Genomic DNA, 128,221 nt, shown 5'->3' on the forward strand with positions numbered 1-128,221 from the left:
TTTTGCTCGCAGCTCATCATTATTGGCCACTGCCTATAGTTGTCTCTTCAGGCTCTCACTGTTTATTCAGTTACATAAAGATGCAGATAATATGATGTGGGATATACACACAAACACACACAAGGGGTCTTTTCGGTTGTTCTGCCTCATTAATCTGAGGTAGCAGCTATTCTGGGAGCTGAAATCACCAGACTCCGTGCGCTAATAAGTGTAAGTTGTCCTTGAGCTTTTTAGCGGCAGTCATTCTGACATGTCGTTGCAGGTGTAACTAATGACATTAATGACAGCTTCATTTATATTCACGTCTGCCAGTAAACAACGTGAGTGAGCGAGCCGGCATGCACCAGGGGCCAGGACTGAGAAAATGCACTCCTAATCCTAACACACACTGTAAAAGGAATGCTGTCATTATTAATGTTTCGAGTCGCACCTGGTTTTGACAAGTCCAGATGTCATCCGTGAATAAGGTCTATTGAGATCAAATTGTGTGTATGATGACGCTGAAATATTCAGGTTTGCGTGTGTGTGTGTGTGTGTTTGTCAGCTGTGCTTTTCAGGCTATTACGAGTCGAGATGTCTGCTTTGACAGTATCTGTTGCAATTGAATTGAGGGAGGGAGGTCAAACACAGTCCTAATGAGAGGTCTGAATATGGATAGTAAAAAACACCTGCATGGGTGTTTTCACATCTGTACTATCTGTTGTAACAGATAAACAAATGAAGAGGCAAACTGGGGCCTTTTCGAAACATGTAGGGATATATTTTTAAAAACGGATATAGCGTTTAAAATAAGTGGGGTTACAACAAAGAAGCTTTTTTCTGTTTTCTTGTTTTCTAGCTGCTTTTAAAAAATAGAACTCCAGGATGGTTTGCTGTCAGTCAAGCCAGCAGATGGTGTGACAACTGGATGGATCTTAAATGTGCTTTGGTCTCGGTTGCTAAGCTAACTAGTGAGGTAACAAGCTGCTGTTACAGGCTGAAGGCAGCACACAAAGTAATTTTGATCTTCGACTTTAAAGTCAGCTGTGTGAGAGACAATAAAGTATGTCCGACAACTTCTCTCCACCATGGTGAGTGACGCTGAGTCACATCTCCTCCCCGTTTTGTGCCATGTGCTGCTAATGCTAGCAGGTGCTGGGAACGCTTCAGCGGTGCTGCTCAAGTAGCAAACAGCGTTTAAGCTGCTGTCACCAACTTCGGTTTCAGCATGGATGTTCAAAATATTCTCCTATATGTTCCACAGTTGTTGTCCTGATAGTTCCTGTTTGGAGGTATGTGTGTAGTAGTTTTAAAATGTTCATTTTACTATCTAGCCATCACGGTCTCGACATTACCTCATAACTAATCATGGATGATATTTTAAGAAAGTGACGACGTAGCAAGACAACGCAAAAATATGAAAGAAGAGACAAAACTTATGTCAATTCATGGAATTATATAGTATATGGAAATATATATATATATTTCTGAATTTTTATTATAACCTCATTGATATTGTAATATAAAAATTTGATGTATTTCTTACATACCTACAAAACTACACAGTGCCCCTTTTAAACGAGCTACCCAGTGCTCCCAGATATTCCTCCCTACTTTGATGTACAGATGTTGTTTACTTTGAAAAACACTGTTCAAGAATTGTACAAGTGTGCTCACAGCAGTCTGTGTCAGCCCTCAGCATGCAGTTGCCATTTCAAGGTACACAGCTCGTCATGATGAGTACAAAGTATCAGCGCGAAAAGGGTGATGCAGTTCCCTGCTGCGAGGCAAAAAGTTCAATATTGGAGCCTTTGGTTTCCCTCAGCGTTGAGACGCTGTTAAGGTGAAACCAGAAAGCCTGTAACAAGGTTTAACATTCAACACGGGCACCATCTCAACCTACACACCTCTCGCCCACGCCAGGACCTCGCTGGTTGAGATCAAATCAGCCTTTGAGCCGCCTTGACCTCTGCTTCCCTCCTCTGGTTCTCTCTTGTTCTTCCTCAGGTCTCTATCGATGGTCCAGGAAGTGCAGCATTGTAGATTTGCCGGTCGATAACGGGCCTCGGTCTCTGTCAGGATTTAGGGTGCATTGGATCGCGGACAGAGGAAAAAAGTGTTTCCGCAACATCGAACAGAAAGCCTTGGTGCCTTGGTGCCTTGGTGCGTGCTGAAGACACTTCTCCCCACGACCGCTCATGAGAGGGAGTGAGTGAGATATATGCTAAAGGCCCCTGAAAACTCTGCATGTGAGTCCCTCTGCAGTGTGGGCATTTATCTGTCCGTGCCTGCCTCCAAAATCTCCAGAACACATTATCCCCTTTCCTCGCTCTGTATATTTGTCTCATATTCCCACCAAACAAGCAGCATGCGTTTCTCACACGCACGCTCGCTGCAGCCACTCCCTCTAATGCATCACTGACATCCACTCCACTCTTAACGTGTGTCCTCTGTCAACCACTGACACCGTCCTGCGAACGCCCAGTCTGCCAGCCGCCTTGAATTATTCATCTAATATGCCCATTTGACAAGGCCAGCCATTTTGCTGCTCCGCCAAACATTAAAGGCGGGAGAAAAATGTGTTTATCCATCTCTCTGTGTCTCACTCTTTCACTTCCTGTTATTGTCCTCTCCTCTCCCTCAGCTCGCCCCTCTGTTCCTCCGACTCATCCTTTCTCGCAAAACGCCACGTTCCCGTCCTCTTTATTGGCATGCGCTGTCACAGTGATTTGCTAAAGTGGATGTGACAGGCAGCGAGCCTTGTTCATGCCTCTTAGAAAGCCATACATTTGCTTCAATAGAATTCTTTCGTCTCGTTTCTTCGGCTTCTTTCGACACGCTGTGTTTGACCACGGGAGAGTGCTTTTTCTTCCCATGCTATAATTTTTTTTTTTTTTCACTTGTTTTGTCACTGATAATATATGCAAATTGCAGCCCTGGAAGTGCGTAGGTCTCTTTGCTTTTGGTAATCAGCTCCCACCATTACACAAACAAAGAAATTACTTCTGTGTGTGTCATTATGGTTGAGCATTACAGAGACTGCTTGAATGGCGCTGCTTGACCCAGCTCTGAGTGCCAAAATGCTCCTCTCTCTCATCTATATTTCAGTGTACCGAGGGTGTTCTGTAATAATCTCAATTTGTGAACATGCAGCGGTGCCACTCCGGCCTTTCAAAGCTCCATAATCTTTAGTCACATCCCACTAAGGTCCTGGAGTAGCAAGGTTCACGACAGCCTGAAATGGTATACATGTGGACCCTGCAGCAGCTATATTCTATGTAGCTGTAGTTCTTTTTATCTCCAGTGAAACTGGCTCAGCTGGCACAGTTTTTTCGGAATTCATGTATGCTCTTAGCACAGAATGGCTTTCAGTGAGTCACACTTTTCACAATTTGACCCAGAGCGAGGTTGGCTCAACCCGAGGTGCAGTCTAAGAGTTTTTGGCCCGGCACTTCAATCATGGACGCACTAAAACATCTAATGTTTGTTGAAAAAAACTCAGAGGGGATTTGAATGGTGGTTATTCGTTTCACCCACCTTTCAAAATATAAAACTTGTCTAAAAGCTATTACTGAAAAGAAAAAAAAAAAAAGAAAAAAAGTGTGTGTTGCTATTTTGTAGCAAGGATCCCCTTTTTGTAGTTGGGATTGAAATCACACTGAACCGAAACGGAATGTCAAATTTAGGTTGAGGGCAGAAGTAAACAAGTCACCATTACCGCAGTGGCTTCTTCTGTGAGCCTGCGCCCATAACACTGTGATGTTTGAAAGGATTTCCATTTTTAAACTGCTTTTGCTGAGAAATATGACATGCTGCGTTTTGAAAATATGACCTCAGAATTGCCCTTTAATAATTGAGTAAAGACTATAATATAAAACGTAGTGTTCATGAAGTCAAAGGGGCCCTGTGGACTAACATCAGCTTCTGTTGCTCATTTGAGAATGCATAAAGTCACTTCCTTTGGTCCACTGGTGGAGGTGATTGCCCCCATGTTAGAAAAAACACAGAGCAAGTGCCCTCCAAAGTAAATGGCACTTTAATTTATGTCAATGGAGTCTCTTGTTTGTATTCCGTGAGACGTGCCGACAACAAACAGGATTCAAATCAAATTAATTTTATTTATATAGCCCAAAATCGCAATCACATTGCCTCAATTCCCTCAATTTTACCCCAGGGTAAAAAAAAAAACGATAGAAGAAACCTCAGGAAGAGCCACAGAGGAAGGATCCCTCTTCCAGGACAGACAGACATGCAATAGATCACATTTTTAAATCACAGTTAACAAGTTACATAAACAGAGAGTCTGATACAAATTATATGTAAAGTGAGTGGATCCAGGAGATGACTGAGCAGGACGAGGCATCACCAAGTGGTGCCCGAGCCACAGGACCTCCTGTCCACCATGGTGACCTGGAAGAGGGCAGGCCACACAAGATAATTAGTAATAGACAGAGAGAGGGATCAAGATTTACAGAAATATAGATATGAGGAGAAAGTGAAACAGAGGAGAGCATTGATCCAGCGGAGCCCAGGGTGTGACGATCCAGAGCGTTCAGTATTTCAAGGCAGCAGGAGCACGGAAACGGTAGATGGTCCCAGGGGCCCATGGTCCATCAGAGGGGAGCCTGATTGAAAGAGAGGAGGAGGAGAAAGAGGAGGAGGAAGAGGAGAAGGAGGAAGCCATACAGTGTAGAGAGTGACACAGCTTGCAGCTTATAGGGGAATTTTTTTTTTAGAGAAATGCGATGTTGATGGGAATAAACAGATTGTTTCTGGTCTGCAGTACAATGTAAAATCTAATACTATAGGAACTCACTGTGACTGACACCGACCCACTGAAGAAGCCAATCATTGATATCAAGGGCTAATTAAAGGCTAAATTGAAGAAGTGAATTCACTAGTTTCAATTTCATGTGTTTCAGATTGCCAGATTGCGAGTTGATTTTTAATCAGAAACTAGAAAATAATGCAACCGGGGTTTATTTACCAAACCAAATAACAATTCTCATGATCTGTTTTTTTCCCCAGTTTCGAACTACTGATCCCGGCTTGTGTAGATAATAACCTCCACATTTGCACAGGCTCATTTAATCCATCAATGGGACTAAGTGTACTCTCACTGAATTCAGTTTTATTCTGTTTTCTGCACAAGACACACATCAGCCAACACATTGATCTATGGTTTAGTATTTTGGCTTATACACTTAATCATTTTCTTGGTGAGAGTTAGATAGGAATATTGATGTCACTTTGATGGCTGCGCAGTTATTTGTAAAGCTAGCAGGCAGCAGCATGTTGCTTAGGCTGAAAGGGGGAAATAGCTAGCCTGGCTCTGTCTTCAAGTAACAAAATCCACATGCCTGCACATCTAAAGCTCACCTATTAATATGATTTGACAGTATCCTATTTGTTAAAAGGTGCTGATTGGCCACCTGTTGATTTCATACTCCAAACAAAAGGGCAGCGTGCACTAGTGTAACCGCTATCTGATACTAACTGTAGCTGCTTTTAGCTAGTAAGCTAAAGTTAAGGGTTCAGCTAGCGGTGGTTTTAGCTGAATCTCCCCAAACTGAGAGCTCGCAGCACCAGCGAAGTGCACCTACAGACAATTTAGAGTAACCGATTATTCGTCTTTGGATTGTGGGAGGAAGCCGGGTCACCTGGAGAGAACACCACAGAGGCACGGGAGAACATGCAAACGTCGCACAGAAAGGCCCTGCCCGGTCCCTCTTGCTGTGGGGCAACAACACTAACCACTGCGCCACCGCGCTGCCTGTGTAGTAGTATACGAGACTAAATATGATTTTTTTTTTTTTAATACACTTTTTAGATTTAACAGACAACGTCTCCGATTATGGGAAGAAGCCGGAGCACCCGGAGAGAACCCACGTTGGATTGGGGAGAACATGCAAACTTTGCACAGAAAGGCTCTGCCTGGTCCTTCTTGCTGTGGGGCAACAGACCTAGCCACTTTGCCGCTGTGCTGCCCTTGAGGTGGTATATGAAATTAAATATAATTTTCAAGAAATAGACTTTTTAGATTTACCACGCAATGTCTCCGATTGTGGGAGGAAGCCGGAGCACCCGGAGAGAACCCACGACGGAATGGGGAGAACATGCAAACTTTGCACAGAAAGGCTCTGCCCAGTCCTTCTTGCTGTGGGCAAACAGCACTAACCTACCAAAGATCTTCTTAATAAGGCTTCGCTGATTGTGTCTCATTTTAACGTCTCCATCTTTTGCTGCCTCTCCCTCCCTTTCTGTCATCCCTTTTCCTAGACCTCTTTCCAGAGCAACTGGGCTGTGGGTCTTCCTCCTCCACCTGCTGGCTATCTTCCTCGTCAGTATCTTCCACAGCACCCTCATCTTCAGACAGATCAACATCACAACTACTCCGAGCAAGATTGTGTCCAGTTGTGTCCGTATCCGTATCAGAGTCGCTGTCGGTAAACTCATGACATTGTCTTAATGTTTTGCTGCTGCTATACTTATTTTCTTCTTGGTCATGCTCTCTTGGCCATTTCGTGGATGGACCAGGCAGAGGGTCTTCTTCGGCACACTCAGCGCTAGCACCTGCATGTTCAACTGCCGTATTTCCAGTATTCTCGTCAGTGTTGTTATGGTCACTGCAAATGCTGCCAGCGTCGATGTCTGATGAGCAGTCATCGTCGTCGCACCATCTGAATCTTTTCCTACTTCTCTCTTCATCGTCCGCTTCATCCTCCTCTCTGGACCTCTTCAGTGATCGTCTGGGCAAGAGGTCATGCTCTTCTACATCCTGACCAACTCCAGCAGCAACCTCAGCACTGGCAACAGCATCAGCATCTGCTGCATTTTCATTATTGCCGTCATCGTTATCAACATCGTGATTGTCAATGTTGTCAAAGTCAACATTGTCATTCACATTGTCATTGTCGAGGTCATCCACGTTGTAATGGTTTTCGATGTTGTCATGGTTTTCATTGTTGTCATGGTTTTCGTTGTTGTCATGGTTTTCATCAATGTTGGGAAGAACTCCAAACAGCCATAATATCCACGCAACGCCGTCAATACCATTTCTATCAATGACAAGGGTCAGCAAGTGAACAAAACTATCTGGGCGGTCACCGGCTGCTTCCTCATCCACTCTGAGAATCGATTCGATTGGTGGGCCTGTAAGATAAGTTACATAATTATGTTACCATTAGCAATGATAAAAACTGTAAATCAGTGTCCTGTAACTCAAAAATGAAGAGCTAAGTACTTACGATTTTCACCGTTGTGCTTTCCATCTCCATGGTCAGACATTTTACTAAATAGATAAGCCAAAGCAATCAAGTTATCTCTTCTCTTCTTTTTCTGGTGCCGCAGTTTACAAGACTAAATATAATTTTCAAGAACTACACTTTCATCGATTGTAATGTGTTGCAGATGTCTGAAAAATGGTTTGTCTCCTGTGGAAAGCTGCAGGTCCCCTAATGTGTGTCTTTGATCTGTGTTGTGTTATAATCTTCATTCTATGGTGACATACTTCACATTTTGACATATAAAGTTCTAGAACTCCACAGCTCTGCTTTGATCTTAGCTTCTCACACTGATCTGTTATGAGAAGTATACTGCTTTTAGATTGGTCAACGAATTTCATAAAAAAACCAACACAAACAATAAATCATTAATTAATTAATTATTCAATTACTCTGTGCTTTTGTTCTCCACTGTTGTCCAGAAATGATTATGTATGCTTCAATAATACATATGTTGCAGTATTTGACCTGTGCCCTCACTTGGATGAACATTGGCACTTATTTTGAGTCAATGTCACATTCGACATCCTACAGAAGCATATACATATATTCACATCACAGCAGATAGGGTCTTGTGCTGCATATTGGTTCGCACAATTTTCCCCTCCAGAATTACGAAATTGGGCCAGCTTAGCGACAATGCTAATGCTGGTAGCAGTAGCAAAATATGTCATTTCAGACACTCAAGCGGGATTTTATGTTTACTGTTGTAAACACAAATCCCAGGTCTGAAACAAATTGTCAGACGTAATGACACAAACTGACTAGGGGCTAGCTGGTTAGCATGCTAATGTCAACAGACATCTCTTCAACACAGTACAAAGATGTCAAAACTAACTTACATATTGCGCCTTTAATCCATAAGAACTGAAGTATAAGATGTTTAAGAAGAAATATTGACCAAGCTAACTGCCTCAGCAGTGGGCTAAATAGTTTGGCACGCAACCCAACATAAAAACTAAAAAGAAATGATCAAAAAGCAATTTTATCAACAGAATATGAATAACAGTTCTGATGTTATGAAATCTGTGTATTGTATTGAAGCTAACACGCTAACCAGCTATCCCTGGCACATCCAGGTCCAAAGCTCCTGTGCTAGTGGTGTAAACACGGACACTTTCCCGGTGCTCTGAGCTGCCAGCGCGGACTGCTAGCTGCACAGCTAACTGAGCTAACTAGCTCATGGCAGGGACAGTTTGCATCACTTTGCAGTTACAGTTGTGACAAGATGCCCCCTGTTTGTTCCAGATATGAATTCAAGAGGGGCTAATTCTGACATGCACCTTTAATGAACTGTAGAGATGCCGGTATAGAACAGAGCCAGGGTGGCTGTTTCCTCCTGTTTCCTGTCTTTGTGCTAAGCTAACCGCCTGCTGGCTCTAGGTTCATATTTAGTGTACTAACATGAGAGCGGCCTTGATCATCTAATCTAACTCTCAACAAGAAGTCTAATAAGCGCACTTCCTAAAATGCCAAGCTATTCCTTTAAAGTGTGTGTTAACCTCCAGAGGCGCTGAGTTTGGCCCTCAGAGCCTGGTCGGCTCTCTGGCTAAGTCCTCCATTTACAGCAAAACCCTGCTTCCTCACTCTTCTGCTAATGAGGGCTGGAGGGATGTTTCAGGCCTTTAGCTTCTGTTTCTCTCTCTCTCTCTCTCTCTCTCTCTCTCTCTCTCTCTCTCTCTCTTCCCCTCCTACACTGCAGTCAGGCATGCAGTGTTAAATATCTCTTGTCTTATTTTATCCTTCCAGCCTGCCATCAATTTCAAGCTGTTCTCCTCTCATTTACAATGTGCCACACCATCCATGATATCAGGATGCACACTGGCTGCCAAATGTACACTTTTACTCATCGCGCTCGGTGCAAAGAGGAGCGGATGAATCCCTCACATGTGCCAGTGCTTCCTCCGTGGAAACACGCTGCTTCCTCCCAAGCACATTTATGCATCGTTTGACTCAATTTCATGTACCATAAAGCTATAATAATAGCAGAGTCAACTATGCTGCTTTCTCTCTATATCTCTTTCTTGCTCTTGTCAGCCCTAATGGTGTCGTGTTACCACTCCATCTGAACTGCATCATGTTTTCATCCTGACATTAAGCTGCTGATTGTCTCCCAGAAGAGGCTGGGTGGACTTCTCACGCACTGGTCACCCCTGAGGTGGACTCGTCTGCGGGAACATGTGTGAGAACGCAGCACTCCACTGCTCTCTATAGGCCCGTTAGTGACAATGCATCGCTTTAATCCTCCAGGAGTCATTTCTGTGTCTGTGCAACTCAATTGTGAAACATTTTTAATTTTCTTTGTATAGTCTGCCATTTGCTGTCTAGCTGTGACACACTTGATGTCACTTCAGATGTAAAATTGGATTGTTTTTAAGTGATCAAGGGACCTTTTTTGACAAAACATCGCCGGTGAGATGCTGTGACAGTTCCTTTTATGTTGCTTTTCATTTCTTTAAAAAGATCAAATGAGCCTTTCTAGACGGAGAAACTGTTTTTAGTTAATGAATGACAGTTAAATCAATCGTAAAACTGAGTACGAATGCATTTCAAGGTAACACTAGAATTCTCCTCTCTTCACTGCAAAGAGCTCACCCAACCCCTGAGGTAAAATCTCATTTTTCCTTTCATGGGCTTTCTCCAGCTTTGTCCTCGCTTCTATCAAGTTGTCAGTTTCTGTTCAAGGCACCTATAAACCTCCCCAGGGGCACTACAGCGCTAAGGCGAGGCAGCATGAGCCCGACGTTGTGTCTCCTGCTACCTTCAGGGTCACCTTTGATGCTGGCTGAAGAATATCTCTCTCTGCCACTGTACAGTACATCGCCTAAACCAGCACGCCTGCAGTTTGCGAGAAATGTAACTGTGAGATTGTATGGACAAAGTTTGTGGACACCCAAAATTGAAACGTCAACAAGACTGGTGGAGATTTCATTCCACGACCATTGCCACAAAACAGACGCATTAACTCATCGCCGTGGTTCCTTCAAACAGTTGTGTTAAAGTTAAAGTTAATGTTAAAGTGTTGAAGTTAAGATAGTGATAAGTAATGGCTTGAAAAAAAAAGAACGTGTCTTTCTTTCATTTGTTTTTAAAACAAATACATGCGCTAGCCAGATCAAGAGGTTAAGACATATGTCTGAGGTGGTGGCACTCATACAGCTTTTGTCCACAGGGGGCGCCAGAATCAACAAAAGTTCCTTGTAGCAGCTTTAAATAAACCAGTCAACATTGTAAAAGTACTCCATTACAAGTAAAAGTGATCTAGAAATCCTGTTTAAGTAAATTAGCAGGAGGCATTATCAGCTACACTAAAATGTTCTGACCCACGATAATCAGTAGTGATTACACCGTGATTACATGAATACTCAGTACTTATGGGTTGGATAACACCCAAGCTTTGAATGAGGCCTTCATTTTGGACTCAGCGACACACCGGTAAAGTTTCATGGATGAATCAAAACAAAATGCAGGCCAGGCGTGTGAAATGCGAGGGAGCCACCCCCATAATTTCGCCCCCTTGCTCGCGCCACACGTATCTTTGATCTGCGTCTTACACAGTTGTGATGCGACTGCGCTCACGCAAGTCGGTCCGCAGACAGACATATGTCAAAAAGTGTTTCTGGGACCCCATCATGATATATTAGACACACAAGCAAGCCAACCAAGGTGGTCCATGGAGCTAGTGTAAATACTTTTATATTGGTATAGTTCGGCAATTTAGCTCGGTGGTCCTTGCCTTGGGGTTGGGCCTCTCCAAAGATAGATCTCCTCAAGTAAAAAAAAAGTTCTGCCACATCAACGTGCATTCATTTTTACCCCCCTCTATTATTGCTTTGTTTTTTTAAAAAGCTGGGAGTTTAAATGGAACGTTTCTGTTTGGTAGAACACACAGATGTTGATTAGGGGCCCTTACTACTTTTTTAGAAGGGGCCACAAGTCACTGCGTGTTTAATAAGCCTATCGTGTGTTTTTTATGTAAAAAAATAAAATAAAATCTGCTTAGTAACTTGTAACTACATGGGTCGAATAAATGTAGTGGGGTAAAAAGTTCAACATTTCCCTCTCATACATCATGGAGCAGAAGTGTGAAGTAGCATAATTTCAAGTCGGCCAACGACTTTGACCATACAGTGATTACATTCTGCTATTTAAGATTTTCCATATTACTCTTCCCTCAACTGTTGACAGTATTAATGAAGTTCATTATTGATGGAAGAGTCGCTGAAATATGACTTCTAATTAATATACTTTCTTAATTTCTGCAACAGTCCTTCACCCCTCATTTGTTCAAAATCAAGATATTAAAAGAAATAAGTTCTCCGAACAGATTCGATTGGTGATGTTAGCACACACACACACACACACACACACACACACACACACACACACACACACACACACACACACACACACACACTCAGAGTTTCCTGTGTCAATTGAAGGGTAACTTGAACTAACTTTGCAGAATAGGACGGAGTGAAAAGAATTAAAAAACACACACTATTGTCCAGATAATACATGATAATGAGGCGAACTCAAAGGTCCATGTGTTGTTTTTATGTAATGTGGCTCCACACAGAGGATGAGTGACAGATGTAAATATCAAAGTGGATAAATTCAAGCCCGGAGTCTCAAAACTATGATGAGTCATGTCGATGTCTCTCTGTAACAAAACCTCTGTGTGTGTGTTTGTGTGTGTGTGTGTGTGTTTGTGTGTGTGTGTGTGTGTGTGTGTGTGTGTGTGTGTGTGTGTGTGTGTGTGTGTGTGTGTGGTGTGTTTGGGTTGGGGATGGTGTTGGGCTCAGCATCGTCCTGGACCTCTGCTGTCATTCATGAGCTCAGACCTATTCTGGTCCCCTCAGCCTCGTCTCTTACGGCTGAGAAATGTAGGCTGACACAACAGAGTTTCACAAAGCCCAGCTGGCAGGCTTTGTTATGCAAGCATATTACAGCTTTGTTCCTGTCGGTGCAATAGAGAAATAATCCACCCGAAAACATGTTAATACTGTCACTAACACGGCTATCGGTGCCATACCCTTCATTTATGCGCCCGTTTTATTGTATGATTGTGCACCACTCATTGCTGCAGTTAACTGAAAGTGGCTTAATGTTTGACTGGAGCTTTTAGGAGGTCTGATACTGATATCATTACCCTGACGCATCAACAATACAGCTTTGTGAAAGCTCAAAATTAATATAATGATATGATATTAAAAACTTTAAATGTAATGTTTGGTGCCAAAACGTGACAGTCTTATTGTTTTCTGAAAGATTGTCTTGTCGGGTAGAAATTCTCTAAAACAGAAATGAGACACATGCTGAATTCTCAGAGGCTCCGCATCCCGAATACCCAGCTTGCTCTGATTGGTCAGCCCACACACGCCTGAGCAGAACCCCTCACAGTGTCTGTGGTCGCGTCTGTCACGTTTTCAGCTTCCAGGCGGAACTACTGAGGAGGCTTTTCAGGAGCAGCATTTTCAGTGGAAGAAAGGAACTCCCGTTAGCGCAGACTTTGGGCTTTTTACCCTTTCAAGACTTTTTACATGCACATGAACATAAAAGACTAAAAGAAAGGAAACAGAAAAAGTGCAACATGTCTCTTTTAAAACCAAAGCAAATAAAAAGGATTTCATGATTTTAGGAAAACTCTAACTTTCAACCTGCCATGAGCCTAAATTGTTGTGAGAATGTGAAAAGGAGATATTTACATAGAAACCTAACGAGGAACAGATTAAAAACCCATCTGCTTCAACTTAACAGTTCATGCAGAAGAATGAACAGGATCAACAGTTTACCACACCAACACCACCCAAGGACAATATGCAATTATTGTAAAGACTATACTGTATTTATTCTATACCCTCACATTTCCATACAACCTGCACCACTACATATTTATTTTTTTATACTTACATTTGCACTACTTGCCTTGTACTTTCTACGCTATTTATGTTGTGTGTAATAATACTCGGATGCTGCAAGAAATTCGTTGTACACTTGTACGATGACAATAAAAGGATTCTGATTCTGATTACCTGTTACCGTGCTCCAGGTCACTAGGTGGCGCCCTTGATATCGAACGTCACTCTCAGTCACGTCTTCGTTTGTTTTTAGTGTCACGTGACCGGACGTGCAGATTCAAAACATTGAATAACACCGTGAGCAGCACACAACGGGCTGTCACACAATGATATATGTCTCTTTTAGCTAACCTCTGTCTCTCGGAGTGACAGAAACTTTGAGTTTTCCGCGTCTCCGTGGCTCCAACATGGCGGGCCCGCTGCTGGAGTTCGAGACCGAGATGTTTCTCGGTCTCTTCGGCTGTGACGGGCTGCTGGTGGTGGCGGAGGGGATGGGGCTCGACCGCATCCTGCTGCAGTTCATGCGGGTGTACTCGGAGGAGGGGAGCTTGGTCCTTCTGCTCAACACGACCACAGCTGAACAGGTGAGGAGCACGAAGGTTAACGCTGCTTCACAGGTTTCCTGTGGACGCTTCAGCTTGCCCGAAGTTAATTAGCTAGTATTCTAAGGCTAGTGGGGGTGTTTTGGCTACTTATTGATAAAACCAGATCAAGCGTGACTCAAAATGTGAAGATAAAATCTGAAATTAGTTGTCAGACATTCAAATACTGTGTCTGTTTGAAAATAATAGATAACTACCACCGTATTAGTCTTCCAACAGCGTAAACAGTACTCTCTTTTCACAGACATTTTGACTTTTCAAGGCAGGAAAAGCACAGGTGCACTCAACAGCATTAAAGGAGCACTATGTAGATTTGGAGAAAAAACTCAAACTCAGCATTTTAACATTTACATTATGAATGAGGTAGTAATTCATAATGTAAATAAGCTGTTGTCAGAGGTCAAGAAGGTCCCCAGTGTGTTGATAGTAGTGGGTGAACTGCATTACCCACAATGCCATATAAGCAGTCACGCGTTAGTGGCGTCGCTGTTCAAGTTGTCTACCTGAAGTTGGTCAGTAAAGCTGCATGAAACCTATGCTGGTGTGTTCATTGAGAGCAACAAACTTAACACCCAGAACACTGTTTGAAGTTAGAAAGGTGGCAGGGTCCGCCACATGTAAACAAAGCAAAACAGTATGAAACTATGTTGTCCTCGGTTTGTTTATTCAGTCATGAAAACAAACCGAGTTTGTTTATTTAGTTTGTTAAGGCATTCAAAAAATCAGTCAGAAGATCTTTCTCTTTTGATTACAATTTTTTCCCGAAAACTACAAAGTGCACCTTTAATGATGGCTGCATTCCATTTAGATGAGCCAGGTCCTGTACTTGCCCACTCACTGTCATGACCTACTGGGACACTTAACATAAAGGGGCCGTATTTAATGCTATTAATTCCTTGTTTCTGCAATTACATGTCAAATAGTTTGTAACCAAAAGAGTCTGTATAGCATCATATCTCACAATACATCTAATATGAGCTACCCTCTCATGTCCAATACTGAAGCAGGTTTAACAAAATGCTGTCTGTCTTGTCCTCCCTTCTCAGGAGTATTTCACAGAGCAGCTGCGAATGGAGGGTGTAACCCACCTGCCCAGGACGGTGACCAGCGACGTCCAGAGCACCGAGCGCTATAATGTGTACACTGAGGGAGGAGTGCTTTTTGTCACCAGCAGAATCTTGGTGGTCGACTTCCTCACTGACCGCATCCCGGCTCATCTCATATCAGGTCAGACGGCAGTACTATGGTTTACATATTGTATCTTATTTATCACAAAAAGTTCGGAGTCTGAGTTACTTTGTGAGAAATATTCGTCGTATCACTGTATTTGCAACATTAAAATCGGATAAATAAAGATAAATTTACATAAACATCAAATAAAGATGGGAGGTAACTACAATTGTTATATGAAGAGTAAAGTATCTATACTGGACAGTTTAAGATGTTCTGTGCAGTAAATGGCAAGTTAAAGTGAAATGGGGTAAGTGAGTAAGGGTTATATACACACACCATGTCAGCTATCTCTTTAAAGAAGATATTTAGAAATATCAGTGGGAGCTGTCAGTACACAGAACCAATGATCTGTTGATCTTTACAAAGGAAGGCTCAGTAGACGATCAGCGTCAGAGCTGAAAAGTTTAAATTAAAAAACTGAATCAAATTGTGACTTGATAATGTAAAGTCAAAGAGAATCATGGATTTAAAAAGTCAGGACGCCTGTAATAAAGACAAGGCTCAGAACGTCAGAGCACACTGTCACTCACAAACTGACTTATTACTAACGGAATGAATGGACCAATATTTCAAATTGGGTAAGCTGGGAAACAGAAAGAAATGTAGAATTGTTTTGTTTAAAAGTCATGAGGTTTTATATTCAAATCTGCCTCCATATTACATGTTAGAAAATTAAAGATATGATAAAATGCCCTTTTGAAATAAGCATTTAATGATAGATATGAAGGTGAATGTGCCATAAAATAAATCCACAAAAAGGTATAGTTATAGAGGTTTAAGCTGAACCAATTACTCAATTGGTTGTTGACTATTAAGTCATTTATTTAGTATTATCACTTTATATTTCTCTGATTCCTACTTCTTAAATTAGAATATTTTCTGGTTTCATTACTCCTTTATGACAGTAAACTGAATATCTTCAGTTGTGGACAAAACAAGACATTTGAGGAAAATTTAAATGATGTAGTTTTAAAAGATGGATTTTGCATTGCATTACTTTCTACATGTTTTTCTATTCTTCTGGTCACTCAGTGTAGTCAAACAACTTCTTCTGTACCACCCCCTCAGGCATCCTGGTGTATCGTGCTCATAAAATCATTGAGTCTTGTCAGGAGGCTTTTATCCTTCGTCTGTTCAGGCAGAAGAACAAGACAGGCTTCATTAAAGCCTTCACCGACAAGGCCACCTCCTTCTCCTCTGGCTTCTGCCAGGTGGAGCGTGTGATGAGGAACCTCTTCGTCAAGAAGCTCTACCTGTGGCCTAGGTATGATGGAACTTATTAGACATTTTTCATGGCCGACATTTAGACATGTTTAATTGATCAGGCTGTATTCTTCCCAACAGGTTTCAAGCATCGGTAAACACAGTACTGGACAGGCACAAGCCGGACGTGGTGGAGCTCCATGTCTCATTGACGCCAGCTATGAGGACCATTCAGAGCTCCATCCTGGATATAATGAGCGCCTGCCTGAAGGAGCTCAAACGCTACAATCCCAGCCTGGAGGCCGAGGACCTCTCCCTGGAGAACACACTAGGAAACTCGTTTGACAAGGTACAAGGAAAAACAGGCTCCAAACTTGGTTTTTGTTTAAAGAAAAAGCTTCCTTACCCTCTGTTGTTGTCCAAATGATGCATTGTTAATAACCTGTATTTGAGTTTAATGTTTAAGGTTGTGTTTTTCCTTACTCCCTTCCAGACCATCCGTCACTATCTAGACCCCTTGTGGCACCAGCTTGGAGCAAAGACCAAAGCCCTGGTCCAGGACCTGAAAGTCCTGAGGGTTCTCCTGCTCTACCTCACCCAGTACGACTGCGTGACCTTCCTCAATCTGCTCGAATCACTGCGCTCCAGCCAAAAGATCTTTGGATCCAACTCAGGTAAATTAGAGGCACTAAACTGCTCTGATTACTTACGTGGAAGTACTTGGGGTAAAATTGCACTGTAATTTTAGTGATTAATCACCTTTGTGTTTAATTAAGTGTGCGTGTTATTGTAACCATCAGGGTGGTTGTTCCTGGACTCCAGCACCTCCATGTTTGTAAATGCCAGGAGCAGAGTGTATCACATCCCTGAGAACAAGAAGAAACTCAAAGTGGGAGCAGAGGCAGAGAAACAGAAGTCGTCCTCTGCTTCAGGTAACCGACCCATTAACGTGTTCTTCAAAGCGAATATCAGCAACGTTTATCTGCTTGTATATGTTTTGATGTTTGAATTACTAAACACCGTGTGCGTGTTTCAGAGGTGAAGCGTGAACTCGTGTTGGAGAAGAGCCCAAAGTGGGAGGCTCTGACTGAGGTACTGCAGGAGATTGAGAGGGATAACAAGAGCTCTCAACATGAACCAGGTCAGATCACAGTTCTGTTAAAATGTTATAAAGGTCCGTCATCTCAACAGTGTGTGTCATCTCTATTCAGTGGATTTGCATATGTTGTACTATATTACCAGAATTTCATGGAAACCAGCTTTTAGTTTCCGAAGGGTGGTTTTGTTTTCTGAGAAATTACCTTGAAATTTAGCAGGCTTTTGCCCAGTTCATAGCACTAATGCTGGAGAAGCATATAAGCACATGGAATCTTCAAATTTAATTACAATTTAAATATAGAACCGGCAGAGACACCAGTTTAAATACAGCTGACATTTCACAGTCATCCTCTGGATGGGCTGGTTTGTTCATGTTCCTCGCACTGCTTTGTAGACTCCATCATACACACGACACAGGCATACTGTACTTGCCGAGAATACTGTGAAGGCAAACTAGCCTCCTTGTTTTTGTAGAGTACAGAACATGAAATAAGGTTTCTCCTGCTTGACGTTCTAACTTGTGATTTTGGTGTGCCTGTAAGACCAGTGATTGTAAGTCAGGAATACTTATAAACCAAAGGGTACTTCTGCAAAGATTGCGAAGTTAGCTTAAACTAATGGACAGACTGTTCAAAAAGCTCAAAATGACGGATAGACTCAGGTGATCTCCAGTTCATTAATTTTGAGACTACTAGCACCAATTGGCTGATCCTCTCTTGAATTAGGTCAATCACTTTTAAGGGGGTGAATACTTATGCAATCACATATTTTACATTATGTTTAATAAATTGATGTTACTTTGTAAAAATCTGTTTTTGTTTTCAACATTTTTCGTGTATGACCATGGTTCTATTTATAAAAGCAATAAAAGGGGAAAACATCCAAGGAGGTTAATACTATAACAGGATGTACACACCTGTCTAACTGTGGTGTCATGTCATGTCAACCGTAGGTCATGTGCTGATCTGTGCCAGTGATGACAGGACTTGTGCCCAGCTGCAGCAGTATGTCAGGCACGGCTCTGACCAGCTGCTAAACCGACTGTACGCCCGAACAGTTGGTAAACGGGACTCTGCTGCAGCCGCTGCCTTTGAGCTCGACTCTCACAAAAAGGGCAAAGGGTGGACCGCAAAAGGAGCCAAGGGGAAGGAGCCCGCACAGAAACAAAAAGGAAAACCCACAAAAACTAAAAAACGTCCATCTCTGACTCTGACCCAGATGATGGGGAAAGAGGAGACGGACAAAGCAGCGGCGATAGGCAGCAGTGGAGATGAGGATGAACTGACGGAGGACGAAGGGGAGGAAGAACAGCTGAAGCTGGATTTGTCATCAGATGCCTACTACGGTGTCCTAAAGGAGCCGCTGACTGTCATCCACCCACTGAAAGGTCTCACTGACCCGCACAGCTTGACTCGGGTGCTGCATGAGGTCGAGCCCAGTTTCGTAGTGCTGTACGACGCTGAACTCAGTTTCGTCCGCCAGCTGGAGATCTACAAAGCTTGCCGGCCCGGAAAGCCTCTCAGGGTGTATTTCCTCATCTATGGAGGCTCGACAGAAGAGCAGAAGTACTTGACCGCGCTGTCTAAGGAGAAGAGAGCTTTTGAGCACCTGATCAGGTCAGAACTTTATCTTCATTGCTCTCTTCTCTAGCACCTCTGGAAAATCTGTGGAGGTGTGCTGTGTTACTCATTAGTGCTTGTATGTGTGTTTCTCTGCAGGGAAAAGGCTACTATGGTCATCCCAGAGGAGAGGGAGGGTCGAGCAGACACCAACTTGGACCTTGCAAGAAATTTGGAGCCTGCCAATGCCACCACCAACACTCGCAAAGCAGGCATGTCCAATCCTTTCTCTAAAGTGTTAGATTTGCTCTCTATTTTTTGATTTTCTTTAAAGTATTACAGTTTTCATGAATATCTTATGTCACGTTTTCATTTCCTGTCCAATAACCAGGAGGCCAGGAGCAGCCTAAAGAGCCCTCACGAGTCATCGTGGACATGCGTGAGTTCCGCAGTGAGCTGCCCTCCCTGCTGCACCGCCGTGGCCTGGACATCGACCCCGTCACTCTAGAAGTGGGTGACTACATCCTGACCCCAGACACATGCGTCGAGCGCAAGAGCGTCAGCGATCTGATTGGCTCGTTGCAGAGCGGTCGCCTCTATACCCAGTGTCTCTCCATGACCCGCTACTACAAGAAACCAGTGCTTCTCATCGAGTTCGACCCAGCGAAACCGTTTTCTTTAATGGCCCGATCAGATTTCCGTCATGAGATATCAGCCAATGATATTTCCTCAAAACTCACTTTACTCACCTTGCATTTTCCTCGACTTCGAATTCTCTGGTGCCCCTCTCCACACGCCACAGCTGACCTCTTCCTGGATCTAAAGCATGGTCGCTCTGAACCCGATGCTGCAGCAGCTCAGGCAGTCACAGCTGAGTCGGACACAGTGGCTGAGTCAGCAGACCTCTATAACCCTGGACCTTATGACTTCCTTTTGAAAATGCCCGGGGTCAATACGAAAAACTATAGGGCTATTATAAAAAATGCAGACAGCCTGGCAGATTTAGCCAAACTGAGCCAGGACAAGCTAGCAGAAATACTCGGGAATGTTACCAATGCTAAGTCTTTGTATGCGTTTCTGCATAATGTTGCTGACGTCCCTGCTCCTGTGCAGAAGACCAAACAGAAGACATGAGAGGCAGTAAAGCATCTGAAAATAGTGTTAATGTAGAACACCGTAGACTGAATTCAAACCATATGTTTGTAAAGAGTGAATCTTTGTCTCTGAAGTAGAATGTGTTTTATTAATGTACAGAATGAACTGAAATAATTCAGATTTTTCTATTGTATTTTATGACTTTTTAAAAAACTTTAAACTTTGCAATAAAAGAAAAATCCTTTTCTAAATTATAATTATTTTGTATAACCTTTCTCTCAAAATAAAGCTTTCCAGAACAACCTTTATTTCTTACCCGAAAGGGGTATAACAACTTATAACATGCATTTAACACAATTTATTTTAAGTTTTGATGCCATTTTTTTGTCCAGAAAGAGATGACAGAGTTAGCCATTCATCTAGCGGTCCGAACTGAGAGATTTAGCACCAGGGGAGTGTTGGTAATAACCTTGCTAGCCCAGCTAGCATGCTAACTTCAGTAGATATCCCTGCAACACCATGCATGGATGTCATAACTTCAAAACGTATTTCTTCTCAGTCTCTTGATAATACTTTTAATACATTTGTTGTGTGTTTTCAACTAAATTTCTTAAATATTGCACCTATTAATATAATCTTTATTTAATCTGGTTATCTCATTGTGATCAACAACTCTTTTGCAAAAGACCTGAGTAAATAGCCAGAGGTAACAAAAAGTGAATACAGCATCAGAGAAGCCACTAAATAGAATCTAAGTTAAAAAGTTGAACTCAGGTAGTCCTTTGCAGTGGCGGTTCTAGACCAGATTTAATAGGGGGGCCAGGTTGGGGCCGGCTTTTTTGTAAGGGGGCACATACAACCCGGAAAAAAGGACAACTCCCTCATTCACACAAATTCCGTATTATGCTCCTTTTACGAAGCCCAGCCTGATATAGCTTTAATAACAGGGAAATGCTGGGGAGGTGTTTTTTTTTTTTTTTTTTTTAAACATTTTTTTTTTTATATCAGACAGTCTCCTGCTGAGGATTCATTAGTTCAACTACAAAGCAAAGTGAAGGAATAAATCTGGATGTCCTTTCGGTGTTTGTACTCCTCTCCTTGTACTCCTCTCCTTGTAGCTTATGCAACACTCAAGTCACATGTGAGTACAATACACAGATGAGGTCCCTCGACAGACAATGTTAAATCACAGGTGAGTGGAGGTGTTGAGGCGTAGTATGGTACATAGAGTCAGTGACCAGGCTCATGGGTGCCTCATAAATGCTGACCGGTAAACAGGGCAGCAGCCCTCCGCCACGCCCCCCTACTGTTCCTGTCCGACAGCGTCATTACGTCACTGCATCCGAACCTAGACCAGTCGCAGCCATTTTCCTCCGCGAAATAAACTTCAACCTCACAGCCAGAGGAAAGAAACAAACAACAGGAGATATCCCCACTGACACAAATGGACATCTCGTTGTGAACCGGAGCCCGGACGGACTCGGCTTTCCAGGTCTTCACAATTCGGTAAGACGACAGACCCGGGGCGGCGCTGTCTTGTTTTTAGCATGTTAGCCTGTGCTAATTAAACCGAGCTAACTAGCGAAACTGTGAGGAGGAGGAGGAGGAGGAGGACGAGGACGTTGTTGTTGAGGAGCAGCAGCAGCGTTCGTGAAATGCAGACAGACAGCAGACGAGGCTCGTTGAGATTACACAACAAAGCATGGACAAGGAGTAGCTGACAAGTACTTATCTTGAGATGTGTTTTCTAGTTTTAGGAATGATGGCCACGCAAGCGCCGCATCGCCTTTAATGATTGGCGCTGTCCGCAACTCACTCACCTGTCAGATTTAAAGTAACTAGCCAGGGTTAGCTTATCCCACACCCACCCGCCTCCACCACTGCGATAACAGGAGCTGTACTGGAGCCGACAGCCATGCCCGACCAATAATACTCCCCGAGGGCAATATTAAAATATATTCTTGCTGTTTAAAACTAGGAAGCTGCTATCGGTGAGTATGGTTTATGTGCGCCGTATGTTTCCTAGAGCCATTATTCTCTTTCCCCTCTTTACTCAAGTTACACGCTCGGTGTGTGATGACTGATGAGGCCTGAGACCCGATCATGTTATCTCCATCGCCTTCCGATCGATTGGAGCGAGGATAGTGAGGTGGTGCTGCTGCAGCAAAACCCGAACAGGTCACCGTCTGTGTGAGTCATCCAGGCGGCCAGGATGTGGTTTCAGAGGCGGCCTCTCTCCAGACTGTCACCAGGGAAGAAGTGTGAATTGTCAGCGTTAACTTAAACACTGAGCACATGGCTGGATGGGAGTGTAATTATCCCAGGGGCTGTGAGCCATATATCCCTGTGTGTTTGGCTTATTTCAGCCTCCCAGTGCGGTATTGGTTTGCAGGGAGACTTGTCTGCTCACATCGCTGTAGACTAGGGTTTCCATTTCTCTCCATGGGGTGAATTAAATTAAAATGAAACGGGATATCAGAATGTAGGCAGACATGTTTCCATTGTACAGTGTCTGATTTTTGTCCAGGCTGCTATAGCACTTCCTCTTTATAGTGATTGTGACAAATCAGACTCCACTGAGTTATTAGTAGTGACATGCCGGGGTTGCATGCCACCCGGGGTTGTTAATTCATTTACATAACCAGCCCGTGGTACATCACTCTCCGTTTCTTGAAGCTACCGTCATCGTCCTTTTTTTTTTTTTAGGCTCCCAGCCGTTTGCCCCGTGTCTATTTGTCAGTCCAATCCTTTTGTACTCTTTCTAGAAGCTCTTTTCAACAAAGTCCACAGACTCGGCCAGGAAGGAAACGACACTGCAGGAGTGCGTCTGTGGGAACAGGGCAGAACAGTGGCCCCGATGAATGAACCACGGTGATGACATCATTTCTGTCTTATCTCGGGATAAAAGAGGACATTTTTGTTGGACTGGACGTGGGCTATTTAAGGCCCAGAAAAACTGCAGAGTCAAAGCACAGTTTTGGCACGGCGTGGCTCTCATGCTGTGTGCTTGTATGTGTACGGTTCATTGGTTTAGCATCTCTCAAATACAGAGAAAATAGCGTAAAGAGCTAGGTGATGGCAATAATAATAAATCCCAAGATAATTTATTTACATGTGTAGCCTTATTACACAGTATAACAGGTTAAATCTTGTTAGATACGGTGAGGCTTATTGCCTTGAGCTGCATGATAATGTAAGGTACAGTCATGCTGTTGTTCTTAGCATTCCCCTTTTTTCACATTTAAAGGTGTACCATATTGTTTTGAAGGAGAAGTTTTAATCCGAGGAGAAAGCTCTTCATTGACTGATCGTTTGTATGCCTAAATAAAATAAAACAAACACTCTTCGTTTTCATGGCTGAATAAACAAACTGACCTTAAAGGACAACACAGTTTCATACTGTTTTACTTTGTTCGTGTTTTGCGGACCCTGCCACCTTTCTAGCTTCTGGGGACCTTATTTTCCTCTGAGACCAGCTTGTTTATTCAGTTATAGAAAAAATACATACTTCTGAGTTTGTATTATTATCTCATTAATGTTGTCAATGTAAAAATTCTGAGATTGAAAAACAAATTAAAAGGGGCACAGTGTAGTTTTTGGAGAAGAGATTCAATCTATTTTTTTAAGCACCCACAGCTTGGAAAGGCTTGGACTTAAGTGCTTCTAGACGATTGTTGTTTACAGTTGTGCAGCATCAGTGTTTCATCACAGCATGCTCTTTTTTCATAGTTTGTCAGTGGTATGTTTATGTCCGTTAACAGAAAACAGACCTCCTCGACGGATTTGTAGTTCATTAGCCAGACAGAGGCTGCAAGTTTTCAGTTATCTCATGCTTGTCAATGTGTGTATGTGAGGGCTTGTGGGTATTTCAGCACTTGAAGGCCTATTTGTAGTGAAGTTGACCCCCGATCTCTTCGTGTCAGAGACTGGGAAGTGGGGGCCCTTCTGTGTTTGTTACTCATGCGGATACATACAGACACTATGTGTTTGTAATAATTCCATTTTATCTTAAATGGTTCGAAACTGATTCAATTTTTAGATTGTTTTGCTGAAATACTGGTTGAATAGCGTTTCACATCCTGAATTTGCAGACATGAGGATGTGTGACAGTCAGGAAGATGTTTATGGTAGAACGTCATATAGCCTCTCACCTGCACTGCATACGTCCAGGCCTTTTATAGACTTAAGCTAGTGCGAGAGAGTGAACAGCCTCAGGAAGCAGACACACCCAGATGGTGTGATCATACTGCAAATATCTTGGCTCAGGTGATTACCCTGTTGAACTCTGATCCACTAGAACTGCAGGTATAAAAGCATTGATGAAACTTGAAGCCAGTTCTTGTTTTCAGTTCATCATAGATCTGCCCTGGTTAATATGGCCTGGTCCGAGATGCTAGCATAGCACTGAGCTCCAGAATAAGCGCTGGTACGGCGGGGAAATGACCAGAATCTTGTTATTGATCACAAACTTTTTTTTAAAAAAGTTTTAATGTCATCTGCAGAGTTATGCAATCTGTTGGTTTCTAATGTTGCCTGTTTTCTGTTTTGGGATGTCGAATGAAAAAAACTAACCAAAAAGGCAAACTCGTCTCCTGGCAATGTATAAGAGGTCAATTTGAACGGGTTTACCTGTGTTTAGAAAACGTACATACATGCACATGTTTCAGAGTGAAATTGTCAGTCTTTTAGTCAAGTGTCCAGACTTCGTGACTTCCCAATCAGCCCAGTATATAACTGATCTCTCTGTAACAGTTGGAGTCTAAGCACTGAGTAAAGTCTCTGTCTTACTCACTGGCTGTACAAATATTAATTGAAAATTAACTTCTGTTGCCTCTGACAGTCATTGCCTGCTTTGCACTGATACCCGATACCAAAACCAATGTTTTTTGTGCCAAGAATAACACTGGAATGTGGTTCAGAGCTGTTTGTTCCTATTAAATTCTCTCTATGGTGATGACTTTCTTTATTCACTTGTTTTAATGGCATTAAAATACAACGTTTCCGTTGTTCAGACCAGGATACAGGCTGTTTGCAACACATTTAGCAAAGCCTTCTATGTGCTGACAGGAAAGGAATGGGTGCGTTTGTTAATATCTCTGTTGTTGCACACTGCAGTGTTGATGATTGACAAGAGCATGGACCCTGCACATCATCTGTGCCAGGTTTATTAACCACCAAACAAAGCAGCCTGTGACAGAATAATACAACACTGCCTGGTAGCAGAATAATATAATACTGCTGTGACCGGTCATGTGACGTATCGGTGGTCGATCCAAACCTTTTTATAGCAGTGACCGGTCATTCATTGTTGAAATCTGTGGTGAAAAGTAATACAGTATTACAATTGAGCAAATGCAGGAGAAGCAGATGCCCAGTCTCTCTCTCTCTAACCCTCCCTTGTTGATCCCACCTTTGACTCTAGCGGTGTGTTTACTTGTGAGTATAATGTGCCTGCATTAGCCTTTGATGAAACACATGGTACTTGTTGCCCCGTGCCATTTAAAGAACAGTCCGGGGCAAAGCAACACGCAGTGCCTGCCATCTGGATCCGCTCTTTGATTCTGAGGGGGCAGCGCCGATGTTTATCCCACAGCGCCGTCAGCCGTGACAGTCAATCGCTCCTTAGTCTCTCTTTCTGAGCCTCCTTTCTCTCGATCGCTTGTTTTCTGTCTTTCACATTGCCCCTCCCGACACATAAACACACACAGCATGTTGGTGTTCCGACTGTTAGAATACTGCCGTCACCTCTTCCTCTCTCCTCTCCCCTATTTTTAGGGAATGACCAATATGCGTATTTTTTCAGTGCTGATACCTGATCTAAGGAATTAAGGAGACTGATAACAAGTATTGGAACCAACATGTAAAAAAAAAAAATGACCTGTGTCAAAATGTTAATAACCAGCGATAGAAGGTTTACTCAAATACCTCACTTAAGTTGTTATATGAGGTACATTTTTATTTTCTGCTACTTAATACTTCCACTACACTACATTTTGGAGGCAAATATTGTACTTTTTTGTAAGGAAAAACAAGAAAGCACTGTTATGATTGAAGAGCTTTTTTACACCACCCTTGCCAATATCGCCTCTCTTAATCAAGGACATGTCTGATAAAAGTTGCAAATGGAACTTGAAAGTGTGCTAAATGGGGAAAAACGTGGGCATCACAGTAGTAGGCACAAGGGGCTTTCCCTTACTTTTTCCATTTCTCTTCTTGACTTGGCTGAACAGCCAATTAGAGTGACTTCCACTGCCAATTCAACATGCTCAATTGGCCAAAAAGCTGCTGACAAGTACCAAGTAGTGCCAACACTCATCAACAAAATTTGGGCAAAGATGCTCACTGATGACCCGAGCATCAATAGCTGACCATCGGCCTGGTGTGTCAGGGCCCTCACCTGTCAGGTAATGTTGTTGGCAGGCTGTTCAGTAGTGAATGCAGATGTAGAGAGAGACATGTCTCTACTGTGTCATGGCCAAAGTAGCTTGTTTTTAAATTAATTTATATTGTCAGATAAAAAAGAAAAAAGCAATTCCAATAATCAGACAAATGCTAAATGTCAGATCTGATAATCAGTCTATGCCTACTTGTTTTTCATTTTAATTTATCCTTTTTAAATGTCAGTATGCCATTTTATTTTCTATCACCATGCCACAAACCTTCAGTGATTCAGCGCTGATCCCCCTAAAGACTTGAAATACTGATGAAATACTGTGAAAATGCTCTGAAATGGCCTCAGAAATATCCTCAGACATCTACAAGAGCAGTGCCCAAAAATAGCTTTTGAGTTTTTGATGCTGTGGAGAGAGAGGCATGTACATAAACAAATATCATTGCTGTAATACAAGACCATTACCTGACCAGAGTGTCAGTAAATTGATGCACCCATCAAGCCATAATCGAGTTATCTAGCATGTTTACTAAACGCAAGCTTCTGAAAGCTTCTGATTGATTGTGATTCTGAGAGCCGCTCCCTCAGACTGCAGCACTTCAGTCATCAGCACTGAGAGTTTCTATTGTCTCCACCCGGAGGATCGGCTCTCATTGTCATAGAGACCACCGCTGGTTTTTCCTAGCAACCTGTGAGCATTCATTTTCAGGCCTTGATGCAGCCTCGAGTGTCGGCCAGTTTCATTCAGAGAATTTTAAGTGGTTCTCATCATCTGTTTGCATTCTCTGCTCATCTTCAAACGCACCTATTCAAGCAGCATCAGTGTCTTGTTCACCACTGTGTTTTTATCTTATTATATTTAATGGCTATTTATTGAGTGATATTGTCATTCTTTTGCCTAAACCGAGGATGAGTTACAAGCAGTAGCATTAATAACTGGAAGGAGAAACTCACTTAAGACATTAATCAAATGTATTATTTAATGGCAATCTATATCATGTGTAAGGTGGAGGTAAAATCCTGCTCCATCATGTCTTTGACTTTTATTTATTGATGCATTTATGATATTTATGTTTGATCCTCTGTCTCCAACAGGTTTGACTCCATGGCTTAGAGTGACTCTTAACAGCAACTAGCCCGGACATCTCTTTCCCTTGCTCTCATCTGCTACTACAGGTAAGAAAGCATATAATTATGAATTCATCTTAAGCTATTTGTTTTCTTCTTATGTACTTCTTGACGTTCCCCAGTGAAAAAAACATAGTGACGCTTCCTTTTCAAGTAGGGCTACTCAAGGAATTTTCGAGCAGAGATCCAAAATAGAGGCTAGCTCTGAACAGGTTAAATCAGAAGGACTTTCACTTGTATTAGAAACCAATCCAAATGTGCATCAGATAAAACTACATCATTTAGGAAAAGGAACTAGTTCTGCAGTAAAGGTCAGACTCTAAAAATGGGATTTAAGTGTTACTTTCCGCCGTACTTCATGTTCCCGCTCTTTTTCCAAGCGACCACCTACTCCCACTGAAAGACAACCTGTAAGAGATGACTGGCACTTGACTGGAGTCAATGCATGTGGAGTACTTTTCTTTCGACTTAATGCTTCAAAGCATAGACTGGTTCCTCACATCACTGTAGATGGTGTGACTGGAGTTCTATTACAGAAAACCACTGAGGTTAAACCGCTGAACATCAAGGCCATGAACACTGTAGCCTGGTGTTTTAGTGGGACTCAATCATCATTAAGGGGCCAGAAAGTGGCTGCGGGTCAGAAGCCAAGTTTTAGCAAGTGGGCTAATTTTGAAGTGGTCGCTGGAGTCAGCATGCACCACATCAGATTGCCCGTAAATGCCAAGCGAAAAGGGATTGACTCCCATGTTAATACTTGATATCTGATTGGTGGGGCTGAATTCACACTCCCAAAATGTCACAGATATAGCAGGCAACAGCCAGTGCACCAGAAACTTCTACGTACTTCTCATGAATGGGGGCATAACAGTACAGAAGTCACAGTTCGACATAAGTACAGTGACTTTTCATTTCTTTTCAACAGATAAAAGTTTCAGCTTGTTCTACCTGAGATAGTCTGTGAAGCCTATAGTTCATTTAGGAATGAACAATGAACTTACACTTACATATTTTTATGCAAATGAAAAAAAACATGAAATGTCATTTGAATGCCAACTGCTTTGGTAATGTTTTTGGCCCTGTCTGCTTTCACTTCTACAGGGAGAAGTTGTTGGACTTCTTTCTCTAAATTTAGCTTTGTTTTGATTTTACTGGGTGATGCCGTCTAATACGTGTCAGCATCTGCGACATGTCTGCGCCCACATACACCTGTCCAACAACGCCAACACACTGTCCAAGTCCGATTCAGCACTCGCTCTTCAAAACTTTCCCACACAGCTGGTTTGAAAGAAGCGGGCGGGTCCTCTAACTCCGGTGATTCATTTGAACTTGCCACAGTGTATAGTCAGTCACGGTGTCTTCTTCTTTGTCTTGTTTTATTGTGTCCTCTTCTGCATTTGTTGTTTAATGACAGTGGAAAACAGCTTTTAAGTGCATCACTGCCACTTACTGGATTGTAGTGTGAATCAGAGCTGTTACATGCTCCCCTGTTGACATAAGCTCTCACCACAGTGTGACAAATGTATGATAATCATAACCTTTAAAGCACCTTTCAAAACAAAGTTACAAAATGCTTTACAAAACCAAATAAAATACAAAGCGAATAAATCAAGCTAATAGCAATAAAAACCAAATAGACCTAAAAGAGTAAAACATTCGGATAAAATCCCGGCAGTTATGAACAAGTGGGTTTTAAAAGTGATTTAAAAGATGAGACGGAGTCACAATGATAATGCGGTGATAAAGTTTCAGTGCCTTTTTGATTGCTTCTTCTTCTGCTGTATGAGATGTCACGAGAAGCATGACTTTAATGGGGTCGCATACATTTTAATTAGATATATTTATTTATAAGTTTGTTTTTTTTTTAGGTTTATGCCCTCGTGCATGATGACGTAGGTTCGTTTATGGCTAGGGCTAATTATTTTTTAGTTGTATCCCAAATGTTTCCAACTATGTACAACCCCAGAGAAATCCTTAACTTTACTTTTTCTTTAATCCTCCCATCACTATAACTTCCAGGACAGAATTAGTCAGGTTGATAAATGGTAGTCAAGATAAATCCTCCTTTTTTAAATCCAGAAAGTTATAAATCATCTCTGAGCTCTCCTCTTGTTGATGAATGGCTATAAAGCTTTCCTTTTAGTATTATTTATACATTTTATAAAGTGTTTATTCCTCCTGAAGGTCTGGTTCTGCACCCTACTTTCTCTCAAGAAATGGCTCTGTCCTCCTGCTCCGCCCGGCCAGTCACACATGACACTCGGCAAACATCTTTTGTTTTGTTTTGATAGAGAGATCCATAGCCCATAACTTTGTATTACCAGAGAGCTTTACATAACAAACAGCAGAAATGAATTATATGTGTTTGTGGAAATGAGCTTTCCTTGCAGTGAGGAACAGAGTATTTTTTTTACTCATTATACCAGCACACCAAGAGCTAATGAAACTTTTGGTGTAGGATTTGTTGTGTTTGGATACGTGACATCAGCATTCAGTCACTAGAATGAACAACATTCCGATATTTTATCCGTCACAGTCTCCCTGTACCGTCTAATGCCTTTGGCACTCTATGGGCCTACAGGGAGGAATAAAAACAGCCATAAGCAACGCAGTGGTTCTCAGCCAAAAGCAACACGTCAGGATGGTTAGTAAATAGTGCTTAGGTCCTGGAATGGATACATGTGGGTACTGCCGGAGAGCGATAAATGGCATACACATTGAGGCTGAGCAGTCTGTCATCTGCTGGTTAAAAGACTATTGGGAAGCCATGGATACTAAACTGTTTGTTTTGCTCCCGAAATGTTTCCGTTCCCTCTGTTTGAAACGGCCACAGCGACGTCATATTCCAGATCATGAAACCGTCTGAACAGAGAGAACATTCATGCACAAACTGGTGGTTTTGAAGTGATTATTCAGTATAATAGCCATCCCAGCTCGTTTAATGAATAATTTGGGCTGCGACTGAGCTCTTCCAGATGGCTGAAATGAAATGCCACCCTTAGCATTTCACCAGTTGGGTGAATTAGTCATACCAACAGGATGATGAATATTATGCTGAAGTACTGATGTTCACGAGGAGCCACAGAATATCCTTGAGTGTTTTATTCCATATGTGCAGGAACTAGATTTCCCTCTCACTCCTCAGTTTCTCTTCTTGTTTCCCTACACAGGTAGCATTAAACCTTAACCAAAGGGGCGGTGACCCATACCCCCCGTTACTTGTCTGGGACGCTCTCCAATCGCCTCCAGAGGCCTGATGGAGGCCTCTCAGGGGCAGCTAGGAGCAGAGGGAGACTGTGGGATGTTGAGTCTTCTGTTGCCCAGTCCCCAAAGCGAGGCGGTGACCCATGAGATGGAGGAGCTGACGCTGCAGCCCACACAGAGTCTGCCTCCGCTCAATGAACGCAAAAATGGTGAGGAGGTGCCATCTTTCAACATATTCTTATGTATTTTCTGTCTCAACACACATTGCACTATGTTACACATTGGCCACTGTAAATACTTACTGCATGCAGCATAAGTGAGTCAGCAAGGTGATAACACAGTCACTGTAGTGTGGGCTGTGTGCAGCTGTCCACTCTTTTTGCTGTGAACATCGTCACACACTTGCTGTAATTGTGTTTCTAAATGATCTGAATGATCACTTGGCAGAAAGTGATTCGATGGATTATCAAAGTTACTGTCATCAGAACTCCTCACAATGTCAAAGACAGTGCTGCACCAACATGTTACTGTGAGATGACAATCAAAACTCACCAGAGTCGAGGCAAACAAGAAAACACATTACCATTCATTACCTGCTACCTGTATAATGTAGAGCAGGGGTGGAAGTACCGGATTACAACTACTCAAATTACTGTAGTTTTTCAAGTCTATAAATGTACGTGTACATTAGTATGAATTACACCATGCAATTTACATACATTTAAAATCATAATTTGAATTAATATCTAAACATTTCATCAGCATTTTTGTAGTCAGTAAGATCAAAACAGGCCAATAAAAACCCTGAGATAAGGACAAATAAACAAAACTCTGCAGCGGGCGCACGTTTGGAGACGTGACCATGACCACTGAGAAGAACAGAGCAGGCGATGAGAGTAATTTAGACTGAAGATTTGGAGAAACAGAAACCCATTTGAATGCAAGCTATTGAAAATACTTTACACATCAACGGTTAAATACTATCAGTACTGAGTAGCATCTGAAATAGAACCATGTACTTTCACTTAGATTATTTTGAATACCAGTAGCTTCACTTGTAATAATTTAGTTATCTAACTGTACCTGTACTGGAGTACAGATTTTCAGTACTCTTCACCACTGATGTAGAGAAAGAAAAAAGAATTGACAGTTTTGCATACTGTGAGTTTGTTAGGAGCTATTAAGTTGTTAGAGAAAACATTTCAGAAGAACAATAAGAATAAACGGGACTTGAGGGTGTAATTATAGGACACAAATGAATTAGATTACATGGTGAGGTGTCTGAAGGGATGCACATAAGGGGGTAAATATAGAACAACTGTCTCCCTGAATAAAGTCACTCTACATAAATCAAACACAAAACGGCACATCTAATCTATGTAATAACAAACATAAAGACAAACATGGTGACATGTATGTAGACATGTAGTCTTGTTTAGACACATGCACACGGGCACGTAGTCCTCAAATCAACTACTAAGTTCAAATTGGGCAAGAAAGGCAAGTCCTCAATCCCCAAAACTTCCATCAGCTTTTCTTTTGTGCAGCACGCAGGGAAATTATCTTCATCATGCTAGCCAGCCTGCATGTTTCTCGTGGCCTTCACGATGTTGGTGTTATTTTGGCAGCCACATGGGACAGCCTGAGACACTGATGGATGGGTACATGATTATCAGGCTTTAGGAGTGGGTTAGATGCACTACTGCCTCTGCCAGTTCCTAATCATGGCTTAGATGGTGAAGGGAGATCAGTCCAGTGCAATCACTGCAATATTGATCACCATGCTTAGAAAAAAATCTAATTTGTCAGATACAGTCAACAAACGCAGGGTGTTAAGCCAGAGCTGGTTCAGGCCGGATTAAGCATGTTTTGGATAAACGGAGGAGTTTGTGCCGTCGTGCACGGTGGCTGCTGCTGCCTGCAGGAGAGCGCAGTAAAATGTCTTGACGGTGGAAAAATGTGGAATGTCAACAGTAGTAGCACCCACTCATCATCTTGGCTTTTGTCATTTCCCCTCCAGTGAGAACACACACCTCATACTTTCCATCCCCCGAGCCATCCCCAGCACTTTGCCAACCGCAGAGTCTCGTCTCTCATATTGGTTTTAACATTCAGGTGTTAATCTGTCTACCATCATGACAGGTCTGAGTGTCTGAGGCCACTTCAGTTGTGTGTGGCTCAGAGAGTCTGCAGGGAGAGGGAGGAAAACTGCAGTGCAGCTTTGTCAGCAGAGTCAGTGTGCGGACTCAGGGCAGTGAGTTTGTTGTGACAGGGAATGAGTGTCTGGCTGGTAAGAGGTCTCCTATCATGTGGAATCAATAATGTTAATGATAACAGCAAAAGTCTGCCAAGAAGATAAACAAGTGCACGGCTTAAAACAAGATAATCACAAGTTTACTATATCTTTATTACCAAACCATTGGACCAAAATAGCCCCAAATAATAATCAGCCTCTTTCCAAAGTGAGAGGAAAACTTATGTTTGAATGTAGAAAATGATAATAATGTCAAAATTAAAGGTACAATATGTTAGAATTATGATTGAAAACATTAACATTAAGAATGTGTTATGACATTATGACATCTATGTATTTTGTTGCAAACAAATAGGCAACTCTCGCTAGCATGCCAACCAGTGCTCCGAGGTCACAGTCAGGACTGCTAGCTGCAAGGCTAACGAAGCTAACAGCAGCTGCAATTAGCAGTTACTTTACTGCTTTACTTTACTCTTTAAACATTCAAGCTCTTGTTTCTGGCTTTCTGATTTTTGTTTTGTCACATTAAGCTAACTTGATATAGATGATATTCAATAGCTCTCTTGATTAACGCAGATGAAACATTTCTATGGAAACCTGTTTCTCCTCCACTGACCCTCTGATTGGCCAAGTGTGTGCGTGCCTGTTTCTGTGTGCTTAAACAGCTTAGTCATGTCATCCACGTCTCTCCTCAGCCTACTCAGGTCAAAGGTCAACATGTGTTTGTCAGGCTGAGCAGCATTTCCCGGAGGAATTCAGAACAATACTTGTGACTGGAAGTCTATACGTATCACCGCAAACAAACATGTCCCATCTGCAACATTCTCTAACTAGTCACGGGTTAACTCGTGTTTGATTTGTTCATTTCAATCGGGGACATTTGGCCGTAAAACATCTGAGTAGAGTTCTGTAAATGTTTTACCTCAGCTCTGGTTGGAGTCAAAGCTGCATGATTCCCAGTCAAGGCCCGCAAAAGGTTAGAGCAGTTGGTGGTGTGACAGTGGTTGACGCAATTAGTGGTCCCGCAGCATATCTGTGATGATGGTGAACGGACACGAACGAGATACGCAAGACAAAAGATATGACGCTTGTGAGGGCAGCTGTTTCCTGTCACATTTCACTGTAATTTTCTACCCTTCTTATGAATGGAGAAGTGTCTGTACGCGTGGTCAGCGTTTAAGTCATGCAAACATCTACCTCCTTTGAGTTAAAGGAATAGTTAAACCAAAAAGTTTAATTCAGTTCTTATATTGTCACCCTCATGCCCATAGAAGGTCAGGTCAGGTTATTCACCGCAAAACATTTCTGGAGATTCACAGCATTCTCCTGTATGGAGCCATTTTATTATTATTTTAGTCTATTTTTATTTTTTATTTTTCCAAAAAAGATTTTTGATTTGTGGACCAAGAAACTTAACCCGACTATCCATCGGCATAGGGCAGAGAAGATAACGCCTGTCTTTACATTTTGGGTGAACCTTTTCTTCAACGTGACACTTGAGTCGTTGCCACAAGCTCATCTTTTTAGCTTGAAGACAGAGTTGCCATTGTCCTTTTCGTCTTAGTCAGAGCTGACTAAGACCCTTGACTCTTCTTCAGTAGTCATAGGAAAGCGGTGTTGACCTCCGGATCAGGCAGTGTTGAGATTGTCTACAGTGAGAAAATAAAACATTGAGTGAAAACTGAGTGAGAGGGGAAGTGAGAGAAGAGGTTGAGGAGGGTTGCGGCCCCGCAATAAAAAAAGAGAAGAGTCAGGGAGGAGTAAAGGAATAGAGGAAGGGCCTGATGCTGCTTCTCTCTAACACTGTGGCTTCTTATCAGTCTGTTGATCATGTTGCATCGCGGCTTACAGGATATGATTAAAAGCTTCATGTTTTGAGCTTTAATAGAAAGTGTCACCTTGAAGCCAAATGACTTAATCCAGTCAGTTGTGTTTCGGACGGCTCAGCAGGCATTTCCTCAGGAGTGTTAAAATAATGGCCTGTATGGAGGTAGAGACATTCAGTGACTGCTGCACAGGGTTCAGAGCAGGTGAGCTTGAGCTTGTTCTTTTTTGTTTTTATTGCCATACTTACTGCTCAACCCAAGTTGGGAATGATACTGCCAGAGTTCTGGAACTGTTTGAGTTAATAAATCATCTTTTGTGATGGATTTTCATGGATATAGGTCTTTGCCTCTCAGTATTGCTGTGCTTTGTTTTGTTTTTGAGTAGCAGGGGTGCAAATGTTAAAGTACATAATAACAGCCTTAGAAATGTCATACCCTAGCAATGTTGTGCTTTGTGTGGAAACAGAAGGAAGCATCATACCGCCCTTAAATAGCTACCGAGGTATGAAGTCGTACTACTCTTCTGGAGTGAAAAAATCCCAAAAGACAGGACGGACAATTTTGAGCAAAACCTAAAAAAATGTGGTTGTTTAACTTGAGTCCTAAGTACTAAATGTCTTTATATAGTTATCAACCAAGACTAGAGAGCAGGATATGAGATATATATCTGGGGGAGGAGAGAGGTTAGTTTGTGGTAACCTTCTTTGTCTGATCTCATTTTCTTCCCTATTTTGAATAATTTTTTTATTTGTGTGTACTACCTCATCTCTCTGTACTCCCTCATACACTTCCACTTTTTTTCTGATTTAAAATTGCATTCAAAATGCCTCTGTGTTTATGCCCTAACAACATTTTGTTTCCCTTTTTTGTTTTTGTTTTCAGTCCTGCAGTTGAGGCTTCAGCAGAGGCGAACCCGGGAGCAGCTGGTGGATCAGGGCATCATGCCACGTGAGTCTCAGCACTTGTCCATCACTCACGACAAGCTAATGCTATATGGGCGGGAATACGATAACAAACTATGACCCTCATAGCTGAGATAATAAACATGTTTGCTCTATTTTTCATTGAAATAAATCATTTGTCTACGAACTTGCGCAAATGAAAATGTTGTGTGTTGCAGCTCTGAAGAGCCCAGCGGCTTTCCACGGGCAGATTCGCAGCCTGGAGAGAGCCAGGGTAAATAAAGTGCTTAATGTGGACCCTGAGAAGCACTCCTGGACTTTTATGTTGCTCTGTGCAGCAGAAAAGAACAGGACATGTAAATTCAGACTTGTTACAGACTGTTCCTTGTCTGTCCTTCATTATAGACTGAGAATTTCCTCAAGCACAAGATCCGCAGTCGTCCAGAGAGAGCAGAGCTGGTCAGGATGCACATCCTGCAAGGTACTACTCTAGTCCTCACTACATACACCTTTTTGTTTTATGAAGAGTAAATAAAGCACTGAAACAAGGGGAATATGGTGTCCCGTGCTATAAACAAACTAATTCAGACTGACACCAGACACATTACTGTTAAAAAATATCCCAACAAGAATCCTGTGTGATTTATTTTTTGTCTGTTTCATTCAGAGACTGGAGCAGAGCCATCGCTTCAGGCTACCCAGATGAGACTCAAGAGGGCACGGCTGGCTGACAACTTGAACGAGAAGATTGCCCAGAGACCCGGCCCCATGGAGCTGGTGGAGAAGAACATCCTGCCGGTGGATTCCACCCTGAAACAGGCCATCATCGGTGAGAGTCACCCTGTTAGACAACCAGTGCTTTTTGAGCATTTCTGCCTTAATGGACTCGATCACGGTGAGGTGTTTGTTTGATCTGACATACAGGGAATTGGGGGAGAGAAATGATGATAAAAGTTGTGAATCACTTGCATAGAGGTTAACTACTCGACTTTGTCGTCTTTCAGTTGGCCAGGTGAACTATCCCAAGGTGTTGGATGAAGACAGCAACGATGCCCTGTCTCCAGAGCAGCCAGCCAGCCAGGAGTCTCAATGTTCTGTCCCCTCTCCATCAGAGAGCAAAATGCCAGAGACACCCTCACCAGTTCCAGCACCACCAGCACTGTCCAACACCATACTGCAGGTCAGATCCAAGACTAGTAATACCAGTGTTTTATGCCTGACTGTAATTCAGCCTTAAAAACCAGGAAAATATGTACTGTAGTCTCATATCATGAAAACAATACAAGATCTATATATTGCCAAGCTCTGCTCCAGATATTTGTAACTCTACAGTGTTTATAAGAAATTCAGTGTTTGCTTGGCAGTTCTTAGTCTTTTTTTGTTATCTGCCATCTTTCAGGCTTTCCCTGTTGCCGCACAACCCACAACAGACTTTGTGAAATTGATCGCTACGAGTGAGCCGCCCGCCAGCCGCCCAGCTGTCACTCCCGTGCAGCCACTCACCACAGCTGCTCCCTCAAAACCTGGCCCAACACTGGTGAAAGTAAGCACTTTTTTTAATATAGCTATATCAAATATCATCTCTGTATATAACATTTGAACGCGGCTGGACAAACCATGTGCTCCTCCCCGCAACAGCAAAGCCAGCAGAAGACGCCCTCGGAGAAGAGCCGCAGTAAGAAGGGCAAAGAGCCCAAACCCAGGGTGAAGAAGCTCAAGTACCACCAGTACGTTCCCCCCGACCAAAAGCAGGAGGCCAGTGAGGCACCCATGGACTCTTCGTATGCTCGACTACTGCAGCAGCAGCAGCTGTTTCTCCAGCTGCAGATCCTCAGCCAGCAACAGCAGCACTACAACTACCAGACTATATTACCAGCACCCCTCAAGTACGCATACCAAACATTACCCATACCACAGAGTTTTATGGATTTATGTTTTTTTTTCAGGCCTCTTTGAAAAGAGCAACACACATTTTTTTTCAAGAGGCCTGGTCTGGCTTTCTTCCACAACTCTTTATCTGAGAACAAGCCAAATATTGTTGTTTTCAACAGGCCAGAGGGCCATTAGCTTGTTTCCAACAACAACTCTGCCTCTAATCATATTAATAACTCACAGGATGTTGCTCCACAGCTGCTGTTTTCATGAATGTCCTCACAGCGGCAGTCTGGCCAGGCTCTCTTTGAACTGTGCTTGTGCTCAGTGGTTTGGTTGACTAGCTTTGTTAGTGTGAGGCGCAGGTCACAGGACGGGATGATCTGCTCATATTGGGAACAGATTTCCTCTCTTCCTTTCCTGTCTTTCTCTTTTCTCTCTCCTCTTTTCAGTGATTCCCTCTTTCTCCCATATCCGCTTCCTCTTTTACTGTTTCACATGCAATGTAGTGGAAATGATTTCCTGAATAACAATGACCTCATCTTACTTCATGTCTCTCCTCTCCCTGCAGACCTGTGGCAGAGGGTCAGACCAGCGGCGGCAGCAGCTTGCCAACCTCCATCGTGGTGTCTTTGCCCACTGCACCTCCGCCTCCCCCTGTGGCATCAGTTCCAGCTCGCCCAAACAACTCGCTGTCGAACCGCAAGCCAGGAGTCTTGCCTGCCAACCTGGAGGAGATGAAGGTATTTGGGAACCCACGTGCACCAGTGAACCCTTCGCCCTTGTAGCTTGGAACAGCGTGCCCCAGCAGCTTAGAAATCAAAGTTGTGATTGTAGGCTGAAGGGTGCAATTACTCAGCTGTTAAAACTTAAACTTATTACAAAGCTAGGACATGTTTTTAATACAAGTCTGAAAACTCAAACCATGACGTGTCCTGTCATTCAGGAACTCTCATAAAACAGTGATTACACGAGGGAACTCTCAAAATTGCATTTGATAACAATATACTTAAGTTCCACAGGAAGCTGTCTTTTTGCTGCGACCATTGGAGCAGCCAAAAAGAAAAAGCTTTCTACAGCTTAACATATAAAGATGGTAGCTACACACCAGGACTTAAGGGAATAGCTTTGACAACTAGGGAATATGTCTTTTTTGCTGAAAGTTGCAAAAACTGAAAGCAGGAGAAACGGTACATGTAAAGCACACTTATTATGCTTATTATTATGCTTATGCTGTTAAATCTTTAGAATAAACAAAGTGTAAAAACAATAAGCTATGCTTTAATTTTTGTGGTTATATGCAGCACTTGTTTCATTGCCAAGATCAGTTACTTCTCAAAGTCTTGTCAGTGATTGTTGCTCCACTTATTGCACTCCAGGAAGTGACTAGACCCGTCAAGAAAAACATAAATACAAAACGTAAATTTAATGGTGCTGGGTGACGCTTTTTCCTAAATTTGTCCATTTAGTCCCTAATGAAGACATGACAGAGGGTTAAAATTTCTCATCCTCCATTTTCCCAGGAGAATTTGTGCACAGTGATGAACAAAATTGCATAGTAACAGTGAGGTTTACAGGGAACCAATCTAATCGCCCATGGTGTGATTGCACAATGTAGCATCTATAGAGTAATCAGCATTAACTTCATAATGATATGTTGAAGCAAAAAACGTGTCTTTGTTTAGTTAACTAAAAGACATGAGAGCAGTCTGGATATTCTCATCTTTCCCTCAACACAAAGTTGTTGAGCTATTCCTTTAAGCTCTTCCTCTAGCATGAGTTCATTAATTGATGCGTTTTTCTTGTCCAGGTGGCTGAGCTCAAACTGGAGCTAAAGCTGCGTGGCCTCCCTGTCTCGGGAACAAAGACCGACCTGATAGAAAGACTGAAGCCTTTCCAGGACAGTCCCAGCAGCTCTGCTCCGACCACCGTTCCTTCTCCCACCATTACCACCCTCTCCTCCGTCCCCATGGAGGTCACAAGCACCACTACAGCCCCCGCTATAGTCCTCCCAGTCCAGCAGATGGCTCTAGAGAGCATGAACCCCACACCGCCGGTCTCCCCTATTCCCACTGAACTGTCTGCCCTCCAGCAGGATGGAGGCATGTGTGAGCCCCTATCGGAAATGTTGAACTCTGGCGGGGCAGGTCTGCTGTCCTCACCTCTTCCCTCTGTCCAAGTCCCCGAGGAAAAGGACAGGAGGCTTCACGAGAAGGAGCGGCAGATAGAAGAGTTGATGAGGAAGCTGGAGCAGGAGCAGAGGCTGGTGGAGGCACTGAAGATGCAGCTGGAAGTGGAGAAGAGGGCCAGCACTGCTGACTGTGCCTCTCTATCTCCCAAAGTCACCTCTGTACCTGCCATGAACTCTATTCCTACTATCCTGAACTCAAATGTTGTAAAGATGGAGGGTGCAGTCCTGTCAAACTGTTCATCCACCACCGCTACAATCCCTAGCTCCATCCTCGGCTCCCAGGCTCTGTCTTCCCTGCCAACAGTGGTCAAGTTGGAGGATGTGACTGTTTCCTCTGGCAAGCCGCTCAAGCTCCAGACCCAAACACAGCTCATAACCCAAGCCCAGCCCCAAATGAGCACCAGCCCACAGCTGCTCCACCAGGCCCAGAGAAGTCCCAAGCTCCAGACCCAGCCCCAATCCCAACCGGCAGCCCCCAGCCTGCAGCAGTTCTTCATCAGCCACTCAGGAGGAGTCTCCCAGGTGCTGGGTCAGCCTCAGACTCTACTGACCACGACAGGCCAGGCTGGAACTCAGATCCTGCTCCCAGTCTCACTACCCAGCAACGCTACTGCGATCCAGCTGCCGAGCACCACTGTCAGCCTGCAGGTGAGACTGCAACCAAGTAGAGAAAAGCAATGTGTAACAAATTTCACCTCAGTTTTAGCGATTGTTTGAATTTACATATCCAAATAACCCTTTCTCCTTGTCCCTCATCTCAGCCCGTTCTTCAGGCCACAGTCTCAAATCCAGGCCTGATTCAGGCTTCAGTTCCTCAGCTGCAAACCACTAAGATGGAGGTGGCACCCAGCCAGCAGTTGGCCAACCACAACCAATTGCTACAAGTGAGTCACACCACATAAGCAGTTGCATTTCTGTGAGAACAAAATTACACAGTGTGTTGCTGACACATCAGTTGCTGTTTTCTGATGCGTCATTCTGACAAAAAAATATTGTTCGTCTTTGTCCTGTACGTTGAGTCCTGTCCTTAAATTTATTTAACAGTTCTAAACTTTTGTAACTACTGCAGCAGTTCATCTAAATAAGGCTGCAACTGATGATTGTTTCAATTAAAGGATGAGTTCACCCAAAAATTTTAATTTGGTAGTCATATACCCCCAGGCCGAAGGAAAGTCGGGTCAGGTTCCATAATCCACAAAATATTACTGGAGCTTTACAACAAAACAGTGATGAAAGCATTATCCTAAGTAACTAAAGTCGATGGGATAACAACTAAAAGAAAACATACAGTGACTTCACACAGCTCATACATCATAATCCAAGTCTATAGAAGTTCGTTTTCCCAAATTGATTTGAAAAGACCTTTTTTACACCCTTTTATTCAGCTGAAATCTTCACTGTAGCAGCTAAGCTAAAAATGTTTGCACACAGCCCCTCTGAATTGGATAGTAACCTTAACTGTGTGTAGTTTTTTGGGGTTATTTTACATTTGACAACAAGTCCCCAGCAACTTTGGTTATTTGGTAGAAAACTGCATAACTTTTTTTCTGTGAAGCTCCAAAATTTTGTTGACTACGAAACTTCAACAAATCTCTTTTGTTCTTGTTTTTTTCCCGTAAAGATTTGAGTCGTTGTTTGGACTACAGTATGTCAGAAAATAGTGAACACTGCTTGTAACAATTACTCAGAGACCAAGGTCCCTTTTATCCAAAGAACAGCCCAGAACCCAAAGAGATTTAGTTCACAAAAAACTCCGTGTGAGAAAGTGGAAGTAAAAAATGACTTAAACCATGTACCACAACCACTGACACATTTGAACAGAAATTCAAAATTCAGTGCTACAAATGTGTGTGTAGAACATTTCCCATTTGCTGTACTTCCAGTTCCTCCTTTAATACAACAGCTGCATTTGTTTTTTTCTTCGTTCCACTTGTATGACACAGTCCACTTATTCCATCTTTTTGGTTTTTGAAGGGATTCTTTGCATTTTTGTTCATCTCTTTTATAGCTGTCTTGTTTTTCTGTTATGGTTATCTCAATCTTTTTATACATGATTAACTTAAGTGAGACTGTCTTGTCTCTTGACAGACTATTACTATGTGCAATAACACCACTGGTTTAGAGAACCAGACTAAACCTGAGTTGAATCCTCAGAATTTCCTGAGAAGCTCCCCGGAGAACAGGGTCTCTCCACGGGCTTCACCCAACCACCACATCTCCAACGGACCCTTTAATAAGGTATCAGTGCTGACTTGCTACTAGAGGGGAGGGGCTAGTTTGTTTCAGTCTATCCTGATTACAGACGCTTTTTGGGATCATTCATTTTTGACTGTTTTTTCTCCATCTCGCTTTTTCTTCCAGTCTCCTTCTCCCCAGCCTGCCTTCATCCTTCAGCCCACCTCCCTTGTTACTCAGCCTCCCAAGACAAAAGAGCCTCCCCGCTATGAGGACGCTGTGAAACAGAGCCGCAACCTGCACATCAACAATATTTCACAGGTCAGATGCACGCCACCACAGCTTAAAATCATGCACACTGATAGCACAGCTCAAAACATGCCGTACATTTCTTCTACTGCAGTTCTCAGCTGCTGCATCCTTTAGAATACTAATACAAAAAAGCGTTACGACATATAAGTCTATTTTCAGATTTCAAAACCTTGAGGAATTCTTTCGCTACAAGTCTCTCAACCTTGTTATCTGTCCTTTTCAGGTTCCCACGGCAACCAGCCAGCACATGGATGACTTGTTCGACATTCTGATAGAGAGTGGAGGTAAGGAGGTGCACAAACACAGTACAGAACCAGAACGTTGTATTTAGTATGAGCAAGTTGTAAGTAAAAACATTGTAGTTCCAGGAGTACGCTGAGGAAACGGCTGTGTAGATATCACTGTTTTCAGTTGGTTGACATTGTGTCTTCTGTTTGACAGAATTGACTGATATCAGCCTTTTAGATATTTATGGGTAAGGGTCTCATTATGACGGAGGCTCCTCCTCAACCTCAACAACACATAGACCAGTGAAAGAAGTTTGCTAAATGTCATTTAGACTTAAAAAGTTAGCCAAAGTAATGTTGGGCAGAAGGTCGCTCAGGGGTAGAGACAGCGTCTTGTTTTCAGAAGGTCACTGGTTTGATTTCCCTGACATATCGAAGTATCCTTGGGCAAAATACTGAACCCCAAAACTGCTCCTAATGTGCTAGTCGGCACCTTGCATGGCAGCCACCTATCAGTGTATGAATGTATGTATGTCACTTTGGACAAAAAGCATCTGCTGAATGCCCTAAATGTAAATGCAATGTATAAATTGTTATCCCAAATTGACAGCTAAAAGGTTGAAATAGCTAAATAATGGATAAATAGTTGATACATAGTATTTAGCTAAAATTGATAGATGAATTGTTGGTTAGCTCAAAGTAGTGAATTCATAGTTGAGTTAAAAATGTATAGATATATGAGTGAAAGAATTAGCTAAAAGTATGGATACATGGTTGGAATGTAATGAGTATAGAGTTGAAATAGTAAGCTAATTTAGTAAAATAGTTAACTATAAGTAACGGTTGAGATAGTTAGCTTAAAATGAAAAGGCAACGGGTGAAATAGTTAGCTCAAGGTAATGGACAAAGACTGTAGATGTCCAGCCTCTGCCATTGGTTGTATGAGTACACACTGCAGTGGTTTGCAGATCAGTTGTATGAAGAAGATTATTGTAACAATATCCACTTTGAGATAATTGTTAGTGTAAAACAACATCCATTTTTATCAGTTCGTCTTTCAGTTTACTTTCTTAGAAGAAGGTTGTGGCATTGATGGAGGGGAGATTTCCACTGTGGACAAACTATGTTCTGTATAATTTGATTAAAGTGCCACTGTTCAAAGGAGCCCTTATTGATTGAACCTTCTTAATAAATCCCTCCCCCTTTCCCATCTCTCTCCAGAAATCACACCATTCATCCAGCAGGAGCCCTCAGTGTCTCTCACTAAGACCCTCCCAGTCACAGCAAACATCACCACCCTGCCGGTCAACACCGCTCTCTCCAGGCCGCCTCCACAGATCCAGGTGGCCCCTCCACCCACCCTGAGCCCCATCATCGGCCAGAGCCTGCCCAGCCTCTCCTCGCTGGCCACAGACAATCAGCTGGAGGCCTTTCTGGAGGGCACACTGGCCGATACGCCTCCAGCGTCCGATCCGCGCACACAGGTCCTGATGGAGGAGCTGCAGGCCCAGCTGATAGACCAGCAACCTTACTCGCCCATGGACACATCAGACCTGTCCTTCTGTGACTCCTCCTCACCCCCGTCCTCGCTCAACATGGGCCTGTCCGACCCAGGTCTGGACAATATGGAGTGGCTGGACCTCACCATGCCGCCGGGTCCCGGTGGGGCGCTCACGCCCCTGGGAATCCCAACGGACTTCTTGGATTCACATGACCTGCAGCTCCACTGGGACTGACGGAGGCATGTGACGGAAGAAATAGAAATGTTTAGTCAAGGGAGTTTGCAGCACAGCTGAGCCAGGAGGGAGCGACGGATGGATGGATGGAGAGAAGCTGAAAAGGGTGTGACAGCCACAAAGAGGCTGAGTTCAACATTTTCAATAATGAAGCAGAAGGAGGAGAAAACATGGCATCTGTGTGCCATATCACTCTCACCACTACATCCATACATCTGTAATATTCCCACTATCCTACCAGAAGGGATGCTGTACAGACAGAGCACTGAGTCAAAAGCACGAGTTTGCACAGCTTTAAAAGAGAAGACTGAACAACGTCATCACTGAGGTGACAATATGTGATAAAGGGATTTTAAACAGAGTAGACTCTTTCAGTGTCTGATGTCATGATTCAAGGGAGACAGAGCCAAATGAATACTGGCAGCAAGGACTGTTTGTAAATACTCTTTAGACCACACTAAGAAGACGTCTCCTGGACAGAGAGCCTCAATAGTATTGACACTTGTTCCTACTGCAGGTTTGGCTGGTTGGCTTTCAGTGAACACTGTGTCTATTCTACTGTGTCTGCACAGTAACCAAATGTTAAAGGGTTCATAAATACTTGTGATGTGAAGACCTTTGTTCCACTGAGCCATACTAGGTTAAAAAAGCAACACAAAAACTGTGTTACTCATTGACGTTGCTGTCCATGACAGTTCAGACTACATATAAAAATAGCTATATTAGAAAAAAAAAAAAGATTATTTGAGTCCTGGGAAAGCTTTGACTAAACCAGTCTAAGTGCTTTGAGGAGTCACTTCAGCCTGTGTGAGGTGCTGGACAGTCTGTTAGTTCCCTGTATGACTGGAAACCAGATCAGCCAGCTTTAAAGGGAGTTCTATCTGCGAGGAGCGCACACTGGTCCAACCTCCCACAAACCATAGGTGATACATTTGGTGACCAATCTGATTTATTGCATCAGATGCGACTGTTCTCTTCTGACCTATCACGACCCAATGCGGTCAAGCTGATGAATCAATGACTTAAGAAAAAAAGACGGCGACGAGAGGAGCAAGCTCCTCCACCTGCGTGAGAGCTATGCACTTAAGAGGCGGAGGGATCCGGTAGACACCGCCTCACTCACCTCAGAACAAGGAAATGTGAACTGTGCATATCCAAGGTGATCATTAATAGGAAGTGACGGCCGGTCGTCCAATAACGGAGTTGTTGTCCAAGTATCTTATTTTGAATGTAATTCTGAAAGAGATTTAAAAAAAAAAAAAAAAAGTAGGACTTAACTCTCAAAAGATGGCAGCTTTTTTTCCTCTTCTGATCGTCAACTGACAGTGGAAAGGGAACAAATATCAGTTTATGACAAGTGACGACACACACACACACACATAGTAGGTGTGAATGTGTGTGTGCTGCAAGTTATATCGAGGATCAATTTCTTTGGAGAAGATGAGCTTTATATCTTGCTGTCCTACAGTATACCTGCACTTTGTCTTTGTGTGTGTGTGTGTGTGTGTGTGTGTGTGTGTGTGTGTGGGTGTGGGTGAGTGAGAATTTATTGCATCACTAGCTGTCCAATGCTCTAGTTAAAATCTGTGTAGCTGAGAAGTTAGTCTGCTTTAGTGACCAAGGACTATAGAATATTTTCAATAATATTTAAATGGTGGGGCAAAAAGTCATCAGCTACAACAAAGTTAGTTTCTTGAGAGAGAGAGAGTGTGTGTGTGTGTGTGTGTGTGTGTGTGTGTGTGTGTGTGTGTGTGTGTGTGTGTGTGTGTGTGTGTGTGTGTGTGTGTGTGTGTGTGTGTGAGAGAGAGAGGGGTGCAAGAAAGCATGTGTGGATTCGTCTTCCTGTCTTCTGCATGTTCGTGCGTCTCCGTGTGCATGATTGTATCCACGTTTAATCTTCTCTGGCCGTTACGAGCTCTCTCTCAGCCATCGCCTGCGAGTTGTCTGCAGAAATTTGCTCTTATCTTTGCAAATCGAATCGTTTACCGTCAAGTCGACATATTCAAAAGTTCAAAACGGCTTCTGATGACTGTTTACTGTTTTTATCTGTGTCGTTCTGCGAGTATCTTATGGTCATAAATGCACAGACAAAGAGGGCTTATCTGCTTTAAAAGCCGTCGCAAAGTCTCCAGATGTTTATTTTTAATGGACTGCATCATATCCCTCTCAGTGCTTCAGGAGCTCAGTTTGATTATTTCTTTTGGGAATGATACGGTCATGGCACTTTTGAATAAGATTGCTTTTTTTAAATTGTCGTTTTTTAAAACCCAGTCGTCACATCTACATTTTTAACCACTTTTTATTCTGTCATCACGTCCACGGGCACCAGAGGGCGCCGCCGCCTCTCTTCTGCTCGGGCTTCGCGGCACATCTCCAGCGGCAAATGTTGCTGCTTCAGGGTCATTTTCTAGCAGGAAAACAGTTAAACGGGGCTTGTTTTTAAACAAAATTGATCCTCTCCCTGTGTCATGCTGATTCGCTGTTCCCATCAGCAATAACGTGGCGACCTGAGCGAACTGACGCAGAGCCCTTTTATGTCGACGCTGCTGCGCTTACACGTTCATCATCAGGCTGAGACACATTGGATGTCCTCACATCTGAAACGCCTGAGAGAGTTGCGCCAAATACTGCACAGACCTGTTCCAGGGCTTTGTTGTGTTTTTAGTTTTAACACATGTTTAAGCATCATTCAGAGATGGCATCGTTCTCCTGGTCACCTCTGGTTGGTGCACCTTTCGTGTCGGGGTGCTCGGACCCCCGGTCTACCTGCTTGCGGGTGTGTTTGTATCTCTGACTGTTTTATCCTGGATGGGGTGAACACTAAGAAGTTGATTCATGTGTAATCCTAGAAGTGATGACGAGTTTGTAGGTTTTTTTATTTGCTTCTGTGTGTTCGCTTTAAAGGAGCACTACGTAGTTTTGGGGTAGACATTCTAATCAGAAGAGAAAGATCTTGACAAGCAGATTATTTATGCCTAAACAACAACAACAAACTCATGGCTGAATAAACAAACACCTCGAAGGAGAACACAATTTCATAGTGTTTTCCTTTGTTTATATTTGGCGGACCCTGCCACCTTTCTAGCTTCAAACACTGGTTTTCACCTGAGAACAGCTTGTTTATTCAGTTATGAAAGAAAATAATTATAACTGAGTTTGTATAATTACCTCATGATATCATAAACATTCAAATTCTGGGTTTGAATTTCTTCCCCAAATCTTCACGGTGCCCCTCGAGGGCGATCGAATTCAATATTTTGTTTGCCAAACTGGCAGTGGAACATATTATCACTTTTTGTTAATTTTCTCACATTTTTTTTTTTTGTATTTAGAGTGAAAAGTTAAAGGAAAAAAAACGACAACATTTAATCTTCGTGTAAAAAAATATCTGTAAAAGAAGAGTTTGTGTGTATATTTTTGGTTTGCGGAGCTGTTTTAATTTTTATTATTTTCCACATGAGGCGAACACAAACCTCTCGACTGCAGTAAATCTACGCGCGTGTGTGATCGACACCACTTACTATCGGCAGTTCTACGGTCGCTGACTGGTCAGACGGGGACAGCTGAAAGCAATAAATGGCTGCTGTTTTCCCTCGATGTACTGTACTGTATGTTAGATCCTGCCTTGATTTTATTAGCGTAAGAGCTTTTACTACAGAGTGAAGGCACTTACATGTGAGTGGTTGAATGGGGTGGGGGGGGGGGGTTTGAATAACTCTCTTGATTAACCCTCTCTTGTTGGAGGTTTGTGGAAGGAACCCCTAAAGGTTCCTTGAACGTTCCTTTACTTTCGCAGCTGGAGTCCCCGTATCGACCCCAGCTCTCCCGCTTGTCCTCGTTCACCTGCACACCGTTTTATCATCTTGTAAACATTCTACATTTTCGGGCGGAGCAGCCGAACAGCGCTCCGCACCGGCCGTTTTCATTAAATGCATGTATTTTGGGAACATTAGTGGAAGCACAGATGAGGCACGGAGTTTCTCCACCCTCTGCTGATTTACATCCATCACTGCAGCCGCTCCACCTCCTCCTCCACCCACCACCCCCCCACGCCATGCCTCTTGTTGTTTGTATGCCATATGTTTTGCACATTGTGTACATATTTATATAGATGTAATGCATATTTTTATACATGTGTAACATCCATGGGTTCTCTATTTTGTACATACTCAAAAAGATGTATATAAGGACTGTATGCCTTTATGTGTCAATAAAATTTGGTGTACTGTGAACGCCTGCGCAGAAGTTTCTTCACAAACAATACTCTGACTCTGCTGATGCTGCCTTTCAAATGAAAATGAGATGAGTCAAGAAATACGAGAATCGATGAAGCCACCGCATTTGAATATATTTGTAGTTGACAGTAAATGATGACAGTTGTCATGTTATAGGCTCGCATTTGCATGTGCACTGTAATACATTTCCATTTTCTGTCCAGATAATAGTTCCCCCGCATAAATTTTCCTAACACCAAGGAAACCGGGCACAAAGGTCATTATGCTGCTGACCTACACCACACAGCTGTATACGGAAAAAAAAGGGCCTGGATCCTGGATCAGGTTCAGTTGTTTTGATGCAGCCAAACAGCTGACGCTTCAACTAGCCTAGATATCACTGAGGCGAGCAGTGTTTTAGATGGCAGTGTTTGCTCGAAATTCAAACCCAGTCATTTACAATATTAACTAGGTGATAATACAAAATCTGTTCCATAAGTGAATAAACAAGCTGTTCTCAGAGGAACATTGTTTGAAGCGAGAGAGGTGGCAGGGTCCGCCACATATAAACAAAGTGTTAAATTGTGTCGTCCTTTAAGGTCAGTTTGTTTATTCAGTTATGAAAAGAAAGTAAGTATTTAGTTTAATGAATATCTTTCTCATCAGATTAAAATGTCTTCCCCAAACCAACATAGTGCTCCTTTAATGCACCAAAGTCAGAGGAACGGCTGCTCAACTTGGGGAAACCTGAGGAACATGCAAATGCACTATGTGTCAGTGTTGCGCAGGTACTCTGAGGCGAGTTGTAACAGTGGCCTCACGCAGAATGTTTGACTTCAGTTTTCCTGAGACTTTAGTCAGTCAGTTCCAGGAAATTTGCCGAGGCCAGTTGTAGAATCAAGTGTGAAACAAGCCCTAACCTAGAACAAAGGCAAAATGTCAAAGTCATCGTGGAGCTCCCTCAGTGTGGCGCTGCAAAAAAAATAAATGCAAAGGTCTAGTCCCAAACAAGCTCAGAGACCTCGGGGAGCTGTCACTCAAGCAGAGAAGTCGCGGACCGCGCTGTACAGATCACACGTCCGAGTCAGAGTGGCTGGAAGGTGTGGATGTGGACCTGGCAGTTGGGACACTGGTGGTGGACGTCCCTCAGGTGGTCCATGAAGAAAGGGATTAGACAGCAGCCTGCAAAACCCCTGTGGAAGGAAGGAAGGATGAGAAGGAGTGAGCGCTCTACAACCACTAGTTTGTCTGTAAGAGACCATTTTCGCACGCCGGCCATTTTCATTTTCATTTTCATCACCCCTGATTGATCAGCAACTTAAAAGACAATGAATTTTCACGTTTCAAGTTAAAACAACATATGTGATAAACCAACCTAGCTAACGTTAGCATTGAATTATGGTCAGTGTATTTTGTCTTGGGGAAGCTGTTGTTTTACGTTGAAATATGGCCCAAAGACTTCGCTGACGTGATTGTTGGCTGCGTAGTCTTTTACGTATTTTCAGTCTATGTATCTTTTAAAATGACAAACATCATACGTGTAGTTCATGGCACAATTCACGCTGAATAAAAAAACGATATGTCTCTCTCCATTCACTACCATACAAAGTTTGTCTCCCAAAAAAGGTCCCACGAGGGAAACCAGACAGGGTGTGGCTTCGGTGTTTTCAGTTGCTGATAAAAGAGCAAGCGCCAAAACAGTAACAATTAGTCAAATTCCTTTAAACTTGCAACCTGGAGCACAGCGGTACGACGTTAGAGCTTCCACCGCTGTGTGTGAAGTCAGGGGAAGATGGCTGCCACATGAGTACTGTCCATACTGACTGTAAAACACTTGTGGTGGCCAACGTTATCCCATTGAAGGACTACACTACGTCAGTTCCAGAGCAATATTGATCTAAACATTAGCCACCAATAGCTAGTGGTCATACCAGAAGTAAGTATGCTAATAATAAACTGATAAATGGTGGTTTCATTGGTGATCAGTTCAAATTTTCAATTGGTTAATGAAAAATGTGTTTGTCCTTTCTTCCAAACGTTACATTCAAATTGAATTGGTGACAACAAACAAGTATAATATGAAGGTGCAACCATTGTACTAAGATTGCTTCTAAAAGTGCATTCAAGTGGTGCTGGAAAAATGGGAAAAATTTGTTCCTGACTGGGAAAATTCACATGCAATTCAATTCAAGTGAGAACAACAACTCAGAAAGCTGTGAATGTGTATTGTCTATGGCTTGCTGAGTTTGACATCACACTAAGAGGCAGTGACTGAACCTTTACTTTGGTCCGCCATTTTTTTTGTTAACTAATTCAGTTGATGGTACGAAAAGTTTTGTTAAATCATATACTGGGTTGTAACCATTAGTTGCTGACCTAGAAGAATAGTTAGAAAAGTTAGCATCCATGTGTTTTACACATTTTGACTCAAAACTAGTTGGCTAACCAAAGTCGAAGAAGCTTATGAATGCAACCTTAAATCTCCTCCGTTTAACCAGGATGTCCTTGCATCGAGCAGAAAGATCGACCAGAGCAAAACACTGAACTTGGCTAACAGCTTCCAGCTAAGAGTGTCAAAAGCCAATCAGGTCTGAGAAGACCTACCCCATCATGGAGAACAAGCAGCAGAGCAGCCACATCGCCTCGCCCACTGTGCTCCTGGTTTCGGTGAGGACGACCTCCTGACAGGACGGACACCGGGTGACCGCTGCTGCTTGAGCCAGACTGTCCACTTGTCCCAGAGAGAGACAGACAGTCACTGGCCTGATACACTCTCACATGAACAAATGCATGGCTGATACTGTTACATGCGTGTTCAAACTCACCTGGGAGAGGGCCGACGGCGCCCGTCTCGTGCACAGGCCCAGTCTGCTGCAGCGCTGTGTCCTCCTGTGATGGCTGGTGATGCGGCAGCACGCAGATCCCCCCATGGGGTGTCTCCGTTTTAGAAAAAGTGTGACGCACGGCCCCTTGACCTGATTTGAAACATGAGCAGTTTGAACACGTTGTTATAGATGCTTTCATTTATGTCTTTATGTAAAAAAAAGAACTGTCTGTTTTAAGAGTAAGCAGGGTCGGGTACGGTGACAGTGTCCGTGGCTCTGTTTCTTCAGCTCCTTTTTAAGCCGCAGCTCCTCCAGCTCCCTCAGGACGGCCTCCAGCTCACACAGTTTGTCGCTGTCCTCGCTGGTCACTGACGAGCCGACATACAGGGAGGACAGGTTTTACACAGGTGAAGTGGATCTAAAGCAAGCTCATGTTTCTGTAAACCACTTTTTATTACTGCGTTAGCTCTTCATGGATCCTCAAAACTGACAAAATACAGTGAAAAGTTATTAGACAGGTATAAACTCACAACAGAATACATCAGTAAATATAACTGTTAACCAACTACTGCAAAGCATCACATGTCAAATAAATGATTGCGTATTTGTATTATAAGTTCTTAGCAAGCAATTAAATGTGAATGATTATATGATAATAAGATGAAAAGGCTGGAAATAAAGAAATATAAGATATAGATCAAATAAAAGAAGAAGAGTAAAATAAACAAGGTATTAATCTATTCATCTTGAATGGTGGTAAAGTGAAAAAAACCCTTTATAAGCTAACCTAGCTAACTCAGAAAGGCTACTAAGGAGCTGAAAAATAAAAACTGGTTGTAAAATGTATTCTTGGCTGCCCGGTCTGTGGAGAAAAAACTTATTAAACCGCCTCTCTGTGACAAATTTGAGTTGGCCTTATGTGAGCAGGTGCAAAAGTTTTACTTGTGTTCTCACATTTTGGTATCCTTTATTTCAGTTAAGGATCTAAGTTATTTTTTCACCACTGCTATCAACATCAACATTATCATGACTGACCAACCAAAATAAATGAAAAGTTTTGTTTTTTTAAATAATTTGTGAACTGAAGTAGAGACAAATGCAAACCAAATCTTAAGCTGAAATATAAATATGCAACAAAGAGACACTCACAGGCCACAAAGACTGACTCACTTTCTGCTATGGTCCCTCCATTAGTGTCCTTGGACATCTGCCTGACGTGCTGCAGGAGGAAGAGCCTGCTGTTAAGCTGCTGTATGCGGGTCTCGATGTCAGCCTGCGGTGGGAGGCCGTACCCCGGCCCCGGTGTCCCTTGGTTGGACTCAGGCTGGATGTCAGGTTCAGGGTCGTCCCGCTGCTCTGGGTATGAACTGACGCCAGTGTTCGACCCCGTGCTCTGCGTACGGATGGTAGACCGAAGGAGCTCCCCATCTCGGTCTGAGACCGCCATCCTGTTTTAAAGACCTGGGCAAAGTAGTCGTAAGGGCACGATCCTCAAACTGTAGCGATGTGAACAAAAGCAGCTCAAAAACAGATCAAGACCAGAATATGAATCCAAAAAAACTGGGCGATGTGGAACATTTCCTGTAATATCTCACAAAACTCATTCATCTCTGAAAACGACTCTACATAAACACGCCCAGGCGCTGAACAACAGACTCAGACAGAGACCCGGTGAGGTGTTTTCATCATCTGGAACAGTCTCGGCTCATGACACCGACAGCAGCTTCAACACAGGTGTCACTCGATACGATTGATACCTCCATTTAAATAAAGGTAAATAGCGCGCACAAACAGGTGACATGCAAATGTTTCGAGCCTGCGGCTTATTGAAGGGTGACTGTGGCAACAGTGTATAATATCAGGCATTGACAGAGCTCAACAATGCCACAACATAACCAATCATTTGGTTATTTTTATTTGGTTATTTGGTGTTGTGGGGGAAAGAACATTTGTTATTCCAGCAAAGCAGGGCTGCTATTCCACCTTCAGATGAGTAATACTTCCCCTTCTATTTCTGACACGGTTAATCACAGTCTGCTGTTGGACAGTCAGTTTGTCTCCACCCTGCTGTCAATACTACAACACAATGCACAGCAGCGGGAGGTGACATGACCGGAACAAAAAGCTCAAAGTCGAGCTTAGTTCAACTCTACATTATTTTTGGCTGTATTTCATTAAGACTTTGAGCATTGGTTGAGTATTTAATAGACACATCTGTGTTCAAACTACAACATGAACAGATTGATTCACACTCCAGTGATTGTCTTTACAGGTAGCAACACTGATCAGGTAACAACAAGTTTAAAGGACCAGCAAACGTTTTTTCGATCAACTTCTTAATCTTCTTAATTAAGACTTTTTTCCCCAGTCAGTTTTCTTGTGGGGCTGGGTACATGATGAAAAACATGTTGTCATGGACTTCCATGCACAAATAAGGATTCAAATTGGAAACAGAAAATGAACTTTAGTCATTATCTACTCACCCTCATGTCGATGGAAAGTTAGTCACTTCCGGAGCTGTTGGATGAACTTGTCCTTAAGCAATCTTTGGGTTGAAACATAATGAGAGCTGTGTTGTTGCTTCTCACGTGGCCAGGTCACTGTCAATCTGATCAAATCCACACAGGTGGTTTGGAGTTTAAAATTCAGAGGCATTGATAAAACCCAAGGAGGCTTGAAAGTTTAATGCTGTGTGTGTGTAAATATACTAAAAGCACCCTCAATTGTTCAATTTTTTTCGGTCATTAGAGGTCAGAGAATAAGCTCGTCTTTATGCATCCAGGAGTTATGAGGCAACATTAGCATTCACTTGGAGTCGGTTTGTCCAATATTCTTTCTCCTTTTAGCTTGTTTTTTGGTCTCCACCATCTTCTGAAGGAAACACATGGCATCTTCAGCTGCGAAATGCTCCGCAATGTGCTAAAGCTAGTCGCCGACTTTGTCCGTCTGCTGTGTGTGCTTTGTAGGTGGTGTACAGCAGGTTTATAAAATGTTTTTAATTTCTTAATTAAGTTCTTCTTTCGTTTTTTTTCTTTGTTTGTAAAAACAAAATCAGCTGCCGGTCATTAAGAGTGATGGGACCAAAACAAAACGATAACAGTTTTGCTGTAAACCCAAAACAAACAGCTGAAAGTCATTAAAAGGGTAAGGGTTATCTTTCATGTTATATGTAGTCATTGATCCAGTGTTAGAATACAAATATTCATTAATGCAGCTTTCAGACTTAACACTAATGTTTTCAGGGGATTTTAACTTCAACAGAGGAAAAAAAGGTACCATTAGTTCTTTAATGTGACTTTACAGCCAAATTTTTTTTTTATTTCAATAAGGTGACAAATTTTATTTAAGATGAAAATATGTAATTGAAAATTACAATGAGACAGATTTCTTTTTGTTGTTGTTCATTAATTAAATCCTAGAAAACATACTATATTTTTCAATTTCAGCTTCACTTTTAACGTGTTTCAGCCTCACCAGAAAACCTTGGTAGCAGTTTAGATACGTGCTGTATTGATGTAGCCGAGTCAAAGGTCACAGCCTCACTCTATATGTGCGTAAACACTTGCGTCTCGGTCGATTATTGGATATTCGGTCTGAAAATAACTCGAGCCCTGCAGCGTCGGTAGCACACAGTGTACCAGCTTGTTCAACTGTGAAATGCGGCAGTTGGCCCCATGTGACGGTAGCCGGCCACCGTAGCATCAATAAAGCCTGCAGCGAGTTTATAACATCAGCAGAGCAGATGATGTCTGACCCATATTCCAACCATAAAATCACTCCGTGTGTTTACATTGGGCTGTGTTAGAAAAACAGACTTAATTACATGTGCTTACTGATAAGGAGTGCGTTTCATGAGCCTTATCTGTGACCTCATTTAATTTCCGATTTGTCTTTTTATATCGGGTTACGGTTTGATAAGGTGTGAAACCGGTGTTTCTCTGGAGGTTGGAGGTTATTTGGGTCAGTGCGCACACAGACACAACGCAAAGAGGCGAACAAGAAATCAGTGGCATGTATTCATACATTTCAGGATGTTTAAATTACTGAAGAGTGAAGGAAAGCCTCAAAATGATAGTGTTGTTCTAGCAGCTGACCGCTAGATGTCAGTCTCTTACACTAAAGGAGCAGGTCAGGCCTACAGAGGATTATATCCTTAGTTTACAGGGTTGACGTCATTAGTCCTGCAGTGGCAGACCTCCATCCATCCATCCATCCATCCATCTATTCTCTCATTCAAAACCTGAAATATTAAGGAGCATTACACAAGCCTCACATTTCCTCCTCACTAAAAGGCTCACCAACTTACTTCCACCCCACACACTACGGTATATCCACTTTGCACATACACATTTACTCACTGTGTGTGTGTGTGTGTGTGTGTGTGTGTGTGTGTGTGTGTGTGTGTGTAAGACACACACAGATCCAATAACAGTGGAGTATGTGTGTACACCACCTGTCAGGGTATTAGTCACTGAAGGAAGGATACGCACGGACGTTGACGGTAAATGAGCTTCATTATTCAGCAACAAAAAGCTCTCGCGTATCATCGGGCAATGGTGTTACTGTAATAGAGTAAATGTTAAATGCGTGGATCAAGTTTACCTATTTGACACAAAACAATTCAAAATAGGTGTATTTACAGGGCCAGACTTAGCGTTTTTTGGGCCTTGAGCGGAGCACCCCCACCCCACTTCCATGGGGGTTTATTCACCCCAAAATGATTTGTTTTCAAATTAAATGCACTTTTCCCTTGTTTCCTTACCCTCCAACTCAACGTTTTAGACCCACATACCCAAGCATAAAGAAGAAAAACAATCTTACCTGCACTTATGTAGAGGGTAATATTATTAACACATATTATTTACAGCTGCTTCAGCCTTATCAATATTTTTATATTAACATTGTGTGACATGTCACGCTTGTTATTCTACAGGGAATCAGCAAAACAAGGCAATTTAGCCTCTGCAAGCTACCTAGCCTACCCAGCATAAAACAGTGAACATGAAGCCTGACATTTTTCTCAGGAGTTGGTGGAGACCAAAACAGAGCTAAAGGTAAGTAACTATTAGACCCAGGTGGCCAGAAACACAACTCCAAATTGATTTTAATGTTGCTCTGTGTCAGCTAAATGTGCAGCAAGTATTAGCTAGCATGTTCGACACATCAAGTCAATACATTTCAGTGTTGTGTTTGTAGCCTAGCTAGTTGTTCTGCCCCCAAGATACCAAAACATCAGTTAGACTATTGTAACTTTAAGTAGCACTTTTATGTTTATAGCCCCAGATAGCTAATTAAGCTATCATCGCGGAGGTGTTAGCTTAGGAAGTAGTATGTTAATTTTTTCAAGCGGCAGTCGTAGTATGGAGGTTATAAACGGGACATTTCAGTTCGAAATAAACGTAAGGTCCTAATAATGAGTGAATGACCCAACGAAGATGTTAGACACATATTGAAACACTTTACAGAGCGCTGAAACAGCCCTCTATAATTCCCAGCCATAACAGTGGGTTGTTACGTAACCAGTACAAAGAGGTGGTCTATCAGACAACGACATCTTTAACTAATAACACTGTAATGCATCGTGATTTAGGTCAGTCAATGCGTGTGTTACTGTATAGTGGAGGAGAGATTATTAACACACTCTGCTGTCCGGTGTGTCCATTAGGGTAGCGTGTCATACTGACTCGCTCCCTCCCAGAGGACGTCTAGCTGATGATGACATACAGTTGCTGAGAGGGTTGCGTCATGCCCGGATTAGTGTGTGTGTGTGTGTGTGTGTGTCTGTGTGTGTGTATGAGGGGGGTTGTATGTCTAAACTCATGAGGGCCAAACTAGAACTCGTGTCAGTCTGGGATGTCTTTTAGATCCTAGTTTTAAACACATTTTCACCATAATGTCTTTGCCTTTAACATACGTGTTATTAAAGGGGCGCTACGTAGTTTTGGAGAAGAAATTAAAACTCTGAATTTTTTTATATATTCAATATTAATGAGGTATTAATACAAACTCAGAAATGTTTGTTTTTTCCATAACTAAGTAAACAATCTGTTCTCAGAGGACAATAAGGTGCCAGAACACTGTTTGAAGCTAAAAAGGTGGCGGGGTACGCCACATATAAACAAAGTAAAACTCAAATTATTTTGTCCTTAAAGGCTGTTTATTCTGTTTATTCTGTCACTAAAACAAACAGAGATTGTTTATTGAGTTCGTTTAGGCTTAAATACAAAAAAAAATCAGTAAGTAATTAAATCAAATCTTAATCCTTCTTTCCCCAAACTACGGATTGCTCCTTTAAGATTGTAACATGTACTTTTGCATTTTCTTGGTTATTTAATTAGTTTTCTCTCTTCCTCACATTAACTACCATCACAAAATCTAATTAAACTGCTGCATTGTACTCAAGTTTAGTCTTGAGACTTTTGTTCAGGCTCAAGATTAGCAGCAGGTAAGAATTCGGGTGCCAGTACTGAATGTCGTCGTTGAGGAGACTCGGAGTGTGGTATGACATCGTGGATGAGTGAGCGAGTGTCTGTGTGGATGTTCCTGTTCTCATGTCTGAACAAAACCATTGTTACGACCACTTCCTGTGCAACGGCTTGCAGCTGGACTCCCATACTGACTAATAGGAGGAGAATTTGAATACACAAACACTCGCAGCAGTTGTTTCCACTCGTGGTCTCGAACATGCTGGCTTGAGCATGAGTGGCAGCAATGATGTCATCAAACTGGGACAGGTTTTTTTTTTTCAAACTTTTTTTTCCCAATGCAGGGCAGACAGACTGAAATCACTGCAGCACTCAGGCTGATCAGAGGCAGGAAAGGGGGGGGGGGGGAGACGTGTGTTTGTGTAAGGGGACAAGTGAGGGAGGGTAAAGAAAAAAAAGGAGGTGAAAAGAGGAGGGGGGGGGGACAGGAGGAGAGAGGATGTCAGGCACGCTGCCAGCATGCAGGTCTAATATGAAAAACGATGTCTGCGGCGACAGACGAGTGAGGATGGATCCAGCTCTGCATCAGACGCACTACATCACATTCGGCTATCTGCACAGGAGTTATATTCACGCACACACGTCGCCTGCTGTAAATCATCTGTTGCAACAAGAGGGGTTATGTAATGGAGCTTCTCTTCTAAAATCTCCGTGCAGCAGTAAACATTCAGAGATTAAAAAAAAAAAACGAGGGGCACCTCATTGTTGTGCCCCGGACGGGTAACAACAGAGATAAATCACAGTGACAAATCACCAGAGCTTCCCCGGCACGTAACAAACAGCGTGCCTTCCCTGCAGGGCGCACACTCATTTTTCTCAGGTGGATTGACTTGTCAACAGATCTGCACTCATTTCTGGTCACATGACCGCCGGCAGACGCTGTTAAACAACATGTAGCATTCTGACACATGCGGGCCGCCGACATGGTAAATGTGAGATGTAAACACGGCGGACTGAGAGAGACTGAGTGCTGTGTGGGGTGGAGGTTCTGTTCTCTCACAGTAAATGTCAGTCGAAAGGGGTATTTTTAGCCCCGCTAGGAGCATTGCCCCGGGGATGGCAATGTCGCTCTGTTGGTTGGTTCGTCTCTGTGAAATACTCAACAACTAGTCAATGGATAGGCACAACATCCTGTACAGACATTCATAGTTTTCAGGGGTTTATCCTCGTGACTTTGGTGATTGGCTGACTTTTCCTCTAGCACCAACATGTGGTTAATGTCTGTGCTTTTTGATGAAATATCTAGATAGTTATTGGATCAATTGTCATAAATCTGGTACACCCAGTCATGTTCCCCTCAGGACGAACTGTTAAAGCATTGGTGATCTTTATACTTCTCATCAAAACCATCATGAAAGCGTAAGGGAAATATCAATTTGTCTAATACTTTGGTTTATGACCAAATACTTGAAAAACAGCCAAGTTGCTATAAGAAAATGTTGGTATTGAACATTTCTACAAACAACGGATATGGTAAATTTGTATGTTTCAATTTACCATAGAGAGATGTTAGACATTAACGTTGAACAGATATATATTCTAGCTGGAGATGAAAAGGGGTTGACATCAAAATCCAACGATTGGCTGACATTGACTCTACAGTGAATGATTTAGGCCGTGTCCACACATACCAAAACAATCTTTTTTTCCCCCGTCTTCCTTGGCATCGTTTCAAGAATATTTGCCTTCAAAACCGGTACATTGTAAACGACTGAACATGCTGTAGTTCATATTCAAGCCTATAGGTGGCGCTTGAAATTCACCAAAAACTGAGAAAAAGAGACGTAAAGTGGAGGGGACGATGTTGCCACTGTTCCAGACTGTGTTTTGACATTTGGAAGGGTGAAAGACTGGATTTTTTTTTATAAGACGCTGGGACGATTTCCAGTTTCCCAAGACATGATGACACGATGATCTCCTAACCCTAACCCAGTGTTTTTTTTAGCCTAAACTTAACCGGCCCGCAACATTGAACCAACATAAAACATAAAACTGAACACAAAATTTACTAGAATGTTACAACATTCAAGTAAATTTTGTGTTCAGTTTGAAACATATCAGTAGTTTTGAGAAATGTGATTTGTCAACATTTATCCTGGCATTTCTATTTCCATCATCTTCAGCTGCACAATGTGTTTAAAGCTAATCAACTATAGTTAGCATGCTAACAAACTAAAGTAGCGTAAGCTATGCGTTAGCATTGTCATCATGAGCATGACATTAGCACCCAAGCATTTCAGTGCTTAAGGCAAAAGTCATAGGTGGGGACATACCACTTGAACTTTACACCTCCCGACCTCCAAGAGTTCCAGACTGTAACAGACGGACATCTCTTTGGCCAATCCCTCGACAGATCAGCCTCCTCACGTACGTGAATGAAACAAAAGAGAAAAAAACGACACATGGGTAACAGACTCCATTTTTAATGTTATTTTACGGCATTTTCATTCATGGAAACCTATCCAAATGATTCATCCACTTGCCTAAAACAAATAATGTCGTCTACAAATACATCCTGCCCTGCCTCCCACGGGTCCCGGCATAGTTGTGTGAATTCCAACTTCCGATGGGGATCCGTCGTATTTTAGCACAAAGTCGCAAATTATCGGAAGTTGCAAATTTCTGAGTTGTGAGTTGCAAGCCAGACTTGCTAACATGGCTGTCCATTCTCAGTCTTTTTCATACTGTTGGCTCAACAAACCCTGTTGTCAAAAAGCTCAAAGTCACTGCTGTCACTATTAATATGACTCATTCATAACTGTCCACTCACTCGTCCCTCCTGCTGCTAATTTAAACATAGCTATGAATATGCTTACGGACGTGCTTGAATTGTTCGCTGCGTGTTTGCATGCACGCTTCTTATTTGCATCCTGTGCCTCATTGATGTATACCGTCGCTGTCTGTATTTTTGCGGCGTTGGCCTGATTCCCCTCCGCAGGGATCATTTATGTTTCATCTAATCTAATCTAATCTAACCCCCGCTGTCACCGCAGAGCCGCCTTGTAGTCGAGACGACGGCGACAGGATTGTGACAGAAAAAAAATCCTGTTAGTTATGAAGCGGACAGCGATAAGCTCGCGAATATTGTGCTGAATGTGAGGGGAGGAGCGTGACGGCGGTGATCGACTCTGAGGCTTTTACGGATCGGTGGCACAAAGGGGGTTAACAGGCACATATTCACCGGGGGCCAGTGTGAACATCTGTGGCTGTGATGTCCTGCAGTGTAACAAGCTGCTAATTCACCTGTGAACACGTCTCACGGCTCATTTATCCTCTGCGTCGTTTTGAAAAGATCTCAACATTCTGAAAACCTGCGTCTCTCTTGCAAAAGGACAGAAAGCTAGAATGAGAACGAGAGAGAAAGATCATGTGCATGGAGGAGGAGAAGGAGGAGGAGGAGGAGGAGGAGGAAAGATGGAGGGAAGTGAAAAAGAAAGAAAGAAAGTGACAGGGGAACTTCTTTGATCAGATCGTTTTTTATGAGGCCTGTCTGACCTGTTCGGGCAGCTCACACACACACACACACACACACACACACACACACACACACACACACATAATACACACAGACAAAACCATATATCATGCTTGTTATTTAACTTTCTTCCGCATGACATGGGAACAGAAACAGCATGTGTCTGTCTGTGTCACTTCCCCTGGTGGTCACTGGTCACTGTTTGGTCACACACTGACATTCGCATATGCACACATACACGCAAAACTTCCCCCTGCTCCCAGTCTAAGTGTAACGTATTGTTTTAGTGTGTGTGTGTGTGTGTGTGTGTGTGTGGCTGCTAAGTCCAGTGCTAATGCGCCCAGCCAGGCAGCACTGATACAACAGTGAGAGCGGAGATAAAGCCGGCTTTGTGTCCGACTCAGGATCTCGGCCGCAGAGTGGCTGAAATGGCACACAGCCATTGTCACAGGTTCACTGCGGTCACACACACATACACACACGCTGGTGACACCACCGCTGGGTGAAACCACCGCTGGGTGAAACCACTGATAATGAAGTGCAGTAGAGAAGGTGTTTAACATCAGTATCATTGCCGTATCATTTTCAGACATGGACATAATTACGGAAAACAAACATTGTCCCATACAGGCTGACTGGCAGGCTCTCGTGGCCTCTTTTTACATTTTTTTTTTATTGTGTGCAACTGGAGCTGATTTCACAGGAAATGTGCAGGATTGTCTGATGAAAACGGAACACAAAGAGTTCTGTTCTTCCACTGATTATCGCGTTGAAAGCCAGACTGACGACAGATCGCGCAACAAGCTGTAAACACAGCGCTGGCATCTTGTCACGGTATCAAGTCGATACTGCAAATGTGTTTGCAGACCATTATATACACATCCAATTGATATGGAGCGACATTAGCATTCATGTGTAGTTGTGTTTCTGGCCAGCCTTCGAAGTCTGATATCCTTTTTTAGCTCAGTTTTTGGTCTCCACCATCTCCTGAGGGAAAATATCTGGCGAGCTGCTGAATGCTCCGCTTCTGACTGTGTCTCTGCCATTCGCTACTTACTGGGCAGGAAGTGTACAGTAGGTTTACCAGAGCCTTTTCACTGCCGTGTCTGAAAATAATCCCAATGAGAGCTGCGAGAAGGAGCAAAAACAGAAAAATCAGGAGGTTGTAAAACCAAATTATGAGCTGAAACATGCTAAACATTCAGTGGTGAAACGGCGAACTCAGGCGATGGGGTTCATTGGCGACACCTTTTTTATTAAAGGGAGCAATTTAATTTATTGTTAATGGTGCAATATGTAAGAAATGGCCACCTGTAAATAGGGGTCAGCATAGCACTAGGGTAACTGCAAACTGCTGCTAACTAAAGCTGTTAGCTCAGTTAGCCGGGTAGAGGTTTGAATTTTGGGCTGGGAGCTCAGGAACTGGGGAAAGTGTTAGTGGTTACATCGCTTGCACAGGAGGAGATGTGACAACGATCGAGAGAAGCATCTGTTTGTTTTTTCGAAAACCATCGCGGGCTGTCAAGAGGTTAGCACAGATGCTACTGTAGCATCTGCTGTATAGGAACTGGAGAGTATATCTCACTGAAACAAAAGCAAAGAACATCACTAGAGTCTTTTCTGATGTAATGTTTTTGTCTTCTCCCGGCTGGCTTTAGAATAAGTGTGATCTACCACGGAGCTCTGCTGTTAGCGTTCCCCTACGGTTGACCTAATGGGTTGGTGTTAGCTTCTGATAAACAAAAAGCTTCTTGTTCCTGCCTTCTTCTCACACCGTTTCCAAGGAAAACTTCCCCGATGCTTCTGTGTAACAAACCATTTGGCACGTCCGGTTAGGTAGCCTAGGTGGTGGAATGTGTAAAAAAAAAAAAAAAAAGTCAGTGGAAAAATCTCTTCAAAAGCATGTGAGGCAATGACAAAGAGGAAAGAGAGAAAGGGAGAGAGAAAGGCCTTGCAATCCAAAGTCTTGACCCTTTTTAGGCTAGCCTCCGCTCCATTAGCCCCAGGAAGACAAGAATCAGCCACAGGTTTCTTTCAGTGGCCTTCCTTAAGAGTTGAACCACGATACAGTAGTTCTTCTGTGTATATTTCTGCACACAGAAAATTATGGAAAAACAAAAGCCATCAGTGTTAGCAAAAGCACAGCAAAAGTCTTTTTTCTTTGTTAAAATTACCAGTGTTCAAGTAAAAAAAAAAAAAAAAAGAACTGTAATTTATAGAATGAGAATTCATTTATTCTGTTTCACCAGTATCACATTCCATATTTTCAGAGGGAGCTAGCTGGAAAATACTAGCAAAACAAGCTATCCTGCACACTTGATTGGATTTTAGCTCTTGCCTCTCTTTTAACAACCATCTTTTAAGACAGTAAGATGCTGCGTTTAAGGGAAATGTCTTTAACAAAACCGCTTGTATACATAAATGGGCTTTAGTAATCTTAACAGCGAAGCTATTTGTTCATTAAACATCTTGGCTAACTTCATAGCAACCCGCTTAGTGTTTTAAATGCTTGGCTACATGCTGCACCTTCAACTATGCTATGCTAGATAGTACATATTATCATATTAAGTCAGCTGATGACTTTCAAGTGACAGTGTTTTGTTTTTTTTCCAGGATATGAAACCTTTACTTGGTTTCCTCGTAACTGCAGAAGCTGACATTATGAATGGCTATTGTTTCGTTCCTTGATTAACTTTTTCTGACTCATACTGGAACCCTTTGTCTCTATATCTAATGTCTGCCAGACCTTTTGTGTATGCATATACAGTGTGTGTGTGTGTGTGTGTGTGTGTGTGGGTGGGTGTGTATGTGTGTCACCTTTCTCCTACTTCCTGCTGCTAGCTGCAGCTTGCCCAGTGCAGAGCAGGAGCCTCCACCTGTACTGAGGGAAGGTGAGGTGCTAGGTTACAAACGCACCCAATGTCACTGTGTCCGTTCTGCTCGCCTGCCCGCCTCCACACAGTGCGCAGTGTCCTCCACCCGCCTGCACACCTCACCGGCATCACGTCCATTCCTGCAGCGCCGGTGTCCAACAGTCTACCTGTTAATTTCATGCCCATCAGCGTCGTGTTGCCTCATGCCGCCGATACAGACCCTAGGTTTTTTTTTTTTTGATTCAGTGAAAATGAGGTTCAAACGGGACCATACCATTTAAACTGGCTTCTCTTCCCAATAGCCTCAGTTAAACTTTGTGTTTTCTCTACCTCTTTCATCTGCATTTCTAAAAAGCTGAAACAATAACACTGGGGAGTCCTGTCAAAACATACTTCTGTAATGAATAGACACATTTGAAAACCTCATCAAGCTCGTGAGCCACACAAGCCTCTTTCGAGTGTTCAATTCCCAAGCTTTCTTTGTGCTTTAATCAAGCCTTAAAACGTGAATGTAATCAATTGTAACTTTGTATACTTTGTAATCAATAATCAAGTGCTTGGTAAAGGGTACGTTCACCCAAAAATGGTGGATGGTGAAACACTGGAGGGATATCGGGCCGTGTTTCGAGGTAACATCATGTTTAATGCCCAGTTAGCTAACGTTAGCATTCAAACACTTCCCAGCTAACATCACATCTTGACTACATCCAGTGTGTTTCACTTCCAGGCTTGGTGTGTGTTGACATTTTAGAATCAATGACGCCTTTCCTGTTGTATTGTGCAACACTAGCAAACAATAATGTTAGCTAGGAAGTAGCTAAATGCTAATGCTAGTTGTTGTGTAATGGAAGCTACGGGGATTTATCAAAGGCGTTGTTTTGCCTTGATACATGGCCTTGAAAAGTAAATTGCGGCGACCGCGAGAGGCTGGAAATCCCAAGTGAAAATACCCCTCAGGTCAAACAAATTTACAGGCGGTTGACACCAAGTGGCCGACGGTAGCTGGCTGCAGCGGCCGTGTTTACACATGAAGCGAGACAGGTGTTGCGGTGGTGTTCCATCTGCGAGGCCGTGTTGTGTCCACACCGTCCGATGACCCAGAAAAACAGCGTCCTGCCTGTTTGTGTGGAGGATGGATAAACTGAATGGAGCAGCGTCGCTCTACAGCAGTTTGCACATGGCAGCGACAAATCCTGCATTTTCTCATCCTCTCGTAACACAAGTGGGTTCTGTCATGCAGCCTGATGAATTAAAGAGCCTCTAAATGCGTGGTTTCGCGTGGCAGCTCCTCCCGGCAGAGCGGCGGTTCGGAACATGATGTGATTTGTGTGTTTTTTCTTTTTGTTTACGTCAGCAGTTTGTTTGGTGTAAACAGAAGAACTGGGTACTTAGCATCGGCAATTACAATAACCACAATATTAGTACAAAGACGTGTTTCATGGGTAATCTTTGCTGTGAGGTTGGAATGAATGAAAATCGGGGGGGGGGGGGGGGGGGGGGTTAGAAAGTCAAGAAACCCAGGGCCTCGGGACCCTGCTCACTGCCTTCGCATCGCACTTCTCGTGTCCTGCTGTGCTGCTGCTGGACAGGCCCTGTGTGTTTATAGCTATCCCTGTTGCCACATTCTCGTATGCACTCTCTGCACCCGATGCCAAGTCGTCAGCATTCACCCGACCTCGCTGAAACACTCGCAGTGGCTCAAGAATTGGCAGAGTGGCACACACAATCAGCAGAGGCAATCTCTCTTATTTCCTGCAGAGGAGGAAGCAGAGAGGAGGTTGGCTGAGGACACGGAAAACTCTTTGACCCCCTCCTTTACCACCGCCACCACCACCACCACACCACTGGCATGTGGGGTGTGGGTGTTTATGTATGGCGAGGGCGTGCGTGTGGACAGCTGGTGTTTGTGTTTACATCTAAGGAGCCGTGGATTCGGGGAGGCGAAAAGATAGCGAGCGGCCGCGGAGCTGAACTCCCTCTTTCAAAAGCTTTTCTGCTCCGTTCAGGGCATTCATCCGTGGCCCTCGTCGCTCCGGAACATCACAAGGATTTCTAAGTTCTCAGACACAAAAAAAAAGAGAGAGAGAGAGAGAGAGAGAGAGGCCGAGGAGCAAGAACAGTCAGAGAGGTTTGTGACTTTGCAGTCTGGCTGGGTGGCTGTGTTAAATCTGCCTGGCTGAGAGGTAGCCAGGCGTGAGATTACGATGCATCCATAGTCTCCCACTGTCATTATTTACAAAACTGCTCTGGCTCTGGTGTCTGTAGTTCACTCACTCCTCATGCACTTGGGCAGAAGTGCTGCAAAAATTCAGTTCCTAAAAACGGCCACTTAAGGCCGTCTCCAAAAGCAAGCATATATTATCAGCAACGAGGGGCAGCATATCACCGGAGTAACTGCTTACTGCTGCCTACTGTATTCCGTTTATACATCCGAGACGTTAGTTACTGATAGCTCAGTTAGCAAAAGAGCTAGACGGACAACCAGGGGAAGTGTTGGCGTTCACACCACTTGCGCAGGAGCTTTGGATCAAGGTTTTCAGGCACAGGGCTAGCTGGTTAGCATGCTGCTTCAGTGGATATCTGTGCAACATAACACATAAATGACATTCTTCCAGAATTTTGGTTCATTTTTAAATGTTCTAAACGATGCTGCACCTTCACGACTCCAATGTTAAAAATGCCCGTTGCTACAGCATAGATTTCAACCTGTTTACAGCCTGGTACTGAAAAAACGGTCATTTAAGCAAATTTTTGTCATTCATGCCAACTGAACTGGGGACATGCTTTTATGTAACTGATATTAAAACTCAATTAATGGTGTGGCTGCTTTAAGCGACACCTAACTTTCTAGCTAGCCATCTCGCTAGTTGTCAGCAATGCATCTCTATCATGTTGCCAATAAGGGTAAAGCTGGATACAGCTCTAAAGGCAGAGCCTGTTAATTCCTATTAAAGCTAAGCGCCACAAGAAGGAAAATAGTTTTGCCTAAATTAACGTGCGTCTTCCACATAGCTTGTGCATTGTGCTGCCCATTGAGTGTGCGCACAAGAGACTTTCACCAGCAGAGAGGCTAGCGTCCATTTTAGCACAACGCTAACATGACTGGGGGAAAGAAAATAACAGAATGGTGTTACTTTCCATGTTATCAGGTCAGACAGCTCAAATTCTGATTTGTGGGGCGGTGACGCTCAAAAACTTGTATTCATCGTTTTTACAGTCGCTTCTTTCATAATGTAATCTCATGGGGTAAGTTTCTCTGGCCCAGTGTGCATCACTGGATGTTGCAATTACAGGGTCTGGCCACAATGACATACTGGATTCAAAGCCCAGCGCTGTTCCTCGGGGATCGGGAACCACCAAACCGAGCTCAACAAGGGCTCATCAGAAACCAACGAGTGACGTCATGGAGACCACACTGATGTCTTCTTTTACAGTCTCTGGTCTTCTTCAGGAGACCAAAGGACACTTTCTATGATAAGCCTCATATTCAGCTTTACAGCCAATACTCACACACTGCAGTGCTGATTAGGTTGACATACAATATTTATTTAGGTTCACAAAAAATGATAAGTTAATTATCAGGTAGTCCACAAATATTGTGGGAATGGTCTCATACAGCCATACAAGTGGGGAAACATACATGAGAAACCATTTAGGAACAGGCCCACCCAGAGACGCTCTGATTTAACCAAATAAAGTATGAAGCATGGAAAAAAGGATGATCTCAAACATTAGTTTAGTCTAAATAATAAAAAGAAAGTTGCTTATTTATTCATTATTATATCCATGATTTCCCCAATTATCTTTTTAAAAAAAAGACCTTCAGCTATTCAAAATATCTCTTCTTACTCTCTTCTCTGTTATCCAATGGAAAAATAATCCAAACAGGAGAAATTAAAAAAGGGACAGACCCTGCATTTAAAATATTGCCATATATCAGGGTCATCCCTGAACTGTCCCTCAGCAGTATCAATGGACCAGGGACCGGTCGAAAATCTAGAGACCTAAATGTTGTAAAAACCCCTCAGTAGTACAGTTTCTGAGGGTTTATATATACTGTATATCTGAAAGTAGTCTGTAGTGTCCCCAAATAGCCTGTGGTGGGCTTCCCGAAGCTGCCCCACACCCATTTTCTTCCTCGTTTCTCTTATCTAACAAGACATCTCATGAGAAACTCATCTATTGCATTTCTATTAGCTTTGGGATTGAGACCCACCACCCCACCCTCATCTTCAGCTCCACACACCCCCTCCCATAAACATGTCTCGACCTCATGTATGTTTGCTACAAAAGATGTTACACGTTATGAACACATCATGCAAAGTGGCAATTCTGTTTACAAAGATGGAGTAGTCGTGTTTTTCTTCTTTTTTCTTTTATAATCTGTAGCCATTTTAGCTGCGGTTTGATTCACTCCTTCCAAAAAAACAAATCAACCTGAAGTCCCACCCATTTTCAAAAGCCACCCCCCTTAACCACTCAACAAAAAAAAACAGAACAATTAGCATTTATAAACGATATTATATTAAACCATGATTTTATCTTTTTTTTCTTGTAATAACCCAAATCTCCAGAAAAAAGTGGACAGTTGTAGTCTTGAGTCCAGGTTTGAAAACTGTCAGGAAAGAGCCATTGCAGCAAGGATCGGTTAGCATAAACCAGAGTCGGCTGCTGCCTTTGAGAAAAAACCTTTAAAAACATGTCCTGCGGCGACGGTGGCGGCAACGGTTGGTTTAAGAAGAATCCCTGATTGGCTGAAAGAAGTCAGGTGACCACCAGGTGAGGTAAGAAAAGTCCCACCTTTGAGGATGGGGATGACAGTATGGAGGTGTTGCCTCTAAACTCTAATGTGTGTGTGTATTTGTGTGTGTGTGTGTGTATGTGTGAATATATATATGTGTGTGCGTGTGTGTATACATTTTTTGATTACAAACCGACCACCCGCTCACATGCGTACACACTCACACTCAAGTGCGTGTTTAATTTTTTTTTTTCTCTTTGAGTCAATCTCAAACACTGCATTGCAAAAGTCCCTCTCTCCTCATGCAGCACAGACAAGTTGCAGAAACGCCGGCGGCAAAAAACACCGGCTCAAACGATGGAGGAAAAAAAAAGTACTGAACAAAGAACTGAAAATTAAGTTTGCTGCCTTTTATGTCCTTGAACGTCACAGAGAATCCTTGGGCGTGACAATTGTTTTTTTGTTTTTTTTATTTCTGTTGTTTTGTTTTTTTTTAAGTTCAATAATATTTCTCTTATCTATGCATTTACTTAGGAAAAACTAACAAAGATTTTCAGTTGCTTTCTTATTACTATGTGTGTGCGTATCTTTTTTGTTTTTTTTTCTATTTTTGTATTGACATTTGCATTGGTTTTTCTCCTCTTCTTAAAATGTCCACGTTGAGTTTTTCTTGGTTTGCGTAGTTTTTCCGTCTTGTTCCACATCCTTTCATCCTTTTTTGGGAAAAAAAAGACCAAAACCCCAATTTCTACCCTTTATCACCTCCCTCCCTCCCCGTCATTATTCACCCCCTCCCTCCGCCCGTTTTCCCTCCCTTTCCTGAAGTGGAAGGGAGATATTTTTCAGTCCCGTGCTGCCCTTCATCTCTCGGCCTCCATTGCTACGCTAGCCTTCTGCTCGGCGCCCGCGTGGGGGTTCACGCCCGTGGGCCAGGCGGGGCAGGGCTGCATGGGGGGTTGCCCCTGAGTCCAGAGTCCCTGTGGAGGTTGCGGCACATTAGGTACGTTTGGTGAGACCCCCCAGCCGCCGACCTGGGGGGGCGGGGGTGAGGTGGCCATGGAGGCCGCCATGGGGCTGCCGCCGCTGCCGCTGTTGAAGCTCTCGGACGCCTTCAGCCGGGAGAACATGGTCAATGCGTCCGGGAAGTTGGGGGGCGTCGCTGGTGTGTTGGCTGGGGTGCACATCTGAGAATGAGGAGGGACAGAGAACAATGAATGCACGTACACAACATCTCTACTCATGCTGGAACCATTATAGATCTATTGACGATTGTTTAATTAATTAATCGATGAAAAAAGACTGATAATCATTTCAGTAATTTTTCAAGTACAAATGTACACTTTATATATGTTGATTTTCTGCATTTCTTTGCCATTTGTGATAGTAAATGAAGAGTCTGTGGATTTTGGACTGTTGGTGGGACTCAAGAAGCAATTGGAAATGGATTAACATTTTTCACACATCTTTGACATTTTATATACTTACAGATAATGGAAAATCAGCCGATTAATTGATAATGGAAGACGTGTTTGTTGTAGCCCTAGTTTCAACACACTTCTTCTTGTTAACATGTCAAGTCCACTGATATCTGCAGTAGAGCTGACAAGATAAGCTGATGAATCAAAATGAATCCATTTTGATGATGAGTTGAGTCATTTTTCAAGCACAAACACCAAGTTCACGGGGTCCAGCTTTTCTCAAATGTAAATACTGGCTAGTTCTTTGGTCTCCTCTGATGGTAAATTGAGGCTGATCAGATAAAACAATGTGAAAATGTCCCTTTGGCTCTGGGAAAATGTTGCTTTCACCATTTCTTTATTATTACTTCTCTTTCTTTTGGCATTTGAGTATAAGAAACAGTTAATTAATTCATACAGGAAAAATAATCAGCAGTTTTCTGAGTTTTGACACGGAATATGTTGTGAACTTATTGCTTTCCTCTGTGGGTTAAAGTCTACATGGGGGATCATTCTGCAGCTGTATCTCCACATTACTGAGACCTTTATCAGTGGAGAAACTGGAATCTTTTTGCCATTGTTTAATACATTTTTTCTAGCATGACTATTGTCTTTTACTGTAAAATCTCGCTGCTTTAAAGTGGTTCTTCCCTTTATTACAACACAATGATAAACTCCAATATTGCTGTAATGGAAAAACCATGTTATGCTGTCCGATTATCTCCAAGAAAAATGGGCCTACACCAACAAACAGAGTTACAGCAGCCATGTACGTTACAGGTCACATCTCAAAGGAAGTTCTCAGCTGTGTTTTAAAGCAGACAATCGGTCTAAAGAAGGCAAACTGCTGTGTATAACTGAAGGGAAAGTTAGGGGAATCCCAGGCACTCTATGCTTCCCCAGAGGGTCCTGATGATGACATTACAATCCTCTGTTTGCATCCACTTCCTGTTTCAACAGCAATATAACGTCCAGGACTTCCAGACTACAGAAATGTGGTCGAACATACAAGCAAACTCACACAACAAGTCTTTTTGGCTTCACTATATCCCCTTGTGCTCTAACCTGCTTCGACCCTCCTTTGTGGCAGCACTGTTATTGTTCTGCTGTCAGGAACACACACACACACACACACACACACACACACACACACACACACACACACACACACACACAATACAAACGTGTGCCCAAAACAATAATGAACCTACCACCTTGCAGCTAACCCGCCATGTGAACGACATGTTCGGCTGCTCAGAAATAGCAAGCCTTCATCCTCATCGCTGCTCCACAGCCTGCTTCCTCCTCTTTGTCCCTGTCCATTTGTAACCAGGAAAACAACAAGTACCTGCTGTACTCCACAGGGAAGCAGAGGTGGAGCGATGTTTAGCCAGGAGGCTTGTCCTCTAAAAATAAGATCCCGGGCTGGGAGGCTAACAGGGCAGGCGCCTACATGACAAAATAGCCCTGGATCACCAGGATCTAAACAATGGAAGAAAACTGCTCGGCAACTCCCAGGATTAGGAATGTGATCAAGACATGACAGAATCATAAATCAGATTCATTAACTATGATTCATATAATATCTTAAAGAGTCAGTTCACCCCAAAATCAAAAATACATATTTAACCTCGTACCTGTAGTGCTATTTATCCATCTAGATTGTTGTGTTGTGAGTCGCAGAGTTCTGGAGATATCAGCCTAAAGGGTTACTGTCTTCTCTTGAATATAATGCAACTAGATGACTAGTGCCAGTACTTTTGTTTTGTAAAAATCATCAACAATGTCGCTTACCTGGTTACTCAAGATAACCTATAGTCCTTGTTGTGAGCTGTTAAAATGATTTTCTTCCTACACCACTGTACACAAGGAAGTGTGTATCTACTAAGCTAACTAACGTTACGGCTCCACCATGGAGAATAATTGTGAGCCTAGATGCTTGTTTCCTTCTGCGATACAGTTAGGGGGTGTTGTTCAGAAGACAGAAAACAGATCCTACTAGGGCTGGGCAATATATGTCGTAATGGTTATAAGAGGTGTTGGCTTTTCCCTGTATTTAAGGCTACATTACAGTACAGGAATCTAATTTCCTGAATGTATTGGCACACTACTGATAATTATTTAATGTAATTAATGCCATTGTGTTGATATTTTGAGAAAGTACCCGCCTAATTCCATTTTGAGGGTTATCTTGTGTAACCAGGTCACGACTTCTAGAATGAGACATTGATTCTGCTTTCTGACACCCTGGGCACCAGAAGTTCTGTGCCATCTAATTCCATTATATTCAAGAGAAGGTAGATATCTCTGAAACTCCACAACTCACCCCATACAATCTAGATGGATAAACAGTGCCACAGGTGTCCAGATAACATTGCCTACAGATTCAGGTCAAACGTCTCTTTCTGTTTTAAGGGGGGTGACTTTTCTGGAAATGGGAGTCATCGGCTCCATGATTCAACGATGAGGAACAACAGCTGCAGTCACACATGGATACTGGACGAAGTATGTTCGCATGCTGAAAAGAGAGGAGAACAGCTGGAAAACAACATTCCCCTCACTGACAGGCAGAACTTGGGCTGACCTGCGCTATCTGGCTCCATCACCCAGAATGCTCAGTGTGTGACACGCTGCCTTTAGCGCACAAGCAGCCTTCAGAAAAACAACAAGGGTGACAGGAACATCTCTCCTCCCTTGGGGTGTAATCGGATCACTTTGCCCCCTAAAAGTGCTGCGGCCTGCAGGTTATAGCCCCGCTTATGTACAGTCCGGAGCTGGGGTTGAGGTAGACTTTTCTCAGAGTCGCACGCTGTTATGAAAGGTGAGTGTGTGCGCTCTGACAGGAAACGCTGGCTCATGTCTCTGGCCGTTTCCTGTGGTAAAGAGACACCCTGGAATGCTGAAGTAACCCCTGTGATCCTTCCTGTTCTTGGCGGGGGAGGCTGCTGGTTGGATTTGTCCGACCTCGTGATCAGCCGAGGGTCCGTGTGACTTGTGTTCGCGCAGGAAACAATAGCCTCCTGCCTCCTCGGAAAATAAGACAGAAAATGCTGACACGTGACCTTTGAAGACGTCGACTGAAGACAAAACCACGCCAGTGTCTCACAACTGCCCACCTCGCACTCCTCCACTCACAAAATAACACCACACACCTCTAAGTGTCGGCATGTGTGTCTGTCTTTGCAGGGGACCTTGGACGCAGACGGTATCGACCCACGGGGAAGAGGATCTGGTCCAAAGACACAGCAGCTGTCTTTTCTCTGCCAGGCTGTCTGAGAGTGGATCTGACCGCTTATCGGACACTGATAGAAGCTTCAACACAGCCCACACCTGTCAGTTAGTATTCAGTGATGATCCAAAGAAACATCATCAGCCAAACAAATGAGGCACATATATGGGAAATGCGTCACATGACCTGCGGAGGCATAAACTCTGCATGGTGTCCTGCGCTGAGATTAACATGCTGCTCTGGTGCAGCACACAGAGGAAGCAGGTTACTGTGTGATTTCCCCTTGTGTGCATTAAGCAGCCTAGTCGCAGATTAACTCTCGCTGCAGATCGAGAGTCAAATCCAATTGGCTCCTGGCCAACAGACAAGGCACGTGGGCCGCAGCAAGAGAGTTAATTTTTTATTTAAGGGAGTCACTACCTGTGTGTACACAGAGATGCATGCACATACACACACACACACACACACGTGCTGACGAAAATAGCAGACAGTATGTAGTTGCATCACACATACATCGTAAAAGAGATATGGATGAGAGGCATGTGAGGTACGCTGGAGATATAGCAGCTCAGCTCTGGATGGGGTTAGCTGTAGAGTTGCAGAGATTATCAAATTAATCACCACCGATTAATAATAATCATAACTGATTAATAGGTTTGAGGATTTTTTGAAGAAATTAAGATTCCAGCTGCTCAAATGTCAATATTTTCTGGTTGCTTGTTCATTAAATGACAGTAAACTGAATATCTTTGGGTTGTGGATAAACAAGATATTTCAGGACCTTATCAAGGGCTTTGGGAAACATTCATCACTGTTTTTTGACATTTAACAATTAAATCGATTGGTCAAGAAAATAATCGACACATTATCATTAGTTGCAGCCCTATTTATTTGAGAAACACAGGCTGAAAGGAAAGCAGTTCATTTGGGATCAACATATTTCTAGCTTTTGATTAAAAAGCGTGTGCACAATGATCTTTAACTGTGGGTTTAATAATAAAAAGATCTGTTTCATCTGTTAAGAATTAGTGTTAGCTGTGGTCTAATGACAAATGCACTAAACCCAAACTGTGTACATGAAGGATGACACAAAGATGTTCCTCGGAATGACGTTGTTTAATTTATCTAACAAGCAAAGATGTTTATGTGCCCATTTAAGAGCTGGTATCTTCCCACTTTGTTCTATGTGCTCTATAAATGTTTTCTCATGTCCTTTTGACTTTAACCATGTAACACTTTGTTTGTAATAAAAACAGAAACTGATTTTATAAATACAGATGATGCAATATGCCGGAGTTGGCCGTTCACACATGAAACATTTCAAGTGGCCGGTTACTTGGAGACGGACTGAAGATGAGGGAGAGGGAAAAGTTCACCCAAAAAGGAAATTTCAGCCATTATCTACTCACCCCCATGCTGATGGAAATTCAGACAAAGTGTTGCAGTCCACAAAATATCTCTGGAGCTTCACAGCAAAACAGCGTTGCAGCATTCTCCTAAATAACTCAAGTAGATGGTGACATTCAAAAAACACTCCCTACAGATTGTCCGGCATAATCCAAGTCTCTGGAGTATCTTTCAACATCATTTTTGGATTTTGGGGCTACTAAAGACTTGGATTGCTACAGACAAGTTGTATGGAGCCATTTTAATTTAATCAGCTTAATTGTTTATTTATGTTTTAAAGCAATTCCCCATCTACTTTAGTTGTTTAGGAGAATCCTGCAATGCTGTTTTGGTCTGAAGGTACGGAAATGTTTTATTGACAAAACTTCGCCCGACTTTCCATCAGCATGAGGATAGGTAAATAATGACCACATTGTGAGCTTTTTCTTTAAGAGGACCACTGCAACAAATGGCAGCAATTTCACATATTTTGCATCATTGGCACGTACATACACATGATTCAATCGTGTCATTGTGTTGATGAAAAATTCACTTTGCAGTCTGTGTGAACACACAACTAGAATTAGTGATATTTTAGAGAAACAAACAACAAATGTCATTCAGCCGAGGGATCAATGAGTCAGGCAGACTAAACCATCATGTTTAACCTAACAACCCCTCTGCACCTGCCTTCTTGTTTCTACTAGGGGATACGGCAAGCTAACAAAAAGAGTACAATATACGCACACATACATTTTATTAGAAATATTCTCTATTAGTACATGTTGGGGTAAGGGGTTAAGATATTCGAGATACATGTTATATATTTTTGAGCAGCCCTCTCAGTTGGGAGGGGCCATATGTAAAAATGCACAAACAACAACTGTGTGTGACTCTTCATGCGCCATCAGCAAATAATCTGTATGCAGATACAGTATTAGATAAATATACAGCAACTGGGCAGGAATGGATGCATTTGAGTTCAGTGATGTTAAGACAGCACATGAGGAGGTCTAGTGAGGTAAACCTTTTTTTCAAATCGAGGTTACTGTGACAGTTAATTGTCTGTCTCGTCTCTAAAAACACAGTGGGATGTAATTCGAGAAGAGTCAGCTCAGTTAACCCGAACAAATGGCTGTCTGTTGGCTCTGTTAGCTGGTTAACAATCCAGCGTGATGAAACATTAAAGATCAAGTCAGACTCGCAACAGGAAGAGTGCAGACATTTACTGTTGTGCTGTTCCTCTTCGGTCAAAACTGTTGAGACACACAAGCAGATGTTAAAAGCTGTTGTTGTATCAAGGTGAGGATGACGGGCTCTGTGCGTGTGTGTGGGACTGCAGAAAGTGTGTTACAGCAGCGAGGTCTAGACATGTATTCATGATACAGATGGAGAGACGGGGGGAATAACAGACAGACAGCCAGAGCCAGTTTGTGTTCAAAACAGAGCCAACAGAGAGGGGTTGCCATGGGGACAGCTGGTTATGAGGAAGCAGCAGAGATCTTGTTGACGGGGCCATGGCTGAGGCAGGAGCGGCTCTGCGGTCGCGCTGGCCCGGCTCGCTCCGGCCTGTCCTCAAGTGTGTTTGCCGAGCCCGGCATGAGGAACGCATGGCTGACAGGCAGCGACCACTCTAAACATGCCTGGCTTCATCCAAAAACCTACAACACTCCTCTGTGTACACCCGTGTGCGTTTGTCCACAAACACATGAGCTATTTCCAGTCCGACCGACCACATTCCTTAGGCATATCGTGTGTGTGTGTGTGTGTGTGTGTGTGTGTGTGGGTGTGTGTGTGTGTGTGTGTGTGTGTGTTCTTGCGCACGTGCCAGTCTGAAAAGAGGATCTTTCTATGCTCTTGCATACTTGTGCAGAGGGTCCAGTTACATCTCGCAACCCCAGCTGACCTCCCCTGTGTGACGTTTACCTCAGCACTACAACCACACACTCACATTCATCTCATTTCAGGCTCTCTGGATGTTTTCCGTGCAGCTGTCACAGGAATTAAAGGCCCAATTTTTTCTGATAATGTCATCGGCTTGTTTTCATTAACTTGTGTTATAAAAGACCAAAAGTCAAAAGTCAAATTCAAGTTATACTGAGAAAGTTATAGTTGCCAAGGCACAGCTAATGTTGGCAAAAAGAAATACACAGAAGCACCTAAACATTTTATTGTATTATGCTTGTTTTTTAAATGTATTAATCTTATCTCACCATGTCTACATTTTTGAAAACAGTACTAAAACAACTTCTCCCTCTCTATCATTTCCTCAGCTGTGAACGTGAATGTGAACCTATGACGTGTCTGTTTTCTCTCCCTTCTTTATCTTTCTCTCACTTCCCACTCCTCGTCTCCCTCTCCCTCCAGTCTGCGGCTTGTTGCATACAGTTCACACACTCTTCGTCAGCGCGAACAGCAAACTGTGCCGAGAGATCTGTGAGACGCGATAATCACAGCGAAGCATGCGGCCTGACATCCACAGGACCACAGTGTTATTGGAAATTAAGTTTCTGACTGTAATGTAACATTTAAGTCACTGTTTTACAGAATGTACATTAAACATAAAGTGCTTGGAAATTTGATTTACTACTTTCTAAATGCTAAGTAACACTTGTCTTACTCTAGAAACAAACTGCTTTTTAGCCAATTTGTAAACTTCATAAGATATGGAAGCAATCAAATTGAAATTCTGGATTTGGGGTATTATTCAAAACAGCACGCCGACAGGAATTGGTCAGAAAATGTTGCTTCACCAAGTCTTGCAAAATAACACATGGTGCACAACTGCAAAAACAAGACGAGGTGGGAGCACTGAGCCACCGGGCATCAACACTTCAGCATCTTTATTTGTTGAAGCCTCAGGCGAGGTACGGTGGTACGCTCAGCCTAAAATGTTTAGTTACACACAGTGAAACATGGTCTATTACCATTTCTACGTGTTTCCAAACTGTCTGCTGCTAGCTACCATCATTTCAACCTTGTTCAAATAAAACGTATTACTATTATTCTGTTTGCTGTTTAGTATCTCAAAATGTATTACTCCAAAGGTCTGCATCTGATGTTGATTCATGGTCAGAGGTCTGGAATGATTGGTAATAACAAAATAACATTTAATCAGTTAATTGATGTCACATCTCTCACCTCTTAAGACATTTAACTATTAAATAATGCTGCAGAGAAACATCTTGAAGATTATCAGAAATACAATTACAAGAAAATTTGTGAAATTGCTGGTAACAATTAAATAAGAATAAGAAGGCCTATGTAGAAGTGTATGGGATGTAATAATTTTGGCATATAATCATTCAATGTGTTGTGTTTAAAGAACAGGAAAGTTATAACAGATGAGGGGCTGTGTGTTTCAACGAATAAAATAAAAAGACAATACTTTGTGCCCATTCAAGCATAGGTTTCTGAGTTTACAAGGTGCATGTGAATGCAGCATAAAGTCCCTGTACGTGTGTGTGTTTGTCTGTGTGTGAAACTCCAACACAGTAAGCAGAAGACAGAAGCATTCTGTGAAAATGAATAACTCCAAGCATAGTGTTTAATTCATCTCTGCTTGCGCACAAACATCTACCAGCTAGTGTGACGCATAACCTGTCGACTTTTACTTGCCAAACGGAAGATATGCCCACATTTTGAGACTTTATCTGGCTCAGACATATTCTTACAACTTCATACAGACTCCTATGCTGATGTTGAGGCAAATGTTTTTTCCCTTCCCTTGCATCCCCTCCCATCCACATTGTGTACATTATAGCATTCTCCTCCTTGGCTGCAACGACAGGCCACGTTATAACCCTCAACTGATGGGAACATTTTACTCATCGATGATGGTGTCCTCATAATTCTGGACAAAGTCAAAAAAGCCACTCAATCCAACTGTTCCACTGAAACTGCGATACAGAGCACAGTTAAGGACTATTAAATGGGCATTTAAAGGGATATTCCGGTGTAAGTTTAATCCATGGTCTAACACACCGTGAAACTGTGTTAGACTCCCTCTCGAGAGATCAAGTTAGCAGACCGCTAATTTACGGAGTTTTATCAACCTCAGAAACGACCGCACGACAACAATACACTGCAGTAAATAGATCCAAATATAAATCGCCACCAAAAAGCCACAACTAATGCTCAGAACAGCACCAAACTTCAGCAACAGTACAAATAGGGTCTCAGCACATAGTCCGAGGCATCTAACCTCCGCTAGCTTAGCTGGATTTCAATTGGGAAGCTGACAAAATTTACCACTCTTCTGCAGCAGCTTCCTGTTGAAGGGAAGTCCCGACGACTCGATTACCGAGTGCAGTAGAGTTCCACGGCTCATGGATGAAAATGTATGATTATGACTCCATGGAAAAGCAATCAAAGTTCATGTGTCTTACCTGCCAGTTTATAACAGTTATTATCGAGAGCGGACAGGGAAAAGAACGGAACTGAGCATTTCTAATCGCACTCGGTAATCGTCGGGACTTCCCCGACCCGGAAGCTGATGGAGGAGAGTTGAACTCTGTTTTTAGCTTCCCAATAGAAATCCAGCTAAGCTAGCAGAGGTTAGATGCCACAGACTATGTGCTGAGACCCTATTTGTACTGTTGCTGAAGTTTGGCGCTATTCTGAGCATTATTTGTGGCTTTTTGGTGGCGGTTTATATTTGGATCCATTTACTGCAGTGTATTGTTGTCGTGCGGTGGTTTCTGAGGTTGATAAAACTCCGTAAATTAGTGGTCTGCTAACTTGATCTCTCGAGAGGGAGTCTAACACAGTTTCGCGGTGATTTAGACCATGGATTAAATTTACACCGGAATATCCCTTTAAGGGGTGTAGAGCTGTACAACACTAAAAAAAGGAACATGAACTCTTTAAATCAATTAAGGTTGAGAGGAGTAGCCAGATATGGACAGGAGATGACAAACTGTTGGCTGCACCTCATGTTGTAACTGGTGTTAAGAGCTGGATGTGTGGGAGGATGCTTAGGCTCCAGCAGCATCAGGTCTGGACTAGTCCTGGGTGCCTTCATGTCGTGCATGTTTAAAGCAGTTTATATGCATTTGGAAACATTCATTCTTTTTGTTTGGCATGTGGGAACAATGCCAGTCAATCCCTGGCAACACTGACTATGCAGGTCTCTGGTGCTGCAATACAGTATGTTCTGAACAACTTGCATGAACCCACATGGGACCAAAAAGAAGAGTATGAATGTTGACCAAGCCATGATTAGTAAGATAAAATCAAACTTGGCATCCAGATGAAATGAAATGCCTCTTCAGTATATAACAAATCACTGCCAGAGAGCTCAGAGAAGTCCGTCATGTTTTGTTAAGTTTACGGGAACTGGAATTGGATGTTTTGACGACATGCTTCCCAAATATGTGACCTCAACAGATGACGGTTTACCAAAACTCTGTCCAATAAACAAGCAGTGTGTGGGTCAATGTGACATCCAGAGCCTACTTATAACCTGGCAGTAAAAGCAGCGATAACCACAAACAAAGACGCAATAAAATAAACTTTTCCATTTATGGATTTTACAAAAGACATACTGATGTGGCTACGGTCTGATGTTACAGATGCTGTGAGACTGTGGAAATGAGGGCTACATGGAGGGGCAAGACTAATCAGTTAATAGAGGAAACAAGTAAAAAAGGATAAAACAGAGGAAGAAACGGTGACACCAGCTGATAGAGCGAGGGGACAGAATGAAGGATAGCCAAGAGAAGGCATTGCTGCTTTAGCTGTGCATGATTCTGCCTGTTAAATGTTTAAACAGCAGAGCTCTTATGTTGTGCATGTAAGCTAGCAGAGCTTTTTATTGCTTGTGGAGCTCGTGCTCAGCAGCTGGATCCAGTACAAACATGACCTACTAACAAATATGGCAACTACGCTAACCATAACAAGGATACTCATAACGATAATAATAATAATAATAATAATAATAATAATAATAATAATAATAATAATAATGATAATACTAAAACTTCCTGAAAATCCTGATTAATTGTGTGTGCGTGTGTATGACTTGTAAATTAAATATCTGGATGTTTCAAGAGAAGACTTGAACTGATAATACAAAACTAAAACAAACACAAACAGCTGATAGTTTAAAGGTGCACTGTGTAGTTTAGGCGAAGAAATTTTAAACTCAACAAACAAAATAAGCAGGGTTTTCCCTGCCATTATACGGCTTAGGCACGGCGCCCAAGCATTTTTGCCTCCCGCCTAAGCAGGGTTATCCCCAGACGGTGGAACAGCACCGCTACGCCGCTAGGTCAGCGCCGCTATACTCTGCGCACGACGGCGACGAGCGTCCGTCCGTCCCCCGGCTGACGGAGTTGATGACCGTCTGTCCGTCCGTCCCTGTCCCCCCCCCCCCCGGACTGACGGTGCGCCGCAACACAAAAAATTTCTGGGGAGAACCCTGATAAGCTAACTCACTTCGTTGTGATGACTGAGTAAACACACTGACCTTGAACGACAGCACAAGTTCAAACCGTTTTGCTTTGTTTGTGTGTGGCGGACCCTGCCACCTTTCTAGCTTCAAACAGTGTTCTGGGGACCTTATTTTTCTCTGAGAACAGCTTGTTTATTCAGTTATGGAAAAATTATATTAATTGCCTCATTAATATTGAAAAGAGAGAACTCTTACAAATTCTTTTACATATTTTAGAGATACCCAATACCTAACTGAGGGTATAAAACTAAACACCACCACCTTCATCCATCTGTTTGCCGACATCCTGTACAAGCTGCCGTCACATAACTTGTGTAAACACACAGACACATACCAAAACCAGACAAGCGACTCTGTCTCTGTGTTTTTATTATCCTGTCACACACTACATTTCTTTCAGAAACTAAATAAAGGAATAAACAGGTGCTGCTGGACATTTTAAGTGTCCTCCCCTCCCCTCCTCAACCTTGATCCCTCGCTCCTTCGACCTCACCCAGCTTCTAGCAGCTGAGCCCTGAGACTGTGTATGTCTGAGTTAATATTATACACACACATACAGAGGAGCATAGTTGGATTTGTGCTCACGAGGGCCTCAGTTGATCATTAGCCAGGCTCTGTTTTCATGTGCACTGTTGTGACACTGTATAATGCAGGAAGGAGAATGAGAAAGAAAAACAAAAAAAGAAAAGAGCGATGACAGAAAAGGAACAGAAACAGAAAGAAAACAGCAACTGACAAAAGATAAGGGGGTTGAGACTGGGTGGCGCAACAGCACACAGCGCTGGTCACAACAATGGCTAACAGGCTAACAATACATGTTCAGTGGCTCACTCGGATCTAGAAAAAGGAGTTTGGCCTGTCGACTGGTAACAGTCTGGTAACAGAAACCACTAGGCCAAAGGTCATCATGAGGGAAAATAAAACATGATTATGATGCAAACGCCAAAAGATATCTTTCTCAATCTACACTGTAGATCAAGTTCAGCTGTTATTTCACCTCACATGCAACCCATTTATTAGGCTCTCTTATCAGTGTCAGCTTCAAGTTTCACTCTGAACCACAGAACGCTTTTAATTAGATAAAAACTCAAATCAAAAAACTTATCAGAGTTGCCTTCCCAAAAAGCAAAGTGAGTAATTGATCTTACAGAGGAGCACACAGAAGCCCAAGCATCAGGACACACCTCAGTTTAAAGCTCAAAATCAAAATCAAAATCAAAAAGTCAAGTCAAGTCAAGTCAAGTCAAGTCAAGTCAAAGTTTATTATCCCACAGGGGGAAATTGCAGCCAGGTATCAACACACAACCAACGACACAACACACAAGATAATAAATAGTAATGGAGACAGCATTACAACACAGATAGACAAAGACAAGTACATGAGATAAGGATAGGCCAAGAGGCCAAGATAACTGGAATTGGTTGCGTCCTAGAAATTAATTAAATAACTGTAAAGCTAAGAGACAGGAGGTTCAAACATGGACTCAGTGATACGTCAAGGGTTATGAATGTGAACCAGGAAAGCAGGAAAGGGAAGGACAAGGCTTAGGAAGGTGACAGTGCTGGAATAGTAGGACGAGGTGGCAGCGGGCCGCTGTGAAGATGTCTGCTGACCTGAGACTGGCTGCAGCTAACCTGACATAACAGAGGCCGAGGAAACACAATGTGACAACACTCCTTCATGCAATAGGCATGGGTCCGATGTGCTGCTTGTGTTTCCTCAGCCATAGGCCAAACCCCTGTGTGTGCTTGTGTGTGTGTGTTTGTGTGTACTCAGTGACTCCTAGAATCAGCGTGAAACCCAATCTAACTCCACTGCTCATAAACACATCTGGTCCTCACAGCCATCCCACATGGATTCCCATTCCCAGAGTCCCTTGAGCCAAAGTTCCTGTGTGCGCCTGTGAGTGTGTGTCGGTGTGTGTGTGTGTTTTGCGCATGTGCCTTTGTGTGTGGTTAAGGTTCTGGGAAGTCGTGCTCCTGGAAACATGCAGGGCAACACGCTGGAACATGCAAAGCGCAGGCCAATCCTCTTCACATGTGGCTAACTGCTTGGCATGGCTGTGCGACATACGGATACAGACAACCACACGGACACACACACACTCACATATCCAGGAACAGATACATGCACACCCATTAACAACATTAACCCATCTAGACATGATTAACTTTGAAATCAGAGATGCATCGCTGCATACAAAAAACCCTGTAGATTATAGTGCGCCGCACACGCACACAAAATCATACTTGAAGACACCACCAACGACAGAAAAAAAAACTAGACTTCAGCTCATTCTGCACTTAATATATGTCCGTATGTAGTGGCTGCAGTGGAGCTGCAACAAATAAATGTTTAGTTGTAAAAGGGGCACTATGCCGTTTTGAAGAAGTGAATATAATATACATATATACAAATATGATCTTTACAAAATTAATGAGGTAATCATACAAACTCAGAAATAGGAAAAAAACTCAGAGGAAAATAAGGTCCCCAGAACACTGTTTGAAGCTAGAAAGGTGGCAGGGTCCGCCATATATAAACAAAGCAAAACAGTATGACATTGTGTTGCCCGTTTTGGGGAAATCAAAAAAGAAAGAATGTCATTAACTTGATCTCATGCCTAAACAAACTAAATAAACAAACTCTTCGTTTTCATGACTGAATAAACAACCTGACCATAAAGAACAACACAATTTCATACCGTTTTACTTTGTTTATATTTGGCAGACACTGCCACCTCTCTAGCTTCCAATAGTGTTCTGAGGACCTTATTTTCCTCTTATTTTTTGCCTCATTAATATTGTTAATATCAAAATTCTGCGTCCGAATTTATTCTCCAAAACTGCATAGCGCCCTTTTAAGAAACAATCCGAGTACCCTTTATATACTTCAGTTAGCCTTCCTCCATCTCCTGCAGTGATGATAAACGCACAGAGGCCGGGACAGAGAGAGAAATAGCAGCAGACAGTCGTCCATGTTGTCACATCGTGATTTATGAGGGTAATTATACCTCTGCTCTTCTGCATGGGCACACCGCACACTTCAAATCTCACTGGGTTGAGATCTTACATGGATGAGAAAGTTCAGATTTCTAAAAAACCTATCTCAAAAGCCACACCCAGACACCAAAACCAAATGTTTGTAGTTACCAGAAACACCCACTCAAGCAGCGCACACGCACACGCACACGCACATGCACACACACAAACACACACTCCATCCCTCCTCCTTTCTCCTACTGTGTATTTATATTGCCAGGAAACAGCCTTTAAACACCCTCACGCCCACTTTTATCACTGCCCTGCAGTACCCAATACTGTTCTGCTACGTCACTGCGCCTCATCAGTTGACACTGAACGTTGCCCTCCATAAAATCTTTTCTTTCATTTGTCTTGTGCGTGATGCTAGTGGAGAACAACAGTTATAGCACAATAAAAAAAAAGGTGATGACTGAAACCATGGAGCTGTTTGGTCATGATTGCTGGTTGCGGCAATGTAGATCAGGCCTGGTTGTGCTTACCGCTTATATTTACTTTATATGCTCGTCTAATTAATGAGGAAACGAGAAAGTCAGATCTGCAGAAAGGAAAAAGAACCAGGAGCTAAAACGAGAACTAAAAGTGTTTTACTTTTCTTTTTTTACATCAAAATACAAAAGCAAATCGGAGTGAGAACAGGAGGTGGATAAACTGCAGATAGGATTCACAAGGAAAATATTTTTATTAGCCTGACCTACTAAAAACAACATACTTTTCAGCATCATAGCCCTTACTCCACTCCTCCGCAGGGCTGCTGCACGAGGACCACCTCACTAAATGTTTTAACAACCATGACTCTGGCACAAATTACACACATGTGAAGCAGCCTTTGTGGCTTAGGTTAGTTCTTTTCCCTGCTTAGTCACATGATGGGGGGGGTCACATGTTCCCAGACGGCAGCAGAAAATCATCCAAGCTGGGCTACTTCCTCCTTTGTGGTCACATGAGGATTCATTCATTGACTTTGCTGTCAGTGTTTGAGCCCCACATGGAGGGAGATTCATCATGGAAACACAGATATCGGTGTCAACATGTCAGCGTTTTTCCTTTCAAATTCGTGGAGTGGTACAGTGAGCAACTCAAAGACAGACAGTTACTACACTGTCCAAAAATACTTTCCAAGGAAATCCATTTAAGGCAGTTTTGCTTACAAATGACCAATGATTTCCTGTCTTATTACTCAGCATTGATGTGACAAAAGTAGCAGAAATAGCTCAGACTTTTATCAAGGCAAATTGTTCAAAAATGCCTCAAAATGAGGTTTGGACATTCCTAAAAAAAATGTCTGAAAACAAAGAAGGCAAGAGTGCAAAAATATGTGCATGATATTTGATGAGAGCGATCAGCATCAAAACAGCCAGAAGCAACATAAATACAACTTTGACCTCATGCATTCCAAGTATGAGCAAACATGCCGGTACGTCGCTCTGTTCTGTGAGAGGAAGCTGCTTTGAGAATGATGGTAAAAGAAGATGATGAGGACGGGGAATGATTATAAAATTCTCAGACAGGAAACATAAATGGCTAAGTGAATTCTAGGTCCTTCTGCATCTGGAAACAGAAAGACGAAGGAGAGTGAGAGTGTATAAACTAAAGAGAGACGGGCTGCTTCTGGTTATACCGGCACCCCTCCGCTGTGAAAGGGTCCATTTTGGGCTGGCGTGAGCGTTGCATCCTGTAGGAATGTGTTGCGGTGGCACTGTTTGTAAAAGCAGGGCGTGTGGAGGAGATGACTGGGAGGGGTTGGACTGAGCTAAGGGCCTGGGTGTCCATCGTGGGACATAGATGTAACCTTTGATTGCCTAATTTAGGACAAGTGGACAAACTGTTTATCGGTCTCACTGAAAGAGACTTAACATACACACACAACAACAACAAAAACAGACTTAAATGTGTGCCTGCGCACAGATAGTAGTCAAAGCACCGGCACTCCCCTGGCTCTAGGATTGCTAGTAAAAGGAAATCATAATGACAGGAGCTTTAGCTAAATCCTCGCAGCATTACACAAGACTGTACTGATGAGGGGGTTAACTCAACTCGCCATTTGATATTTGATACAGGATATAAACCTCTGACATACAATGCACAAATTATGAATTAGCAAAGCGCATGTGAACAAAATCAGACTTGAGTAGGCCTGCAAATCCTCTGCAGACAAGCTTTGTTTAGAGATACAAATGTGTTTCTTAAACAACTGTGCTCTTGTATCCAACATGGTTTATCTCCCATGATGCCATATTTAGATGGGAAAGTGATTTTGCGCATCACGTTCAGCCTCATGCATTGTTTCAGTACCTCAAAAACAATAGAATAAAGCAGCTCACTGAGCAGTATCCATAAACCAACTGACCTACATGACGTCCTAACCCGCTGCACTGCCAAGAACTGCATGTCTACAGGCTATCTGTTGGGGCCAGCAGGGCTGGGGGTGAGGCTTCTAGCCAAAATAGCGATCTCAAGGATGAGTTGAGCTTGTGTTGTTAGGCAAAACATTATAGCAACAGCATATGCAACAGAAAATGTAACTTAATGTCGTTCATGTTTAGATTGAGGGACGGAGAGTTAAGAGTGAGAGCGAGAGCAAAGTGGATTAGATCTGTATACCGGTGAACACTGTGGCCTGATAAGCTGCAGGAAGGTTGGACACGCTGCCCTACTGTAGTACTTTTGTGACTCACACACACACACACGCACACACATACCCACACACACACTCTGTGCATGCTCCAAATGCAGCCGCATGCATGTAAAGCACGAGAGACGTGCGCACATTCTGGCGTATGCAACAAAAGGGAACGTGAACTTGTGATTATGCAAGAATGTTTCTGCAACAGTAACACCACAAACACGAGTAGGTGCTCTGCATCCCGACTTTCATTAGCCAGTGTCTGCGGCAATCAAGCTCAGCCCTGTTTGGCAGACAGAACGGCACAGCTCTTGGCAGATTGTTTACTCTCGAAATTAAAGTGAGACATTTCATGAGCTAAATAGAGGACGGAGATGCTCTTATTTACTGCTCTGATAATAAAGGAGGTGTGCCTTTCTTTCTTACAATAAAGCTGTGATAAACATGATTCAGCTTGCCGTGAACTGTTTTGATTGCCAACTACAATGAGGCTATAAACGTACACACACTGTACAATAAAAATCCCAATCTTGTTCCTTTTCTTCAAACAGCTTGATGGCAGCTAAAAAAATATATCAACAGTGTCGTCCAAAATGCCCCCACTTCCGCATCTTCCAGAGGGCAGCTGTTGCTGGATGCTGCCATGCATGCAGCTGCAAACAAAGACTAGTGTGCTGCCAAAGTGGGCTGCTGCTGCTGCTAAAAGCCCAAATACTGCTAGTGTTTCATAATGTTCAACGCCTGTGTGTGTGTGTGTGTGTGTGTGTGTGTGTGTGTGTGTGTGTATGCAGAGTCTCCTCCAGCCCTAACGCCTTCCAGTTTACTCTGCTCCAATTCGACTGCCCCCAGAAAATGTGTGTCGTGTCAGGCGGCACCAGCAACCCCAAACAGTCAAATTACTGAGAGGCAACTGCACGGGTGTCTATTTGAGAGAGGCAGCTGTCCTCTTCCTGGAAAGGGACTTTTTTTTTATCTGTCTTACCTAGAAACTGAGGGGGCCCTTCCTGTAGTTATGCACCTCAGCTGACACAATAAAAAACAAAAAAAAATGAAGAATTCCTTCTATCTGCATTTAGCTCCTTCTTTCTCCCACACATTACCCTCTCCCTCTTTCTTGCTTTCTTTCTTTCTCTGTCAGTGTGGCTGCTGCGGCTGCATGCCTGCCTGTGTGTTTATTTCTGGAAGCTCACAACATGGCCGACATGTGCTTTGTTATTGTTAGTACAACATCATCCCTCTTGGCCTATAAGGGCTGTTTATGGCCCCCCTCCTCCTCCTCCCCTTGTTCCCCATCCTACCCCAAGCAACACATCAGCCTTAAAGATATATTAGCACGAAATCAGGCTTGTTAGAATTACATAAACAGAATAATAAACAGTGTGTTATGATCACCACCACCATCACCTCCTCCTCCTCGCACTCACCATTTGATGATGATGGCCATATGGAATATTTGTTTCTTGAAAAAAGGCACTGAGGGCAGTCTAAAAAACACAGAGAAAATGAATGAGATTTGGTGAGAGAAGGAGAAGAAAGGGCACTAAAAATAGCTGGGAGGGGGGGAGCATTTTGTCCGATCATCGCTTGTTTCCGTGCTGATTTTAAAGCAAACAATACAGCGAGCTTGCGGGGCGAAGGAAAAAATTTACAAGCTGGATCTATATTGGCTTGACCGCAGACTAAACAATGAAAGTACTCTTTAGTAGGCTAGTCGATACAACACGGCGGTCATCTTCATTGCGTAATCGCACTCGCTGGCCTCGCCTGTACACTGCTGTCATGTGTCGGATTATAGTATTTAATCTAGAGTAAAGTCTAATTGGATATGCTAGCTGGACGCTCTGCCCCACTGCTTTACTGTGCACTCCCTGCAGATTTACTCCTGCTAAAGCTCACACAAATACACACATACATATACTTTAAATAAAGTAAAAGTTATTCTTTGAGAACGGGCCGACTCCTGGCCACCTAAAGGGACACACAGCGAACACTAACGCTTTGTTTTGTGTTGCTCAAAAAGTGTCGAGAGGTGGACAGGCGAGCTCGCGCCGGGGCTAACCTAACGGTCGGTCGGACATAAACATTAGCCGTGTGGCTAACGTTACTCTGCCGACTCTAGCTAACGTTAAAGCCTTTATCATTCTTATGTTTCTGTTCCTTCTTCTTCTTTTAATTATTATTTTTTTTTACCTCGAACTGCCAATGTGCCGCCTGCAAAAGCTGCTTCGCCTGGTCTGCCGCACAACCCGCCGTCAGGACGAACTGGTTAATCATGACTTGATGTTTGAGTTCATCCATTTTCGACGAAGCCCCGTGTCCAACTCGCGGCGACTGGCTCTGAGACAGACTTTCGACCGTTTTTCCTTCTCTTGCTTCACTCTTGTTGTATTCCGCTCCTCTGCCTCATTCGTCCACCATTACAGCCGGTTGAGCAAACACAAATATTTACTGTAGGAGCGGTAGTAGAAGGAGCGCGGCGTGATTGACAGGCGGCAGCGGCCAATCAGGTGAGAGCGTCGCCGGTGGGATTTGTATGCTGCGAGCGGAGGGTCTCGGCTCGGCGTGTTTCTTCACCGACTGGTGTGTGTCCGTTTGTACACTTAAACATACGTTAGACGAAAATGCTCCATCGCAGTGCGTGCGTTTTAAATTACAACACACACGTGGCGTTGGAGGCGCCGCGGAGGAGGTGAATTCCCACTCGAGTGGTCCCACAACGGGTTTGTTTTGGACTACAACTACCGTGAGCACGCGCTTTGTTTGTAAAGCTCCAGAAGGCAGACTTTTGTGAATGACGGCCGCTCTCGTCCAATTCCCAGGCGCGCTGTGTCACTATCTTGCCAAATATGGTAAACAAATCCACCATCGCCAATTACATCGCTCGGAGTTAAATTAGGGGACAGCCGACAGTCATGGGTGAATATATTCAGAAGCGTCGTGTCTCCTCTGCGCACTTCTCCTCATAAAGCACATCTCACCTCTCAGTGTGTGTGTGTGTGTGTGTGTGTTAGTGTGTATCCCATCAGTGCCGCAGCTTATCTGCACACATCAGCGCGGACTGCGGCGGTACTACATTCCCATTTTCGCCTTTTGTTGTGTAATAACACAGCGAGCATGGGTTTTCAACTACAGGCTGCTGCTTTGCTCAAGGACACGACAGAGGGGGCTGACAGAAGGACAGTGATGACTGTAAAAAAAAAAAAAAACTAATAATAAACACCCAGCTTCATCTAGACGGCCAAATTAAAGGCTTAATTACCCTGCAACTATACATTTCTGAAACTAATGAGCATATAATAATGGATAATTGGTCATTTGTTATTTTGGATGGCAGTCTGGAGAGATAGCAAGTAAGAAGAATGCAGTCATGTGTGGTGACTTACACAAAGGTGGTATTTGTAATAACACACTTTATTTTTTATTTTTTGATACACACAAGGCTAGATCAAATCAGATGGAGAGGTCAAGAGGCCATCGGGCTCATATCAAGGACCCCCTTAATTATTTAACATAATTTGGAAAAACGCAAGTACCAAATATCACACAATAAACAGAAAAAAAGAAATCACTAGACAATGAACAATGAATGAACAATTGAATACAATACAATAGAGTTACACTGAAATTATGTAATTCTTCAAATCCCCCCCTCCTTAGCTTATTATATTTGAGAATACTCTCCAGCCCAACAATAAATCCCCTGCCTGCACTGATGAAGGAGGATTAGGGCGAGGATGGGAAATATCCAGGCTACTAAAGCAGCAGTTTTTTAAAAAAATGCAGGGCTGTGTGTAAAATGAGCCCTCTGATGTCAACACACACACGCACACACACACACACACACACACACACACACACACACACACGCACACACCGCTCAGAATTGTGGGAAACTGTAAACTGTAAACATCCTTTTATCAATGGCATGTTTGTAGCAGCTGTTTGAGAGAGGAGAGATGGAAGAAAAGGTTGGAAATACTGACACCTGCTGGTAAATAGATGGGAGGCACCTAGTGAAAAAAGACAATTACTGTAACACTGGGGGGGAAGTTGAGATTATTGACATCCATGGTAATTAAATCATGTTTTTACACATTCTAGTGTGACCTTGGATGTGCTCACTCTGGTTAACAATTGACAGTTTGTTTGTTACCTGCAGCTCGTTTCGGTTTCGTTTATGGGCACTCGCCATACCATTTTTCAGATTTCCACTTGTTAATGAACAGCAGGGTCAAATCCAGGTTTACACAACGTTTTTTTAAAAAGAAATCAAGCAACCAAAATGTCCGTTGTGGGCAACTTAAAGGAACAGTTTTGACAATTTAGGGAATATGATTATCCATTAAATTAAGAAGATTGGCGCCGCTCTCATGCTTGTACTTGTAAAGTGCGCAGCTATTGCCAGCAGCTAGCTAATGTAGCTTAACACACAGAGTAGAAACAAGGAGCTCACTGTCTCCGTGCATGTATTTTAAACTCACAAATGAACAAATTGCATCTCATTTGGTTAATTCACAAAAAGCATGTGGGTTTTTATTACCTTTGGACTGAGCCAGGCTAGCTGTTTCACCATGTTGTTACTTTTTGTGTTGAGCTTGGTTAGCCACATTGTCAAAATGGTTCCCTTTAAATTTGGAGCTTTGTCTGGACATGTTATTTTATTCCCTAACCCTGAACAAACCTTGTTGCTTGACAATTTAATTTAAGGCCTGTGCTTATTCAATTTCTTTCTGAGAGTAGCTAAGAAGATTGAAACAACTCTTATGTTTGTACCACAAACATGCCGTTATTGCCACATGGCTAACCTAGCTCGACACAAAAAGGGAAACAAAGTGAAACAGCTTCATTCATTTATTAGCCTTAAAACACAGCAAATAGCCGGGTTAGCTCCTTCCCCTTGTTTATAGCCTCCGCGTTAAGATAGGTGAGCAAGCTTCCGGCAATGGCTCATACCTGTACTTTGTGAATTAAAGAAACAGGATGTAATTTGTTAGATTTAACCACAGCACAGATTCAGGCCAGCACCTTTCATGTGCTTCCACTGTATGTGTTAAGCTAACATAGCTAGGCTGCTAGCCTCATCTTTACCGCACACACAGCTACAAGAGTGGTATCAATCTGTACAACCCTCAGCAAGAAAGTGAATATGAATATTTGACAGAGACAATGTTTAGGTTTATCCTGTTTTAATATAACGTGTCAAAAATTTGCTGATTTAATAACATTTTAAAACTCATAAAGGGAGACTTCCTGATGTCTATGCTCTACACAAGTTTGTTTATTGACCATTGACACGAAAATATCTACAACCTGTCCGCAGAAATGAAGTTGTGAGCTTCACAGTTTAGTAGCAGGAGGGATGAAGTGAAGGGACTTAACTTAATTGCTAATAGGAAAGGCATACTGGAGGAACAGTCCTCCTCAGCGGCCTCTTTCAGCCCTATTAGCTGTACTGTAGCAGTATTGTATGTGTGCTCAGTCCCTGCTGTTGGGACAGCCTGGCAACAATAAGAACAGCTGTCCAAACATTTGTCCGTCTCACCAGCATGCCCTTTGTCAAGAACCTGAACAAACCTGGAGACGTTTTTTAAAAAATCAAGCCCCCTTGACGACGTGCAGCAGCTGGCCTGACGTGTACGCGTTCTTTAAGTGTTGCAGCATCATCCATCCTCGGTGCCCTACACGGAATGCCAGCCCCTGTCAGCGCTCCAAGTCTTAAACCTCAGCAGATGTGCTGACAAAATGTGTTTGGGTGGAGGAGAGATGGCTGGCACTGCATGCGTTATGAAATATCCTCAGGCTTCAGGAGCAAGAGCCATCATTAATGCATGTGGGCCGCAGCTCTTGTAAAAATTACTTTCAGGCACCAGTTGTCATGTGGCCATGATTTTTTCAGTATACAGTGTTTGACTTACACCGAATCTACCTTTTCTTTAAAGGTGCACTAGATAGAGTTGGGGAAGAAATTTTAATTGGAAGAGAAGGATTTTTTTTTTTATGCCTAAACAAACTAAATAAACAAACTCTCTTCATTTTCATGACCAAATAAACTGAATAAGCAAACTGACCTTAAAGGACAACACAGTTTCATTCTGTTTTACTTTGTTTATATTTGGCGGACCCTGCCAACTTTCTAGCTACAAACAGTGTTCTGGGGACCTTATATTCCTCTGAGGGCTGCTTGTTTTTAGTCATGGTTACAATAAATATTTCAGAGTACTGTACACTGTAAATATTAAAATGCTAAGTTTGATTTTACATCTCCAAAACTACGTAGTGCCCCTTTAAGGAATGGCAGGAATCACTGCACTTAAGTACATACTCATACTTTATTTGAGTATTTTCATTTTCTGCTTCTTTACACCTCCACCTCACTACATTTTGGAGGCAAATGTTGTACATTTTACTCCACCTCATTGATTTGATAACTTTAGCTGCTACTTACTTTGCTGATTGTACGCTGCACTGGAGCCAAATAAGTGCAAAATGGATTTATTTTATTGACAAACATGTAACAAAATACGACAATCAGAACAATGAAAACGCTATAGCTCGTACACCTTGAATTTAATAGATTACTTTACTCTGTCATTCTGAGATAATCGATATTTCTGACTTTTTTCAAGTAGAGTAAACTTTTAGGATTTATATCGTAGTCATAAATCCACACATATGGTTCAATCAGGTGCCAGTGAACATTTTAAAAGTTGACTTTACTTTAAAAAAAAAAAGCAGTACATTTAAAGTAATGGTTTCCAGTATGTTTGTTAAGTAGGATCACTTTATCAGATTTCACCGTGTAACAAGTGACTTCTGTTTGTCTGACATGGCTGGCCACATCTCTCCCTTGAACAGAAAACAGAGCAAACGTACGAGGAACGGGATGGAAAAGTCGGACGTGACATTTGAGGAAAGCCAGGAAACTTTGCATCCGAGGAAATAAGAGTAGGGACATTTGCCAACCGTGTCCCTCCTCCTTAGAGTTAACTTTTCCAAACCCATGTGCCGTCAGTGCTCATCAAGTCTGGTGTACTTGCAATGCAGTAATAATCCACTGAGCGGCAGTGTTTCTACATGGTTGCTGTTCACCTCCACACACAGAATGAATGTTGCACTACAGTTACAGTTAACTGCCAACCAAATCTACCCGCACGTATAAAGTCAGCTAAAACTGAAGCTCTACAGAACCTGACAGTATGCTGGGTGCATGTTGATTGCAGTTGGACATTTCCTTTTGTTCATTTTCTTAAAAGAATGTCAAATATAAAAAGGTTGCTTTTGCCGGACCAGCATGACCGGGCATCATTCAATATCCGACATGCTACATGAGAAGTGACAGGAAATCAAAACATTGACAAAACAGTGACACATCCTCTAAAGGACAAGTCCAACCAAAAATGAAAATCCAGTCATTGTGTACTCTATTTGAAAATATGTTATTTACTCAACTTGAGGACAAGTTCGCGCACACAGATGTCTAGCTGCCAACGCTTTAAGCTTATCTAACTATAACAAAAAAACAAAACAAGATGGTCTCAGAGGAAAATAAGGTCTCCAGACCACTGTTTGAATCCGGAAAGGTGGCAGGGTCCGCCACATATAAACAAAGTAAAACAGTATGACATTGTGTTGCCCTTTAAGGTCAGTTTGTTTATTCAGTTTGTTTAGGGGTAAGAAATCTTCTTCTGGTTAAAATGTCTTCCCCAAAACTACATAGTGCCCCTTTAAAGGGGCATTGTGTAGTTTTGGAGAAGAAATTAAAACACAGATTTTTTATATTTACAATCTTGAGTTAATCATACAAACTCTATAAATAATATGTATTCACTATTTGAAGGTACAAAGGTGGCGGACAGCCAGCCGAGTTAAATGGAAACATTTTGTTAGTTTATGTGTTTGTTTGTTTTTTTCACATTTTAAAACAAGTCCCCATCTACTTAAGTTGTTTAGGAGAACGTTTTTTTTCACTCTGAGGCTCATGAATGTTTGTGCACTACAAAACTTCCCCCTAACTTTCCGTCAGCAGAGATAATGACTGAATTCTCTTCTTTTTGGTGGGGCAGACTTGTCCTTTAACTTCTGTCTCAGCTTATCTTCCATACATTAACAAGGTATTTGTTTTGAAACAGTGCGCATTTGCAAAAAGGATTAAGTCGGAACCCGCTGACAGGTAGACCGTCCACAGTGTGAAGGAATGACAAACACTGGCTGGTCGGGTGAGGTGGGCTGCGCTCCTGTGAGCGGGATGCGTGGCGCGTGTTTTTCAGCGCCAGCGGGGACCGAAGGGGCCGTGACGCGCGCCACAGAGGTCACATTACACACTGACTGCTGCGGTGAACCTGTAGTACACTCACATTCAGCAGAGGGCCGCTCCTTTTGAGTGAGCGTGTGTGGAGAGAGAGAAAGAGAGAGAGAGAGAGAGAGAGAGTTAAAGTGAAACCTGAAGGAGCGAGGCAAGGATAGCCAGCCAATCAGAAACCCCCCTCGGGCGTTTAAAGGGACGGTGGGCAGTCTCTCGGGGCTTTACGAGCGACTTCTCTTGGATCTCCCGCACATTCACGCGTCTCGACCTCCTGCAGACACTCAAACCGAGCCTGCTTCGCTCTGAGTCGGCATGGATCTGTCCTGACTCCGTTTCTTTTTCGTTCTTTTTTTTTACCTCCAAAAGAGCTGCGGCTGGATGCTCATCGGCCTCCTCCTCCTCCCTCCCCCCGCCGCACTTGTTGCGCAGAGACTGGATGCGCCGCTGAGTCCTTGGAGAGGAGACTAGAGAGGGGAGGAGAGGAGAGGAGGAGAGGATTGTAGAGGAGGGGAGGAGAGGAGAGGAGGGGAGGGGAGGGGAGGAGAGGAGAGGAGAGGCAGGAACGGACTGCAACAGGTGCACACAAGAGAAGATCCTCCTCCAGAAAGGCTGCACCGGAGGTAGGCGCATTACGCATCACTTGGCGTCTGCTTTGGGATATTTTGAACCAAACACTCTTCAATTCCCGGTGGTTTATTTGACATGTACCTAATCTTTACTTTCCCTCCTTCGACCGCAGGATAAAACAGAACTTTTAAATGCCGTTTTGAAGACCTTCTGGACATCTTCAGCCCTCACGAAGCCAGGATGCCGGTCCTCACCAGCCCCGACATCGCCAACAAGTTTAAGGAGAAATGGCTGGAGGTTTACCCGGAGGATCAGCTCACCGGGTCCGACTCCGGCCCCATGGACGACAGCCTCACCAGCCTCCACTGGCTCCAGAATTTCTCCATCATCAGCGCGGACCCGGAGCCACCCAACGGAGCCGGGCCGGGCTGCCCGTCCTCCCAGCAGCACCTCTGCCTCAAGCGGCTCGGCTTCCCCAGAGGCGGCACCGACTCTCCGTCCAGCCCGCCGGCCGGGGACACCGCCGCCACCGGGATGCCTCCGTACCTCGGGAGCCCCGTCACCTCCGGCAGCGACTCCACCACCGGCGCGGCGCCGAGCTTCTCCACCTGCGCGCACCCGGGGAGCGGCTACCCGCAGATCCCCATCCAGGCCAGCCCGCCTGTGGAGGTCGACTACAAGACCAACCCGAAAGTCAAACCGCCTTACTCTTACGCCTCGCTCATCTGCATGGCCATGCAGGCCAGCAAGCAGCCCAAAGTGACTCTGTCCACCATCTATAACTGGATAACGGAGAATTTCTGCTACTACAGACACGCGGAGCCCAGCTGGCAGGTAACCAGAGCGCCTCGCTCTCCTTCTATTATTGATGAGTCAGATAAATGGCGAGCTGAGGAGGAGAAGGAGGGAGCAACTGATCCCAGTGTCTCCACCAGACATCACACAGGGGCGTCTTTGTATCTAAATCATCAGAAGTGCCTCCAGCATGTCCACAGACTGATCCCAGCCTTGGACGAGTCTTCTTTAAAGGGGCACTGTGTAGTTTTTTAAAAGACTGACAAACTAAATAAGCAAACTCTCTTCATTGCCACCTGTATACCTCCAAACCTTTTTTTCCTCAGCTAAAAAGCTTGTTTATTCAGTCAGAGGATCAATATTTCTGACTTTGTACTATTACCTCATTGATATTGTAAATATAAAAATTCCAAGTTTGAATTCCTTCTCTAAAATGACATATTGCCCTTTTTAAAGGTTTAAAGGTGCACTGAGTCGTTTTTTCGACAGACAGTATATTCAGAAGTGAAAGATCTTTACTGACTTGTTCTTTTTGTGTCTAAACAAAGTAAATAACAGACTATTTGTTTTCTCAAGAGAACAAACAGACAAACTTAAAGGACAGCACAATTTCACACTGTTTCGCTTTGTTTATATGTGGCGGACCCTGCCACCTTTCTAGCTTCAAACATTGTTCTGGGGACTTTATTTTCCTCTGAGAACAGCTCGTTCTTCCCCCGTTATGGAAAAGATAAATATTTCTTTTTTTTTCTATAAATATTCCAAATCCGAGTTTGAATTTCTTTCTCCAAAAACCACGTAGTGCCCCTTTAATGAAAGGCACTTAGAAATTTCGATCTTCCAAGAGAAGAAGAGTGCTCATACAGTTTTTTTTTTTTTTTTTTTTGTCTGAGGGGAATGATGGTGCGGTGAAGAAAGCACTCTAATGTGTGTGTGTGTGTGTGTGTGTGTGCGTGTGTGCGTGCGTGCTTGTGTTAATGAGGGCTCCTGAGAGAGATGGCAGCTAAGCACAGCTGATCATGTTTGAAATGCGCAGAGCTTGCCTGCTACTAGAAAGCCTCATTAGGTACATTTGCTTTCCTATACAAACAACAATAATACACCCCTCCCCCCCCCCCCTCATCCTCCCCCCCTCCTCCCCCTCCTCCTCCTCAGCGCTTCTCGTCTCCCTTACAAAGACAAACTGGCACATTCGGTTTTTTGCATGGCTAACTCAAATTTTTGCTCAAAGCCAATGGGATCCTGTTAATTACCCTTTTCTCTCTCTCTCTCTCTCTTTCTTGTCACAGAACTCGATTCGCCACAACCTGTCGCTCAACAAGTGTTTCAAGAAGGTCCCCCGACAGAAAGACGAGCCGGGGAAGGGGGGCTTCTGGCAGATCGATCCGCAGTACGCTGACATGTTCGTCAACGGCATCTTCAAACGCAGGAGGATGTCTGCTAACCACTACAACAGCAGCAGCAGCAGCGGCGGCAGCAGTGGTGCTCACAGACAGAGCAAGCTGCTTCAGGGTTATCACAGCACCCAAAATGGCTTCCCCTACCAAGAGGTGGGCAGCAAACGGAAGCACCTGCCCTCCAAGAACAACATTAAGGCCATGAGGGCGACTGAGTCTCCTCTCTTGGCGACGGAGGCCCACAAAGCAGACATCCTGCGGGGGGACTTCGACCTGGCGTCCGTGTTCGACGACGTCCTCAGCGGGAACTGTAGCACCTTCGAGGACCTGGACATCAACACGGCGCTGAGCTCCCTCGGCTGCGAGATGGAGGTCTCCATGCAGGGGAGGCAGCACTCGGCTGGGCTGGGGAGGTGGTGCGGTGGCGGTGGCGGTGGCGGAGGGGACATCATGGGTCAGAGCCAGCACCTGAACCACCATCAGTCGTACGGTTTCATGGACCTGAGTGCCGCCTCCATGGACTGCACGGTCAGCATGGGCGACGTGCTCCACGTGCCGCAGCAGCACCCGCAGCAGGATCAGCTGCTGCAGGGCCACCACCACCTGCAGCAGTTCGACGAGCCCGCCGCGCTGTTCCAGGAGCAGCCCGAGGCGTCGGTGCTGCAGCCCTGGGAGGAGATCAAGGAGGAGGTGCACGCGATCCCCCTGACTCTGGATCAGAACTTCGGCCTGTGTGAGGGCTTCTTCACAGAGATGCAGCCGTGGGAGCGAGTGGAGGCCTATCTGTGACCTTTGACCTCACACCTCATTGACCCTTAATTATTGACCTGAACATCTCTGATTACTGGTCCAACCCTATAGTAGCCCCCAGAGGGCTTTGAACTACACTTCTTCATTCACTCCAGTCGGTCTGCAATACAGTGCGTTTGTAAGTTATTTTATGTCATGTTTACTTGTCCGTTTTGTTTAAAGGAGCAGTACGTAGCGTTGGAGAAGAAGAGAAAGACCTTCATTGGATGATTTAAAAAAAACTAAACAAACTAGATAAATTACCTCTCTTTGTTTTCATGACTGAATAAACAAACTAACCTTAGAGGAACAACACAATTCCATACTGTTTTTCTCTGTTTATATTTGGCGGACCCTGCCACCCCTCTAGCTCCAAACAGTGTTCTGGAAACCAGAACGGCTCGTTTGTTCAGTTATGATATCAGTTTTTACCTCATTATATTGTAAATATTAAAATTCCGAGTTCGAACCTCTTCTCCAAAACTGCGCAGTGCCCCTTTAAATACAAACACGATCAGGTCAAGCCTACCTTGAACTGCAGCTGTGATGCCAGCTGACAAAGATTCCCTTAAAAAAAGACATCAGTCTGACTGTTAAGTTAATTGGGCGACACGATTAGGGATTATTTCCAACCACTGACTTCCATTGAATGACAGGAAGCAGCGGGCAACATGCGATAACACAACAGAGACACTTTTATAAACCAGATTAAAGTTCCACGCGAACTGCGAGGGATTACGGCGCGCCGAAGAACGAGAGAAGGGACATTTTTATCCTTCAAGTTGGATTTTCTGGAACCAATGTGAGGCAGCTGACGGCAAGAGAACGTGTCGCCGGACTGGACCAAGCTGCGGCTACGTGACCAGGTGTTGTCGACGAGAGACGAAAAAAACCCAACCGCCCTCCCTTCAAAGCACTCTCCACAAACAAGCACTGTTGTGACAAGACCAAGAGGACAGGCAGGATTCTATTTTGCTACATTAGCATTAAAACGTTTTTTTTTTACTAACACGCAGCGAAACCAGTCATTCATCGCAACGGTCGATGTGTGACGATGAAAGATGAAGACCAGGATAGACATCGAGAGAAACTTTAAATTCATAGTCTGAGATTAGAGATCAGTCATTTATGGCTTTGTTATATAGTCAATTTAATATATATTCACTAAAAAGTAATATAGGATGAAGCTAGGCAGGAACATTTGTCTACAGACCTGGAATCGATCGCCTTCTCGTCATGTCATGAAAGTCGAACATTATGCACTTTGATAGGCGTCAGATTTAGGGGGAGCGGGAATGGCTTTGTTTTTTTGGGATTGTTTAGTTTGATATATTTTTTTTATCGTATTAATTCAAATGTTTCTCTAAAAGTTTACTGACCACAAATGGAAGTGATGCATTATGCTGTAATTGTCCACGTCGGATTCTTAATGAACAATGAACTCAACACCGCAATAAGTCTTTTGTTTTTCGCTTGAATATCCTGTTTTTTTCTCTCCAAATGTATACAACACTGGACATTTGTTGATTATATTTAGCCAAATTTGTTCATAAGGAATATGCAGTTCGTTGGTGTTTCTGTGTTGATTAATGATAAGAAAAAAAAAGTTCTGTTTTCTGTCACTGGGTGATGGATTTTCCCTTTTTGTCCTCATTTATTACTTTGGTGTCTTTTTTTTTGTATGATTCTTTTTTCATAAATCTGTGATGAGAACATAATAACTGTTGGTTTCGGGGGGGATGATGAGCAGGTACATATAAATCAAACTCTTAACGGCCAGATTTTTTCTTATTGTATCATATTGATCAAGTTTGATACGAACTCTCTAATCTTACCATGTTATTTTCATTTGTACTTTTTTAAGCTGGTAAAAATGCAATCATGCCTCGATGCAATAAATGGTGTCAATTAAAGAAAGAACAATAACACAAAAACATGTTGTATTCACTTGTCACCGTGAAGCAGACACACATGTTGGACTGCAATATGCCGCTGTGGTCGGGATTATTGTTTGACTTGGCGCTGTCTGTGTGTGTGTGTGTGTGTGTGTGTGTGTGTGTGTGTGTGTGCAATCAGGCGATAAAAAGGTCTATCAGGGTTTATTATTAATCAGCAGACAGGTCTGGCGAGGGGGTACATTAGTATAAACAGCTGTACAATATAATGTCATTTCCTACATTAGACAATAGCAAATTATAGGCTACCTTTAGCGTTACATTTGCTCAATGAAACTGTTCTGTTGAGGTGTGTATTCAACTCTATGACCATTTTAGAGACACGACAGTCAGGACTGCAACCAAAGTCACTCATCTTGATGAGTAACAAAGGTCAGAGTGGTGTATGGTCTTAGTAAAGCAGAAAAAGATTTAAATGAGATGAGATTTTAGAATATATAGTGATTTAATAATCTATTAGATAGGACTTCCCAAAGAAGAAAAAAAAGAAAGCAAGCCTGCTACGCTAGCAGCTGTACTTTAGAGCAGAATGCTTACATCAGTGCCCACATTGGCCATTCGAACATCATGATGCCATGCACGTATCATGTTCACCATATACACCATATCAGCTTAGTGTGTTAGCATGCTAACAATTTATAAATCGCACCAAACATTTCTGTTAAAATCTTTTTGGAACATTTGCAATATGTGACAAGACAAAGAATCTACAACTTCGTTAGTGGCTCTGAAAGATTAAATGCTAACGGCCTGCTAACTTAAAGTTACATATGCAAACGTTCGGTAGGTACAGTGTCTAACATGTTCAGTTTAGTGTGTTTAGAGTATAAGCATGCTTAAAGTTGCTAACGAGCACCACAAATGACTCCTCAAGACTTTAAATATTTGCAATATGCGACAAACAAGTTGTCGTCTGACAATATAGAATCTACAACCTCATCAATGGCTCTAAGAGGCTAAATGCTAAGTCAGCATGCTAACATACCAACAGTTGAATATGCTACTGTTTAGCAGGTATAAATCTACCATTTTCAGCATAGTTTGTTTAGTGTATTGGCATGGTAATATTTGTTAATTAGCACTAAACCTTCATTAACATAGGCTACCGCACAAATTGTTTGTCTGTCCTCATTTGCCGGCCTGCTCACCTGCTTCCCTTCTGATTTTACCTGTCTTCTGTAGCGTCCTGCGCCAACTGTCGGCTTGATACCGACTTCGTCAGCTCCCTTCATTGCATGTGTTCTACCTAGCACAATGCTTGCTTCACTCCTAAGCTTTTACTCCCACTGTAATTTTACTTGCACTATTATTGTATGAATGGCTAATCTAATACCTGGGCATTGAAAAATAGTTGAAAGTTTGGGCAAGCACAGTAACAGTATTCTCAATGTAGACTGTCACTGAAAATAAAAATTTGACACTCCTGATAAAGGAAGTGGAAAGGTCAGGGGACCATGACCGCCTGGACCAAAGTTTATTTCAATCCTCAATAACCACTGAGACATTAACTTTTTCTTTCAAAAATCACAACTGTCAGTCTCACAGTGGTGCTCACGGAAAAGCCAGGATATCAACATCATCATTAGGACTCATCCTCTGTGGACAATGACTGCCTGTACAAAATTTCCCAGCAAAACAGTTTTTAAGATATTTCCGACTGACAGACCAACACTGCCATCCCTAGAGGCAAACTGCTCGCTTGGCTAAAAATAACACGAAGAAGCATACGGAAGGTATAGAAGCCAAAAGGTTTGAGGGGAATAAGACACTGAATGCATAACAGATAAGAAGCATCGCATAAATCAAAGCCAAAGATCACAGAGGCCCTGATAAAAGAGCATTTAAGAAGTGATATGAATGGTTTCCCTCAGGCGGGATTCCCAAACTTTGCCGCCCTTAGTTTGGAAATATTCAGGAGACTTCTGCTTCAAGGGTCGCGAGAAGCCAGAAGTTCAGGAAGATAACTGAGGGCCAGGAAGTGCGATGTACAATCACCATGTCCCAGCTTAAGTTAATGTTCTTTACAGCCAATCAAACGTTTGGACTGTGTGCTTCAGGGTCCAATCGGTTTAATGAGACAACACACGACCATCTCATCAAGCCTTTTGTCGACTCATACCAGTTCTACAGACATCGTGTGTTTGTTAGATCCAGGTGTAACAGAACATGTGGAGTCCGGAATTTAGTGGTAAAAAAAAAAAATGCAGTGAAATGTAATGCTTTCTTTCCTCTCCGCGCGCATCCATGTGGGCGGCCCACTCGACACGTTGACCCTGCACGTATCACAGCGACCTCCGCAAAAATTTTTTAAAAAAGAGACGCATCACATAGCTGTTCGACAAAATCGCCCTCCGGACTTACCGCAGCACATTTTCTCACCCTTTTTTCCAGGACTGTGGTTGCATGCCTTGTATGAAAATGTGCTTTTCCACCTCAAATCTCTTTTTAATTGAAAAGCGCTGGAGGAAAAGGGGAGAAATGCGGCTTATGGGGTCATGTGTGGAGATCTCCAGGAATGGGTGGAATAACTCAGATTCCTAAAAACAGCAGGGACTGCAGCCCGATCAGAGGCTGAGACGTGTGACCGCTGACCAACCGACCGACCAACCGCCTCCGCGTGGAGATCCTGTGTCGCCTGCGGGCCTAGAGGTCACTTCACTTTTTGAAAAGGAACATCAGTGTCACTATCAGGCTCAAGTTGAAGGCTAAAGAGGCCAGCCATTGTCCCCAAACATGTGTGTGAACTTCCGCATTTGTCTCTGTTTGTGCACATGTGCGCCGGCATTATGTGCCCGTAATGTTTGTGTTGCTCCTGTGTTGGTTTCTTTGTCTGCACTCAGGCTCATGTGTGCGCCGCCCGCTGAGTGTGTGTGTACACGGCGGCGATCGGCGCCCCGTGGCGGCCCAGATAACACTATCTCTGTGGAGCCAGAGCCCCGTGGTTCTATTCAGCTCGGCGGTTGAGAGGCTGGGACTGCCCAGCACGCGGACCTGCTCAAAGAAGGAAGAACAAGCTGGGCTGTCACTGTAGGCTAACCTGGCTCATAATGGTTTATAACCTCCTCCTCGGTGCCCCTCTTGGGGGGCTCCGCATCGTGCTGGGGGGGGTTACACGGAGGACGGGCGAAAGCGGAGACAAGAAGAGGGTGTACTTGGTGTTTTATTGCCATCATGGCACCCTCTGGACCGCTCCTGATTAGAGTCAGGCATCAACAGGGTCAACCAGCTTTGCTAAAGAAGAGCCCCTCCCAGCGTGACACAGACAGAGGGTTCAGCTCCTCATTTATTGGGGATAGCCACGGAGCTATTCTTTATGGAGGAGACACACGATGGGGGTCCCTCACTAATTAGATCCTTCATTGTGGCACAAAGCAAAAGGTGGCAGAGAGAGAACGCCTTAAGCCTGCTTTATAGCCCCGGAGGAACCCCTGAGTGTTAGTGATTACACGTACAAATAAGTGTTAGATCACACTGATACATGCAATCCCCAAGTGGAAGGCATCGCTCAGATACATCAGGGAAGGACATTCAGCAGGACAACTCACTAAACTGGTGAGAAAATGTCGTCCATCTCTGGTTTCCAGGCCCTCATCACATATTGATAAGGGAACAAGACTGGAATGATATTCAGTGGTCTGACCGTCCCTTAATTCCTCTCCAGACTGGCCCGACACAGGAGGAGGGACGTCGGCAGGAAACACACCTAAATAGTCTTTCCAGAAGGCTGTTGGTTATGTATGAAATGCTAATGAGGTCTCCATTTAGATTGCCTGTTCCATTTTGAAAGGAATTGCGGATGGTAAATTAGAATAAAAGGATTGAGACGTCGTAGGGCGAGGGGGGTTTCTTTCATTTACAGAGATTAGGGTCGCACCTACGTTCATAATTGGGCATAAGTGTGCACACTGCCGTGTTTACATACAATAGGAGCGGGTTCATTACTCTGAGAACTGGATGTTATACATGGGGTTTTTGTCCAGAAGGGCCTTTATCTGTTTGAATGTGGCGATGACTAATGATGACTGGATCTCTACTCTGCCAGCGCCACATGAACCCCCACGGAAAACCCTCTAGATTTTGTCTCAGTTTTGATGTGCTAATTTTATTCATTCAAGGCATGTAGCGCTGACAAATGCAGGTGTGCAAATGAGCGCAAACCGGAACTGCACATGCACAGATGGCTATTACAAATAAGTCTAAAGGTTATTTAAGGCCTAAGAGGCTCCGTTGACGGACAGAGGAGTGTTCAGCGCTCGTGTGTCGCCTTCTTCTTTATGGGCTTGTTTTCTTCATGCTCTGTTTTCTGAGCTGGAACTTGTGGAACATACACTCGAGAAAATCAATGCGGGGAACAGCACAACACATTCTCCCTCCCGACTTGTCAAAAACTGCAACGTGGTCAGTGGCCTTTAGCTTCGAACTATGACACTTTACCTACCATTCTAGTGTCAGTTGTCCACGTGCATGGCCAAGTTAGCAACAATACCTAAGAGTTCAGAATTAAAGATAATGCTCGCTTGACATCCAGTATATGTCCCATATTATGACATTTTACAACTTTTGGACTGTTATTAACATTTTCAAATGGTTGCAGTTTGGTTAGGTTTAGGCTCCAAAACTACTTGGATGGGTTTCGGGAAAAGATCATGCTTTAGGTTAAAAAAATCTACATTCACTCACATAAGTACAAAAGTTGTGTAACATGGGCTTCGTCATTTACATTTGTTAACTTACTTACAAAACAATACTACATAATACATAATACAAAACATAATAATTTAAATTATATATATATATATATATATATATATACATATATATAAATAATAATAATTCACGTACAGGATGCAGACTCCAATATCCGGGGAGAAAATCACCCTGTTGTCACTACACCATCAAACTTTGAAGCGCGGGGCCACTGACCAGGCTGCAGTATTTGATGCCCTTGGAGTGGGAGCTGCTGTAGCAGCTGCAGCAACATCATAGAACATCTCCATTGTATCTGTTATGCTCTGAAGTACTCCCCCATGTGGGCCTTGACCTTCACATGTTTCATGTACTCCACTACACAGAGTAGACTTTCAGGGACTCAAAGTGACAGGGCTACTGCATATCAGCACGTCAGTCAGAGGGATCATTTGATGATGGGTGTCATGTGTCCTATTGTTTCCTGTAAGCTGCCGTAAACATGTGATATTGGCATGAATGCCTATTGATAATATGGAATTGTATGTTCAACACAATGCATATGGTATTGAATTGCACAAGTGTGTGCCAATTATCTTGTATCAATGAAATCCCATCACATGTAATTGTCTTTCATTTCATCAAAATATGCATTACCTGATCTTATTGTTTTATGATTTAAACCATATCATAGGGCTTCATATTGTACCGCATGTATCATCAAACCCTACCAAGTCATCTGTTTCATATACTGTTATATACTTGTGTTGTGCTTTATCAGGTTAAGTCCATGTTTATAGTATATGTACAAATGTGAATATTTATTTATAACCCTGCATGTCACTGCTACTGACAGAACCTTTACAAGACAGAACCTGGGTTTGTATGACTTTGGCCACCATTTTGACCATTCAAAGTTATGAATTTAAATTCAGTCTGATATAATGTACAGACCAACATCACTGGTGACATCTAAGGACATGGCAACATCTCCACTTGCCAACAGGTGCAACATGTAAGGATTTGAAAAAGTTGAAAACATTCACAACTTAACCCAAATTATCATCAGAATGTGAATAACAGTTCTGATTTTATGACATCTGTGTGTTTTGTTGCATATCGACTGAAGCTAGTCCTGGTCCACAGCTCCTGTGCTGGCAGTGTAAACACCAACACATCCCCGAGGCTCCAAGCTAGCTGTCTGGACTGCTAGATGCACGGCTAACTGAGCTAACCAGCTAATGGCAGCTGCCAGCTACAGTGGGCAGTGGTTCGCAGTTTCTCGTTACTATTGATATTTTGCCCCCTATTTGTTTGAAATCTGAATTAGATAGGTGGCTAGTTGGTGCTGTAGCCCATAGACTAACTGGTGAGCTAACTGCAAACCCAAACCAGGTGAAAGCATTTTATTCTCAAAACTGTACATATTCATATTCAACAAAGAGTTATTGAAGAATGCTCTATTGGCTGCCGTCTCAGTCGTCTGCAAAGTGTTCTGTATCCGTAGAGCAAATTTAAAAGCACAGAGTGGAGTTAAATAAAAGTGGGTGGCACCATGCAGCTAATCAGATGCAATATTTTTTTTCCCATTTGTTGACACTGCAGCTCTCAGATTTGCGCTGTCAAGACGGCAAGCAGTTGGAAAATGGTGCAAATTGGTATGCCAAAACTGAATCTGAAGCTATGTAACGTTTCCACATTGACACGTCTATGTTGTCTACTTTTCTAAGTTGCGTACCTACATCATCCCAAATTTTCCCAACATGTTCAAACCCAGAATAATTCAGTAATTTTCTAGGTGTCATTGTTTTGATTGACAAACCCCCTGGTGGCAGAAATGAGACACTGCAATTTCTGTAATTCGGGTTCGCATTTTCCATAACATTGCTGAATTAAATATTATTGTGGATTTGATGAACAGTAAAGCCACTTGTGTGCATCAGCATATATGTGTGTTCTTTTGTCTTGTGTGTGTGTGTGTGTGTGTGTACGGGTGCATCTTGGCATCCACCACTCGGTCAGTGAAAGACATTCTTGCCCCGTGCCTTCGGTCTCTGTGGTCGCAGGGAGCGGTTGATTGTCCCGCAGGCAGACAGGAGGAGGGCACACAGCTGCCACACTTATACACACGGAACACACACTGCATAGAGACGATCACACACACACAGTCTCGCAGCCAGTCACGGATCGCTCAGGCACACAGATACGACAGCGCGAAACCCCCCTCACACCGTCAAAAACGCTCGCACACACTCATGCCCACACACGGAGGGCTAGCCAAAGGGCAGCGTGTCAGGAGGGTGAGCATGGACGAGAGCGTGGAGAGGGAGCCAGGACGGCGCTGGAGCTCTGCCACTCACACAGCGTCAATGTCGGTGCCAGGGAGCAGAGCAGAAAACAAGCCTGGACCAACCTCCTCAATCTGGCCTGCTGCTCCGCCTAACTCTCAGCCAGGAAACTCCTGGTTGGATCAATGTTGAGCTCCAGATTTCATGGTCACAAACGATCCCCGCCAGGTTCAAGTTACGATGTGCAACTTTTTTTGTCCCGAGGCAGCTGAAAGTTAGCGCTGTGTTCGCTTTAATGTTTTAGAGACTATTTCAGCTGTTTACCCAAAACTTTTATACCCCTTTTCCACTGATCAAAAATCCCACTTAAACCTGCGATCGGGCTCTTGTGCACTCTTGTATGGTTGAACTTTGCATTTACACCCGGGTCAATTGACTGTGCAGTAGGCACAGGTTTTTATCACCTCAGCTCAGCTCAGGTTTGATCTAAACATAAGACCCAGGAAGTGATGACGCATTGTCTACATCCAGTGGTGGCACAGACGGGGCTGCCTTTCTTGCAGTTAACCATATATCCATTACATTTAGCAAACTCTTTCACCTGTTAACCATAGTTTTAGGGAGGCAGAAGTACCCCAGGGGTATATGGACAAGTACCACAGGTTGGGAATCACTGAGAAGTAGCCATGTTGTAAGCACAAACTGTGCATATTTTGCAGGTTGTAATATATCTAAACACTTTTTGCTGTCAGTCATCACTTAGACGCTGGATTTTGCGAAAGGTCTTTCACAATCAGCATTTTGTTATACTCCTACAAAGCCGATTATGAAAGAAAGTGCAGAGCAAAGAAATGGATTGAATGACAAACAAAAGATGCTTCATATTTGTTTCCACTTGACTGCTTCATTTATGTATTTGCTGCTTGTCTTTGTGTGTGTGTGTGTGTGTGTGTGTGTGTGTGTGTGTGTAGGTGTGTGTGTGTGTGTGTGTGTGTGTGTTCGATGCATGTATGCGTCTCCATCCACGCCTGTGTGTCTTTGACAGCAATACAAGGTTGTGCAGGTGTGTGTGTCTATGTCTTTCCACCCCCACCGACTATCCAGGACCTCTTGAAGCCACTCGGCAGCCTCCGCAACCCCCTCCTCCAGACACACACACACACACACTATTCCTCCATTCTTCTCCCCATGTCTGCTCACTGCTGAGGGCTCTTATTTGATTAGCTGCGATTTGCTTTGTGAAGCAGTGGAGCATTTGGCTCACCGGGGGAGCTCTACACAGCGCACATACACTTTTGTGGATGCACGCGGGGGTTCTGAGATGAACACACACAAAGACATGTACAGGATACATGCGCATGAGTACGCTCAGAATCCGGCTTTCTTCCTCAAGATCAGCCCAACCTTGCCTTCTTCCTTTACGTGCGCAGTGGAGGGATTAACAGAAGCAATGCAATTATGCACGGCCGTCTCACAAGTAAATATCTTGTTATCATGTATAATTATAATAATAATAATAACAATAAAAAAAACAAACATGTGAGGGCCAGCGCCTTCACTGTAAACACTGATTCACATGTCCAGTAAACCAACGCCGTGACCTCATCCTGGCTCTCTGGAGGGAAATCACCTCCTGTCACGTAATCATGACTGTGGAGCGACACCTTATCTCGGCCGCCTTCAATTATGGATGCGCGGCCAATGTGTTGGCGAGCGTGCGTGTCTTTAAGGTGCGCGAGAAAGACGCAACACAAGCGGCGGCTGTCATTGTCTCAGCGTCAGGCTCAGGAGGCCTTTGTGCTCTTCCTCATTCATCAGGGAAGATCCACACGGTCGACGGATTAAATAAGTACAATTCTTAAAGGGGAACGCCACTGATTTTATACAGAATCAGAATCTGTTTACAACAGCTGTATAAAGTCTTTTGTTTCCTGTGCTGAGTTGGGTCGAGCCAGGCTACAGAGACGTCTCGCAACAACCTGTGTTCCGATACTCAACTCACGTCTGTCACTTAGTCACTCAGTGTGCAGTATCCTTCTCCTGAATCGCTCAACTCTGCATATCTTTGTGTCTAGACATCATCGCAAACGAGGGAAACTTCAACGACTTACGAGGGTTAAATAAAGGTTTGAACAAAGGTTTACGTTCTTGCCTGCATCCCTTCCTGTGTCGTGATATCTGAAGGTCACAAGGATGAACATTTTAAGGTAGAAAAATCATTTACAAAATATCCTTACGACTGTGAATTAGCCAAGTGATAGGGATGTGCTCCGATAGCTCTGTGCCCCCCCCGAGGAACGAACACTTTCCCCTCGCCACGGGAGGAATAATTGGTCGGGAGTGGGTTAACGAATGTCACAGGGCAGTGGCTATGGATGATATACAGCCCCAACACCATTTTTAACCGCAGTAGGATCTAGGGGGTTAGTAGGGGCTGAGGTGTGATATTGAGTGAAAAAATAAATACATCAAGAGATGTCTTCATTCCACACCGAACAAACGTCCTATTGAGATTGAAACTATTTGGATTCAAGCCCCAATCCTACTGCTGATCAGCACCCACATAAAGCTTTTATTGCTAATCCTGGTCTGTCGCTCGATGCTGTCTATTTAGCATTAAAATGATATATAGAAATATAAGAATAGTGTCTGATGTATAACACATCTTTTTTTTTTACACATCTCCGAATTTACACCTTAAAAATGCAGAATTCTTATGATTAAATGAAGCAAAGAAAGGAAGACATAAAAAGGAGACATATTATGCTCATTTTTAGGTTCATATAATTTTATTTTGGGTAAATACTAGAATATGTTTACAGGCTCTAAAGCTCAAAAAGCACATCTGTTTTCTCAAGCTGTCCAGTGCTGCAGCTCTGAATTCGACCTCCGTCTGCAACGCTCTGTTTTAGCTCCTGTCTCTTTAAGGCCCTCCCCCCACAAACATCCGGTCAGGGCCGATTGGTCAGCTCACACACGCCTGACCCAGCATCACTACCAACAACAGAGCAGCTGTGCTGAGTCAATTCTTAGGTGCCGAACTAGCCTTTAAGCGTAAATTGTGCAAATGTGTGACCTAGTGACATAGCGTGATGTCACAAAGCCACGCAATTGAAGGCGGGACTACTGATGAGGCTTTCAGGAGCAGTGTTTTCTGTAGGAGAGAGGAGTTTCTGGTGGTGCAGACACTGGGCTTTTTATCTTAACTAGAGATCTTTTACATGCAAAACACTAAAGGAGAGGGGAGAAATATAGTTATAGTTCTCCTTTAATCTAAAATTCTAACATTCACTTCCAGGAATAACTGTAAATAATCCACTGAACCTCCTCTCATTTCAGGTGTCTGGTCCTCACTTTTTCCTCTGCTAATTCCCATCTCCCACCCAACGCTCCTGCAATGACAAGCAGAAATCTCACTTCTTCTGCCTCTCTCCTCCTCTATTCCTGTCTTTGCCTCTCTCCCACACCCCTCCCCCACCCACCACAAGGGGTTAATTAAAACTGATTGGGTCCTCGGAGACCACACCTGCCTCTGACAGGTAAGGTATCGGGCTCGCATGAGCCGTGTGTGTTCGCGTGTGTGTGTGTGATGCTGTGCGGATATGTGCTTAGCACATCGGTCTGTTAGCACATCATGTGCTCTGCTGCTCTGGGTTCAAAGCAGTCCCATTAGATCGCAATGAGAGCAATGTGTCTGTTATACCTTTGCATTTGCGTGTGTTTGTGTGTGTGTGTGTCTGTGTGTGTGGCCTTCAGCACTTAACTGTGCATTTGCATGTGATCTGCGTCGGCTGCTACATATGCATTTCATTCGTGTGTGTCTCCTCTTTTCAGAGCCACTTAAGGACCTCACGCTTGATGTGCTGATTAGGCTCTGCCGGCTGGAACCAATCGCTGCTTCGCCTCGACTTCACGCCCGTCTGCCTGCCTGTCATGTCGAGAGCCGCTGGAGGGGGAGACGTATATACGGTTTAAACCTCAGGTCATCATCTATCCGAGAACACACACACACACAGCATAACGTATCAGCAGTTAAAGTCTTGTTCCAGTCTACGTAGTGATGCCGAAAGAGCAAAAGCTTGAACACATCCATGTAAACACTCAAACGCATGATTGAGACAGGGATAAAAACACATGTTGCCCCAAATTAAAGGTTCACTATGTAGTTTTGGGAAAGACATTTTAATCGGGAGAGAAAGATCTTTATTGACTGATTGTTATGCCTTAACAAATGGAATAAACAAACCCTCTTTGTTTTCATGACTGAATAAACATACTGACCTTAAAGGACAACACAATTTCACACTGTTTTACTTTGTTCATATGTGGCGGACCCTGCCACTTTTCTAGCTTCGAACTGTGTTATTTTCCTTCTGATTACAGCTTTTATACTCAGTTATGGAGAAGATAAATATTTCTGAGTTTGTATTATTGCCTCTTTAACATATGTTATAGATGTAAATATAAAAACTTCTGAGGTTTAATTTCTACAAAGTGCCCCTTTAAACCTGTGATTTTAGGTGTGTGTGTGTGTGCTGTACTTCTCCCCTGCCAGTTGCTGTTATACAACACTTGTTCTTGCCTCTACACACAAACACCCCATTTGCCAGCAAATATGCACACACACACACACACACACACACACACACACACACACACACACACACTGACACACACTGAGAGAGAGCTCCCACTGCTAGGTTGGCAAGTAGAACAGTCAAATTAGCCACTGGAGAACAAACCGATCCGGGAGCTCTGCTGGGAGAAGGTGAAGGGGGGGGGGGGAAGAAGCGACAGAAAGAGGAGATGAAGAGATAGAGAGAGATGGGTGAAGGAAGAGCGGCAGTCATGACGAAGAGCAGAGGAAGGTGAGAAGAGGAGGGCACCGTGGGGTGACTTGTAAATGAGTTGGGGAGAGAAGAAGAGGGGGAGAAAACGAGAAAGGTGAAAGAGGTAATTGAGGGAATTGGACCGGCCAACGCTGGATGCAAACGAGATAGTGTGAGGGAGGAAATAGGAGTAGAGGTGGTGTAACGAGGGGAGATGTGCACACAGTATGACACTGAGCAGAGACACGGCACAGGAGAGGGGACCAATTTGGTTATGTAATCACTGGGACACAAAAGAGTAGAACATATAACAGAACAGAGACTCAACTCACGCGGATATACTTCATAATCCCACATGTATCGAATTAATTGTGTATATTGCAACAACGTCTGAATAACTTGACACAAAGAACAAGGAGACAGTAAACATGTCGTCCCCAGTGGTGCGCCGCGTCCTTCATGGCCAATTAGTAGCCAAACAAAGTCTAACCTTGGCGTGGCCTCAGATCGCAGCGCACCCATGGGTCAGTCGCTGCTCCTCGGAACATGCAGCGGTGAATCGCATTACTCTGCATGAATTTAATCCAAATTTCGAAAATGAGCTCGCAGGGACAAATGCATCTCCTAATCCAAGGTCTCGGTGGAGCGCATACATCTGTTGATTCAGTCAGGCCTAACTGCATGATAAAACTCTATAGCTCTGTATTACACATCATATTTATAACATCTTAATGGAGACAAAACATGTTTTTAAGTAATACATGTACAGAGCTTTTAGAAAGCAGCAGAATAAAAGTATCTCTTCCCTTAAAAAACATTATCATGATTGTGAATTAATAATTCAAAAATGTTTGTCGGGTCCAAAATGGTTGTTTTGATTATGTCTGTGTAAGAATTCTGACAGTTGGTTCCAGCTAACAAGGCTCATCAGACAATGTTATACTGCCGCTGGTATCACGTGGTATCTGTGTTTTGTCAGCGATCAAGAGTCTTGGAGAAAAAACACCCATAAAAATGGCTGAGCTCGACAGTGCGTGCCAACATACTGCCCTCGTGTTAGCAAGCTAGCATTAGCAATCCAAGTTTTCAATATACAGTTTATTTAGCTTACATGTTAAGGCTGCCTTGTACATCTCGTCTGGTCTGTCTGTAAAGTTAACTTTTATTTTGTGCTTAACCATGGTGTTCTTACCACTGTGCTCTGTGGTGTTGATTTAATTAACCAAAATGTTGTCGAGTGTCATATCAAAAAGGGATAAAGCATCGCCAGTCTTTTTCGTTTTGAACACACTTCAATGAATGTGAAAGATATGTGTGAACCACCTCCGCTGAACAGAAAGCCAAGCGTGCGTCTTCTGTCCCTCAGCTGTGGTCTCGCCAGTGAAGTGGATTTGAAAGCGATCAGGCCGACAGTCAGGGCTGAGCAGTTGTGAATGACGAGAGCGACGAGTTCTAATTGTGCCGGACGGGCCTCCTTAACATGACACAGGAGTCATACAAAGTCCACGCTGGCGGCATGAGAAAGACACTGTTGTTGTTTGTTGGTCTGTAGCAAAGCAGCCTGCGACGCATGGGTAGACGCTTTGTAGAAAAAAAAAGTCCAAGGGTAGAAATAACGAGGGGGAAAAAATGTTTCTGATCTTTTGTCTGTTGGCCTTCATGCTCAGTGCTGAAGCCTTTGCTTATTTATAGGCTTTTGATGAAAGTGACAGAAAAGAGGTCGGTTCAGCAAAGGTATCAAGGAATTAGAAATTGGCGAAACATTCGGTAGACGACAATCGGCTTTTAAAAACAAATGGGATTTCTTATTTGAAGATATGACCAGAATCCCCCAAAATCTTGACAGTTCCGCTAACACTGACCTGAACTCTTAAACGGGAGTTCTAAATATCAGTAATCTGAATACTTGTGTCCCTCTAAGACGACCTGTAACTCCCACAGAATAATTCTTTTAGTTTATGCTATGTGGCTTTCAAAGTAGCATTACGCTGCAATACCGTTAGCCTGCATCTACCACTAAAGGTAATAGGCTTGTTAGCTGGCCATGCTAACGTTTTTGCACACTAATCCATTCCTTTCACTTTTGCTCTTGTTTACCTGGTTTTAGAGGGACTAAAAGGATGTGGTTGCATTTCTGTTTTTGCTAGCTTTTGCATCTATCTCCATTTGGATTATGTGTTCGTTTAAGTTGTGACTTCCTTAGCAGCAAACAAAGAGCTAACTTTTTAACCTACTCTCACTCTGTGGCCGCTCTCCTTTCCCGTTTGACCAACAACTGAGCAGATGATGGATAGTGAGAAACTGGAGGGATACCGCAGCATATTTCAAGGTAAATCAAGGTTTGTTTACCCATTAGCGAACATTAGCATTCAACCACTCCCTAGCTAACATTAGATTACATCCACTGCGTTTCACTTCCAGGTTTGAATAATGTCTCCGAGATGTTCCCTGGTATTTTAACACCGATGAATCGTAGTGTTAGCTAGGAGGTGGTTGAATGCTAACGTTAGCTGCTGGTTACCAAACGTGTTGTTCTACCGTGAAATACAGCCTGATGTATGTCCGGATTTTGAAAATATCAATTGACTTTTCGGTTGCTGATCAATCAGGAAGCAGTGAAATTAAACAATTTGTCAGATTTTGTATATTTATCATTTACATCGTGGAAAATGTTCCCACCCCTGAGCATGACATCAGAAGACAATGGCTGCATTGTGAATGTACCCTATTGTGATTAATGCTAGTTTGCTTAGCTGAGCATGGCAGCTATGAACATTTTATGATCTTGCTGTCTGAGTTACGGTTCATGTTTTGTCAGTGTTTCTCCAAAATACAGGCTTTAACAAACGTGAAAAAGAGACAGTCTCAGTTTTGCCGTTAGCACGCCAATTTCTCTCTAAGTCTTTGATCCCTGAGACATTTAGTTGTGTCTTTTCGCCGTTTAAATCCACACAATCACCCCCTAGATACCCAGAGAGTAAAGAGAGGCAGAGGAGGAGGCAGGCGCATTCTCCGTAATGAGCCGGTTTGAGCCCAGGCCAGACCTGGACCAGACCCTCAGCAGCTCGGTCCAGCTAATTATGCAAGGCTTGCAGACAGCGCTGGCAGACAGAGGGGGACGGCAAACGGAGCGGGGGGAAGATGAAATGAAATAAAGGGAGGGGAAAATACAGAAAGAGTGAGTGACAGCGAACGAAAGTTGAACGGGCGAGAGATGAGGAAGGTGGCGGTGAGGAGAGACGTGCACAAAGAGAGGACGAGAGGCAGCGGGGGAGGCACAGGGGACGAGGTCTGTCCTTTGGCCGGTGGTCAATTAGTGGCGGGGAGAGTAGCAGGCGGCGGCGATCTGTGGCTGCAGAGAGCTCTCAGCTTGTTTACTCTTCGAATGAAGGAGACAGCTGGGGCACCTCCAACACAGAGGCTGCCGAGCATCGTTAGAGTTCATATTAATGAGGTAAATGTGAGAAACATTCGGTTTGAGTAATTCAGAATCAGGAACATCACAAAGGCACTAGGCTGTATGGCTCGGGGCCTTCAGTGATTCTTCAGTACAGGAACCTGTTCCCCATTTGGTGCAGTTTCCCGGGGAGAAAGATTGTGGAGAAGCTCGCGTCACTTGAAGAAATTATAATTATGATTTTTATTTTTTTGAAAGTACAGCTGAAGATATGACAGGAAACAGAGAGGGGGAGTGACACGCAGCAAAGGGACCAGGGCCAGGATGTCGAACCCAGGTCCGCTGCAGAGCCTGGGCACATGGGGCGCGCACTCTACCAACTGAGCTAAACAGCGCGCCAATAATTATGATTTTAAAAAGTCACACGTGGAGTCAGCTGTAACACCTGAACATGATGCAACCGAGAGTATGTAAAAATACTAGTTAGCTTGCTTGATAAGCAGGCTAAACATTTAGCTCTGCATAAGTTAGATACATCCAGCTAGCCAACACGGCTGCTGGCTGCACATCTAACTAAGCTAACTAGCTAACGGCAGCTAGTAGCTACAGTCAAAGACAGCATCAACAAAAAGCATTTTGAGCAGCAGTTGGCGGGTAAGCGTCGTCGTTTTAGCTAACTTCCTGTCTGTTTTGCAGTTAGCGATCCCCTCCCGCCACCACGTGAACGCTCAGCAGTAATAATCAGACACTGCAGCAAACAGGAGGATCCTGCTCTTAACAGGACCCGCCTCGTGATGGAGTTCTCTGTCCTGATTGGATAAAGTTGGCAGGGACACCAGAGATAGGAAACACATGGGTTACTCACCGAACACTCTATCACAATGATTACGGTTCGAATGCAGAGCTATTTAACGCTCATTTTAATATAAATATATCACTTTCTGCAGCTTTATTGCTGGTGTGGTGAAAACAAAAGATATGTTGTAGCTCTAACTGTTGCCTGCTTTATCACAGTGATTAAGAAACTCTTCCCTGTTTTGTTGCAAGCTAAATACCTGTGAACTGTAAATGTAATGTAGGTAAATGTTAAAGCTTTGGCCAAGTGTCAGACATTTGTTCATGTTCCAGCATTTTCCCCCTTTCAGACTTAAGAGTCAGACAATGAAAGAGAAGAAGAAGAGAAGCCCCCATTTAACTGTTTTTACTCCTGCGGGGCCAGTTTTACGCGTTCCTGGCCAATCTCTATTCAGGGCCGGCTGATGTGGGCAGACGTACGGTTTGCACCATCCTCTGCCCGGCATTCCTCTGTTTGTCCGCGCCTCCATTAAGGACATGTAGTCTGGCTATTATGCGTTTGTGCGTCTGGCAGGCTGGCTGGCATGAGCTGGGCAAAAGAGATGTGTGGGCAGAATGCTAACTCGAGCTTGATTGTTAGGGGGTATCAAAGAGGGTGAAGGTGTAGTTTTGTGGGAGACGGTAGCCACGAAGGAGGACAGAGAGGTTTAAGATCATAACTTTTATTTTGGAAAATGATTCAATCTTTTCTGCGCCGCCCACGTCGTCCCCGTGTGTCCGACTGTGGTCTGTTTGGAAGCCCCTGGTGTGTGTTAAATGGATGAAAGGAGCAAACACAAATGAGGCGATCGCAAATAAAGCTTCTCAAGGTTTTCGGGAAGAGATGAATAGATGATGTCTGGAGGCCATACGGGGGGGAAAAAAGAAGAGAAAAAAGCAGGCAAACACATTTGAAAAAAAGGAGAGAGACAACCATGAGCAACAGTAATGACACATTGATTCGTCTGGCAGATCAAATGTAAGCGTCTTTGAGACTACGGGCGGCATGTTAAAGTCGCAGCAGGCGCGGAGGAAGTCTTTCTATCCGGCGGTACAGTACGTTCGCCCGGGAGAAACGCGGCAAATTTTCATTTTCTGTGTGTCCTGTCAGCAAACAAAAGGGGGAGACCTCTTTTGTCGAGGCTCCAATTCCTCCGCTACGCCCCTTCTGTGCTTCCCTGTGATTAGGTTCAAAGCACATCGTGGGGGTGAGGGGCGTGAAATCATTTGTGGTTGTAATTATGGGCTCCCCTCTCCAGAGTAATCATGAGCTATTAAAAACCACCCTCCGCTCAGCACCCCAACAATGCCGGTTAACATCCATGTTCCTCTGGGAGGCGGCGGGGAAGAGGCCAACTACCCGCAAACTGCGGTGGGCACGGCCGCTTTCTGTGTGTGTGTGTGTGTGTGTGTGTGTGTGCATAGCAAGCACATGCTTTTGACTTTTGTATGCATGGAGAGACATCAGGTATTAACTGACATATAATGATAATGAGTTGCAACAGGTAGTGTAAGTTAAAGTCTCTTCAGGTTGACGGCAAAGCAGGAAGGGTTTTTTGCGTCTACCACCACCACTCCTGAGCCCCCAACTCTTGGTGGCCTACCCCATAATTTTCAATGATTCCTTCTGTCCGCCTCTATGATAAAACATTTTGGGGAACGCCAGTCTAGAAGTCGGCAAAAAAGTCTGCTCAAGGCCACGGCTTACGGATTCATGGACGTCCCTTGACCGTGCCGCTCCGCTATGATATTTCATTGAATAACTTAAGGTGACAACGACTGACTGTCGCGTCGCAGATGGCCCCCGACTTTGGTCGGCCTGGTGTGTCGTTGTGTTCGGAAGGTATTGCTACACAATCAAGCTAATACTGACATGAGGAATGAGGGCGATGGACTTTTTGTTTCTCAAAAGTGTCATCTAAACATCTCCAACGTTAGGAAGACTATATATTCTATACTGGGAAGGTCAGTGTCTCTTCCTGCACCCCAGTCCCTCCCTCCCTCCCACCCTCCCTCTGACAGTTTCATTGGCTTTTTGCCTCCCCTCATAGCACCCTGGTTGAATGAACACAATCCCATTATCAGTGACAGTCAATTAAACATCTAAATGCCAAATTGTGAATGCTTGATGCTGCGACACTGAGGGCAATTGAAGATCGCTGGCCAAGGGCTGATTGGCCCCTCCAAGCCGGGGAGGGGAGAGTTATGGCAAAGACAATTTCCGAAGGAGTATGTTTACCGTGGAATATCAAAGTCCAAGCTGACGCCTCCTTCTTTGACAGTAAAAAACATGAAGATCACATCATCTACTGTCCACGAGTGAGCAAACAGAGGGCTGGAGGTGACGGAGAGTTGGCATTTAAGATCAGTTCTCATTGTCCACAACTCGAGATCAACTTTCTTTTCAAAAGCACACCTGCCATCTCAGGAGGAAAATGCAGGATTAAAAAAGGTTGGTTGTCAGTACAGTCGTAGCCTTGCACAGACGCAGAGAGGGGTTGCGTCTCACGAGGTGGTCCTAGTGCCTGCAAAGACTACTGCAAACAACACAAGCAGAAAAGGAGAGAAGAAGAAGAAGAAGAAGAAGAAGAGGACGAGAGGAATACAAGGCTGGGAAGAAAGGGAAAAGGTCATAATCAGCTGTGTGCTTTATTGAGAGGGAGCTAGTGAAAATGTCCACATTGTATCGACACAGCGGGGAGCGAGAGGCAGGAGAAGAGCAAAGAAAAAGAGTGAGAGGAGGAGTGTTTATTCTCTTTTTCTTCCCTCCTCTACTCAGCCTTTTCCCTCCCTTTTTGTCCTTTTTTTCTGTGGTGTATGTGCTTGTGCGTCCCTGTGTGTGTGTGTGTGTGTGTGTGTGTGTGTGTGTGTGTGTACGCACACTCCGTGGCACACTTGAATCTTTTACTGATTACCTCACACACGTCACGTCTTTCTGAAGGGCTTTTAACGGTGGAGGATTATCAGGCAGCCGGAGCCTTTTAACCCTTTCTCTGCCCTGCCTGCTCCGACCAGGCGGCTCATAAATGCTCCCATTTATGTCGCTTTCCAAAAAAGGTGCGATGTGCAATTTTTTTCCCCCTCCACCTTTTGTAACAAAAAGATTCAAGGCTGTCGTGGCACAATGCACCCACAGGCAGCCAAAGGACCAATGCCCTGCAGCTTCAGTCGCTATGAAGAGCTTCTGAATGTAGAGTAGCCGATAACCCCACATGTCACGGAAGGTTCAACAGCATATTAAGCCAACACTGGTAGCAACTATGGCAGGCTGATGCATCATTGGTCCTGGTTTCGTCTATCTATAATGCTCAAAAGACTATATTGACATGGTGGCCATTTTCCTCTGGCACCACGCTCGGGGCGGGAAGCTAAAGTCCCATCTACAACTGGAAAAGACAATGAGCAGTGAAAATCATGATTATATTTCAAAGTAAAAAAAAAAACACATTTCATTAGAGAACAGCTAACATTAGCATTCAACCGAATCCTTGTTAGCTTCGCTGTTTGATAGCGTTTCTTTATATGACAGGAATTAATTTTACAATATCATCGCACTTTTTGGAGACATTTATTTAAGCCTGTAAGTTAAACACACTGGATGAAATCCAATGCTAACGTTAGCTTGGAAGTGGCTCAATGCTAATGTCAGCAGATTGGCTGTCAAATATGTTGATCTACCCTGAAATATTGTAAGACATCCCTCCAGAATTTAACTATCATCATCTTTTCAGCTGCTGATCGATCGGGAAGAAGTGAACTGTTAAGCATTTTGTCACATTCTCTATGTTTATACGTCTTTCAACCTGGAATGCAGCGGCATGACATTATCCCAGCATTGGAGCATCAGAGGACAATGGCCGCCGTGTGAATATGGTCTATGCACATAAAAAAAAAATACATCCTTACTCTCATATTGGCTGTGGCGTTTCTTAGCTCCCTGCTCATCATCATCTCTTGAGGTTACATTAGCTGCTATTAGCCTAATTGCATGATAGCATATCTGTGGTTTTGCCATATGGAGCCTGCAATATGTACAAAATCAATATCTGATTAGCGGCGTGGTGGAAAATGTATTTAATGTCAATAAATATTGTCATTTATCGTTGAGATTTATAAGACACAAATATAGCACAGCAGTGAAAACCAGTCTGGAGGGAGGCTCTCTGATCACAGGCTGGTGGATATTGGCCCACCCAGCATGACGCTTTCACTTACTTTGTGGGTTAAAATGTAATCTGGGTTGAAGAAATAACAATCAAAGAAATTTACAATTGTCTTTTCTGCTTATCAACCAGTCAACGTAGCAAACGGAAGCTAGCCTTGGTTGCTATTTTTGATAGCAGCTATGACTATGAGCCATTAATCTTACAGATAAGAAAAACACAATCCACAAACAACCCTTCTAAATATAACATAATGTAAAAAAATAAATAAATAAATAAAAAAAAAAAAACCTAACTGCATTTCCATTAGTGGAGGTGAAATAGAAATGTGCTTCCTGATTATCAGTGCTTCAAAGCTTCCTGATACAACAACACAATAAAGCACTTGATATTATAATGCACCAATTAATGGACTTGCAATTGGAGCGTACTGTATATGATTATATCTGGGATGTTGTTTGATGCTACGGAGGTCAAATATATTTCGTTCTGTGATGGAACTGAAATATTCGTGACAACCGATGAGTGATTAATTGATAAACGTGTTGACGTTCACAGACCTGTTTTCTATTTCTGGGTTTTTTTTGCTGACCGTCGCTCCTCTGATGAACAGCAAACGGATGTACTGTGGCTTTATGGAGTTACGTTTTAGTGAATAAGCACTGTGATGCGTCCTCGAACAGAAGTCCCTCGTAAAGGTAGATGCTCGAGGCCTTCCATGTGTACCATCTCTGAGGTGGTCGGGTGTCTCTTCTCCCTCCCTCCCCTTCCCATGTTTTCCTCTGTTTTTATGTGTGTCCTGCCCATCCTCTTCCATTCAATCCCCTGTTTACCATCACAATAGCTGCCTGCCGAGACCTTCTCCCTTCTTCTCTGACCACCGCTGGCTGCTGGCAGGGGCCCATTCACTGCCGCAACCCACCCCGGACCATAAAGAGCCCGGCAGGACCGGCTAGGCCCCCCCCGTAAACAGCCAGCACCGCACTTGTTGTGTCTGCTAGCTATACTGTGAGGGGACGGAGGCGGGATGGTGGAGCTGTTGGGGTTTATGTACTTGGTTTTGTAAGGGGTTAAAGAGGAGGGGTTTTGGGTTTTATGTACCTAATAGGATAGACCTGCAGGTTGAATGGACAGGAAAACTGTTAAGGGACAAATTGTTCGGCGTTTAACTTGAAAGGGAAAGAATAAAGGAAATGGTGGATGACCAGATTGTTTCAAGGCCAGACGTGGTAATAGCAGGCTGAGTGCTCCAAAGCAGCATGGCAACTGTTGGTGTTTCAACTGTTCATGTGTGAAAGGTTTATGTTGTACTTTCTGCATACAGTACGCTGTATTAGTGTTTGTTCCAAATAATTTGGTCAAATTGCAGTTATCAACAAGAGCAAAAGTAGGCTTTGTTTTTGTTTTTTTAACATTGATAAAAATAAATTGTTACAAAGCTTTAACAGCCACTCAGAGCGTCAACATGCTGGGCTCCAACATGCTAGCTTTGCTTTGATTTAGCACCATGACTCTGCACTTCAGTTTCTTCATGTCGTGCTCTGTATTATGGGGTGACGTACAGAATGTTACAGGATTAGCCCGCTCGCGCCTGTGAATTTTGACGGTCTGGTCATTTGCCCTCACTAGTTAACCCATTAAAGAGAAACCGCTCAAGCTAGCTAGTCCACATTCTGCATTATACGGGACCCTACGCAGAGTGTGCACGGACCACAGATGAATCAGCAAGTGTTGAAATAACGTGGATGATAAGTTACACCTAGTGGGAAACCTAGAAAGCTAGGCTAACTAGCTTCCACTCTACATGTGGAAGTTAGTTAGCCTAGCTTGCTAGCTTCCACTGGAGTGGATAAAAACAAATTACAGCACAAATGTTATTGTGCATGTTTTTGAGTTTTTTTATAGTACACATACGTCTTGCAAGCTACAGTGCAGGGATTGTTGGAAAGATAATTGTGATAATTGCGAAGATGTTTGCGAGACGTCTTCCCAATTAGTGAACACTCTTCCAAAGATTTGGGCAATGTCTGCAGGACGTATGGTTGCTATCTGGTAGGTGGCTTTAATTGGAACATAACCAAAGCGACACAAAGGCTACACAGAACAAGGACTAAAATTAGCATCACAGCGGCACACTAGCTCTCAGGTGACATTCAACTGCTGCCGAGGCACTTTGGACGGCCTGAAAATTAGCTATTAAACTGCTTCCACTTTTCTTTTTCTTTTTTTTTAAATGAACTGCATCACAGCACACATTTCCTCACACATAAACTGAGGAGAATTCAACTGAACTCAAACTGTGATGACGACTCCACGACCAGCCATCCCCACAGAGATCCTGGAGATTATTCTGTCTTGTGCCCATGATTGCCAAATTAGGAGGAAAAAAACCTCTTCCACAAAACGCTGCCCCCTCTCCTTGACGATGGCTGGAGGTCAGACGGGTTAGCAGGCGAGCTGTAGCCTCTTTAGCAGAAAGCCACACATGATTGGCCTCGTCTGAAGAGCGGCGCTCTCTCACCAAAATCAGCAATTTAGCCGTGGTCGCATTCACGAAGGTCTCGATTTGATTGGAGGACAGGTCGTGTTTGTGTGTACGAATGTGCGCGTGTGTGTGTGTGCATGCCTCAGACCTTGGGAGGGCTGACTGTGCAAGCCCGAGCTTGCCCGGGCCAACGCCACAAAGCCTGTCAGAAATGAAAGATGATGGCAGCACGGAGGCCGAGAGGCAGAGGAGGATACTCGCCGGTTCATTTTTTTTATGAGAACAAACACACACCCAACTGGCGAAAAACAAAAGGCTGCGATATACAATACGGCCGCGCTCATCAGCACTTTTTTCTGTTACAGAATCTGAGCTTTAAATCGCTCCACTGAACAGAGCGAGAGCGAGAGAGAGAGGAAACAAAGAGCGAGGGGCTTATCTCGAGGAAGAGTTTCATCTAACTGTTATTGACGCAGGTGACCCGCGGTAAACAGATTGTTTGGAGTGTTGGAGATAAAACCAGTGCGGGTTGTGTATGCAGAGTGTGTGTGTTCTCTCTCTACCTCACACAAGCAGTAAGAAAGGTGATTAAGCAACAAACCAAAAGTGGGGTTTTACAGATAAGCCACGGGAGGAAAGCGCTTTGATTTAAACACAGTCCTTTTAAAAAACATGCAAATGTGGCGATCTGTTGGAGGCGAGGGGTCGCTCTCGTGGAAGGTTCCACTGGTTTGAAGGAGCGTTATGGAGTTTTTTGGGAAGAGATTTTATAGATATTCTAAATTCTTTCACGCCTCCACAAACTGAATAAACAAACCGACCTTAAAGGAAAGCACAAGTTCACACTCATTTGCTTTGTTTATATGTAGCGGACCCTGCCACCTTTCTAGCTTCAAGCAGTCTTCTTGGGACCTTTTTTTCCTCCGAGGACAGCTTGTTTAGTCAGTTTTAAAAAAGATAAATAGCTCTGAGTCCGTATTATTACCTCATTGATATTGTATATCTTAAAATTCTGAGTTTGAATAGTGCGTACTGCCCCTTTAACCCTGCCAGCGCAGGACTCTTCCTCTCCGAGACACTTCAGCCAGATTCATCTCAGTCATCAAGAGATTTAAAGCTGATTGACCAAGTTCACGATCAATTTCAAACTCCCCTCGAAATGCTTTTTTTTTTTTTTTTCCCTTCACACGAAGGAAGAGGACCAATCAATACTGTCGCACACCAACACCGGAACTTTCTTGCAAGTTTCAGAAATGGAAAGCAAGGAGGGGGGAGAAAATTGCACTTTATATGGAGTTCTGAAGATTATAGCGAGGACTCTGATGACAGTGTTTAGCGTGGGCTCATCTTATGGTGCACGGCGCCTTTTCCAAAAATATTCATGAGACATTGATTTGGCTGTCAAATTGTGTCCCGGGCGGGCGGGGCCCTGATTCGCTGCTCCAGAGGAGGGAGATGAGATGTTAAGACATTTGGAGAAGTGAAATTGCCATTGAGGTTGATTTACATCGTGATGAGCGTGACAGTGAGGGGCGAGTGCTTACTCTTTGCATAAATTTGTTATATATTAATGGAGGCAAACATACAGTGCTTGATTTTCGGGAGGTTTCAGAATCTGGTCCTATTTCACGCTTGTCTTGCTATGGAAAACGCTGATGATTGACCAGCAAAAAATGTCTCTCGGTCACGCTCAGGGAAGTGGAACGCCGTGTCCTGCGCCGAGACGTGAAGGTGCACAGAACTCGTGGTTAATTTGTAAGTAGGATTATACTGTTGTAGGGGTTTGACATGAGATAACAGGTGAACGAGTGCACAGTAGTTGTGATTTCACCTTTGCTGCGTGTGCATGTCCTTCTCCTCCACCTGTGCTGAGTCACGACGGCCCATCACACCACCCCGACTGATTGGTAACAGCCAGCAGCCGCTCCTCTGTCCAGGCAGGCCTGGACTTGCCCCGTGAAATGATTAGTCCTGCTTGTCTTACACTGGACACAATGGTCCCCTCCGCGCAGCTATGCATCGCTGTTGACCCATCGCTAACTAATTGGAACAGAATGAAATGAGCACGGCGAAGCAGACCGTTTCTTTAAGAAACAATAAGAGAAGCACAATGTGGGAGAGCCACATTCCACCGATGACTGTAATGACTGGGCACCATACTGGACATGTGACGGGCTCACTTTCACTACACGATGTGAAAACTGTATGTTTGCACTTTGTGGGTTTTAGAATGTATTGAAATGAACTGAAATTTTCAACAGGATGTAAATAAATAGCAGTTTTGACATTATGATGGCTGTGTATTGTGCTAGCAGGGTAAACGCTAACAGGCCACAGGTCCTGGCTATTAAAGCTAACTAGCTAAGAACGGCTAAATTTAGCAGTTAACTTGGTGACATGGTGCCTCAGATTTGTTTTGAGTAGTCATTGAATTTGACAGCCAATTTTAACATGTTGCACCTTTAATATGAAGAAAAATTGAGCTTGATTCTAGAAATTATGTGAACACAGAAGGTTTCCTGGGTTCATAGAATGGGCAGAAGCAGAGAAGCTCAGAAACACAGGGCTCAGTACCGAACTGTCGTAGCTTGGCAATGTTCATTGGGTGGGAAGCCAGTGAGGGACCGCATCCCTGACTCTGTTCTAAAGACCGCTACTGGATGTTTTTTATTTATTCTGCATCTATTTTATTTGCAAACTATGTACAATATTAAACTTAAACGTAACCATTTTAATGCAGTGTACCAGACCTAGCTTTTATGCTAATTTCTATCTTCAGTCTCTCAGCAGGTGACGTTGAAAACACAGTAAAAGAAAAAACATTTAACAAGCATTTGAAAAACAGGGCTCAATATATCAGTTGTAATTAGGAGGGTTAGACAAATTAAACCTAGTGATGTTATTATTGTAAAACCATATATTATAAAGCTTGTTTTCCGAAATGTTTTGTTTTGGGAAATGTTGTTGTGTTTTCTGAGATGATGTTGTGTTTTGACCCTCAGGGCCACCGTAATCTCCAAATGAAATTAAACAAAGTCACATAATGGAGGCCAGGTCATTTAACATTTTTGACACAACACATAATTTGTCTTGTGTCAAAATTCTCAAAGCTCAGAGGATCATGTTCCTCTAGTATTCTACAGTACACCTATTGGCCCCCTAATGCTACAGGACAGTGCATCATCATCGTTAACACACTTGGGCACCTGCTGGGAGGCAGGTCAGATATGGATGGGAGACAGTGTGTGGACCTCACATTTTCTCTCACCTCTTCCCCTCGTTTCTTCTTCCTGTTCTTTCATTCATTTGAATTTTTCGACCCACTCTTTCTCTTCCTCTGTTTCCTCCGTGGCTCCCATGTGTGCTGCGTGAAGATCGGATAACAATTCCATGAAAATTAATCCGGTGAGACGTAACCCACACAGAGGGGGGAGGGGGGAGGGGGGAGGGGGAGGTCGCGTGCACTTGCGTACACAGAATAGGAGAGAGTACGGGAGGATTACCAGCCATCAGAGAGATTCTCAAAGGGCATTCAAGGAAAGAGTATTGTTAGAGCGATCACTAATGAGATGTGTGTGTGTGTGTGTGTATGTGCACCTGTGTGTGCGCGCGAGCGTGTGTAATTAGTGACTGGGAGCCAATGAGTGGAGGATAAGAGCAGGCCTTCAGTGCGGCTGGAGGACACATGGCGAGGAATAGGAGGATTGTCCTCTGGAGATGACAGGGAGAATGTATGTGTGGAGGGAGCGGATCACTCCGGAAGCAAGTCATGTTAGAGCGCTATATATGATCGGGCCGTCTCCCCCTGGCTTTCCCACCTGCTGATGCATCGCCAAAGGATTCAACGCAACCTGACGTTGCTGTTGCTCAATACAAGCTCCATAACAGCTGCTTAATGTGAAACAAAGCCCGCAAATCCAGAAGCATCTCTTCCTTGGGTGTAAAAAGCAGTTTTATAGTCTTATACGTCTTCTCATGGGGTCACGTATGGACTGAAGGGTGCTGATACAACAGGCTGACGGGTGGCTGTCGGTCAGTTTCAGGCCTGGGTAAACGTACGTGGCCTTAGCTTTGTGTCCCACGCAGCTGGCGCCAGTCGGCCCTTGTCGGCAGCTTTTCAGCCAACTGAGCGAACGATTTCAACCATTTAGTGCAGGTTTGCCTCTTTGCACTTTTTTATTACAGATATTTTCAATTAGAAGCGACTACATGAGGTGGAGAGTGGTGTGAAAATGATACAATAATGACGAATGGCCAATACAGAGAACTGCCACCAGATATTAGTTTACACGATTAGTTGATTCATAAAAATTGAGGTGAATTATGATGTGTAATTATACGGATGGATGGAAGACACGTGCATGCACCACGATTAAAAAGAGCTCCTTGGGGAGGCCTCTGTGAAGTAAGGAAACTAAACCTGTTCAGAAAATGAAGGTGGATCTCCTTAATTAACGCGCACATTGGCGGTATATATATAGACCTTTTTGCTTCTACAAGAGAACGGGCGGATGAAAAGGGGTGAAGACTAAAACCTCAGGTCACAGCCACTTCCCTGCGATTTTTCTATGGGAACCGTCAAGGAACTAGGATGGCAGCCGGTTATGGCTACTTCCTGGAGGCAGTGCAGATCGACTGGCTCATACAGAAGTGGCAAATGTAAGTTGAGGTCTGATTTTTAGGGTTGGCTTTAAAAACAGGAGTGTAAATAGGAGTAATTATTCAGTAATCCAGATCTAAATACATTCTGTTATGACCAAAATTTTAATGTATTAATTTGCAGAGGAGTCTAAAGT

At 43.4% G+C, this 128,221-nt stretch overlaps 6 protein-coding genes across 10 annotated transcripts; 3 read left to right on the top strand and 3 right to left on the bottom strand.

The window, feature by feature from the left end:
- Positions 1-4,467: 4,467 nt before the first annotated feature.
- LOC115570821 (putative surface protein SACOL0050) lies at positions 4,468-7,461 on the bottom strand. Of its 2 annotated transcripts, XR_003981820.1 has the most exons (3): positions 7,227-7,461; positions 6,026-7,131; positions 4,468-4,604 (listed from the first exon to the last, which is right to left on the bottom strand). XR_003981820.1 is itself a non-coding variant. In XM_030399579.1 (2 exons), exons 1-2 carry the CDS (start codon positions 7,264-7,266, stop codon positions 6,203-6,205), a joined length of 969 nt encoding a protein of 322 aa, XP_030255439.1. In that variant the 5' UTR covers positions 7,267-7,461; the 3' UTR covers positions 5,091-6,202. The 2 variants fall into 2 exon arrangements, 1 of the variants encoding a protein (XP_030255439.1); XM_030399579.1 differs by lacking the exon at positions 4,468-4,604 and having other exon boundaries at positions 5,091-7,131.
- A 5,922-nt stretch (positions 7,462-13,383) lies between these two features.
- On the top strand, positions 13,384-20,170 carry ercc4 (excision repair cross-complementation group 4). The gene is made up of 10 exons (XM_030399344.1): positions 13,384-13,707; positions 14,772-14,952; positions 16,027-16,222; positions 16,303-16,510; positions 16,655-16,835; positions 16,962-17,093; positions 17,198-17,302; positions 18,212-18,875; positions 18,978-19,090; positions 19,210-20,170. Exons 1-10 carry the CDS (start codon positions 13,531-13,533, stop codon positions 19,950-19,952), a joined length of 2,700 nt encoding a protein of 899 aa, XP_030255204.1. The 5' UTR covers positions 13,384-13,530; the 3' UTR covers positions 19,953-20,170.
- Positions 20,171-21,226: 1,056 nt separating this feature from the next.
- mrtfba (myocardin related transcription factor Ba) lies at positions 21,227-45,447 on the top strand. Of its 4 annotated transcripts, none has more exons than XM_030400119.1 (17): positions 21,227-21,419; positions 27,400-27,480; positions 30,603-30,845; positions 35,599-35,664; positions 35,837-35,892; positions 36,024-36,099; positions 36,286-36,513; positions 36,623-36,798; positions 37,018-37,161; positions 37,257-37,504; positions 38,062-38,233; positions 39,301-40,329; positions 40,443-40,565; positions 41,770-41,919; positions 42,043-42,177; positions 42,392-42,452; positions 43,617-45,447. In XM_030400119.1, the coding sequence occupies exons 3-17, from the start codon at positions 30,689-30,691 to the stop codon at positions 44,129-44,131; spliced, it is 3,336 nt and encodes a 1,111-aa protein (XP_030255979.1). In that variant the 5' UTR covers positions 21,227-21,419; positions 27,400-27,480; positions 30,603-30,688; the 3' UTR covers positions 44,132-45,447. The 4 variants fall into 4 exon arrangements, with proteins under 4 accessions (XP_030255979.1, XP_030255981.1, XP_030255982.1 ...); XM_030400121.1 differs by having other exon boundaries at positions 41,836-41,919; XM_030400122.1 differs by having other exon boundaries at positions 36,286-36,447.
- A 1,969-nt stretch (positions 45,448-47,416) lies between these two features.
- On the bottom strand, positions 47,417-53,046 carry LOC115571075 (uncharacterized). The gene is made up of 5 exons (XM_030400124.1): positions 52,341-53,046; positions 51,428-51,538; positions 51,171-51,320; positions 50,950-51,076; positions 47,417-49,538 (listed from the first exon to the last, which is right to left on the bottom strand). The coding sequence occupies exons 1-5, from the start codon at positions 52,615-52,617 to the stop codon at positions 49,430-49,432; spliced, it is 774 nt and encodes a 257-aa protein (XP_030255984.1). The 5' UTR covers positions 52,618-53,046; the 3' UTR covers positions 47,417-49,429.
- Positions 53,047-67,528: 14,482 nt separating this feature from the next.
- ubald1a (UBA-like domain containing 1a) lies at positions 67,529-89,538 on the bottom strand. The gene is made up of 3 exons (XM_030400615.1): positions 89,129-89,538; positions 88,363-88,422; positions 67,529-69,928 (listed from the first exon to the last, which is right to left on the bottom strand). The coding sequence occupies exons 1-3, from the start codon at positions 89,234-89,236 to the stop codon at positions 69,605-69,607; spliced, it is 492 nt and encodes a 163-aa protein (XP_030256475.1). The 5' UTR covers positions 89,237-89,538; the 3' UTR covers positions 67,529-69,604.
- Positions 89,539-95,353: 5,815 nt separating this feature from the next.
- foxj1b (forkhead box J1b) lies at positions 95,354-100,722 on the top strand. The gene is made up of 3 exons (XM_030399222.1): positions 95,354-95,860; positions 95,980-96,641; positions 97,892-100,722. Exons 2-3 carry the CDS (start codon positions 96,048-96,050, stop codon positions 98,786-98,788), a joined length of 1,491 nt encoding a protein of 496 aa, XP_030255082.1. The 5' UTR covers positions 95,354-95,860; positions 95,980-96,047; the 3' UTR covers positions 98,789-100,722.
- Positions 100,723-128,221: the final 27,499 nt, after the last annotated feature.

This window comes from Sparus aurata, chromosome 20, assembly GCF_900880675.1.
Source record: "Sparus aurata chromosome 20, fSpaAur1.1, whole genome shotgun sequence".
Classification (NCBI taxonomy): Eukaryota; Metazoa; Chordata; class Actinopteri; order Spariformes; family Sparidae; genus Sparus; species Sparus aurata.

Excerpts from the sequence above, each read along its gene's own strand:
- LOC115570821 (XM_030399579.1), bottom strand. The coding sequence starts at position 7,266 with ATGTCTGACCATGGAGATGGAAAGCACAACGGTGAAAATC. Across the intron at positions 7,132-7,226 it reads AAAGCACAACGGTGAAAATC|GCCCACCAATCGAATCGATT; the intron begins GTAAGTACTTAG and ends CTTATCTTACAG.
- ercc4 (XM_030399344.1), top strand. The coding sequence starts at position 13,531 with ATGGCGGGCCCGCTGCTGGAGTTCGAGACCGAGATGTTTCTCGGTCTC. Across the intron at positions 17,303-18,211 it reads GAGCTCTCAACATGAACCAG|GTCATGTGCTGATCTGTGCC; the intron begins GTCAGATCACAG and ends TGTCAACCGTAG. Across the intron at positions 19,091-19,209 it reads CACCAACACTCGCAAAGCAG|GAGGCCAGGAGCAGCCTAAA; the intron begins GCATGTCCAATC and ends TCCAATAACCAG.
- mrtfba (XM_030400119.1), top strand. The coding sequence starts at position 30,689 with ATGGAGGCCTCTCAGGGGCAGCTAGGAGCAGAGGGAGACTGTGGGATG. Across the intron at positions 36,514-36,622 it reads CCTTAATGGACTCGATCACG|TTGGCCAGGTGAACTATCCC; the intron begins GTGAGGTGTTTG and ends GTCGTCTTTCAG. Across the intron at positions 37,162-37,256 it reads CTGGCCCAACACTGGTGAAA|CAAAGCCAGCAGAAGACGCC; the intron begins GTAAGCACTTTT and ends TCCCCGCAACAG.
- LOC115571075 (XM_030400124.1), bottom strand. The coding sequence starts at position 52,617 with ATGGCGGTCTCAGACCGAGATGGGGAGCTCCTTCGGTCTACCATCCGT. Across the intron at positions 51,539-52,340 it reads TGGAGGGACCATAGCAGAAA|TGACCAGCGAGGACAGCGAC; the intron begins GTGAGTCAGTCT and ends TCGGCTCGTCAG. Across the intron at positions 51,077-51,170 it reads CGCCGTCGGCCCTCTCCCAG|TGGACAGTCTGGCTCAAGCA; the intron begins GTGAGTTTGAAC and ends CTCTGGGACAAG.
- ubald1a (XM_030400615.1), bottom strand. The coding sequence starts at position 89,236 with ATGGATGAACTCAAACATCAAGTCATGATTAACCAGTTCGTCCTGACG. Across the intron at positions 88,423-89,128 it reads CGGCACATTGGCAGTTCGAG|ACTGCCCTCAGTGCCTTTTT; the intron begins GTAAAAAAAAAT and ends TGTGTTTTTTAG. Across the intron at positions 69,929-88,362 it reads ATGGCCATCATCATCAAATG|ATGTGCACCCCAGCCAACAC; the intron begins GTGAGTGCGAGG and ends CCTCATTCTCAG.
- foxj1b (XM_030399222.1), top strand. The coding sequence starts at position 96,048 with ATGCCGGTCCTCACCAGCCCCGACATCGCCAACAAGTTTAAGGAGAAA. Across the intron at positions 96,642-97,891 it reads ACGCGGAGCCCAGCTGGCAG|AACTCGATTCGCCACAACCT; the intron begins GTAACCAGAGCG and ends TTCTTGTCACAG.